Source organism: Poecilia reticulata, chromosome 6, assembly GCF_904066995.2.
Source record: "Poecilia reticulata chromosome 6, P_reticulata-male-v2, whole genome shotgun sequence".
In the NCBI taxonomy this organism is placed as follows: Eukaryota; Metazoa; Chordata; class Actinopteri; order Cyprinodontiformes; family Poeciliidae; genus Poecilia; species Poecilia reticulata.
Window position 1 is genome coordinate 32303731 of NC_088835.1, and position 137513 is coordinate 32441243.

At 46.9% G+C, this 137513-nt stretch overlaps 10 protein-coding genes and 2 long non-coding RNA genes across 50 annotated transcripts in view; 5 read left to right on the forward strand and 7 right to left on the reverse strand.

Moving 5' to 3' along the window:
• Positions 1–14737: 14737 nt before the first annotated feature.
• LOC103466848 (putative fructose-2,6-bisphosphatase TIGAR A) lies at positions 14738–19567 on the forward strand. Its single transcript, XM_081608506.1, has 6 exons — positions 14738–14916; positions 15354–15391; positions 15495–15616; positions 17216–17293; positions 17386–17496; positions 19148–19567. Exons 1-6 carry the CDS (start codon positions 14753–14755, stop codon positions 19565–19567), a joined length of 933 nt encoding a protein of 310 aa, XP_081464632.1. The 5' UTR covers positions 14738–14752.
• Positions 19568–23950: 4383 nt separating this feature from the next.
• On the reverse strand, positions 23951–27937 carry LOC103466849 (uncharacterized). The gene is made up of 3 exons (XM_081608447.1): positions 27214–27937; positions 26814–26917; positions 23951–26688 (listed from the first exon to the last, which is right to left on the reverse strand). The coding sequence occupies exons 1-3, from the start codon at positions 27377–27379 to the stop codon at positions 26314–26316; spliced, it is 645 nt and encodes a 214-aa protein (XP_081464573.1). The 5' UTR covers positions 27380–27937; the 3' UTR covers positions 23951–26313.
• A 2967-nt stretch (positions 27938–30904) lies between these two features.
• LOC145552057 (uncharacterized) lies at positions 30905–33706 on the reverse strand. 27 transcript variants are annotated; one of them, XM_081608435.1, is made up of 6 exons: positions 32218–33660; positions 31919–32080; positions 31811–31846; positions 31573–31745; positions 31424–31507; positions 30905–31349 (listed from the first exon to the last, which is right to left on the reverse strand). In XM_081608435.1, exons 1-6 carry the CDS (start codon positions 32419–32421, stop codon positions 31058–31060), a joined length of 951 nt encoding a protein of 316 aa, XP_081464561.1. In that variant the 5' UTR covers positions 32422–33660; the 3' UTR covers positions 30905–31057. The 27 variants fall into 27 exon arrangements, 21 of the variants coding, with proteins under 21 accessions (XP_081464561.1, XP_081464554.1, XP_081464557.1 ...); XM_081608428.1 differs by having other exon boundaries at positions 31811–31828; positions 31865–32080; XM_081608431.1 differs by lacking the exon at positions 31811–31846 and adding an exon at positions 31764–31799 and having other exon boundaries at positions 31573–31691; positions 31847–32080.
• Positions 33707–33753: 47 nt separating this feature from the next.
• On the reverse strand, positions 33754–38302 carry LOC103466813 (fibroblast growth factor 6-like). The gene is made up of 3 exons (XM_008412675.3): positions 37168–38302; positions 36640–36743; positions 33754–34073 (listed from the first exon to the last, which is right to left on the reverse strand). Exons 1-3 carry the CDS (start codon positions 37481–37483, stop codon positions 33897–33899), a joined length of 597 nt encoding a protein of 198 aa, XP_008410897.1. The 5' UTR covers positions 37484–38302; the 3' UTR covers positions 33754–33896.
• A 29-nt stretch (positions 38303–38331) lies between these two features.
• On the forward strand, positions 38332–39269 carry LOC145552058 (uncharacterized). Its single transcript, XR_014088009.1, has 2 exons — positions 38332–38506; positions 38673–39269. It is a non-coding gene; the product is annotated as an uncharacterized LOC145552058 (long non-coding RNA).
• Positions 39270–41237: 1968 nt separating this feature from the next.
• On the reverse strand, positions 41238–54303 carry LOC103466814 (solute carrier family 45 member 3). 3 transcript variants are annotated; one of them, XM_081608448.1, is made up of 7 exons: positions 49088–49153; positions 46880–47018; positions 46687–46781; positions 46190–46380; positions 45465–46119; positions 43697–43962; positions 41238–43123 (listed from the first exon to the last, which is right to left on the reverse strand). In XM_081608448.1, the coding sequence occupies exons 2-7, from the start codon at positions 46909–46911 to the stop codon at positions 42743–42745; spliced, it is 1620 nt and encodes a 539-aa protein (XP_081464574.1). In that variant the 5' UTR covers positions 46912–47018; positions 49088–49153; the 3' UTR covers positions 41238–42742. The 3 variants fall into 3 exon arrangements, with proteins under 3 accessions (XP_081464574.1, XP_008410898.2, XP_008410899.2); XM_008412676.3 differs by lacking the exons at positions 46687–46781; positions 46880–47018 and adding an exon at positions 54149–54303 and having other exon boundaries at positions 49088–49362; XM_008412677.3 differs by lacking the exons at positions 46687–46781; positions 46880–47018 and adding an exon at positions 54099–54271 and having other exon boundaries at positions 49088–49362.
• Positions 54304–56802: 2499 nt separating this feature from the next.
• Positions 56803–75656, reverse strand: ferry3 (FERRY endosomal RAB5 effector complex subunit 3). Of its 5 annotated transcripts, XM_081608453.1 has the most exons (15): positions 75461–75645; positions 75146–75337; positions 74247–74392; positions 69777–69958; positions 69179–69278; positions 68976–69100; positions 68660–68766; positions 68377–68574; positions 66354–66482; positions 65715–65783; positions 65438–65640; positions 60206–60263; positions 59821–59888; positions 57667–57808; positions 56803–57624 (listed from the first exon to the last, which is right to left on the reverse strand). In XM_081608453.1, exons 2-14 carry the CDS (start codon positions 75324–75326, stop codon positions 57716–57718), a joined length of 1659 nt encoding a protein of 552 aa, XP_081464579.1. In that variant the 5' UTR covers positions 75327–75337; positions 75461–75645; the 3' UTR covers positions 56803–57624; positions 57667–57715. The 5 variants fall into 5 exon arrangements, with proteins under 5 accessions (XP_081464579.1, XP_008410900.1, XP_017160917.1 ...); XM_008412678.3 differs by having other exon boundaries at positions 56803–57808; XM_017305428.2 differs by lacking the exon at positions 75461–75645 and having other exon boundaries at positions 56803–57808; positions 75146–75454.
• On the forward strand, positions 70457–72616 carry LOC103466815 (uncharacterized). The gene is made up of 3 exons (XR_533989.3): positions 70457–70622; positions 71279–71334; positions 72548–72616. It is a non-coding gene; the product is annotated as an uncharacterized LOC103466815 (long non-coding RNA).
• Positions 75657–76461: 805 nt separating the features above from the next.
• On the forward strand, positions 76462–84757 carry e2f4 (E2F transcription factor 4). 2 transcript variants are annotated; one of them, XM_081608456.1, is made up of 12 exons: positions 76462–77006; positions 78994–79103; positions 79494–79654; positions 80749–80793; positions 80865–80929; positions 81020–81205; positions 82426–82460; positions 82491–82519; positions 82887–83006; positions 83092–83139; positions 83226–83270; positions 84054–84757. In XM_081608456.1, the coding sequence occupies exons 1-12, from the start codon at positions 76842–76844 to the stop codon at positions 84167–84169; spliced, it is 1125 nt and encodes a 374-aa protein (XP_081464582.1). In that variant the 5' UTR covers positions 76462–76841; the 3' UTR covers positions 84170–84757. The 2 variants fall into 2 exon arrangements, with proteins under 2 accessions (XP_081464582.1, XP_081464581.1); XM_081608455.1 differs by having other exon boundaries at positions 76466–77006; positions 82426–82519.
• Positions 84758–86858: 2101 nt separating this feature from the next.
• On the forward strand, positions 86859–103351 carry elmo3 (engulfment and cell motility 3). Its single transcript, XM_008412680.3, has 21 exons — positions 86859–87125; positions 90302–90407; positions 90777–90817; positions 92774–92843; positions 93734–93784; positions 94254–94423; positions 95047–95146; positions 95219–95370; positions 95442–95520; positions 96004–96054; positions 96596–96718; positions 96926–97048; positions 97121–97225; positions 97304–97412; positions 97514–97650; positions 100602–100765; positions 101760–101872; positions 101948–102052; positions 102697–102776; positions 102852–102932; positions 103001–103351. Exons 2-21 carry the CDS (start codon positions 90330–90332, stop codon positions 103211–103213), a joined length of 2145 nt encoding a protein of 714 aa, XP_008410902.1. The 5' UTR covers positions 86859–87125; positions 90302–90329; the 3' UTR covers positions 103214–103351.
• Positions 103352–104006: 655 nt separating this feature from the next.
• On the reverse strand, positions 104007–117398 carry fbxl9 (F-box and leucine rich repeat protein). Of its 3 annotated transcripts, none has more exons than XM_081608450.1 (11): positions 117029–117398; positions 116317–116381; positions 116115–116249; positions 114903–115082; positions 113437–113742; positions 112877–113164; positions 111660–111817; positions 111379–111594; positions 111087–111305; positions 108634–108851; positions 104007–104756 (listed from the first exon to the last, which is right to left on the reverse strand). In XM_081608450.1, exons 1-11 carry the CDS (start codon positions 117052–117054, stop codon positions 104588–104590), a joined length of 1980 nt encoding a protein of 659 aa, XP_081464576.1. In that variant the 5' UTR covers positions 117055–117398; the 3' UTR covers positions 104007–104587. The 3 variants fall into 3 exon arrangements, with proteins under 3 accessions (XP_081464576.1, XP_081464577.1, XP_081464578.1); XM_081608451.1 differs by having other exon boundaries at positions 112877–113093; positions 116317–116418; XM_081608452.1 differs by lacking the exons at positions 111660–111817; positions 112877–113164 and having other exon boundaries at positions 116317–116418.
• A 2289-nt stretch (positions 117399–119687) lies between these two features.
• The window catches only part of LOC103466852 (uncharacterized), a 33945-nt gene continuing 16119 nt past the window's right edge, over positions 119688–137513 (reverse strand). For all 4 annotated transcript variants that reach the window (XM_081608460.1, XM_081608459.1, XM_081608458.1 and 1 more), the window contains 15 exons: positions 137127–137290; positions 134971–135147; positions 134685–134893; positions 134529–134579; positions 134340–134426; positions 134178–134242; positions 133761–133883; positions 125160–125301; positions 124933–125092; positions 124758–124855; positions 124577–124660; positions 124383–124501; positions 123306–123452; positions 123033–123231; positions 119688–122688 (listed from right to left, as the gene is read on the reverse strand). In XM_081608460.1, coding sequence (XP_081464586.1) covers positions 122464–122688; positions 123033–123231; positions 123306–123452; positions 124383–124501; positions 124577–124660; positions 124758–124855; positions 124933–125092; positions 125160–125301; positions 133761–133883; positions 134178–134242; positions 134340–134426; positions 134529–134579; positions 134685–134893; positions 134971–135147; positions 137127–137290 — 2050 coding nt within the window. In that variant the 3' untranslated portion in view covers positions 119688–122463. The remainder of the gene's footprint in view (positions 122689–123032; positions 123232–123305; positions 123453–124382; positions 124502–124576; positions 124661–124757; positions 124856–124932; positions 125093–125159; positions 125302–133760; positions 133884–134177; positions 134243–134339; positions 134427–134528; positions 134580–134684; positions 134894–134970; positions 135148–137126; positions 137291–137513) is intronic.

Below are 137513 nucleotides of genomic sequence, written 5' to 3' on the forward strand. Positions count from 1 at the left end.
AGTAGACAGTGTGCTAACACCGGTGACCTGTAGCATCCAGCTTAGCTGAAGAAAGACATAGGTGAGAGGGTTGCTATCTGTGACAACTGTAAAGTTAGCCCCGTAGAGATAATCATGGAACTTCTCAGTAAACTCCACTTCAGGGCCAAAAACTCCAGTTTGTGGCAGGATATTTTGACTCACTACAGACAGGCTCGACTAGCATAAGCAATAACGCGCAGCTTGCCCTCCTGCTCTTGGTACAATACTGCTCCCAACCCATTTGTACTGGCATCAGTATGTAAAATGTATGGCAGTTGTGGATTTGCAAACCCAAGAACAGGTGCTGTAGTCAATTTGGAAATGACTGTTTCAAAGGCAATCTGCTGATGGCTAGTCCATTTATCTCCAAAGGATTGCTTTGGATCCGAGTACTTTCCTTCTGGATTCTTCAGCTTTGCAGGACTGCAGGCAGGAGGATAACCACGGGTTAACTCATTAAGTGGTTTGACAATAGCAGCATAGTCTTTGATAAATCTTCTGTAATATCCAGCAAAACCCAGAAAAGATCGCAACTCTTTAAGGTTGCGGGGGACTGGCCAGGATTTTAAAGAATCAATCTTTTCTGGATCAGTTTCAACTCCTTTTTCAGAAACAATGTGTCCCAAATAACGCACGGAAGACTGAAAGAACTTACATTTCTCTGGAGAGAGCTTTAGTCCAAACTGCTTCAGCCGGGAGAACACACGCAGCAGCCGTTCCTCATGTTCTTCCAGGGTGGCAGAAAAGATGATGATGTCATCAAGGAAGACAAGGACTTCTTTAAGATGCAGATCTCCCATGCACCTCTCCATTAGCCGCTGAAATGTGCTAGGAGCATTTGTAATTCCTTGCGGCATCCTATTCCACTCCCAAAATCCAAGGGGAGTTACAAAAGCTGTTTTAGCCTTATCTTCTTCCGCCATCTCTATTTGATAATAGCCAGATTTTAAATCCAACACAGTAAACCATTTGGACCCTGTCAAAGCACAAAAAGATTCTTCCAAATTAGGAAGGGCATATGCATCTTTGATAGTTTGAAGATTCAGTTTCCTGTAATCTATGCATAGCCGGACGGAACCATTACGTTTCCGAACAACAACTATTGGAGAGGAAAATGGTGATTTAGACTCTCTTATGATGCCAGCTTCGAGCAGGTCTTTAAGATGTTCACGGACTGCCTCCAGATCTTGGGGATGGATTGGCCTTGCTCTGTGCTTAAAAGGCGTTTCATCACCAAGTTTAATGGCATGTTTAACTGCATCTGTACAGCCAAAATCCATATCATGATGAGAGAATACCTCAGGCATGCTGTTCATTTTGTTGATAATATGTTCCTTCCACTCAGGTGGAATGGGAGAGTCTCCAAAGTTAAACTCCAAAGTGGTTTGTTGTAAGGTTTGAGATGTGATTTGTTGTGACAAAACAGTAGGTGCTGACCCAATGTCTGCAATAATGGTTAATGGTGATATGGACACCTCTTGCTCCGATTCATTCTTCATGATCACTGGGACTTTATATGATGGATGTTGTGGCAGTGTAATCAGACAACTCTGAACACATAAACCCCCTGGTAAAGGTGAGCTAGGGTGTTCAACAATGGCCCATTTATCTGCAGATGGAGGGGTGTTTTTAACAGAACCCTCCAAGACAATGGTTTGTCCGGGTGAAATGAGGACTGGAGTGGTGCTTAACAGCCTGACAGTCCCTGCATTTCCTGATTGATTTTGCTGGTGCCTTAACTTTAGCAGTTTCAGGACCGCTCGATATCCTTGGGCCATGGGTTGAAAATGTACATGGTCACTGCTAAGATATTGTTCATACAGTATTTCCAGTGTGTTCATGCCAATAAGTACATTAGATGGCCTATCAGGACTAGTATCTGGGACTATAAGAGCGAGAGTTGGTACCTCTGCTTTTACTCCTATGAAGTCTTCAGGGAATGTGATGACCAGCTCCACGTACCCCAGATACGGAACAGACTGTCCAGCAGCACCTTCAACCTGTAACAAATTATCCAGGGGCATTACAGGTTGGTTGCTTAGATTATCATTATAGAAAGAAACCGGAATAGTTGTCACCTGTGAACCAGTGTCTAAAAGGCAGTTACACACATGACCAGAAATGTCAACAACAGCAGCACACTTTGATCCAATCAAACCTTTGGGTAGCTGAGTGGGTAATTTTTTAGCTTGGGATTGCAGTTTTGCACATTTAACAGTCTTTTTTTTAATAAAGGGACTGGTTTGGCTGGGACTGGTTCCGGTTTGTCCCACAACAGGAACCATGCCTAGTTTAACTTCTGACAGACATTCTGCTGTCGCTGAGCAAATTGTTTCTGATAGGTATTTTCCTAGAACCTACATAAAAGAACCACAGACAACGTATATGAATTTATGACTAAACTTCTGCAAGCAAAAGGAGAAGACTCTGTCAACTGCTTCTCAGAGCTGTTCACAGAGCGTTCTGCCAATCTTTGGATACAGCTTGTCTTTTATTCTCAAACTTCAAAGAGGGAGGATAGGCAAGATAGACAGCAGAGGAAAAACAGCAAAGGTCGTAAAACATTTTACCTAAACAAAGCAAAGGTCGTAAAACAATTTAACATCTGGCCCCTGATCTGAGCCCGGTTCAAATCTCGGTCAAACTGTTTCACATGAAGATAACAGGCAGCTGTGACTTCCAGGTCAGTTCACACATACAGTTTAAACAAGAGAACACTTTAACCTGAATAAACTAAAGTAACAACAAAATGATAATACCAAAAATCTCTATCATTCCCCCCTTTTTATCATTTCACCATGTGTGTAAACCTTATTCAAAAGCCAAGCATAGAAAAAGAAATAAAATAGAACCAAGAAATGCAAAATATATACATTTTTGTCCTAGTCTAAACATAAAAATTACACAATGATCATAATGAATAAATGAAATAAACAAAAACAAAAGAAAGAAACAGCAAAAAATCAAACGCAGTTTCTCATCCCTAACACCACTTGTTTTCACATTTTTGGTGTAGGAATCATTCAGCAAATGAATTAATCCGTTCAGTGATTACAGAACATCATCATTGCACAGAAAATCGTCAGAATCTCAAAACAAGTCATCTTCATTCGTCTCATAGGATGCCTTTGCTAGCTGATAACTGACAACAGTTGTGTTACTTGTCTTAAACATCATACTTCGTAGGTATGGAATAATGCAACCCGTAAAAAGACAGAATAGAACAAAAACAATCAGAATAGGTGTCACGAGCTTTAACAGTAAAGTCCACCATGGACCAGACATGAGCCATGAAAACAAATCAAAAAAGGATGAGCCGCGTGTTCCACTCTCCACATATTTATTTTTTTTCAAGATCCTCCAGCTCATATAGAGCATCAGAAATGGTTCCTCCAGTTCCTGTTTCATCAGGAACGAAAGTGCAACACGTTGGGCCAATAATTTGCAAACCCTCCCTGAGGGGCAGTGAGGAAATCACGATTTGCATAACCATGTTTCTCAGTTCAGTCAGCTCCTTCGCGGTGCCATTGGCCAGCTGGTATGTGATGTTGATTAGTCGCAGTAATCCGTACCTGTTTATCTCTACGTGGTGTCTCACCTACTCCAACCCACGGAAACAGACCTTGCATGAATTTTTCTCCGCCGTTCCAAATCCTGAATTCCCATGGAACTCCAGTGTCTGTTGTGAGGCCTCCCAGCGTTTGACCTCAGGCATCACGCTTGGAGCGAGGCCAGAACGTGTCGTCCTTTCCTGATGAATACAATCAGGTACAGGAAGTACCAGTCTGCCATCACCCGTGAACCATAGTCTCCTGGCACTATGGTACTGCACAGCGTTGTCTCCTGTCGTCCAATGTCCGATCTGTGATGTTGAAACTCCTCTCCTGAAGCATGTTGTCACAGTCTGGGTTGTCCTTCCAGACTTTGCAGTGTGGAGTCATCCTTTGACCCCTGCAGGCGATGCAGTGATGTAATCCGGTGTCGTTTCGCAGTAGGTGTAAACTTGTTACACAAGTTCCAAGGTAACATCCCAAAGAAACGTGTCCCGTTGTTAAACACGCAGCTCCTCAGAGACCCGGGTTTAGCTCCTGCTAAGGAAATGGTCTCTGGTATTTTCCATGCGGTTAGTGGAAATGGAAATACGTCAGCATTAAAGGAACAGTTCATAGATCCAAAAAGTTCCTTCACGGCATCTCCTATCTGAAATAGAACAGAATAGTCATTTTTCACCGTTTGCATCCCTTTGGCATGGGGACGCTGAGTCGTGGTTGTGTGCTCAGGCCATAGAGACACATCTATTTGTCATCCGTGATGTGTCCTACACGCAGACCTGAGTTGTGTGTGGCGATTGGCAGCTGCGCACACACATAGCAGTTCACAGCATGTCCCTCGTACGCGGTTCTATTCATTAGTTTCCACCACAGGTTGATGCTGCAGTCACAGCGCAGTAGAAGATCCATCTGGCATATGGAGTCCCCATTGCTGCTCGGCGCACAGAGATGTCAGAACCCCCATACTAAAGACGGGGGAATCTTAAGCGTTTCTTCACCGGGTTTGAGACGAGCTACCCTAAAAAATAGCCCCCCTTTGAAGTCCGGCCTTCCTCCCTCCGCCTACTTAGGGGTTCAAACACTCTCTGCAGCTTGCAGTGACTCAGATGTATCCAGCTGGGTCTTTACGACTGTTGGTGTGGTCATCAGCACCTGGAAGGGTTCTTTTATGACCTTTATGTAGACCCAGTTTCCTGGCTGGATGGGGGTGGTTTTATTTATTTCCTGTAGAGGAGAACAGTCAAGACGGCAGTAAATTTGCATTTAACACCTCTTTCTGTTTCAGGATCCTGATCATATAATCTACCAAAGTTTGTTCTTCATCAGCTTTCTGTAAGTCTGGAGCAAACAGAGGCAATATGTAAGCTCTCCCATAAATTATTTCAAAAGCAGGCTTTGCTGGAACTACTTCAACTCTTTTAGAAAAAGCATCAATCATCACCAAACAATATTTATGTGGTCCACTTTGTGTGAGTTCAATAAAGTCCATATGCATTGTTTGAAATGGATGAGGGTTTTGGGAAACTTCCTCTTCTTGGTCTAATGTTTCCTTGAGGATTGTTTCTGACACAAACTGGACATGCAGTACACAAAATTTTTTAAGTAAGAATTTAATCCATATGTGGTAAAATGCTGTTGTAGCATAGAGACCATCCCCCCTGTTGACACATGACAATGTCCATGTGTCAAAATTGCTGCCGCTCTAAATAGAGATTTTGGAAGGACCGACTTCTATTTACTGAAAAAATGTTATCATCATTCAGTGTCGCCCCTTTAATTATCCACATTTGTTTTTCTGCGTTTGGAGCATTATCTTGCATGTCTTTTAACACAGCTTTGTCTATTACTTGAGGATCTTCTATCTGTATTGAGAAATTGTCTCCGCCATGCTTCCCAGCTGCAGCTTCCTTTGCTACTTTATCAGCTAATCTATTGCCACTTGAAACCTCATTCTGTTCCGTGGTGTGCACTGCACACTTACAAACTGCTAGTTCAGCTGGTAAATGTATGGCCTGCAAAAGATTCTTAAGCAAGGATGCATGGGTGACTGGTTTCCCTGTAGATGTTATCAAATTCATCAAAGCATAACTCTTCCTAAATAAAAATGACCATCCTGAAATTAAACCAAAACCTCAAATCCTCTAATTTTCCATTTCTTTTTGAATTTATTGACTATCAATCAAATCTGGATTAAAATGTTCTAGACTGAAGTCTAGAAAATGTTGCTTTTAATCACAATCATCAGTTTTTAGTAGCTGTTTACAAGGTTGCTTAAAGTCTCAGATTTTCTCTTAACCTCGCATTTCAGACAAGGTAACAATGTAAGTTTTTATATTTTAAATTAAATGGTCAATAATTTTATCCGTTACTCAATTTAGCAGTAAAATTTCTCTCTTCTCAAAACAATTGTCATTCATCCCAATATAAAACACACAAACACAATCCCAATCAATTTATAGATTCTTTATATAATTAAACTCTAAGTTAAGCGTTTCAGTTAAATGCAAAGAAATACTCCATAGTATTTCAACACTGCAATATCAATTAAGTTCAACACTTAGATATGTTTAATTTAGTTCCAAACTTGTATATTTATTTCAAAGAAAATAAAACATTTGCAAATCATTATTAGTTTTGAATCTAATAATTTTAGTTGGTGTAATTTAGCCGTATCACACTCAGTTTTTTTTTTTTTTCTTAACTTTTAACCATTACAGTTTTTTCCTTCACAGTTTCCCAATCTATGGCTCGTGGGCCCTAAGAGGATCACTGGTCCTTCTGTTAAGGACTGAGTTAATGGGTACAAAATGGACGATTTTGTTTAACATTGTACCTAAAAACCTTCAATATGTCCTTTTCTAGCTAGATAATTCCTTCCTGCTAGTAAGTAAGCAAGCAAGTCCTCATTACAGTAGCAGTGTGTGTATCACAGCAGTGTGTGTGTATAACTTATCTCGCATTTCTCCTGTCTCACTTCTCGCTTCCGGCTCCTGCTGCTGGCGTCGCTGCAGCTGGTCCCCCCTCTGTCTCTTCTCCTGCTCCCTGTCAGTCCAACTTGCCGGTGTTGGATTATTTATAAGTTGTCCAGACCGTCCCTTTGTCCACCAATGAAACAAGCGGCAAACAGTTCAGTTTGCTTTCTTTTTCCAAACGTCTAGCAGGACTCCATACAGTAGTTTTGCTGCATGGCAGTTCCCAGATGTCAAGGAATTAGGACCAGTGGACACTTTATTGCCTTCAGTGTCCAGTTGGTAGAAATCGTCCTGTCCTTTTTCGCTTCTTTATCAACTGGCTGGTGATAAAGGTGGGACGTCATCTGATTGGCAGGACAGATCTGAGCTGAGGTCAGAGGTCAGACGCAGCGCAGCGAGGCTCAGACAGAGGAAAAGGAAAGAAGCAAATAAGAGTCAATTATAACTTTCTTTTCTTTTCATCGTATAGCTTTTAGCCACTTATTATCCAACTTTTTAAGAAGTCATAAACCATTTCCTTATTCAAACACATATAAACATGAAACATGTTAAAAGCTGTAGTCTCTTTCATCATGTTCACCATTAACTTGTAAAATGTAGAATGTAAGTTTAGGTTAACTTCATCTAAGACACGTCTCACCAGAGAACAATGGATTTCTCTAAATTTGTTGATCTCAGTGCTGCAGACTGTGAAGTCAGCGGGCAGCCCTCCTCTCAAGGCCTAAGAGAGTTTACGAGGCTGGTTAATGTCCAGGTCGGTACCTTACTCTGACCGCTGACCCCTCCAGATAGACAGCTAAGAATCATTTCACCAATTTGGTGTTATAATATTACACAATACATTAAACATTGTTCTCTGAGGACAATTTTATTATTTAGTTTTATTTTTCCTGCTTCTCCTCCTTCATGATTCCACTTTTAGCATACAAAGAAGTTGTTCCCATGCTTTATGTCAGTGAGACCTCTCTTTACTGGTTTTTCTTCAAAGGTGTAGGAATGCTCAAAAAAGAAAAACAAAACAAACACCAGTATTTCTTAAAACAAATTATTTCTCACTTGTGAGGTTTAAACCAAATTTTGTAGTAACATTAAAAATTATTTTGCATACACTGATTTCTTGCAGGAATTCAATTTCTTTTATGGTTTTACTTAACGTCTTAAACTGCATGCACATGTCTCTAGCATTTCATCAATTTGGACTGGGGGTTTGTGTTTTTGGGGTGTGGTAGAGTCTGATTATGCTGAGGATTTCTCCTATTTGTGGTCTCCTCACTCCACCACTCCTCTTGTCGCCCCGTGCAACATTCTTTGAAGGGCAGTTTCTTGCCCAGTGACCAATATTGCCACAAATCCAGCAGCCTTTTGAATACCGTGGTTTTTGTGGGGTGTTATTTTGGGGTCGTCGCCTATCGTGACCTCCTCTGCCTCTATCTCTTCCACGGCCTTTTGTCCGGTCGTTGGAAAAGGCAGAGGTATATAAACCTCCAAATTTCTCCAGGTGAAAAACATCTGATCCTTTCACAGCTTTCCTGACCTCTTCTAAGGTACAGGGTCTAAAGATATATAAGTTTTGTGTCCCTTCCTCTAGGGAGGGATACAGTCGTGTTGTTGGAACAGCAGCGGCTGATACTGGAGCAGACGGAGCTGCTGAAGCAGCAAGGGGAGAGGTGGCTGCAGGAGCTTGCTCTCCTTGCACCGCTACAGCATTCCGTGTGCTTGGAATTACTTTATTTTCTTCCTATTTTCTTTCTACACTACTCTCCAAAATTCCCACAATTATTTGCCATTGATCAATTTTTAGCTTTCCATCTATTTTGTATTTCTTTCTCCATTTTTTCATGTGTACAGTGCTACCAGGAAACCTGGACAGCATGTACTTTTCATCTCCATCGGCGCCCTTACCGAGTGATGAATTACAAGAATGTTTATTTCCCATATTTAAAACACTTGCAATTTCAGCTTAAAAATATTATTTATTTGAATTTATTTAAATTTGGTCCAGGTTCGTTGACTCCTAGGGAGTCCTATGAACTGGAGATCTTTTCAGTGGGCCAGCAATTAAAATACCTTGTTGTGGTATTCCCCGCTTCGACTCTTTCGAGTGGGAGAATCTTGCCTATTGCATCCACAAGAGGTTTGCTGCTTAAATCCACTGTTTTATATGAGGTAAAATACAGAGCGGTATTTAAACCTCCAATCACTCTCACACACACAAAGCAGCAGTAGCAAACCAGCAATATAAGCACAGTAATGACTCTATGATTTAGCGCAACATTATCTGTTTTTGCCTTGTCAGATAACTCAGCACCAGTGATATTTTACCCATCAAAAAATCAAAACCACACAGCAATGACAAGCTTCCTATCCGCCTGAGGACTTGCCCTTATGGGGTCTCCTCGAACAGAGTTTTAGCAGAGCGACATCATACAAGGATTCTCAAACCACAGAGTTTTAGCAGAGCGACATCATACAAGGATTCTCAAACCACAGAGTTTTAGCAGAGCGACATCATACAAGGATTCTCAAACCACTGAGTTTTAGCAGAGCGACATCATACAAGGATTCTCAAACCACAGAGTTTTAGCAGAGCGACATCATACAAGGATTCTCAAACCACAGAGTTTTAGCAGAGCGACATCATACAAGGGAACTCAAACCACTAAAATAGCCATTTTAAAATTCACCTACGTTTCTGTAGTTTTCGGGTTGTCCAGTCGGATCTCGTCATTCCGCCGTTGGCAGACAAAGTCGGACCTACGGCGCTGGCCCAGCGAAGAATTCTACTTCCTGGGTCTTTCTTTCCAGGTCCAATTGACTCTGGCCATGCATGGATTCAGCGCGTCTTCCTCTGCCTGACAGCGGTCGGTATGAGAGATCCCGGGTTTCGGCACCAAAATGATAGGTATTTTCCTAGAACCTACATAAAAGAACCACAGACAACGTATATGAATTTATGACTAAACTTCTGCAAGCAAAAGGAGAAGACTCTGTCAACTGCTTCTCAGAGCTGTTCACAGAGCGTTCTGCCAATCTTTGGATACAGCTTGTCTTTTATTCTCAAACTTCAAAGAGGGAGGATAGGCAAGATAGACAGCAGAGGAAAAACAGCAAAGGTCGTAAAACATTTTACCTAAACAAAGCAAAGGTCGTAAAACAATTTAACATCTGGCCCCTGATCTGAGCCCGGTTCAAATCTCGGTCAAACTGTTTCACATGAAGATAACAGGCAGCTGTGACTTCCAGGTCAGTTCACACATACAGTTTAAACAAGAGAACACTTTAACCTGAATATGAACTAAAGTAACAACAAAATGATAATACCAAAAAATCTCTATCAGTTTCCTTTTCCTGGCAACAAGAGCAGGATTTGGTTCATTATTACATTGTGGCTTAATATGACCATTTTCACCACACCTGAAACAATAACCAGGTTTAACATGAACTGGTGGGGACTGTTGAGATGTCACTGTGTTGCCCCCTCTTACACCTTGCTTACTGTATGTTACCTTAGGTTGGGATGTGGTCCTGGGCTTGGTGGTGGTGGCTGTTAGCTTAGCCAGCTGCCTCTGTACATCTGCCAGTTGTTCTGCCAGCTGCTGAGTCAATTTGGTTAAAGCAGCAACTGCTCCACCATCACCTGTGTCAACACAAGCTAATTGTGCATGACTGACTACCTTTTGTTTAGTGGACCCCAGATGTTGTCTCATCCGGGAAGTTTTAGCTGCCTCCCTGTCCTCTTCAGTACGTAAAAGTAGTAACAGCTCAGAGAAACTAGGTGGAACCAATTTCTTCTGTTTTAATTGGAGTTCAGCAATTAAAGTATTGTCCCAACAACCCCTACAGAACTGACTTATGAGATGCCGGTTTACATCCTTGGCTAACACACCACCTCGTTTCAGGGCTAAGTTTAATGCTACCTGCAGCCGCTGGAGATATGAAGATGGCCTCTCCCCTGCATCTTGAAAAGTGTCCATGAATTTTGCAAAGAGTTCCTCTCCATCCTGAACCGTGCCATATGCTGAGTCCAATATGTTCAGATACACAGTAGGTGGAGTATCTGAACTTAAATGCTTCAGCATATCAGCGGCTGGGGGAAGTAAACTCTCCACAATCCTCCTTGACCGCTGAAGCTCAGAAACTGATGGGTCTTTTAACAGCAGATCCACTCCTGAATGCCAGGTCTCGTAATCCGCCTCATGTGCTGGTCTAGGCAGCCGTCCAGAAAACACTCTGAGCCTCTGTAGATGGTAAGCGCTTTCCTCAGCCTTCATAATGTGTTCCACCACGTAGCGCTGGACTTCAGGTGGTTGGAGGTCATCATCATGAAGAGAAGCTCTCCGTCGTGAGGTAGGTTGCTGTTCACTTCTCCGTCTGGAAACTGTAGGATTGGTGGCGGTTGACAATGTTGGCCCTTCCTTCACGGCTGGGTCCGCAGATGCTGCCATAGCCTCAGACTTTCCATCAGGATCCTCCATCTTGTCAGCTGAGTGAAGTTCAGCCACTGATTGTCCAATCTGAGTCATCGTGGACTTCAACACCTCTGCAAAATCCATGCCAGTCAGTTTAGCAACTTTCTGTAACTCAAATAAGTACGAATGAGTTTTGCTCTGTGCAACATGTTCTGCATACACTATAGCTAACTCAGAAATGAAGAATGTGTCTAACTTTTCAGATGATTTAAATGAATATGGTAGAATAGAACGTAATTCAGTTACTGCTGCACCACTATTAAATTCAACCACAAGCTGGCCCTCAAACTGAGAATCAGCTTCAGCAATGATTTCAGTTTTCGTTATCTTACCATATTGTTTCAAGAAGTCAAACACTTCCTCCTTACCATCATCATCTGAAATGCCCTCAATCAAAACACAATTGGGAATTTTTACATCAAGTTTTTGGAATTCATCCATATTGTTGATGACAGGAAGAAAAAAACAGAAAAATAAATAAATTTGTGTTTACAAAATGCCAACAACCTCCTGGCTAGCTCGCCAAGTTATGTAACCTGTGTTACATTCTAGGATTTGAAATAATCCAAATTATTTCTTAAAAAACTAACTAGGTTCGTCTGCTGGAGGTGGCGGCAAATTGTAAAACACAGAGACAAGTAGATGGTGAAAAAAATCAGCGAAGTGTATTTATATTTACAATATATACAAAGTGTTTCACAACTGTGAAGTCCGGTTCCTTAAAACAAGGAAGTCTCTTTCGGTGATGAAAGAGAAAACAAAATAGTCCTTTAGTTCCCGCTGTGGATGGTTGGTTGAATTTCCAACCAGTTTGGAGACGGTTCCTCAGAGATTGGGTGGATTTCTGGTTCCGCTATGGTTAGCTCGCCAGTCCGGTCAGTGTACATAAACCAGACAGTTCTTAATGTGTCCCAGATCCTCCAGTTTACTCCGAGCGGGGTGGGATCTGGAACACACCTGGCCTGCGCAAACAGGCCAGACAATCAATATACATGTACATGCATTTCTTAATCCAATGTGTTTTTACGTGAGTGCGTAATCACGGGCTGGGAGGCTAGCGCTAGCATTCTAGCTCCCGAGCAACACTTACCAGTTCCTCATCGACAGACAGACAGAGATCGTTTCAACGTACAGATGAGTGACCATATGTCTGTAATTTAACAGAGGTATACGATTGATGTATGATCGACATTCAAAAGCAAAACCGCTTTGGGAACAGAAACCCAAGCCTACCTGCACGTCAGAGTCCGACAGCGTCTCCTACCTAAGGTGCGATTCAGCACCAATATAAGCCGTAGCTGTCAATTTAGGATGCTGACGTGCAGCTGTCACATGACATTCAAACATCGCGAGACCAATAATGATCTCGCCTGCTTGGTATTGAATAAATTAAGGAACGGGGGCTTTTAATTAAATCTTTAAATAAAAATAAATAAAATTAGATCTAATCAAAATAGAAAAATTAAAAAAAACCAAATCCAACAGAAAAATTATCCTGGTTACACAATAAAAGGATTAAAACATGCTGCCGTGTGGACGGACGTATATAAGACACAGCAGCGGGAATAATGCTCTCAACACTTTTTCAAAGGAAACAAATCGATCAGAAAGGTTAATAAATCTGATCAATATGCATGTAAATGTTCAACATCATGAAAACACATACTGCAGATTATTACGGATCTGTTCAAGTTAGCCAATAATTTGATTAAATGTTCACCAGCTTGATTTTTTCAACACTTATACTCCACTAACATTCGGCATGCTAAGCTAAATATGCTAACATTCGGCATGCTAAGCTAAATATGCTAACATTCGGCATGCTAAGCTAAATATGCTAACATTCGGCATGCTAAGCTAAATATGCTAACATTCGGCATGCTAAGCTAAATATGCTAACATTCGGCATGCTAAGCTAAATATGCTAACATTCGGCATGCTAAGCTAAATATGCTAAAATTCGGCATGCTAAGCTAAATATGCTAACATTCGGCATGCTAAGCTAAATATGCTAACATTCTGCATGCTAAGCTAAACATGCTAACACCGAGCCGTGTGGCGAACGTGACGTCTATCATACAGGTTGAGCTCAACTCAAAATAATAGTTATAAACCATCTTAGACAAAAATAACTTACCAAGCAGTAAATAACTCAGACATGTGGAAAGTAAATAAATGACTTGGCTTCTGTCGCTGTGACTCTGGTGTGGAGTCAGTGAATTAACTCCTTCAGTGTTGGAGCCGCTGGTGGAGCTCAGAGTTCAGAAGTAAAGAGTTATTGATTCTATTTTAACAGCTCTAGATTTGATAGGAAACACTTTGTTTTAATACTGGATTTTAACTACTAATAATTTACACCCAGAGTTACATAAACAGAATGTGACTCTATTAGAGTAAAATTAACTCCTCTTTTGCACAAAGTCTACTAACACCAAAACATTTAACACTTTTGAATTTGCTGTGTAAGTCTTTTATAATTTCCTTCTTCAGCTTCTCATAATTTGCTTTGAATAGCTGTGAAATTTGAGGTGTAATAATTATACCCAAGTATCTAAATCCTTTATTGGTCCATTTGGACTTTACTTTCTTTTAGCTGTGTTCACCTGACAGCATCATTGCTACAGATTTACTTCTGTTCGTCGTATATCCAGAAATATTCCTGAACTCTTTGAGGTTTTGTAGCAGAGCTGAAACCTGCAGGTTCTACAGAAATCAAACTTCTTTACTTTATTAGGATGTTGTTTTGTTTAAAGTTATGCAGGGAAAAAACATTTAGTTAAATACAATTAATTTACAGTTTTGACCCACATGGCAAAAAACTGTTTAATATAATTAGATCATTTAACAACTACGACCAAATAACATGATTGATGAGGTCGGATGCTCAACCAGATTATATTGTATTTAAATTAATTTATTGTCAGTTCAGATTAAAATAACATTTTTTGTTGCATTCACTGCAAAACCATAAAATCCTGCCAAGTTTTTTTTTCTAGTTTTTAGAGCAAATATGTCTTGAAATAAGACAAAATTAACCGACGAATAACTTTTCTGCGTGGCAGTTTTGAGTTGGATAGTTTTCCAGTGCATTTCTCTGATCAAATTAAAATTCTCATAACTTCAACCTTCACAACAGTCATTAATCATGGCAGCACTTTGAAGATCCTTCTGGAGCTCCGGCTGTTTTAACTCTTCACCTTTGACCTTCAGTCAAAATGGACGACACTCCTGGTGATGAATATTCATTCCTGTAAAACCAAAAGTCTTAATTTCATCGTTTCGGTTACTACAACCATAACTAATCATTAAAATCACTTCATTTATGCATTTCTTCATCGTTTTCCCAGAAAGTTTCCCCTAGACTGAGTATTTTCTCTCAGATGAAACAGATTTTTGACTCAGTAGCCAGAAGTTTATTATGTTTGCTGTAAATGAGTTACTTTTCTTTCCTTCTGTGATCTGCAGTAAAAATGAATGATTTTACTAAATGCAGTGAAGTGGAACCCAACTGGGAGTTTTACATTAGACAACAGAGGCTGAAGTCGAGGACGTCAGACAGTTCATGAACGTTTTATTCGTATGAAATGAATCTTTGGTTCAGAGGAATGAACTTTTTGTTCCTTTCTGCAGGTTTTAAAACATGTTTTATAGTTTGATTGTTTAGGAAATGCACCAGAACCAGAATAAATCTTTAAATGTCTGCCTCAATTTCAGAGTTTTATTTTGGAAGGCGTGCGTCATGTTGCTCCACGTCACAGCCGGGCGCTGCTCCGGTTTGAAGGGGTCAGAGTTCACGCAGAGGCTGGACGTGGACAGACTGTCCTCTGGTAGGACGCCCTGTCCCCTGCACCGGAGCGGCTGCAGGATGAAGGCGCTGCGGGTCGGACTCACCCTGGTTCGGCAGTAGGTGACCTGCTCTGTGTGTGTGTGTGTGTGTGTGCGCGCGCGCGCGTGCGTGTGTGTGTGTGCGCGCGCGCGTGCGTGTGTGTGCGTGTGTGTGGACGGGCTGCAGCTGGTTGCAGCAGGTGTTTGGTAGTCATGGTAACGCTCCAGGTCACTGGAGAAACAAATTTTACTGCTTCCCAGTTCATAATACTGGTTTTAATGGTCAGTCCAGTGAACACGGCAGTAGCGCACACTAACCACAAGGTGGCAGAATCAACACGACTTTACTGTTATTTATACTCAGTCAGAGGAGGGGGGGTGATGGATGGATGGATGGATGGATGGATGGATGGATGGATGGATGGATGGATGGATGGATGGATGGATGGATGGATGGATGGATGGATGGATGGATGGATGGATGATAATTCCCATCAATCTTCTGTTCTGTGCAGCGGAGAGACGGAGTACAACAAGGCAGGACTGTTACAAGGTAGGAGGAAGATCTGCAGCATGTTAATGATTTCCTCTGGTTCTGGTTCCTCTGGTTCCGGTTCCTCCGGTTCTGATTCCTCTGGTTCTGGTCCATTTCCCAGGCCAGGCCGTGGACTCGTCCCTGTCAGAGACGGGTCGGCAGCAGGCTGCGGCTGCAGGCTCTGACCTCAGAGACGTCGGCTTCAGCAACGTGTTCAGCAGCGACATGCGGCGCGCGCAGCAGGTCCGACCCGAACTGCAGCAGAACTTTATGTGCTGGTTCTTTGTTATTCCCATCACGCATGTTTTCACATTTCTGGTCTTTTCTGCTGCCAGTCACTTTACCACAATCTGGGCCAAACAAGTTTTTCATCATTACCAGATTAAATGTAAATGTGTATAAGGACTACATTGACAGATTACTGGTACCGTGACCCGGTTCCTCTGATGAAGAAAACTCAGCAACATCTGCAGTTTTTACGTCGGATGAGAAGAACAAACCTCCTCCTGCCGTCCTGCCCGCTTCCTGCAGCGGGACAGCAGAGAACAAACTGACCAGCAGCATCTCTGCCTGGTTTGGATCATCCAACTCTGACTGGACAGCAGAGAATCACTGGACGGAGCTTCCCGGTCCAGGACCCGGTCAGTTAGCTTCCCGGTCCAGGACCCGGTCAGTTAGCTTCCCGGTCCAGGACCCGGTCAGTTAGCTTCCCGGTCCAGGACCCGGTCAGTTCGCTTCCCGGTCCAGGACCCGGTCAGTTAGCTTCCCGGTCCAGGACCCGGTCAGTTCGCTTCCCGGTCCAGGACCCGGTCAGTTCTCCCTGCTGCTTCATCCCTCCTGCCATGAGGAGGATAAACTCACATTAGTTCCATTTTTTATTATATTTATGCTGATCCTTTCATTATTACTTTTTATTATTGGAGCCTTGCAACAAAATGTATTTCAATTTGTACATTTTTACATGTACAGTTGAATGACAATAAAATCTGCTCAGTTATATTTGGTATTATTCTAAAACGGTAACATTTTATTTGAAGGGATGTGAATAAGACTGACATCCGTCAGAAACATGAATAAGTTTTTATGAATGTTTGACTGTTGTCATGAAGTGTCATTTGGTAAATAATGACACTTTTAATGCAAAGTTGCATTGAAAGTCTATTAAAAATGCCAAGTTTGCATTAAAGTGTCATTTACAGAATGACAACATTCATAAAAACTTATTCATGTTTCTGACAGATGTCAGTCTTATTCACATCCCTTCAAATAAAATGTTACCACTAAAACTTCAGCAGCGCATTAAGAAAACGACCGAGTTCATGAACTGAACAGCTCAAGGATTTTATCAACAAAATATTTTTTTCTTGTAATTTTGCATCTTCCTTCTGGTAATATTTCATCTTCATTCTACTTGATTATTGTGCCGCCATTTTGTTTGTCACAAACTTCTGTGGGCTTCTTCTTCTGCTGGATTCAACTGGCAGCCTGTTGATTGGTTTGAGCACTGCTGCCTCCTGGTGGCCGGAGGCTTGTTTACACTGAAGGTTTGAGTCTACAGTTCGCTCCAGAAGTATTCGTACCCCTTCAAGATTCTCACTTGAAATATATAGCATAAAACTCCTTTCAGCCCCTTTACTCTGATACTTGTAAATAAAATGAAGGCACCAAGTCAGTAGCAGAGTCCACAGCCCTGCGGGAATCACAGCAGGCATGTTGAAGGTTCTGTGATCAGAGGAGACAACCATCAAACCTCAACATGTTTCTGATCCAATAAAAGGCGCTGATGTTTCATCATCATCAGGATTATTGTTATTATCTGCTTTGGTTTGGTTTGACCTGCAGACTGCTGAGAAGATCATGCAGCAGAACAGCAGCTGTCTGCGGCTCCAGATGGTGTGTGACCCTTTGCTGAAAGAGAGAGTAGGTGATTTCTGATGGAAATAGGTTCTCCAGATAAAAGGTTTAGTTGAAAAATGCTAAAGTTTTTTCTGTAATGCCTCGTTATTTCCCAGAGTTTTGGGGTCGCAGAAGGCGGACGGGTTGAGGACCTCAGGCAGATGGCCAGGGCGGCGGGGGAACCGTTTCCGGGTTTCACCCCTCCGGAGGGCGAGACTCCAGATCAGGTCAGGAATCTGTTAGTCATTCACCGACTGGCCACCAGGTGGCAGCAGACAGCCAGAGGTTCTTTATCCAAATACAGCGGGAGGGAGGGGGGTGGAGGGGGGGTCGGTCTGTTGTGACGTCATGGGCTCCATTAAACAGATTAAGGTGGTGTGTGTGTCATTTCTAACTCATTTTCCAGATCATCTAGACCAGTGGTCCCCAACCACCGGGCTGCGGACCGGTACCGGTCCATGGACTAATTGGTACCGGGCCGCTAAAGAAATGGACCTCACCAAGCTCTGTCCAGAAACGCCCCTCGACAGTCCTACATGACTGCATTGCTCACAAACAAAGCCTCGCGGGACTTAAATGCCATGTTTAGACATAGAAACTTTCGTTTGGACCGACTCTCTGCAGAGTATTTCTGAGTCGATTGGTTTAGCATTTCTGCCGGATTTTCAAAAAATGTCAGCCACGACAAGGGAACCAACACAATCACTTCAATCACAAAACAAAGAAAAACAATGGAACAAATCGATGTCATTCAGTTCCAAATGCTCTTCTATGGGGCCAGAGGAGTAACGCCCCGCCCACACAGCCGGCCCAATCCGCAACGGGTTCAGTGGAGAGCGGCCCAAACAAACAATGGCAAGACAAGACAGCAGAGCGTCCAAACCGCTGCAGCTCCAAACAATCAGGTGCCTGAAACAGAAAACTCATTAACGGTGGACCCAGATAAAACAAATCAAAAGCTAAATAGCAGGTAGCTTACCCAGGGGTGGAAACACAGCCTAACCCGGGAGGAAGCGGGTCAGCAGGTGAGGACCAGACGGAAGCCGCACGTCACAGCAACCTCCAGCTGCCGCTGGCAACGCCATCAGAGCAACACTGCAGAAAGCACGACAGGTGTAGCACCAAAAACCAACCATGATCTCAGTCACGGATAGCAAAACCGCCACTTACGATCTCAGACGAGTCGATCAAACCCACAAGCCGACATGTAGCCGCTGATTGTAGCAACAGTGGGAGAAACAAAGACGCACCCTGTAAAGGTGCCCGCCAGACTGCAAAGCCGTTCGCCCCGCCCACCTATCACCGTTGCCCGGTGCACAGAGTGGGTGGAGCACCATCCCACCACACTGTGTTTTTATATAGTTAACATTTTTAACTGAATAAACATAACCACATATAATAAACATATATAATAATAACCTTTACATATAATAATAAACGTTTCCACATATCATCTCCGATGTTCACCGGACTCTCGTGTCCGCTGTTTGGGATTCCCCTCCGTCCTGACGTCACCGCGCTTTCTGATTGGCTCCTGGTCAGGGAAAACCCCTCAGGCTGCGGTGAACTGGCGGAGACATCCGGCATTTTCAACACGCCACACACAGCAGGACGCTGCAAGATTGAAGCCTCATCTGAGGGCCACCCCCCCCCCACACACACACACACACACACACACACACACACACAACTGATTTATACTGAATGATCACGATTATCGAGGTTACACTAAGTAGCTTCAAACTGAATATTTAGCTTAAATATTTAGTTTCAACCTGACATTTATAAATGAATGAATAACAGGGTGAAAACATGAGTGAAAAAATCCCCATTTTCCTCTGATGACAGGATGAATAATCCAGATTTTGGCTCCTCCAGGTGAAGCTGCGGGTCCAGCAGTTCATGGAGAAAATGCTGCAGCAGATCGGGGCAGAACACTGGCCTGCAGGGGGCGCTGATGTCTCCTCTGCTGAGGGGGGGCCTGATGACGGCATGGGGGCCCTCCACGCCCACGCGCTGGTTGTCTCCCACGGCGCCTACATGTGCGTGGCGGTGCGTTACTTCGTGGAGGAGCTGCGGTGCAGCGCCCCTGCAGGCTGCGACAGGAAGCGCATGTTGTCGCTGAGCCCCAACGCGGGGATCAGCAGGTTCAACCTGACGGTGGTCCAGCAGGGGGCGCGCTTTGTGGTGTCAGGCATGCGCTGTGTGTTCATTCACAGGGTGGGGGGGCAGGGGGGTGAGGGGGGGCGGGGAGGGAGGGGGGCGGGGAGGGAGGGGGCTGCAAAGCAGGACGAATAACCTGCTCATGATTTATTAATGAGTTTATTTTAGTGAAGGAAACCCTGATGATGATGATGATGATGATGATGATGATGATGATGATGATGATGATGATGATGATGATGATGGCACAATGTTTAGTTTTATCATCAACAGGCTCAACAAAAAGACATAAAACACAAATATAAATATTTGATCATTATTTTTAATCAATGGGTGAAAATAAATTGACAGAATTTTCCTTTTTTATTAAATGTTCTCAAAGTCCAGGTTGAAAATCTGAATTTTTGTTGGTTTAGTATTTTATAATCTGCAGAAATGAATGTCTGCTGTATTTATTTATGCATTAAACTCTGCAGCTGATTACAAGTTATTGTATGTATTTTATTAGCTTCATAAATCCAGACAAACTGCGACGTAAAATAGTTTTGGTTCAACTTTTCTTTCTATAATGAAGTGGAAAGTTTTTGCTCTTTTTGGGAATCGGTGACTGAACAGCTCAGTCAGCAGCCAATGTGTGCCTGTGTGTGTGTGTGTGTGAGAGTGTGTGTGTGTGTGTGTGAGAGTGTGTGTGTGTGTGTGTGTGTGTGTGTGAGAGTGTGTGTGTGAGAGTGTGTGTGTGTGTGTGTGTGAGAGTGTGTGTGTGTGTGTGTGTGAGAGTGTGTGTGTGTGTGTGTGTGTGTGTGTGTGTGTGAGTGTGTGTGTGTGTGTGTGTGTGTGTGAGTGTGTGTGTGTGAGAGTGTGTGTGTGTGAGTGTGTGTGTGTGTGTGTGTGTGTGAGTGTGTGTGTGTGTGTGTGTGTGTGTGTGTGTGTGTGTGTGTGTGTGTGTGTGTGTGTGTGTGTGTGAGTGTGTGTGTGTGTGTGTGTGTGTGTGAGTGTGTGTGTGTGTGTGTGTGTGTGTGAGTGTGTGTGTGTGTGTGTGTGTGTGTGTGTGTGTGTGTGTGTGTGTGTGTGTGTGTGTGTGACCTGTGCAGCCTGTCCTGTGGACACTCTGATCTGTAGAAAATGTTTTGTTTCCTGATTTTCCCCTGAAACTCATCATTTATTCATTTCATCCCGGCGCTGCGTGTCCCGAGGTCGAAACATCGTCAGAGACCCTTCACACCCACAGCATGGATGGTTCTCCCTGCTGCCCTCTGGAAAGAGGTTTCGAAGCATCCGGTGCAGGACATCCAGGTTCCGAAACAGCTTTTTTCCACTTGCCATTAGACTGCTGAACTCCCAACCGTATTGCACTTGAAAATCTGGTCTCCACATTATATCTGCCTCTTGCATAGAACAAAGAACTCTTTTACTGTTATTCCTTCACTCTATATTTTCTATATTTAGATACATATTTACTGTCTTGAGCTGTATGCAACGAAATTTCGTTTTGTATTCACCTTGTGTATGCAATATGACAATAAAGTTTAACTAACTAACTAACTAACTTATATTTCAGGTGTAAAACGTTCAGAAAAATTCAATAAAAATGAGTAAAATATTAATCAACCCATTCAAAGAAACATCAAACATCTGCTGTAAATGATTTGTCTGTGCTGGTCCAGATCTGTGGAGAGTAGATGTTGTTTGCCTGAATCTATTTTTACCATCGATCAGGTACCACTGACCTAGTTTGACCCGGAGAAACAGAATTTCAGGCGAAATGATTCAGCTTCACTTTATTAACTGAGACGACAGGGAATCGTCACTGTGATCACCAGCTGAGCTGTAAGATGTAAAACTTTAAGATTTAGGGAAAAAACTAAAACTACATATCTTGTTCACATCAGGCAGAACAGCTAAACTATTAATGGGCACAAATCCCTGAAACTGGAGCAGCAAGCTGGTGTATCGTCCTGAAGAAATGAAGCTCCGTCAGTTCTGCTCACGACCTCAGACATGAACACGCAGACACCTCCTGGAGTGGGTCAAAGGTCATGGAGCGGGTCACAGGTCATGGGGCGGGTCAAAGGTCATGGGGCGGGTCAAAGGTCATGGAGCGGGTCTAAGGTCATGGGATGGGTCAAAGGTCATGGAGCGGGCCGGCCCGTTGCTGCGATACGTAACAGCGTCGGCCATATTGAATGTGGCATCTCTGCCAGTAGCTAATGCAGGTAAATGGACCGAACTTTATAAAGTGCCGTTCTATAAAGTATTTTAAGTTAATTTCTGCCATTGACACATTTTCTCACACATTAATATATTTGGCAATCAGAGAAATGACTAAAGACAGTTTCTAACTTTTGATGTGATTATTTAATAGTTTTGGGGCATTTCTGAATAAAGAGCTCAATGTTTTATTTGATATAAATTATTCTGATCATTTTATATTGAAACTGATGAACAGACACTTTTACAGTTTTATTAAAGAATATATTTACATGAGTCCATAATTTAACGTACATTTAACATTTCAAGACAAGAAACTAATAATTTTCCTGCATTTATTTTTTATACGTTATTGAGAAATGGAGCTTTAGCGAAAGTTCAAGCTGGAAGACTCCGCCCCCTTCGTTCGCCCATCGACATCATGCTCATCTCTGACCTCAGCGCTGGTCCTCACCCGGCGCTGACAATCAGCAATCAGGCTCTGCATAAAGGATCCACACCCAGGCCGTCAGCTGATTCCCAGCTGCGTTCAACCCACCACCTCCCCTTCTCCACCCACATCCTTCGGCTCTAAGATGGCCCCTTTCCCGACCACCACCAGTTGGGCCCCGGGGGAGAGAGAGCATCCCTAATCAGTTATCGGGATGTTCATCGAGTTCACATCAAATCTCAGCTCAAATTAGCTGCTGGGGTCCGAGCGCCAAAGAACTGTTGTTCATTCCTGTCATTAAATCTTTTAATTGTTCCCTTTTGTCCGTCTGAGTCTCTCCAGATTGAAATTACTTTAGATTTATAAATCAGTCATTGTCAAACATTAAACTACATATTTTTCTTACTTTTATCCAGAGAATAAATATTTACAGTTTGTCAACTATTGACAGCAGAGAGAGAAAATAATTCTAAGAGTAAATTATGTTTATTTCATTACAAAAGCTACATTAATACACTAATACCTCAGATTGAGATATTTACAACAAAAAGTGAAAGAATAAAACATTTATTTCTTATACTGGGAACCAGGGGCGGAGCTATAGGGCGGCTGGGGGAGCGGCTGCCCCCCGAACCGGCCGGACGGGGGCCAGGGAGGGAGGAACGGTTTCAAGTCGCTTAAATGTCTGATTATAGACGGAAAAAGTGCGCCCCCCCCCCCCCCCCACCCCCAATGCCCATTTTACGTCACAGCGCAGCTATCACGTGGGTTACTGGCTCACAATCTCATGCTAATGTACATTGTGGACCAGCAGACCGACAGAAAGTTTTTGCGTCAGGACTCGAAAGAAAAAAGGTTTTCCATCAGTGGGGTATCTGTACAGGCGATGTCAGGTATCCTGATCGTCATAGACACATTCGAACCCTTTAAACCATGAATGTCCGACTCACCCAGCCTAGCAAGAACAACAGCCATCAGTGATCTTGTCCACAGCTATATTTATGCTGAGGGTCTGAGGATCTGCTGTTTTCCTCATCGACTGGTAGCATTTATCTGCAACGCCACAATGTTAGAGGCATCGCGTGGCTAAAACATCTTGATGTCGTCCAGAAAAGACGACATGAACTTGTTGGTTCCCTTGTCGTGGCTGATATTTTTTGAAAATCCGACAGAAATGCTAAACTAATTGCCTCAGGAATACTCTGCAGAGAGTCAGTCGAAACGAAAGGCGCCATGTTTACATAGAAGCTAAGCTCCGCGTGGCTTTGTTTGTGAGACATGCAGCCACGTGGGACTTCAGAGGGCGGAGCTTGGTAAAGTCCATAAAATGGTGAGACCAGAAAAACGCGCACTGCAGCTTACATCACACTAATCCTTCTTTCACTTACAATATTTTCACAATAGCTGACTTACAAACGATAGTTTTAATCACCAAGTAAGGTAATTACTCAATAGTTACCTTTATATTATTCAACTATTAAGGTGAAGGAAAATACCAATGTAGTCCTTTCAGAAAGAAGGATACTGAACACTTAGTTGTCATCAATGTATACTTGAGTAAATAAGAATTTACTTTTAATATACTTGTATCTTGTTTTGAACCACGTAAGATTTCTATTAACCTAAACATACAGTAATTACCATAACCTCAGTTTACCACTGGGCTGCACAAAGTCATGGACCTTCAGCTAATCGGGTTCAGGAATCCGCCATTTTTATTTCTCACAGTAATGTGAGAAATACAAACGACTGAGGGTTGTTGGGTGTATTAACACACACAGCTCATCACACCCCGTCAGTCTGGTTACATTTGATTTCATGGGAAATATTTCCACATCAAACTCCTCTTTGCTAGCATGAAGCTCCTCAAGGACAAAAGCTTCAGCTACCTCCGTTAGCATCAAGACTCGGTTCCTCCTGTCTGGAAACGACCACAGCAAAACGCTAAGCTGCTCATAACGCTAAGATGACAACAAACCATCATAGACATGAATTAGTTGTGTTGATAATTTTGTTTTTAACCTTCTGCTAATGTTAGCGCTGTGTGCTAGCTGTGTGCTATCTGTGTGCTAGCTGTGTGCTAGCTGCTAGCTAGAGAACAGAACCTTACTCCGAGTTTTGAAAAGTTATTAGGTGAACAGCTGGCTTAGCTTTTGTCCTGGGGAACACATGACCCAGATGAGTTCAGTGCGTTCTTGGCGCTAGCCTTAGCTAACCCGCTAACCATGCTGAGGTTCTCCAGACGTGTTCGTTCACGTTGAGTCGTTTTCTGGCTCCAGCATGTCAGGCTGGATGGTCGAGTCGACTGCTGGTCAGAAACGTTTCTGCACCGTCAGAGAATCCATCTCTGCTATCAAACTACAAAAATGGCCGAACAGCAAGGGGCGGGGTCTGAACTACCTCATTTGCATTTAAAGAGACGACGCCAAAACGAGTTGCTCCCAGATGAACCTGGGGTCAGAGGTCAAAGAGGAATCTGAGGAGCTACAAGAACCAGGAAGTAGACCACGACTGGAGGGTTCAGATGAAGGCCTGGAAAGGAACATTTGTTCACTTTAAAGGATTTTTGTACATTTTCTTTTGTCAAAACAACATAATTTAGTTGATTATGATTGATTTGTAAAAGCAATAAAAGGGTAAAACATTCAAGGGGGTCAATACTTGTTGTAAACTGTACAATCTGCAGCTTTTCAGGAGCAGCTCAGCTAAAATATTATCAGCGGCGAACGGCGTGTGGAGGCGAACAGGAAGGTGAAACTCCCGCAGCGATCCGCTCGTCTCCCTGTTCTGATTAAAGAAGCTAAAGAACTTTTCTGGTTTCATGCATTTTTTCTACTTTTTATTTTCTATCAGAAATATATAAATAAAAAACATCACACAATAAAAGAAGTTATGTTAACATTTCAATAAATAAATATCTTCATTGCTGAGACTGTTGGTGTCCAGCACCAGATCATTTCTCCTTCCTGTTCCATCAGTCATGACTCGTTTTTAGCATTTCACTCAGAATATTTAGAGTTTTTGAATATATGTGTAGAAAGCGTTGCCTCATCTGGCTCAGGGATTAAAATTTAACAGACCACAGAGGTTAAAGGTCAGCAGGAGCAGCTTATCCCTCATCTGCTGTTCAAACAGAGGCGCTGGAACCGCAGTGATCAGATGAGACCTCAGAGAGCGTCTGATTGGAGCGCAGAGCAGCAGACAGGAAGCTGGTCCCACTTGGTCCCATTTGATCCCATTTGATCCCATTTGATCCCACTTGGTCCCATTTGGTCTCATTTGATCCTATTTGGTTCCACTTGATCCCATTTGGTCCCACTTGGTCCCATTTGGTCCCACTTGATCCCACTTGGTCCCATTTGGTCTCATTTGATCCTATTTGGTCTCATTTGATCCCATTTGGTCCCACTTGGTCTCATTTGATCCCATTTGGTCCCATTTGATCCCATTTGATCCCACTTGGTTCCACTTGGTCCCATTTGGTCCCACTTGGTCCCATTTGGTCCCACTTGGTCCCATTTGGTCTCATTCGATCCCATTTGGTCCCATTTGATCCCATTTGATCCCACTTGGTCCCATTTGGTCCCATTTGATCCCACTTGGTCTCATTTGATCCCATTTGGTCTCATTTGGTCCCATTTGATCCCATTTGATCCCATTTGGTCCCACTTGGTCCCATTTGATCCCACTTGGTCTCATTTGATCCCACTTGGTCCCATTTGATCCCATTTGGTCCCACTTGGTCCCATTTGGTCCCACTTGGTCTCATTTGATCCCACTTGGTCCCATTTGATCCCATTTGGTCCCATTTGATCCCACTTGATCCCATTTGGTCCCATTTGGTCCCACTTGGTCCCATTTGGTCCCACTTGATCCCATTTGGTCCCACTTGGTCCCATTTGATCCCGTTTGGCCCCATTTGATCCCGTTTGGTCCCATTTGATCCCGTTTGGCCCCATTTGATCCCGTTTGGTCCCATTTGATCCCACTTGATCCCATTTGGTCCCACTTGGTCCCACTTGATCCCATTTGGTCCCACTTGGTCCCATTTGGTCCCACTTGATCCCATTTGGTCCCACTTGGTCCCATTTGGTCCCACTTGATCCCATTTGGTCCCACTTGGTCCCATTTGATCCTGTTTGCTCCCATTTGGTCCCACTTGGGACAGATCTAGTGTTGCCCGTTGCTCTGCAGCGTCAGCCTTTTTTTTCTTTGCTTCTTGACAACCAGCAGCTGCAGGACGTCACTCCTGCTCTGCTCGCTCTGCGATGTTCGTCTTGACTGGACTGCCGTGTCCGTTGGGCCTCAGCACCCGCAGGGGATCGTCACAGGAAGTGATGGTTTCCTTGGAAACGGCGCCCGCCTGGTTTGGCTCCACATCCTTCACAGGAGGAGACGGATGGGACTCTGTCCTCAGAGGATCGGACGGATTCACCTCCTCGCTCCTTCTCTGCCTCTTCACTGACCGGCCGTCCGGTGGCCCCCCACGGACCGCTCCTGGCCCGCCAACCCCCAGTTTGACCAGCCAGCTCCTGCTCACAGAGGAAAACGGGTCATGTCGCTCAGCCCGCCGGAACCAAATATGTCGGAAGAGACAGTGTCCTCTGTCCTTCTGTCTCTGTCATGGAGACAAACAGAAACGTTTACTGAGATCTGCTCTGTTAAGGTGGATCTGTTAAGGTGGATCTGTTAAGGTGGATCTGTTAAGGTGGATCTGTTAAGGTGGATCTGGAAGATACTCACAGACTTGTAGCCTTGTCCCTTTAGGTCCACACACAGGAAGCGTCTCCGTCTCAAGTCAAAGATCAGCACCCAGCTGTCGGGTGCTGCAGGTACCGGCAGAACGACTGAAAAATGGTTCAATAACAGCAAATAATTCAGAAAAATTACTTTTAATTACCAGGAATATTGTTTATTTAGAAGTCATGACAATAATCAACAGAATCTGGAATCCCTTCAGAAAGATTACGGTTTGTCTGAAATAGTGAAAAATGTTTGTTTTTCCAAACATGTTGCAGGAAAACTGAACATTTTGTGGAGTAAAATGTTGTGAACCCTGAAGACGCCTCAGTTTGGATCCGCCGGGAGCCGTTTGTGATCCTGGCGGTGATGAAGACGATCGTGGAGTCCGGATCAGACTCACCCAGGTGAGGAGCGTTCGGCCTCAGGTCCAGGCGGAGGCGTCCCGGACCGGCGGGAGCCGCGGCCTCCGCGCCGCCCGCCTGCGGCCGCCGCGGCTTCGCTCTGCTCTCCGCTCTGCCACAAACATGCAGCACAATCAGGAAGAGGGCGAGGGGAACCGGCTGCATGGTCAGCGGCGAGGGCTCCTGTCCAACAGCTCCAATGTTCGGGATGGTGAGAGGGCAGCTTCTGGAGGAGGAGAAAGTCCAACAGGCTTATTTAAACAGAGGGTCAATAAACCGGCTAACTGATTTACCAAAATGCCTCCGAGCCGCAGCTGCAGGCGGCCGCACCGCCAGCCGACCGGCATTTATTCACTTTACAGCATTCACTTGTTTTCTAGGACTTTTCTGCGTCAAAACGAGATGAATCCATTATAGCATGAAATGAGTTGAAACTTAGAGAAATTCTGCTCTGGAAGCAGCCGGGTCAGAACCAGAACCTGTGGCGAACATCCCGAACCATCGGCCCATGCTGAGTCACAGCATCAATGATTCATCCCTGCTTATTAATTAACTGTACAAACTTCCGCCGTTACACAACGGAGCTGCAGCTGTCGGTGACCTTCTGACCTCATCGAGGCTGGAAAACACTTTGACTCTCACAGCTTGTAAAATGATCCGGAGCAAAGTTTAATCCCCAGTGAATTATTTATTTATTTATTTATTTCAATCAGACAAAAGTAAAATCAAGAAAAAGAAAATTAAAATTAAAACAAGTTATCACTCTTAAGTGAAATGCTATTTTATATTATCTGTTTGAAAAGGAGCAGGTAGAAGATACAAGATGTTATGATGTCCTGCCCCATAAACTTATAATCAGTTAAATGTCGAAACACCAAAAAGATAAATTATTTACACCTTACAAGATATTTAAATCTCACATTCTCATCTTTAGATGTGCAATTATTTAAACATTTTTTTATATCACCAGTAGTCTTTATGGACCTTAAAACACTCATCTTATAGAACGTGTTTCCCAATAAGGTCCTTTTTAAACAGTTTTTTAAGCTGATTTATATTTTTATATTTATCATTTCCACACACCGATAAACAGAAACGTTTCCTGGTTGTTTTTTAAATGTCCTTCACCTCCTAAATTATAACCTCCTCTCTGTCACAAAACTGTTTTTGTATATTGGGTGGAAGTTGATGATTTCTGACCTTAAACATGAATTTTTATCATACAGACATTAGGCTGTTGTTGTTGTGCTATTAGCTAGCTGCTAGCTAATGACTTTGCTAGCAACGCTAAATAACTAAAAGCTTCTTCCCTGTATCTTTAATGATATCAGTCATTCTTTAGTATTTATTATGCAATAAGGGCACATCGCCCGTCCAAAACCGATCATCTTCATGGATATATGTCAGATCTTCTAACTTCCTTTGCTGCATAATGTACATTTCATTTATTCTGGCGTTAGGTAAATGTATCTTGAAGGAGAATAACACTTAAATAAAAGTCCAACAAGGATATTCATTTAGAATTAAAAATAACTCACCCTGAATTACCATGATAGATATAATGTATGTAATTAATGAAGGGAAAAAACTCAATCAGACTTTAAGTTTAGTTTCTGGTTCGCAGAGGATGAAGTTCAATTTGTTTCCCAATTAATCAATGGAAAAAAAACTAACTAACTCAGTTAAGTAAAATAAAATTGTAATCAAAACTTTTGGAATTGTAATGATTCCTTTTTGAAATCAAAAAGTTTTGTTTAAAAAACGTTTTTTTAAATTAAATAACTCATTTTTACCAAACATAAACATTTATTTGCACACATCATAAATCTGTTGTTGTGATTTTAGGTCCTGATCACATCATGTGAGAATCACAAGCAAAACTTTGAGTCACAAACAAAAACTTAGAATAACAAGAAAATATTTCTGACAAGCGCAAATAAGTTTGTTTTACAAAAAAGAAAGTTAACTTCATGAGTCAAAAATGTGGGATTTACATTTTTTAAGATTTTTTTTTTTAAGTAAAACTCAGTAGCTTTTCTCATGGTGACATTAACAATTAAATTTTTGCTTTTGTTTTTTTCTGCAGTTAAAGTTTGCTGCAGCTCTGCTGTCCTGAATGGACCGTCTTCATCTCCACTCAGCAAACAGGCAGAACTTTGTTTTATAGATTACAGTCACTAAAAGGTGGCTTTGAGCCCCAGTTTATATTTTAATAGTGTAATTCTGTAAAGACTAAATATGTCTGGTGGTCCAGCTCTGATTTCAATATCTTGCTAAATTGTGGGTTTGAATATTACTTTACTATAACAAAAGGCAGAAAGAAATGACTAATAAAATATCTTACATATGCAGTGTTATGCTCTATATAGAGATGTTCCTTAGCTTTGATTGTATCTCTCACAATTTTGTAATTTATCATTTATTAAACTCTGAAAGCTGAGTGGCTTTAATATTCTGTCCTATAATGCGGTTAGATGGGCCGTTTTTTTTGAGCACCTGCCCCTTTAGTGTCTCTGCACGGCCCTGAACAACACATTAACATCCAACATCTTCACTTCAGGCATGCTTTTAAGGGACATCTGAACCTGATGACCTTCCTCACCTGGGGTCACTGCACTTTGACCTTATGCATTCATTATGTCACAACAGAGGGTCAGACTGCAAGCATCATTCATAAATAACACATTCATCAATCTGTGTCTTGACACAATGCTGGTGATGCCACTTGTTGCTGTAAGCTGAACAATGAGCTTCCGTCCTGTGACCAGCAGAGGGCGCCCCACGCTCACCTTTACTTTCTCCTCAGATCCAAAAATTACCGTATTTTCCGGACTATAAGACCCACCTAAAAGCCTTAAATGTTCTCAAAAATCAGCAGTGCGCCTTATAATCCGGTGCTCCTGATGTGGGCACTGAATTCCAAAATCTGTCCCTGATACAGGGACGTAAAGTGTACAGTAGGACACTGACAGTGATAAACCGATCAGAGGATTGTTGTCCGAGTTCTGCAGCCTCGGTAAAAACCAGACAGGTTCTTCCTCCATCACCGTCTCTCTTCATCTGCGACTCCACGCCGCCGCCCATTCACTGCTAATGTGGAAAAGGAAGTGAAGCAAACTAATGTTTGCCGTCATTCCGGGAAGATTAACAAAAAACTCCAACCGCTGGACATCGGTGTAAACAGGCCGTTCAAACAGAAGCGGCGAGCGGCGAGGGAGCGATGGACGCCAGACTGAACACACGTTTACTGAGACGGGGCGCCGGGCGAGTTACGCCGCCAGGTGTGGATGGACTGGACGCCTGGGCTGATGGATCTGCCTCACTGTTAGCAGAGCTTCACTGAAGCCGCATCGTAGCTGAACCTGGAAACGAGACCGACTCCGACAACGATGAGGGGGAACCGGGCATGTTGGATGTTCAGTTCAGACACAGAGGAAGAAGATTTGAGGAAGAAGAATAAAAATAACGTGAGTGTTTTGTTACATAGTGGAATAAAGTTAAACTGAACTTACTGCTTTGTTTCCGTTACCTTTTTCATGTTGTTGACCTCATGTTTTAGCCTGCGTCTGATAATCCGCTGAGTTAAATACAGAAATGGACGCCATAATTGAGAGTGCGCCTTATAATCCTGAAAATACGGTAGTTATTAAAGTGAACCGAAACAAAACCTGGAAGAAATTCACTGCAAAAGATTTTACAAAACGATTTTTATTTTCATCTCAGGATACAGTTGACTGCTGTGCACAGCACAGACGTACAAAAATAAAAGGAAAACTATTTGTTATATAGTATTTTTCTCAGTTATATTTCAGAAACAAACGACTGGAGAAATCTGTTTTCAAACTAATTTACAATCATTTCAACGATCGGAACTAAGGCAGAAGGTGAGGAATTAAAAACAGGAAGAACCGGGAGCTGAGCGCAGGAAACTGAAACAAACAGGCTGCAGCTGGACCAACTACACAGCTCTGACCTCCAGCTGGCAGCTGACCTCAGGTTGACAGCTGACCTCCAATTGACAGCTGACCTCCAGCTGGCAGCTGACCTCAGGTTGACAGCTGACCTCCAATTGACAGCTGACCTCCAATTGACAGCTGACCTCCAGCTGGCAGCTGACCTCAGGTTGACAGCTGACCTCCAATTGAACAGCTGACCTCCAGCTGGCAGCTGACCTCAGGTTGACAGCTGACCTCCAATTGAACAGCTGACCTCCAGCTGGCAGCTGACCTCAGGTTGACAGCTGACCTCCAATTGAACAGCTGACCTCCAGCTGACCTCCAATTGGCATCTGACCTCCAATTGACAGCTGACCTCCAATTGACAGCTGACCTCCAGCTGACCTCCAGTTGACAGCTGACCTCCAATTGACAGCTGACCTCCAATTGACAGCTGACCTCCAATTGACAGCTGATCTCCAATTTACAGCTGGCCTCCAGTTGACAGCTGACCTCCAGTTGACAGCTGACCTCCAGCTGACCTCCAATTGACAGCTCACCTCCAGCTGACAGCTGACCTCCAGTTGACAGCTGACCTCAAGCTGGCAGCTGACCTCCAATTGACAGCTGACCTCAAGCTGACAGCTGACCTCCAGCTGACCTCCAATTGACAGCTCACCTCCAGCTGACAGCTGACCTCCAATTGACATCTGACCTCGAGCTGGCAGCTGACCTCCAGTTGACAGCTGACCTCAAGCTGGCAGCTGACCTCCAATTGACATCTGACCTCCAATTGACAGCTGACCTCAAGCTGACAGCTGACCTCCAATTGGCATCTGACCTCCAATTGACAGCTGACCTCCAATTGACAGCTGACCTCAAGCTGACAGCTGACCTCCAATTGGCATCTGACCTCCAATTGACAGCTGACCTCCAATTGACAGCTGATCTCCAATTTACAGCTGACCTCCAGTTGACAGCTGACCTCCAGTTGACAGCTGACCTCCAGCTGACCTCCAATTGACAGCTCACCTCCAGCTGGCAGCTGACCTCCAGTTGACAGCTGACCTCAAGCTGGCAGCTGACCTCCAATTGACATCTGACCTCCAATTGACAGCTGACCTCAAGCTGACAGCTGACCTCCAGCTGACCTCCAGTTGACAGCTGACCTCCAGCTGGCAGCTGACCTCCACCTGACAGCTGACCTCCAGCTGACCTCCAGTTGACAGCTGACCTCCACCTGACAGCTGACCTCCAGCTCCCTGCAGACATTTAAAGCAGACTTACCCGGCTTACTCAGATCTCTACTTGCATCTGGAGGTTAAAGATGTTTTTTCTTTCTCCAGACTTTTACTCTGAAACAAACCAAAATGCTGCCGACGGATTTCTCTGTGCCGCGAATAACAAACCGACAGAAGCTGCTGTCAGCTGCTCAGAGAAAGTTAGGAGGAAGAACGACCACCTCACCTCCTGCACAGAAACCTGCAGACAGTGAAAATAAGAACAACATAAAGAGAAGTGCTGCACCTTCATTTGGATATAAAGTTTAAAAAGCTACAGGTGACGTGTCTGCGCTGGCCTAAAGGTCATCAAAGGTCATTCAGGATCATCTCCATGACGACCTGGAGTCTCTGTCCTCATCATCAACTGGCTGGAAGAACCGGACCCAGTTTACTGGACCGACTGTTACAACAAACTGACCTCAGCGGCTCTCCAACAGAACCAGAACCGGGTCTGAACTCCTCTCTGCTACCAAACCCCTTTGTGACATCACTTCCTGTAAATCAGCCAGAATGCCATGGAAAAGTTTTCAACCCCCTTCAGATTTTGTTTTCTCCACCAAAATGCTTCAGATTGTTGAGATCAGAGCTAAACTGAGCGGTTGGTACAGACAGTGATCAGGTCGGAACCAGAACTCCGGAGTTTTCCTGATGGGTCAGGAAAAACCTGGAGGCGTGAATACTTTCCAACTGGTGCTTTTCCAACACCAGCAGCAATAGGAGCAGAGCTGGGGGTCAAAGGTCACGGCGAGGTGGACAGGTGCCAGGAGGGGACACACAGAGAGGACACTCCTGGAGGGGCAGCGCCCCCTGCTGGGCTCCTTCTGCTCTGCATTCAAGTAAATTATGCTGCTTGAAAAAATGTGAATATTAAAACCAAACCAGCAGATTGAGCTGAAAACCCTGGGATTAATAATCTGAGATTAATAATTTGCTGCTGCCACAAAATAAGAACAATAACATTAATAATAATGCTAAATAAATCAGGATGAATTATGAAGAACCTCAATAATCTGCTGTCAGTAACCAGAGCACTTCAAAATAAAAGCCCAGTCACATCGATGGGGGGTGAAGTTTCCTCCTGGCTTGGATCCTGAGGATCCTGAGGATCCAAGCCAGGAACGCCAGACCCTCCAGGAATTGGGCTCTGGCTCAGGGTGGCATGACGCCGGGGTCGCTGCTATTTCTGACTTCAGATCAGAGGGATGGGGGGGGGGGGGGGGGGGGGGGCGGGGTCACAGCCGCCGCCTCCGGACACAGAAACGCCAAACAGGAACAGGAAGGTCTGTCCCTAAAGTAACCCCCCCCCCACCCCTCCCAGGAGGAAGTCCTCTCCCTCCTCTTCCTCATGATGAAGGTGCTCCTCAACCCGCTCCTCCTGCTGCAGTCCAGTCCAGGTTTTCAGGCCTGTCCAGGTGTTTCTCACCTGGGATAATAATAATCCATGTGTTATTGCCACTTTCTGCCTCATATCCGGGGTAAGAAGTGGGTGACTGTCATGGCGGTGGTGGCCCTGTTGCCCCTCTTCACGCGGCCATGTTTGCTCAGCGCTATGAAGCAGCCGCGGTGCGCCGCAGACTCGTAGGCGTTGTAGTTGTTGGCCAGAAGACTCTCCCTGAACTTGCACTCATCATGGAAGACGGTCTGCAGGGACAGGAAGGACGAAGCAGAGGTCAGAGTTCACAGCCGCCGTGTCAGTTATTGATATTATCACTGATCCTCGTTATCAGCCAGGCAGGACGCTCAATTAATTATCCAAATTAGGTTAAAAACGTTTTAACTAAGAAAACCCAGCAGGCAGAAACAGCTTTCCTCATTTACTGATAATTATTGATTTTTACTGATAATTATTGGTATTTATTGTGGCCTGTCCAGGTGACTGGAGAGGCAGCGGCACCTCCTGACCCACCAGGGACCAGGGTGGATGGATGTGGGTATTTACTTATATTTGCTGATATTTATTGATATTGATTTTAATAACTGGATGTTGATTATTAGATTTTTCCAGAATTTGAATCGGGTGAAGCTGAAACTGAGCAGTTCTGGTAGATCAAGTTTACACATTAAAAGGTTTATTTTATATACTTTTGGCTTCATTATTTCTCTGTGTTGTTCTTTCAGTCTTTATGCTCCAGTTAACAATTAATCAATCACTAAATGAGTTGATTATTCCAATAATTGATTCATTTTGATTAATGTCTTCAGCTGTAATAACAGTGAAACGTCGCCATCTTCCTCCCAACAACAGGAACGTTTCCTTTCTCATCTCCATTAAACATCAAATGAAACTTGAACTTTCAGTTTCACCTCCAAACCAGCTGGTTTTAATGACCTTAACAATAAATAAACATGTTTTCATTTCCTGATGTGTCACAGAGCAGAAACCTCTGCAGCGCTGAGCGAGCATGTGGCCTAGTCCAATCACTTATCAGGTGCTCAGGCTGATCACGAGCCGACACTTCATCACTCAGTCAGAGAAGCAGCCGCATTCTCACACACACACACACACTCACACACACACAGGCACACACACGCGCACACACACACACACACACACACACACACACTCACACACACACAGGCACACACACACACGCGCACACACACACACACACACACACACACACACACACACACACACACTCACACACTCACACACACACACACACGCACACACACACACACACTCACACACACACACTCACACACACACAGGCACACACACACGCACACACACACCAACACACTCACACACACACACTCACACACACGCACACACCCCGGGACATTCCTGTCCGTCCTCTGGACATGTCCACCGTTCACCAGCTGCTCCTGCAGTAATAATATTATTAATGTTGTCATATTAAGGTAACAAACTGAAACCTCTGATGTGTTACTTGGATTCGGCCTGCAGGAAAATCCTCCTGCCAAAGTTTTCACACCCCGTCCCAGAAAAACTGAGTTATGGTTTTTCATACCAAACCCATCTGAAAAGTGTGGTGTGTGTTCATATTCAGCCTCCTCTGGGTTTTTCCGTCTTCACAACTTTTTGCAGATTCTCCGGTGGAGTCAGATCTGGACTTTGACTAGGCCACTCTAAGCTGTGAATCAGCTCTGATCCACACCATCCCATAATATCTCTGTCTGTCTGCTCTAGTTGTCCTGCTGGAAGCTGAACTTTGACCCCAGTCTCAGATCTTCTGCAGGTTTTCTTCCAGGTTTGTCCTGGTTTAGCCCTATTCACCTTCCCACAGCATGATGCTGCCACCGCCATGCTGTGTTGGAGTTCTGCTCTCCTCTGTTAAACCTCTTAATTCTGTACTTTTCAGAAATAATTCCAGTTTGATTCAGATTACAGAACTGCAGATTAATTACAGATTATTGGATTGTTAATTTCAACAGAACATCTACATCAGAATCTATATCTTTCAGATATCCAAGCCTTGAAAATCAGGAGTAAATAAAAGTATTAAATATCAAATAATAGAATAAATAAATGTTCCGTCATACTTTTATCATTTTATTATTTATTTATTACACTAATAAATATTAGAATTTCTCTCTCTGCTTCTGATGCAACATCACATTTTAAATGCCCGTTTCCACGGAAACCTCTGATCGGAATCATCGTTATATTCATGTTAATAATCATCTTTATGTGAATAATATCCTTTCACTCTGGCTGCTGCATCAATGGGGCGACCAGCCATAAAAATATTGAAATATCAAATCCCCTGACTGAACGTCTCATGTGACGTGTTTCCGGTTTCCCTGTTTTCCGTCTTTAAACTGCGCTGACAGAGAATTCACGTTTTATGCTTGGATGTTGTTGCAGAACCGAACCCTGCTCTAAACTGACCCAGAACCAGAACCAGAACCTCCTCCATGACCTCTACAGAACTGGAACCAGAACCGGAACTGTTCCATCAGAGTGAGGAGGGCTGAAAACAAACGCCCACCACACTTTTTAGATCGTGTTGAGGAGCAGGATGTTTCTGTTCTGATCAGTGAAATGCGATCCAGTGTGAAGGCAGTGGAGACTTCTGCAGGTGCCCCCCCGGGCTCCCCGGGCCCAGAACGGGCAGTTCCATGTGAAATTAGCGCCGTGGCTTTAACGGGCCTCAGGGGGATTCCCACGCCGCACCTGCTAGCCTCATCAGCGGCCTTTAAATAGACCTTTCTGAGCTGGCGGAGCCGCGGGTTCACCTACCGTCCCGTACAGCCTGCCGCGGCTGTTCATGGCCACGAAGCGCTCGCTGCGCAGCCCGAACAGGCTGACCACGCCGCGCTCCACCGTGGAGATTTGGATCAGACCTGCAGCGGGACAGAGAGCGTGTTAGAGGGGACACAGAGGACACGCCGTCCCGCTGGGAACCCCGCAGGGAGCCGCGCAGCATGCGGGGCCTTTGTTCCGCATGCTGCGCTGCATCCAGGCAGGAACTGCAGCACATACATCAGCGCATGCACTGCGATGCATGGGGGCGCGCGCCATGGCTGCGTAAAAATAAGTTGGGTCTAAAAGCGTCCATACATTCATGGCATGGCTGAGGAAGAGGAGGAGGAGGATGAAGATGGGCTGATGATGCTTGTTTTTAATAGCATCACATTCGGAAGAAATGTAATTCTCCCAGTGAGGAGCAGAGATCTGCTCATGCATGTCAACGGGGGCCGAGGGGGCGGCCCGCTCCGCTCCGCTCCAGCCTCCTGCCTCCCTGCGTCAGCCGGAGGAGGAACTCACTGTACGGGTCCTCGCTGTGCGCCCCGCTGATGCCGCCGTCGGGGAGGACCTGCAGGTGGAACCCGATCCCCACGTTGCAGTAGAGCCTCCGGACTCGCTGGATGCCCAGCAGGTAGTCAGTCTCCCAACTGAGCTCCGGTTTCTCCCCGGAGACCCCCAGCACGGAGCGGGAGAACAGCGTCTCCCAGCGCCGGTCCAGCGGAGCCGCGTCCGGCGCTGGTGCCCCCGCCGCGGCTCCCAGCAGGACGCCCAGGAGCAGCGCCGCGGTCGGCGTCCAGCAGGACATTCTGCCGAGGAACCTTAGCGCAGCGGACATCCGGTTCTCCTCGGGGCCACGTGCTCCAAATTAATGAACCTAAAAATAGCGCGCCCCGTGTCGCTGCTGCGGCATGGCGGCGGCGGCTGGCTGGCGAGCGGCAGAGCGGGGCTCCGGAGCCCCGGGGGTCGGGAGGAGAGGAGACGGCGGAGGGCGCGCTGGAGCTGATGGAGATGCTGCTGCTGCTGCCGCCGCTGGTGATTACCATGGTTCGCAGCTCCTCTGCGCCCCGCTCTCTCTCTCTCTCTTCCCTTCTCTCTCGCTCCGACGGTCTGCGGCTCGGTTCTGGTTCCGCTGATCCTCCGGGCCGCCTGTCGAATTACCGAGCAGCCCTGGTTCTGGTTCTACCCGGGCCGGGCTCCGGCATCCCGGGCTGACATGGCGGCAGTCTGCGCCAGATTGGCGGCGGTCAGCGGCCTGGGTCGTGGTGGGGCGCTGCGGCTCCCAAATTGGGCCGGGCGGCCGGTCATGTGTCTGTCAGGCCGCTTCCTTATTTAGAATGGAGGTGTAAAAACAGGCCGGCTGTCACCGGAGAGCAATGACGGCGCTCTGGTGGTCCGCAGCCGCGCAGCTCCGCAACTCTTCCCTGAAAAAATAAAATAAAATGTTTTCTGCGTGAATCGACGGGTCAGGTGCGCCGGAGAGGTCAGGTGGCGCTAGGGGGGGGGGGGGGGAAAGGGGTTCAATTCAAGTCCGCCAAGCCAGCCGGAACCAGAGCGGCCCAATCAGATCCATTGTTCATCCAGACATTTCTCAGCTCAGGAAGAAAAGCAGCAGAAGAACCAGGAGGAGAACCTGATCGGCCCGCATTCCGTTCCCTGCGTGCCGGTCCCGCAGCAGTAGGGGGAGGGGGGGGGGGGGGGGCGTATCAACTTCTCCATGTAACAGACAACAGGCGGGGGCGGGGAGGGAGGCCCGGCACCTGCAGCACTTCCCCCACATCTCCAGCAGATGGCGAAATTTCCATATGAACCGCTCAGCTCATCATCATCATCATCATCATCATCATCCCGGTTTAATTAGGTACAAAATGTTCTATTATTTTCATAATTTAATTAGTAATGAACCGATTAATTCATTGTTGAAATAATAGTCAACTAATTTCGTAACTTTAGCAGAGACACTAAAAAAATGCGACTTTTTTTGACCGTATTTTGAATTTTAATTCATTTAAATCATCCACCAACAGGTCGTTGACCACAGTACAAAGCAAACACGGCATTTTCCCTCCACATCTTTCTGGTGATAAAAAGCAGCTCACGATAAAAACGACAACAATAATTACACAGCTGAAAGACCACAAGCATGAAAACCCAGGAGACCAAGACAACATACAGACAAGCGTCCACACAAGCAAATGCAACACGAACCGAGTCGGGACGTGGATCTTTAAAACTACAGTCACCGTCAGTGACCGGAACCACGAGGAGCCACCGCGGCCCGCAGGTTCACTCAGCGGATCCCCAGTCTCCTCAGAGATGTGTCTCCAAGTTCTTCTGACCATTCTGCTCTGATCTCATTGGGCTTTACTGTATTAAGCGATGAGACGCTATTACACATTTTTGAGATGAGACCTCTACATTCTGTAGGAGTTTGCAAAATGATGTCCATTGGGAAAGCGAACAAAGTCTCGAATCTGGAGATATTGGAATAGGGAGGATCGCTGTAAACTACATTTAGAGGAAATAGCATCAAAGGTAGCGAAAATACCATAAAGGTCACTAAATTTGCTTTAGCTCTCTGCCACTGGGCAAAGACAGGATCTAATACAGGTAATACTGACGTATTCTGTTGCGTTTCATTTCTTTGCGGTTTTATTAACATTCAGTTAATCCAGATCCGGATAAACATTTAACTTTTACTCTGCAGGGATAAAAACACGGACTGATGTGAAATGAAACCGACTTTTTTTGTCTCTTTAGTGGAAATATTGATGTTGATGAGATTTTCTCTAAAATAACCTTGTTCAACCTTTATAGCTCCACTGTTGAAAATGAGGCTCTAACAAATGACAGTGAGATAAAATCCAACATCTGGTTTGAGGTGATTCCTCTGGAACCTGTTGGAGGAAAAACATCCCAACTTCAGAAGATGAGCTTTAACCTAACAGAGCTCTGTGGTTCCTCCTGTCAGTGTGAGAGTCAGGGTGAGGAGGCGCCATGTTAGGAAGAGAAGCTGCAGGATCTTCAGAACCAACAGGTCATGATGCTGGGCTACTGATTATCCCTCTGTCTGGACACAGGACCAGTAGAACCAGTTTAAAAGATAAAATGAATGGTTATATGCCAGACATGGAAAACTGGGATGCTCTCCATGCCATGATGTTCAGGATTTAGGTCTCATGGCATCTCAAGGTGTCAACATGGCAGCCAGTGGGCTGAAGGAGGAAATACAGATTTATTTTGTAGCAGTTCAAGAGATACCAGCTTTTATCGCTTCGCAAAAAAAATCAGCACAGAAACTCCAAAACACACAAAGTAATAATAATAATATATATATATATATATATATATATATATATATTTATTTATTTTTTTTTTTTTTCATAGTACCCCCAAGAATTTAAAACTACTTTCACCCGATTGTGATTGACAGCACTAAACCTCTCCTGCCTCTGATTGGTTGTTTCCAGCACTGGGAGAAGGCAGAGGAAAGAGATTTTTCACAGATTACCTCTCATACCATCCTGTCACAACATAATGACAGTTTTAACAAATATGTGGAAAAATATATTTTTTATATAAAAGTTACATACTGCAGCTTTAATTTCACCCAGGAGAGGACGGGTCAGGAGGGACGTGGGTTAGAGCTGCTGTTGACCGACTCATCTGTTGTTAAGTGGTAAAAGGTACCAGGGACAAGTTAAATATATGAATATATATAATGAATATGTTGGTAATTTATCTCCTTAATTCATTAAATGCTAGTGAAATGGAGGTAATCAGTAGTTTGTAGCTAAGCTAACTATGCTAAATGGTTGATAATCTCAGTCTACCCACCTCTCGGAGAAAAACTGAGCTATAAATTGACACTCTTGCCTTTTTATCTCTCTATGTTTTATATTTATTTGAAAACCAAAACCTGCCTTTCTAACGTTTCTTAGCAGCTTAGTAACAGCCACAATCGTTCGTGTTTCCTACTGTCTGCTGCTAACAGCGTCACGGTGAAGCTCCAAGCAGGAACGAACCATTTAACGCAGACAGGGGGGTTCAGGGCAGATATGGATGTTTGTTTTTGGTCTGGGAGGGGAACATTATATTTTTACTGCTAAAAACAATCTTCGATTGTAACCCTAACCCTAAAATTGACAGGGTCCCAATTTTAAAACATTTCTATGAACAAAAAAAGAATAGTGGAGCCCCCTGTTGGTCAGGGGCCCTTAGAATTGTCATAACGTTCCCCCCCTATCAGAGGTCAGAGGTCGTATTTAGAAGCGATTTATTGATTTCACTTGCCTCCATTATGTACTCTGTGCATAAAGCTGAAAATATCTGTGCAGCTGCACCACTGAGGACAAGCTACAGATTTTTGTGTTTAAAACAAAAAACAATCAAATACAGAACATATTTGGTTAAGGAAACGCCGAGTAGCGCTTCAACAGCAGGAATGTGACGTTGCTCATATCAGTGGAATAACAGCATGTCTGGATTTAAATAATTTTTATTAATCTGATGTTTTCAAAGGGAAGTGAATCACTGAAATAAACCAACTTTTATCTTAAATGATCTTCAGGTGTAAAGACAGGAGGCATGAGTGGATGATAAAAGTTTTTATTATTCTGTATAAAATCTGTTTGGTAACTGCATATTTCTCCACTCCGTCAGCTGGTCCAGAGTATAAAGAGGAGCAAAATGAATTCATATCAAAAATATCAGATTTGGTTTCCCGACAGTTGGCCCTTTAGTTTCAAACAGGATATTTGGTTTCCATCGACCCGTCGGACATTCAGAGGTAAAGATGCCCCAAAACATGACGGATAATAAAACTGACTTCGTATCAGCCAGAGGTTCTGAGATGCTTATGAAATAAATTAGATTTAAAGTTGTTTTCCATATAAATAATTTATCTTTCACAGAAAAGCTTTCAGCCCAGAAGTCTGTTCGTTTCATCCAGGAAGGAGAGCAGAATAAATAAATCCATATTTACATGCTTAATAAAGATCAGGCACTTCTTCAGCCGCCTTCCTCCTGACTGCTGCCACGGCAACGGAGTCTGAGTTTCACCTCAAGGTGGCGCTAATGGAGGGGGGGCTTCTTACACACACGTTCATCCGGCTCTGGGTTCAGCCTCCATTTTTAGTCTTTTCAGGGATGGTTGCTATGGAGACGGTATGCATGCACCTCTATGTAACAAGCCCATCTGGCGTCCTGCATCGCCTGGATATGCAGTGAGATGCAAACCATCACCATGGCAACGCAGGAAACTAAGCAGGCCAGAGGTCAGTGTGTGCATGCTACCAGTACTCTGGACCAGTTTGAACTGGTTCCACAGCAGAGCCACCAGCAGCGAACAGGGAGAGGCTCACCTGACCCAGAGCTGGAGGAGATATTCACTTTCCTGTCACATTAAACGCTGCAGATCAAACCAACGGTCAGACAAGCCGAGAAGTCTCCAAACCCTCAGAGTCCAGAACCGCCTGGCAGCAGGAAGTAGGCCGAAACACCAGAAACACCAACTTCATGTCTGCGTCTGGAACTACAGTCAAACATGGTGGTGGTGGTATGATGGCCTGGGCTGCTTTGCTCCTTCAGGGTCTGGACATCGGCAGAACTTCTGGAGGAGACGATCCGGAAAAAAAACGTGTTCAGATGGTCCGAAATGCCACTAAATGGTGAAGTTAGCGCTGACCACGCCCCCACGCTCTCCTGGCTCCACCCACTTTGGTGGGATTTTCCAGGCCGGTGGATGTTCCTTTTAATAAAACGAGATTATGTTTTAAAATCTAATTTTCATATTTTGAACTGCATCAACGTGTTTGATAAGCCTGAAAACGGAGGAACAAACAGAAGCAGGTGCTAATACTTTGTCCCAGCCTTTCCGGGCCTTAACGGGTCAGAACTTCATGTTTATGGATAAATATCGGGATTTTCTCCCAGCTGGACTCAGTGGAAACCTGAAGAACCAAATGGATCAGAACCAAACCAGAACGGTTCTAAATGGCCCGGATGAAACCTGGGGATTTTTCAGATTGCTGCCGGTTCTACCTGAGGATGCCCCCCACCCACTAAGGCATTGTGGGTAAGGCAGGACCTGACTGCCTCAGCTCCGGAGGTCCTTCTGGTCAAAGACGATGCGGGTCGAAAGGTAAATGGCGACGGCGCCGAAGAGGGCGGAGCTAGCGATGTAGGCGGTGACGGATTTGGCCAGCTGGACGATGGCGCCCATGAAGAGCGTGGGGATGACCTGCGACAGGAGGAAGGTGCTGTCCAAGATGGCGAAGTCCAGCCCCACACCGCGCCGCTCGCTGCCCGCCTCGCCCTGCTGGAGGGGAAAGTATTCAAACCCGTCCTGCCTGTACAGAGGCGGTTTGTGGTTCTGGACCCCCCCCTCTTCCTCTGCAGGGGTCAGGTAGACGGCGTCCTGCCCCACCGCCACGCCGTTGCTGAGCAAGGTTCTGGGTTTCCCTGGAGACAAGTAGACCTGCAACGAGACACAGCGACAGAACGGTTAGCGCTGCCGCTACTGGGGGGCGCCAACACCTTCCCCTCACCCCTTGGGGGCGCCAACACCTTCCCCTCACCCCTTGGGGGCGCCAACACCTTCACCTCACCACTGGGGGGCGCCAACACCTTCCCCTCACCCCTTGGGGGCGCCAACACCTTCCCCTCACCACTGGGGGGCGCCAACACCTTCCCCTCACCTCTGGGGGGCGCCAACACCTTCCCCTCACCCCTGGGGGGCGCCAACACCTTCCCCTCACCACTGGGGGGCGCCAACACCTTCCCCTCACCCCTGGGGGGCGCCAACACCTTCACCTCACCCCTTGGAGGCGCCAACACATTCACCTCACCACTGGGGGGCGCCAACACCTTCCCCTCACCACTGGGGGGCGCCAACACATTCACCTCACCACTGGGGGGCGCCAACACATTCACCTTACCACTGGGGGGCGCCAACACCTTCCCCTCACCACTTGGGGGCGCCAACACCTTCCCCTCACCACTTGGGGGCGCCAACACCTTCCCCTCACCACTGGGGGGCGCCAACACGTACCTCCTTCTCCTTGTGGTAGTGGCAGGTCAGCGTGTACGGGACGGTCTGCAGCGTGGCGTAGGCGAAGCCGGTGAGTGCGGTCATGGCCGTCACCATGACGACGCTGCCAGACAGGCAGATGCCCAGGGCGGACAGCGTGAAGCTCACCATGCTGCCCAGGTAGACGCGGCGAGGGCCGAAGCGCCGCAGCAGGCGGCTCATCGCCAGAGAAAACATGGTGGACGTGGAGCACTGCAGGAACAGGCCCAGGCTGCCCATGCGGATGCCTGCAACGCAGAGGACTGGGTCAGAACCCAACCTACCAGGCGGCCTGCCAGGTTTTTGTGTTAAAATGTTAACGGGTCTCCAGCTATTGACGATGCGAAAACATACTGTAGAACAGGCGTGCCCAAAGTGGGTCCTGGAGGCCCGGCATCCTGCATGATTTGGTTCTCTCCTTAGTGGTAGCAACAACCTCCTCAGCAAGTCAGTGTTCTGCTTAGGCCTCCAATGAGCATCATTTGATGCAGGTGTGCTAAACCAGGGAGAGACTAAAACATCCAGGATGCCTCCAGGACCCACTTTGGACATTCCAGCTGTAGAGGCTTAAAAGAGGCAAAACACAAATAAATATTAATATTTTTGCACTTTAGTTACCGTATTTTCCGCACTATAAGGCACATAGAACAGACGCTACAGGAGAGGCTGGAGTTACGTTATGCATCCACTAGATGGAGCTGCACTAAAGGGAATGTCAACAAAACAGTCCGACTCGGGTCGGCGAGGAGAGGAGAGGCTTCTGGGCCGGACGATGGTCACCCTTCAGCATGTTGGTGGAGAACCTGGTGCTGAATGACCTGCAGACGACCCGATCATCAGGTCGGTAGGTAGATGGGTCAGTCAAACTTTATTAACAAACCAGCGTTCTGACAGCTATCCCAGCATGCACCGCGCTTCTTCTTCTACGGGGAAAATGAAGTCGGCGGCTGCTTACCGTAGCTGCTGGACCTGTAGTGGCTCCATGTTGGTCCATATATAAGGAGCACTGTCGGCTTTTGAGGAAATTTAAGGTTTTTAGGTGCCTTATAGTGCAGAAAATAGGTTAAATTCTAATTAACCTATTAATTAGATAGGTTAATTAGAACCTTCTCCTTGTACCTGCAGGGTCTGCTCCGCCCAGGAAAATATGTGCTATTTTCCTAGCACATAGAATCATTTTATAGATCCAGTAACTATGTTACCATCAGTTGTTATTAAAATGCTGTAAATATCAAACATAACTTTAAATAAATTTGACTTTGTAACCCAACGGCTTCAAATTGGGCCTGTGTCTCTTTAAGAAGCTCCCGCTCTTCCTGAAACTCCGCCTCCAGGAAGTCATTCCAACACGGCTATCATGCCTAAAATACACTGGGGGAAACCAGGACATAAATAACTAAAACCAAAAATATCTTGGTTGGTTTTAGATTAAAATGTCAATAAATTAATTCTAGACCCTGAAATGAAATGAATGCTAAACATTTTAATAGTCGCAGCAATATTATTTATATAAACTTTATTGCTTTGGGATTATTTAAAAAGCAAAGAACACAGAAGGAAGAGAGGAGGGAAGGATCTTTCTGTCTGTGTTTTGCTAAACGGACTCAGGCAACATGATCTGGATCTGATCAGCTGATGCTAACTGATGCTAACTGATGGATGCTATGCTAGCTAACAGAGCAGGCTTATGGCTGTGCCTCCAGGTTGCTGAGCATTTAACCAATCAGAGAATGAGGAGAGAGAGTCTGACCTTCATCGTACCGCTGCCGTGCCACGCTCCCCGGCGCCGCGCTGGGGACGCCGCCGTAAAGCCCCTCCCCCACGAAGTCTGTGTAGAACAGCATGAAGGACATGACGGCCATCCAGCTGCAGAGCTGCGCCGCGCAGAGCTGCCTGATGACGCGCGGCACGCGGCAGTAGCTCCAGAAGATGGCGGGTATGGTGGTGAGGCAGGTGCGCAGCAGGCAGAGCAGAGGCCCCGCCCCCAGCAGCCGCAGCTTGCACCTGAGCAGAGAGAAGCAGGAGCGAGGGAGTCCGCAGCGCCCCGCCTCCCTGGCGCCACCACGCTCTGGCGGCGGGCCGGACCGGGCCGGGCCTGAAAAGGACGGCTCCTCAGACACCTTCATGGTGACGATGACGCTGGTGACGAAGATGAGGATGAGGAGGGAGAAGAGGCACTCGGCCTGGCCGCCCAGGTAGACGGCCAGCGGGCTGCGGCTCCAGTCCACGGCGGGCAGCAGGTAGCCCACGCAGCCGCCCACGCTGACCATGAAGGAGAACATGGCGAAGGCCCGGCCGCAGTCTTCCTCGTCCCGGTACAGGTCCGACAGCAGCGCCTCCAGCGGCGTGAAGCACACCTGGCCGCAGAAGTCCAGCAGACCCACGCCCAGGATCAGGAAGCCCACCTGGAGAAAGGCAGCAGCAGTTAGAGGACGGTTTCCCAGCATGCTCCAGGGCCGACGGGGTCCCGCCCACCTGCAGGGTCTGCTCCGCCCAGGGCAGACGGGCCGCCAGCAGGTCGGCGTTGGGGATGATGAAGAGCGCCAGCAGGACGCCCAGAGACAGCAGCCAGATGAAGGGCCGGCGGCGGCCGTAGCTGCTGTTGCACTGGTCGCTGGCCGAGCCGATCAGAGGGATGAAGAGCAGCCCCAGAACCGGGCCGATACCTGCAGACACACCGGGGAAACCACAAGCATCACCGATGGGCAGACTCCGTCTGCCTGCCATGGGCCTGCTAAAATCATGTTTCTGATCAGAACTTTTCCCAAAATGGTCCAGTGACGCTTAGTCAGAACATTCAAAAATATGAGTAAATGCTGCAGCCTGACCTGCAGGGAGGAATAAATGTGATGCATTTCAACACCAGCAGAGAACGACGCACAAAGAGAGCAGCCTTCAGTTGGCAGCAGATCTTCTAACTGAGCAGTATTAGAAATGAGGAAACTCTGAGTGAAACTGACGGCTCGACCTACTTTCTGAATTATGTAGCTGTTTATCATCCGACCACTTGGGGGCGCTTAGCAGTAGCTGGTGAACCTTTGACAAGGCAGATGTAAGGAATAGTGTCCTGTCGAAGCAGAAAGATCAACTTCACAGTAAACGTCCATCATTCAGGACCAGAGAACATCAAAATGACGCATATAATTCAAAATCTTTATGGCTCACATATTCCATAATGTCCCTTTCTCAGCCTCCATCTGCTCAACATGAGCTCTTCAGAAAGCCAGCATGCAGGAACCAGCGGCTGACTGACTCCAAGCGTCTCTGTTGCTCTGAGCGTTTCACTGGCGGAGCAGATTTATTCCTAAAAGTGATTGATGCATTTGAAGCCGGCAGTGTGGACCAATCACAGCGCTGGCGCCTCGCGCTGCTGCTGCTTCATCTCTAAAGTTTACCTCAGATGGACCCAAACTGGACTCAGGCTGACCTGTGTGGGACCCAAACTGGACTCAGGCTGACCTGTGTGGGACCCAAACTGGACTCAGGCTGACCTGTGTGGGACCCAAACTGGACTCAGGCTGACCTGTGTGGGACCCAAACTGGACTCAGGCTGACCTGTGTGGGACCCAAACTGGACTCAGGCTGACCTGTGTGGATATTGACATGTTTCTTTAGAGAGCTCCACATCGAGGTCGGAGTCTAAAACCCGCCGCGTTGGCTCTGGCTCTACGTGAACCGCAGGAATAACTCGTCTTTCTTTCAGAGCTGCGGGGTGAGGAGCGGTGAGAATGATTTATATCGGTGAACTCAGGATTATGCAGCGTTTCCATCTCAGCTCGCTGCCCAGCGTGTGGCGCTGTCTGCCCTGTAGAGTTCATGTCTGTGTCCCGGTTGGTCGGAGCGTTAGCGGCTAACAAACCAGCGCTAACCTCATCGTGCAGGTCCGGCCCGGTGAGGAGCTTTCACCTGGCCTCCATGCCACGCTTTACGCTGGTTTATATTATTTCAGTATTATTTTTCCGGTTAAGCGATGCAACAAACCATATCAAATCAGTTATAATCCAGTTTACTCATTTGTGTGAACAAACAGCTCAAACTTAAAGATTAAACTCACAGCATCAGATTGTTGCTATGGTAACAAAACAATCTAACTATGAATATTGTTCTTTGAACTTTTGCAAAGTAAATTAGTCAGATCCTTTAAATCTTACATTTAAATGTTAAAAAATGTAAAATCTTTTAATTTTTGTATGCTGAAACCATTAAATCATATTTAGCAGCTTTGATAATCTCAATACAAAATGTTACATTTATTTATCTGTGGTCTGTGTAAAAAGTCTCATCCTGTAAAAACTACAGGAAGTCTTCATCTGCAATGCTCCATTCCTGAACTGCTGACAGGGGCCACACAAAATCATTTCAAGGCCCACAAATGGCCCCTGAGCCGCACTTTGGACACCACCTAAATAGAATCTATGATGAAGGCTATGATCTACTGAAGTTTGTGTCCCAGAGTGAGAAAGTAAACAACAAAAGCGAGTGATAAAAAGTCTCACTGTGGTCAGACCACCTGGAGCCTCTCACTAATAAAGAGCTTTAAAAAATCACAGGCTTTGAGTTCAGAGGAGAAACTTTACAACTTCAACCACCAATAAATGTCCCAAGTTTTAAGTTTCCTGTACAAAAAGAAAGCGTCTGAACGCAGCGGCTGTTTAATGTAAATAAGATGCTTTAACATCAAAGTATCAGCCGAACTCCGATCAGCCAACGGTCTGATCTGATGGATCAGAGCTGATGGATCAGAGCTGATGGATCAGAACTGATGGACCTTCTGCATCTTCCTGCTACTCTGAGTGTAGCAGACAAGTCCTGAGTGAAGCCCCGCCCACCGCCCTAATATGGGCGTAGACCGTCACTTCACAGACTGCGTTACCATGAGAGCAGCTAGCAGATTCAGTATCAGGACCGAGACGCTCAGATGTACTTTATCATCATCTTCATAATGTTTCTGAAGCAACGGCTGCTGAATAAAAACGGCAGAATCGGGTTTTCTGTCCCTTGTCTAGACGACGAACAAATAATGATTAAAAAGAAGAATTTAAAATTGAATCTCAGTCGTTTTTGTCCAATCAGAGCAAAACAGACAGACTGACTGGTTCACCAGGAAAACTGACTTTAAACTTCTGTTTGTAAACAGTTTGTGTTATTATGATGCTGATCTCTAAATTAGAAACATTCCTGATGGTGATAAACGATATAATTTCTGCTCATCAATAACTTATTAATAAATTCAGAGACTTTGGCTTTAGATTCCTAATTTTTACATAAAGGTGTTGCTTTATGTAAATGTTTAAGCAGCATTCATGCTGATAAATCATGTTGTTTATTGTGGCTGTGTAACGGAGAGGTCAGAGGTCGATCTGAGAGTCTCACCCAGCACCATGGTCATGTAGCGCTCCTCCACCCCGGCCTCCAGCAGCAGCGGGGGAACGTAGGTGATCCCAGCCGCCACGCAGATCTCCAGGCCGCAGGTCAACGAGTTCAGCAGCAGGAGGCGCCCCTGGGAACGCCACCCAGACATCACCTTACCGCCCCCTACTGGGGACAGTGCGGAGGGCGGGTGAGGTCCAGGGAGTGGGAGGGACAGCAGCAAAGACAGGAAGTTGTCCCAGACCGTCTGGAGGACTCATCTTCTCCGCATCGTGGGTCTGAGGAGCAGAAGAAGAAGGAAATCAGAGAGGCTCAGATATCAGGATCAGATCTCTGGTTCTGGACGGCCGGACCAGAACCAGTCAGTCAGATCGATGGTTTTATTTCACCTGACAGTTAGGGTAACTTCACTGCACAGCATTCTGGGAGATGTAGGCTTTAGCCACTCAACCTCTCTCAGCGAGCTAAGCTAGCTGGGCAGCATCAACTAACTCACTCTCTCTGGTTGCCTAGCAACCCACTCACTCTCTGGTTGCCTAGTAACAACACATTCAGTAACTTGTGCAGCAGCAGGTTAATGTTTTGTCACAGCGCCACAAAACTGTATAAAAATAAAAAACTACGGTGTGAAGAGAAAACTGGATAAAACGGAAAAGGTCTCGTCTCTAGCTTAACAGTATTTCAGTTACCCCTCTCAGCCCACACCGTTACCCCTCACGCCCCACACCGTTACCCCACCGTTACCTCTCATCCCACGTTACCCCACACTGTTACCCCTCTCACCCCACGTTACCCCTCTCACCCCACACCGTTACCCCACCGTTACCCCTCACGCCCCACACCGTTACCCCTCTCATCCCACGTTACCCCTCTCACCCCACACCGTTACCCCACCGTTACCCCTCACGCCCCACACCGTTACCCCACCATTACCCCTCACGCCCCACACCGTTACCCCTCTCATCCCACGTTACCCCTCTCACCCCACACCGTTACCCCTCACGCCCCACACCGTTACCCCTCTCACCCCACACCGTTACCCCTCTTGCCCCACACCGTTACCCCACCGTTACCCCTCTCGCCCCACACCGTTACCCCACCGTTACCCCTCTCATCCCACGTTACCCCTCTCACCCCACACCGTTACCCCACCATTACCCCTCTCATCCCTCACCCCACACCGTTACCCCTCTTGCCCCACACCGTTACCCCTCTTGCCCCACACCGTTACCCCTCTTGCCCCACACTGTTATGTACACTCTAAGAAGAACAGGGCCTGCAGGGGGCGTGGCCTCGCCGAGGTGAGATTTGACCTCCATGTTTGAACTTTGTTCTCACAGATATGTCCAACGGAGACATCCCTCAGGACAGCTGTGTGTCCAACGGCGTCCTGATAGGCTGCAGTGTTTTGCATATCTGCAGCTTTCTGCTGCCTACTGTTACCACAAGCGCAGCGCTGTGCACCGGCCAACCGCTCCGGCTCTCTGGTAACCATGGTTACGCCCCCGTCAGGCCCAACGTGTCCATAAGAAGCTGCATGCAGCCAGAAAATGGAGCCAGTGGAGGCTGAAGGTCAGGAACCAGGGAGGAGGAGCCACCAGGAGGCGCTGCAGCAGATCGACCTGCCGCACCACCAGGACCCACAGGAACAAGCTAATGTCCTGCAGCAGAGGACAGACAGCGCCCCCTGTCTGCAGACAGGCTGTCCTGCTGTCCAGTTCCGTCAATGAGTCCAAAATGTTTCCTTCAACCAAGACTGATCCAAATTGATCGCTTTCATTTCTCTGGTTTCCGTTTGATTTGGTGACCCAGCCCTCAATTATTCTATCAAGAATTGATTCATCTGCAGATTTTGTTATTTAACCACTTAAGCTAATTTTATACAATATTAAAAATATGTAACTAAAATATAAATAATTCAGTTCCTTTTTCTGAACAAGACAAATCCTCATTTACTGCCGAAAATGCAGCAGCAGCACTTAGTTTAAGCTGGGTCATGCAATAAAAACGTAAATAAGCCTGTTTGACAGTGTTGGATGGATTTGGTGACTATTTTGTCAATTAACTGATTAATAACTGGATAGAAAAATTAGCTTATGAGGAGATTTTTACATAATGTGAACTGGGTGAGCTAAAACTGCCACTAAGGTTCTCCCAGCTGCCAGAGCAGACCGTCAGTATTACAGAGGGAAGGGTTAGGCCGCCGCCACACAGCCTGCAGAGCTCTGCTGCCAGACCCAGGACAGGTGACAGGACTCACACTGATCCCAGGCCAGCTCCGGAGGACGGGAACCAGATGACCCGGCACTGCAGAAGGGCTGGGGGGTCAGCTTCAAACCCCCGGCCTGAAGAGAGCTCCCCATGCCTGCCAGGCAGCTATTGGGTTATACTGGTGGAATACTGCAGTAATAATGGCTTAATAATTATGTAATAATGCGGTAATAATAGAGTAATAATGCAATAATGATAGAGTAATAAAGGTGTAATAATGGAGTAATAATGGGGTAATAATGGAGTAATAACGGGGTAATAATGGAGTAATAACAGGGTAATAACAGGGTAATTACGGCCTCTTCAAGGATGGAGATGATGGGGAGAACAGAGAACTGACTCAGTGGAATGAGGCCAGAGGAACTGTCTGCAGATCAACACAGGGAAAACAAAAGAACTGGTGGTGGACTTCCACAGGTCCAAACACTCCTTCTGTGCCAGTGAACATTCAGGGAACGGACATTGAGAGCGTGAGGTCCTACAAGTACCTGGGTGTTCACCTTAACCACAAGCTGGACTGGACTGACCACACAGCTGCCCTACAAGAAAGGACTGAGCAGACTGCATCTCCTGAGGAGACTCAGGTCCTTCTTCGATGCTGTGGTGGCATCAGCCATCTTCTGTTGGGGCAGCAGCATCTCCACTGCTGACAGGAAGAGACTGAACAAGATCCACAGGACGTCCAGCTCAGTCCTGGTGTCCTGTTGACCCAGTGGAGGTGGTGGCAGAAGGGAGAATCTCTCCTATGTTTTCAGCCGACGATCTCAGTGTTTGAATCTCTGCCTTCAGCGACGGGTTTCTTTGAGTTTACATTGAAAATCCTGAGATGACCTTCTGACCTTCTGAGCTCCAACAGAATGAGGAAACAGGCAGGGCTGCAGTGAATCTGGATCTCCAGTTACACCACAGGTCTCATTATCGCGGCCCGCAGGACGATGTCTGGTGGCCCCACCGTGATATGACAGTATAGCATTAATGTGGCCCACAGGGTGAGCGGACCTCTGAAGTCCCGCCCCCCGATCCTCGTCATGGCTGACATTCGGTGCTAGGCTAAGCTACACTGACTTCATGCACACTACGCTTGTAAAAATAGAGCGGCGGATGATGGCCCAGTCCGGTACCAGGCAGTCCGGTACCAGGCAGTCCGGTACCAGGCGGATGATGGACCAGTCCGGTACCAGGCGGATGATGGACCAGTCCGGTACCAGGCAGTCCGGTACCAGGCGGATGATGGACCAGTCCGGTACCAGTTTCCCTTCCCTGCTGTCGCCATTCCGGTACTTTCTACCATTAATGCCACGGTCAAACGCAGAGAAAGGCGACTGGTACCGGGCTGCTCGCCATCCGCCGCCGCGCTGCTGTGACCAGTAGAAGCGGTGATGACGTCACGCGTCCAGACGTCCTCCATCGTTGCTAGCTGGCTAAAGACTTCTGTGAAACGTAGAACAAGAGCGACGCCAAGTGGAATAAACTACATTTTGTCAAACCCTCATCATGTCTTTGTCAATCCAAAGCCTGCAGTTCATTGGAGAAATAATTAAATGTTGATTTGGGGATATCTTTTAGATGTTTTTGTGGAATCCTTCATGCGGCCGGCCTCACCCAGACTCTGCCTCCAGCGGATGTTAATAAATCATTTATAATGTTTTATCTGAAAAAGAATTGAAAAGAAACTTTCTGGCTGATTTTCTTAATGAAATAACTTTTAAAAAACACTCATTAAATAATGTTAAATATTTAAATCATCTTGGGATTAAGAGAATACTTATTTGTATTAATTTCACACAAAAAACAAGCAAACAAAAAAACAAAAGCCAATCATTGCATGATAGGTTTTCTTGTCAGTAGAATGAATCAGTGACTTTGATTCATCAACTTCCTCTGGACGTTTGAGCTTAATATCTATTCAACATACCCAATTAGATTTAAATTGGATTTTCTGATTTGGCCCAATAAAGGCATTATTATAAGTTAATTAACTGATATCCATTCTAATTACCAATCAAAGATCGTTTCCGGAACATTTCACGGTAATTAGGGATGGGTCACCCGGACTAAACGTCTCACTGATCTCCTTCAAACCTGCTCTCGGTATCAATTAAAAGTTTCACACTTGCTTTTTTTTTCCTGGTAACCATCATAAATGTTGTGCCGGTTCGGTTCTGTACCAGCAGGATGGTGGGTCTCCTCATCGAAACAGCGGCACTTTCAGCCCTGAGGAGTTAGTAACTTTCCACGGGGGTCTCCTCACCACGACCCCCCAGACCTCCATGTGTCAAACAGCGGGCTACGGCGACCCGCCGCACGGACAAGAACCTTTCCCCGGGTCCGGTTCGGACCACTTTCTGCCATCATGGCATCACAGGCGCGTCAGCGAGCCCGGAGCCCGGAGCCCGGAGCCCGGAGCCCGGAGCCCGGAGCCCGGTGTTCGGCGCCGCCGAGCGGACAAACTTCCAGAAAGCACCACGCTGCTGGCTGGAAGCGGGCTAACCGCAAACCTTTCAGCCGCAGGCTCCACCGCTATCCACACGTCTACTGCGGGTCTCAGCCGAACCGCCGAACCGGGTTTAAAGGAGAAGGACGGCACTGAGCGACCATATATGGGTTGAATGATGAATCTGTAGCCTGCGGTTTGAAGGCGGCGGATGGTTGGAAAAAGACTCAATGGACAAGTTTCAACACTAACGGTTAAGTTAGAAAGTACCGAACTACGAGCAGCCCGGGGTTTAAAGGAGACCGGTACCGTCACAGATGGGATTCTGAACCGTGGTGATGGACTTTCCTGAGACGAACCTTCTCCGTGGATTCTGCGGGGCTCCTGGAAATCCACGCCGCCACTCGCTCGCTCCAGACGGCTGTTGCTTAACTTCCAGCGAGCCAACTACCCAGCTGTGACAACAGCCGTCAAGCTGTTGCTGCGGAAACCGACATCCGGCGTGGTTTTTCAAAACAAAGCCACATAAATGAAACAACGCTTTATTCACCGATTAATAAACAAACTGTTGAGCAGATGCCTCTGTGATTCTACATATATGTAAGAAACATCAATTTTCACATTAAACAAAAGGCACTGCAGTAAATGTTAAATGATCTCACTACTGCCGTCAACAAGCTTTTCTTTTGTAAGCCAAAAAAATGTGGCCCCCAACCGGAAGTGGTAACAAAAAGCTGATAGAAAATTACAGGAATGAACGCAAACAAATACCACCTGGTTTACTCATGCTTTAACTTTATCCAGTACAACCAGGCATACGTTGCTATTTTTAGAAATCAAATAATTAAAAAAGGAGCCCAATATGTTATAAGATTTAAATTTATAACTTTGAAAGTTAAAATTATGGGTTTCTGTCTGTTAAATCTGCCTTTGCAAGTCAAAGCATGACATAGCAACCCAAAATTTTCACTTTCAAAGTTGACATTTTGACTAGTCATAATTTTATGGCTCAATATCATGACTTTAAATGTTAAATTATGACTTTACTCATAATTGTGATTTTAAAAGTCCTAAGATTGCAGTCAAGTTTACGTTGAAACTCCTAATTATCACTTTTGATCTTAATGTTATGGTTTTTGTATGTTCTAAATAAAACTTTGAAGTTCAAAATTAAGACATAATTCTAATCTTGAATTTAAAGCCAATTAATTTTACATCCAAAGTTGAAATTAAAATATGGCGTGACGTTTTGTATTCAGCTCCTTCTGTTAACTCTAAATAAAACTGTTTTGTTACCAAAGCAGAAAACTAGCACTGCTCATCACCCAGACATACCATACCCACCGACAACACAGAGGTGGCAGCGTCATGCTGTGGGAAGCAGGTTGGAGGTGGTGGGGAGATGGATGGAGCTAATCAGGTTGATCCTAGAGGAAAACAGCAGAGGAGCTGAGACTGGGGTCAAAGTTCACCTTCCAGCTGAACAACCAGCCTGAAGACCCAGAGCTGATCCAGGAGTTAGAATGGTCTAGTCAAAGGCCAGATCTGAATCCAACTGAAAATCTTGGGAAACACTTGAAAGCTGATGTTCCCAGATGTTTTCCATCCATCTGGCAGAGCTGAAGATGTTCAGACCTGCAGCCAGAGGAGGCGCTACTGAGTTCTCACACTATTTTAGCTTCCTTTTTTATTTTCTCATATTTTGCCTTTAATAATAATACTTTCTGTCACTTTTTAAAAATCATACTTTGACTTATTTTCCTTCAAATATTCCCTTTTTGCATTTTCTCCACTTTTGTTTTCTCCTTTGCATTTACAGATTTGTTGTTTTCCCTCTGAATCTTTTAAGAGCTGAAATGAAAACTGGGAGGAGGGTCAGCTGCTCTCCTAGCGGTCAGCGCTGGCCAACTCTGCAGGCTTTCCTTCCCACTCGTGGTCACCAAAGCTGACCAGATCTCCTCCCAACTGTTTCATTTTAGCTCCTAAAAAGAGTCAAAAGGAGAAAAAAAGAGAACATGAGAAAATTATCTGTAAATAAAGGCAAAGGAGAAATATTGGGAGGAAAATAAGTTAATGTGTGATTTTAAAATTGACAGTAAACTAAACAAAAATTACTGAAAAATGGGAAAACATAATGAAATGGAAGATTAAATCTGATGTTCGGTTACGTCCAGAGAGAAAACCTGAGAAACGATTCTTATTGGAAGCAGCAGATAAAAGTAAAGAAGGTTCTGTGTTTCATGGAGCACAGAACCTTCCAGAACCTTCCAGAACCTTCCAGAACCTCCTGAGAAAGCATGTGGCGACAGTGGAAGGAAACAACTCAGTTTAACAGGAGCAGACCTGGACCAGAACCAGAGTGAGCAGAACCAGAACCAGGGCCGGTGTGAGCAGAACCAGAACCAGGGCTGGTGTGAGCAGAACCAGGGCCGCTGTGAGCAGAACCAGAACCAGGGCCGGTGTGAGCAGAACCAGAACCAGGGCCGGTGTGAGCAGAACCAGAACCAGGGCTGGTGTGACCAGAACCAGGGCCGGTGTGAGCAGCAGGGACCCGATTAGTGGCTTCTTAAAGAGACATGCCTCAACAGGACAGAGCCGAGTCACATGGAGCGAATTAAATTTCCCGTCTCCGCGGTGAAACAGCCGGTTTTATTAAACAGGAAATGGTTTCTTCGTGGTGATTTTGTCCTGGTCATGCAGGACGTGGATCTTTTTCAGCCGGGTGAGAAAATGTTTGAATATTGAGAAACTCTGCGGTTCCTGGAGGCTCCATGTTTCGCCGCTGTGAGCCACTCATGGATCAGAACAACGCCATCACTCTGTCAGCCATCTTGTTTATGGCCTGGCTGCCATCTTTAATTAAACCCCAGCTGAGTTTGGGGCTAACGACCTCATGCGGATCATAACTTCAGCAGAATATTGATAAATCATCTTCATTATCAGCAGAACGGGTCCAATCAGAACCAGAAACTGCCATCATACAGTTTTCCTGCATCCATGAAGAACACACAGCTGAGCTCTCAGACTTTATTATTATTAATAAAACAATTAGAAACACAGTAAATATCCTTATGGACTCACTGAGGGCAGAAGCAGGAAAATAATCCCAGGTGTATCGATGCTTGTTCAGATTATGAGAGTCGTGTGTGTGTGTGTGTGTGTGTGGGGTCTCCAGTTTGGTCCTCCTCTGTATTTAGGAACAGCGCCACCTACTGTTGGAGGGAAGGAACATCTGAATCGTTGAATATTTCCCCTTTCTTCCTAAAATAATGAACCAAATCATATTTTGCAAATACAATTTTGTCTAAAAATGACCTTCCATGATTTTAGGAAGGTGAAGATATGAAATTATTTGCTTTAGTGAGGCAGAAGTCTTGCTGGGGAGCGTCCCAATTCGTGTTTATCCCCAGTAGAACCGGCTGCATTCCTTTCAGGTCAGCAGCCAGAATGAGATGAATCCAGGAAGTTCAAATGAACTGATGGAACAAACAATCAGTTTATCCACAAAACCTGTCTTTCCAGAAGCTGCAGGGGATGAAAGCGGATCAGAACCAGAACATCTGCAGTCCAGTCCAGGAGGAACTGTGGAGGAACCAAATGTTCTCCAGAAGGATTTATTCACCAAAGGTCTGACCTCAGAACCGGGTCAGGGCCGAGGATGTTCTGGTTCTGACGTCTGGGTGGACCATCAGCGACCCGTCAGGCAGAAAAACATTTTCATTCATTTCCGTTTCAAAGCTTCGAGGTTTTCTGCTTCATCTCCAGAAATCTGGATGGATGAGAGTCTGACCAGGATCTCCGCTCTGCTGCAGCTGTGAAAACCATTTCTGATGACCTGGGCTCATCGGGTCGTGACCTGGGCTCATCGGGTCGTGACCTGGGCTCATCGGGTCGTGACCTGGGCGCATCGGGAAAGGTTTTCCTCATCAGTGCTTTGAGGTGAGCGTCAGAGTGGAAGAGACACGGAAGATCTGAGGCAGCATGTTGCTCAGCTGGTAGAACATCTCCTCTGAAATGCTCTGCAACACAAAGAAAGATGGCGGCCGGTCAGAGAGCAGTCCAGCATCTTCTGCTGTAAAATAATTCAGACTGTCTGAGTGTCGCCTGCTGAAAATATATTCAAATGTTGCTCTGAAAATACAGAGAATAACACAAACTCCCAGACTGCTGATGTCAGAAAGCAGCGTGGAACCGGAAAGGTCGCTCCTAAAGGTCGCTCCCAAAGGTCGGCTCGGTTTTTCTGCTGCATCATTTAGAACGCAGGCAGGTGTGTGTGTGAGAGAGAGGAAGATGTGTTGCATTGTGCATGTTGGCCTCCAGTGAGTTAGATGCCCCGTTCTGTGAGCCAGGTGCATCACACTTGCATGACCTGTTTATGGAAAGCCAAAAGTGCCACTTTTGTCATGGTTCAATTTTTAAAAAGTCTCAAAAATCGCACTCTGACTGCATCCATTTTCTTGCGCCCTTGTCCTTGGTGGAGTTGGGAGGGCTGCTGCTGCGAGAGGAGGGGTCACCTGGACAGGTAGCCAGTCTGTCGCAGGCAGTTTGACTCAAAACGCCAAAAATGACATTTATTCAGACACGGGGTCAAAGTGGCGTTTTGTGGCACTGTTGGCTTTCCATACGTATCTGTGTGTGGTTTTGTGTGGCCGGATGACGAGGCGTGTCAGGGATGAGACTCTCCGTCTCTCTCGGGTCTTCCTCTGGACCTCGTCCCTCCTCTTCGTCACGCTGCAGTCCAGCTTCTCAAACCCGACAATCAGCCGCAACGCAGTGTTGGAAATCAGAAAGCAGCAGCTTCTAGTCTATTTTTCAAATAACGTAGAAATATTTTATTATTTTCCAGAGTAATTAAAACTACTCTAAATGTTGAGGTTCAAAATAAATTCAGAACAAATATATTTAGTCTGCGCTGCAGCATGATTATCATGCGGTGTGACGCCTCAGTGTATTCTGAACAGGCAGTAACTTGGGCAGCCTGGTGATGAAAAGGACCAGCTGCAGCAGCGTCTCTGGAGGAAAGTCAGCAGGTCAAATCACACTTTTGGTTTTCAGTCACCGAGTTAAGACTCTGACATCAACAGTAATTATTATTTACACCTGGTTTAAATATTTACTCATTCTTAAAACCGACTGCTGCCGTGTGGCTAAGTGTGAGCTAACAGCAGGCTAGCTGCTCCAGCTGGCTAACAGGGGAGCTAATCTGATCAGATTAGATCAACGTTACTGTTTGACGGGCGGCGCAGCACAAACACGTCACAGCCGACTAATCCAAGTATTCACACCTCGTTGATCCATGACGCCTGACCTTCAGCTCATGTTTGACCCCTGACCTCAGAGACAGGTTCAGTCCAATCAGCTGGTCTGGAGAAACGTCTCACTGGGACCAGTGGAAACAGATCAGCTCTTCATGGCAAAGGGTGGGAATACTTACGCACTTGTCTTTTCTTAGTTTTCTATTCCGGATCCATTTGCCAAATTAAACCTGGCCCACATCGTCAGAGTGAGGCATGAGAGATGAAGTTAATAAGTTCAGGAACGAAGCCAGATGTGGAGAAAGTGAAGTGAAGGCTGCTGTAAACAAACTGAATTAATCTAAAATATCAGAGTTATGTCATCCTGCGTTTGATGGTTTAGATAAATAAACATTTCCACTTAAAATTGTGACGTATTGAAGCCATTGGGGTTAAAATGTTGGATAAAGTTTGAAATAAAATAAAAACTCCATGTTGATTTTCTGACACTGATGCATCAAACTGATGAAAATAAATCATTTCAATCTAAAACGCAGATGAATGAGAGTTTGGGAAGAAAGAACATTAAGGCTCATCTATCAGCAGCTGCGACCTTTGCCCTGAAGCAGATAAATCGCAGGTCAGCTGGTTAAACACGGAACCAAAGGTCAAAGGTCACCTAAAAATACCCAGCAGCTCCTGGCTGCAGCGACATGAGGAGGAACCTGGCTGAGTGACGGTAAATGCAGCGCTCAGTCAGGTTGCCATGGTGACAGCAAACAGCCGCCCGACCTCACCTTCGGCACCAGGAACTGAACAGTGCGGGAGATCCCTCCGTCCCACGAAGCCATTTCCATCATAAAACCTGGAAGCAGAAAACAAGAAGAGAAGATTAGGTTTACCTTCAAACATGATTAAACATCTGGAACATACCCAGCATGCACTGCAGCCTGCAGGGTTACGCAACAGTTCAGGGGAAAATATATTCATATCTTCATATTTACTGACACACCTGGTGAAGATGCATGAACAACCTAACAATAAATTGATTTATTTAGTTGTTTTTTTATCTCATTTAAATGTTTCAGAAATTTGACTTCATAATTTAACATCTTGAAATTGGGTCTCTGTCTCTTTAAGACAGAGACGCTGGTACAGGCAGGGGTCAAAGGTCATGGTTACCTTTGACACATTTGAAGACCAACTCTGCTCTCTTCAGGCACCAGGGGATGGTCATCTCCTGCAGGGAGGAGAGGAAGAGCAGAGACTAAACCAGGGCAGTGATCTGATTACGGTTCAGTTACAAAAAAACTTCAGATAAAGTTCCAGTTTTGAACTGAATCCTGAATAAATGAACTTTTCTGTGAGCTGAACACAAAGTGGATCCTGAGAGCTTCAAACAGATGATGATGATGATGAAGCAGCTGACCTGCCTGGGTCTGCCCTCTGGACCTTCGTCTCTAGAAATAGTTTCTCTGCTTTCCTCACATCCAAAGACAAAAACATCTAAAAATAATCAGCCGGCGGTTCTGTCTGCGTTGCGGTCCGACTTCCTCTGAACGGACTCCAGAACCGGGCTGCACTAACCAGTCGGATCCCTCCTACAGCAGGAGGAGCCCCCAAGGAGCCTGCAGACGGAAAAACTGCAGCGAAAACAGAAGCTGCAGAGCCTTCAGCGTCTAGAAGCTGCAGAGCCTTCAGCGTCTAGACTAGCGGTTCTCAACATGGGCGGCACCGCCCCCCAGGGGGCGTTCAGAGGACGGCAGGGGGCGCTGGCAGACATTTTTACAAAAGGGGGCGCTGGGATGCCTTTGGGGGGCGTTTGGTCGAAGGTAAAGTTTACACCTTAAATCCACAACAATACCAGTTTAGACTTTGAGCAACTTGGTAAAACTGTATTGTGTAACATTAAATCATGCTTGGCTGCAACGATGGCAGCTCTTCTTCTACTCAGTGTTTGTTAGCTTCTGTTAGCTTCATGGCGCAGCTCCGCTCTGCATCAGTTCAGCGTTACACCGGCTGATGACGCTGCTGTGATTCACTTTGTCTGGTATTTATGTAGGCTAGTTTTGGCAGTTCTGTGATCATGTCAAAGCAGCAATTTATATTAAAAAGTGTTTTATTTCAGTTTGAAAGCTGCCCGCTACCATGGAAGGACAACAGAAAATCAAACATGTAATTACTAAAATCACGATACCCTCACTTTGTATCCCTCTGAAAAATGAACCCATTTAAATAAAGAAATCCCTCCATGGTGATACCTCGATAGAGAGCGTTCATTTTATAGCGTTAACACGGAGCTGTAAGTGGTCCGACATGAAACGGGGGTGATAGAACAACACAGCACTTTTAAATTTCAATAATCAGAAGACCAAAATTGTTTCCGTTGTTTTAAAAGGTTTGTCGGTCTGCCTTTTCCCCATCGATGTTTCCCGACCGCCCTGCACCTTAAGGAGTAAAAAAAAAAGCCGCGCACATTGCGCAAAACTCTGAAACAGGAGAAGCGGGACATAAAACGGAGCGACGAACTAGATGTGAATTATGGCATAAAAACAGAGAATCCGACGCTGAACAGTGAAAAATGAACACATGATGTGAAACATGACGATTAGGCGGCGCAGCAGGTGATGAGTGAAGATTACTGATGGTCAATAAACGATAAAATAAATGTAGCAACAGGAAAGAAACTAAAGTGGACATAGCAATAAACCAAGAGAGGATAAAACTAATCAAAGGAAACTAAATGGAAATGAATGAAGAACAAAATGCAAGAAACTAAGAAACTAAAGTAAACACAGAGGAATAAACTGGTATGGCAAGACCTTTCGAGCAATAATTAATACAGAGACTGTATGGCAAGAATAAACAGACACTATTTCCAGATAAAAGGTAAAATAATATTGGCGCAACTACACATTATTCAGGTGGATGCGAAAACATAAATCGGCGCCCCCCCACGAAGGAGCGTAGAAACATACGCTCCCCCCCCCCCAACCCCCCTCCTCCAGACGCCGATACGTTTAGGGCAAAACTCGCTACATTTACCCAGTTATGTGCGCGAGGTGAAGGAGCGTAAGGCGCTGAAGTGTCCGGAAAACATAATCGGTGCGCCGATTCAAAACATCTACAATAATGATAGTAACATTAATAATAAAATAATTGTCAGTGATAAAGGCTGGGGGGGCGCTGGCCCGAAAAAGGTTGAGAAACACTGTTCTAAAAGCTGCAGATCCTTCAGCTTCCAGAAGCTTCAGGACCTTTGACCCGCTCCCTCCATTTAACGTGGATCGGCTCTAGAGTGCATCTCCAAATGTCAGCCTGTAAACTGAAGGCGGTTCTGGAGTTCCTCTGCAGAACCTGCTGCTGGCAGAGACTCAGATTTAAAAACAGAAAAATTTTATCTTTCTTACAGTCTAAACATGGCAGAAGGAGCGCGTCCAAAAGAAGATTTAAGATTATTTTCTTTAAAGTGTGATTTTATTTGGCGATGTTTTCAGATGGAATCAGTTTACGAAAGAGGAACGCCAACCTGGAAATTATTATAAAACCATAAATCAGCAAATCTTCCATCCTGATTCAAGGTGACGGGTCAGTCAAACTAAAGTCCAGCCCAGGTGAGAAAGAGACTGATGACATCATCACTATGCTAACAGACACCCGATGACCTGATCTTTGTTTTATTAAATACCATTTCATAAAAAGACCAGAACTGATTCAGACAGCTGATGAACTATGAACATGAACCAATTCAGTTTTAGAGCCATGGCAGCTAGCTTACTTCATGTTAGCAGGTTAAACAGTCATGAGGTTACAAACTGTTATAATTTAATTAAAATAAGTGAATAAAGAGCAGTTCGATGTCGTGCGCTGAGCTACGATCGGCTAATACTCAGGAGTTTAATTAAATGTTTTGTTTCATCTTTCTCACTTTCATAAAGCTTCAAATCTGTTTAGAGAAACTAAACATGTTGGTTTGAACCATATTCTAAATGTGGCAGACTAAATTTAACTTGCAGAGTCAGCGTTTTCAGCTGCAGCTCACGCTGCTTCCTCTCTGATCGTCTTCTGCAGCAGCGTTTCGGTGCAGCCGCCTGACTAAACACGTCATCAGAGCAAATCCATCGGAAACCCGTCTGACCTGCAGCGCCGCTTACCAACGACTCGCCGTCTGAAGCTTCTGGAAAATCTGGAAATTCAGCAGCAGAAAATATTGACGTTAACATGTCAGAGGACATGAAAGCAAATCTGGGTTTTCTTATCTTTCATTTTGATGCATATTTCTTTTTATCTCTGATGATTTGCTGCATTGGCGCCACAGAAAGTCAGTAAGTTAGAATCTGGTTCTGATGAAACCAGAGGAAATCAAACCGCAGTATTAACACTTTTTATTGATCTGATATTACAGTTATTACTGCTCCAATCACTAACTGTTTTCATCTGTTGGTATTTGTACATCTTCACTGTTTTCTACTATTTTTATCAACATTTCTGCTGTTTTTGACTTTCTGCACTTGTATGCTGGAAATGTCTTTTGTAAAAGTTCAATGCAAATTTAGTAATTTTTTAAAAAGTCGTCCTGCTGAGCTGCGTCCTGTAACGTTTGGATGCTGGGCCGGACCGGGCAGGTTCTGGTCAGGCCCGGTGGCCAGACGCTGCAGCAGGAAGCAGGACGGCTCTGGACAACTTGAGCACTGCTGCTTTAGATCATAAGTATAATATTTATATTCTAATATGTTTTCTATGTTATAATCCTGTAGTGTATGATTTTTGCCGTTGTTATTGTATGACTTAATCATTTATTTTTTAGACTTTTTGTGCCAACCTGTTTACCTGATGCTGCTGTAACCTGAATGTCCCTCTGAGACAATAAAAGCCGTTTCTGTTCTTCTATTTCGTTTGATTTTATGTGCAGGAAGCAGAAACTCATCCAAACAAAAACAAAGGCCTGAGAAATGGAATAAAATCATTTTTCTTTGTCAGAATTGATTGAATCTGACTCAAAACATGAAAACCCAAAGTTCATATTTGTAACTGCTGAGAAAAGCTGAAATGTTTGTGGTTCTGAAAACCCAAAGCACCGGTTCTGATGCGTTCTGCTCGCTGTGTCTTGCTGCAGCTGACATAACGACCATGTTGATAACCCAGCGGTGGCGGTGAACCCGTTTCCTGTTCTCTGTTAATGGGTTAAATGCGTCGCTGCTGCTGTGACTCATGAGTGGCTGCAAATATGAGCTCATTACCTGAGCAACAGAGAGTCGCAGCTAAATATTTATTACCTGAATCATCATTCACAGCCTCACCTGTGGCAAGGTGACGTCATGTACCGACACCAACACACACCTGGCTTTAATCAGCATCCACTGGGAATGTTCCTCTCATGTATTTACAGTAAACTAGTTTCCTTTGTGCCTGATGTCATGTTCAGGTTTAGTCATATAGATGTTTCTAAAACCGGCAATAACAGATAAATAAAACAAATAGTTGATAAAACAAAGAAAATAAATGTGAATAAAACAGTTTAAAATCAGCAGTAAGCAGATTGTGTGTTTATAGCTCTATAGAGTTATTCTGATTAATTAACATTAAAGTGAAATAATGTGGTAAATGCATTTAAAGTGAGCAGATCTGGACTAGTGAGGAAATATCAGAGGTCAGAGGTCACACTGAAAGCATCCCAGAATAACCTCAGCCTTTAGGATCAAACATTTCATCTGAAACCAGAGGACTTATAGCTACTAACTGGGAGGCAACAAATGGTGTTTAGCTACAATAATTAGCTCAGATTTCGAGCAAAATGACAGAGACTTTCACTGCAGTCAGTATCTTACCTAACCTGCCATCCACCATGCGCTAATGGACTAGCGCCGCTACCACCGGGCTTAGCGCGTTCTCTGGGGGAAACCCTGATTAGCAATACCATTAGTGTGGCCTAGTTAAAGTTCCAGGTGCAAAACCAATAAATATGCAGGGAAAAATGAGAACTGCACAACCGCTGGATGGCTCTGATGCGCTGCTGCTGCTGCTCACGTTAAGGCCATGATGCTGGTCAGAGCGAGAGCAGAGCTGACCCAGCCAATCAGAGACCAGGTCAGGTTATTCCAACCAATCAGAGACCAGGTCAGGTTATTCCAGCCAATCAGAGACCAGGTCAGGTTATTCCAGCCAATCAGAGACCAGGTCAGGTTATTCCAGCCAATCAGAGACCAGGTCAGGTTATTCCAGCCAATCAGAGACCAGGTCAGGTTATTCCAGCCAATCAGAGACCTGGTCAGGTTATTCCAGCCAATCAGAGACCAGGTCAGGTTATTCCAGCCAATCAGAGACCAGGTCAGGTTATTCCAGCCAATCAGAGACCAGGTCAGGTTGCTGCTTCCTGTGTGTGTGGACCCGGACCTGCACCGGGGCGGTCGGTACCTCGGACATGTCGTGGACCAGCAGCAGCGGCACGGTGACGGTGGTGACGTCGTGCGTGCAGCAGACCTTCAGGATGTTCCTCAGGCCCATGATGGCCGGGTCGCGGGCCGTGATGCTTCCCGACCGCAGGTTGTCGTCCACACACAGGTGGAAGACGACGTGGACCTCCGACAGGTTGGAGTGTCTGGAGATGTAGAACTCACCTGAAGGAAAACACGGAGCGATTCAGAAGAACCGACTCAATCTGAGAGCTTCTCCACGTGTTCAACATCCAGACCTGGGAGAATATTTGAGGGATTTCTTTCAGCCGTTTTGCTCTTATCATCTCCTCCATTCTTCTGGTTTTCTGTAGAAAAACAGAAACAAACTGAGCAACAAATCGTCCAACTGATGCAGAACTTGGAGCGACGAGCATCTCTGGAAGGAGGAGAACAATGTTTCTGTTCTTCCTCTTCCCATTCAAATGCTGCGCAGCAGAGAACTAAACGACAAACTGAGGAGAGACCAGCCGGCAGAGAAGAAGCTGAACATCAGTTACTCCATTAAAATAAAACAAGAAGGACTTTATTATTTACAAAACCCTTCAGCCCAGTCAGCTGAAAAACAAAGAGCCAGGACTTCAAGTCGCTCATTTCCACTAATCATAGAGATTTCAACAAATTGAACATTTTAACAGGACGAATCCCATTTGTTGTTTTCCAGAGCCGCAGCCTTCATGTTTCTGCTCCATCAGAATGAGATGAAATATGACAGAACCTGAATTAATTTGAATGAACATCTTAAGAAACAATTAAAAACATTTAATTCTTTAAATAAAAATGGAAAAATTAAGCAGCTCAGTTACAACACAGTTTAAACTAAGCAGAGTTGGTGATGCGCTTCCCCAGAGCGGCTCTGTGTGACCAGGGGGACTAACCTGCCGGCTGCTTCTGCTTGCTGCAGCGCTGCGCCCGCGCATACAGCACCGCCTGCTGCACCTCCTCCAGCTGCTGCTCCAGGCTCAGGAAGTGGAAGTCGGTGCATTCCTTCGCCACCGTGGCAAAGTCTGGAGGTCAGCAGAGAAAAAGCCTGAACTCAACTGTGAGCCGCTGCAGCGTCGCATGCAGCCGGACCGGAGCTGCAGCAGCAGGAAGAGCAGCTGAGACGCTCATCAGCTGCTTTCATTCATCAACTTCAGTTCATTACCAAAACAAGGCAGAGAAACAAAAAGTTTAATCAGCAGCTGCTGACCATCAAGCTGGCAGTCAGTCTGCACCGCCTGCAGCTTCTGGATGCATCACTGCAGCTGCAGCAGGTGTGTTGCAGCAGCAGATGGATGCTGCTTGCAGTGGGTCTAGCCAGGTGTGAAGCAGCCTGAATGTCTGGGAGGAATCATGATCAGCCTGATGGTGGATTCTCCACCGTCTGCATCACCGGCTTCCTCCGTCTCCAGAACCAGAGCACGTCCGGGTCAGAGGTCAGAGGTCACATAAGGGACCGCAGGTCCTCCCATCCGGTTTGTTTTATAGATCTTTGTGACGGCGGTTTCAGTTTCATTCAGAAACCAGACCAAGAGCTGCAGGACGGGAGCCCCTGCTGTGCATTTGTTTTGCAGGCACAGCGTTAATCTTTACAAAAGAAGAAATGAATTAAACCACATTTAGCTTATTTCCATTTGTAGTCCCTGACCAGGTCATACTTTAAACCTGGGGAGTCCAAAGCGGGTCCTGGAGGCCCAAAGCGGGTCCTGGAGGCCCAATGTGGGTCCTGGAGGCCCAAAGTGGGTCCTGGAGGCCCAATGTGGGTCCTGGAGGCCCAATGCGGGTCCTGGAGGCCCAATGTGGGTCCTGGAGGCCCAAAGCGGGTCCTGGAGGCCCGGCATCCTGCATGTTTCAGTTCTCCACCTGCATCCAATGACGGCTCATTAGAGGCCCAAGAAGAACATTGACCTGCTGGAAATGTTGTTACCACCAGGGAGAGAATAAAACCTGCAGGATGCCTCCAGGACCCGCTTTGGGCCTCCAGGACCCGCTTTGGGCCTCCAGGACCCGCTTTGGGCCTCCAGGACCCGCTTTGGGCCTCCAGGACCCACCTCGGGCCTCCAGGACCTGCATTGGGCCTCCAGGACCCACCTTGGGCCTCCAGGACCTGCATTGGGCCTCCAGGACCCGCATTGGGCCTCCAGGACCCACCTTGGGCCTCCAGGACCTGCATTGGGCCTCCAGGACCCGCTTTGGGCCTCCAGGACCCGCTTTGGGCCTCCAGGACCCGCTTTGGGCCTCCAGGACCCACCTTGGGCCTCCAGGACCTGCATTGGGCCTCCAGGACCCGCATTGGGCCTCCAGGACCCACCTTGGGCCTCCAGGACCTGCATTGGGCCTCCAGGACCCGCATTGGGCCTCCAGGACCCACCTTGGGCCTCCAGGACCTGCATTGGGCCTCCAGGACCCACCTTGGGCCTCCAGGACCCGCATTGGGCCTCCAGGACCCGCTTTGGGCCTCCAGGACCCGCTTTGGGCCTCCAGGACCCGCTTTGGGCCTCCAGGACCCACCTTGGGCCTCCAGGACCTGCATTGGGCCTCCAGGACCCACCTTGGGCCTCCAGGACCCGCATTGGGCCTCCAGGACCCGCTTTGGGCCTCCAGGACCCGCTTTGGGCCTCCAGGACCCGCTTTGGGCCTCCAGGACCCACCTTGGGCCTCCAGGACCTGCATTGGGCCTCCAGGACCCGCATTGGGCCTCCAGGACCCGCTTTGGGCTCCACTGGTTTAAATGATTCGGTTACAGAAATGAAAACAAATCATGTAACAAAGTCCCGCTTCATCCCTTCACTTTAAATCGCTGAATGATTTCTAGTTTCACTAATTAATAAAAACCTTCCTGTAAAATCCTGATGAGAGCAGAGGCTGATTTAAGACTTTTGCCCAGTGTTACACAGTAACGTGGGTAAGATGGCCGACCTCTCTTGATGCCGCTGTAGGAGTTGACCCGGTTGTCCACCAGCAGCACCAGGCCGCAGAGCGAGGACGAGTAGAGCGACAGCGCCGTCTGCAGGCGCCGCAGCTTGGCGCCGCTGCTGCTGTGGCGCCGGTGCTTGCAGAAGTCCAACACGTCGGCGCGGACCAGCCGCAGGTTGTGCATCGTCTTGAGCTGCGCTCCTGCGTGAACAGAGAACAGCTTCAGGTGCTGCCATGCTTTCCACCTGCAGGGGGCGCCATCAGGCTGCAGGAGGAGAAGAGGCACCTAGGTGGATGGTGAAGCTCTCCTCCAGCAGCGGCTGCTCCTCAAACGGCCTGCAGCCGCCGTCTGCCGCCTCCGCCAGCCGGCCCGGCTGCACCTTGATCTCCTCGCTGCAAAACACCAATCAGAGCAAATCCAGCTTCACCGTCGCTCGCCCATCTGCTCAGAACCAGCCGGGTTTTATAGCAGGATCAGGATCCAAGATGGAGGAGGAACGTTTTCTCACATTCCGTCCGGTCCCGCTGCAGGCCTCGGCTTATTTCACCAGAGAGCAGCCAGACGGCGAAGCGGAACCAAACGCTGGTGTCGACAGACTCACTTGATTTTGCTGCTGTTGTTGGATTTCTGCAGATCCTGGTGCAGCTTGATGACCCAGTCCTGGTACTCCTGCTTCTGGATGGCCGTCACCTGCTTCAGCTCGCTCGCCCACCTGTTCTCCAGCACCTGGAAAGAGAGAGAGGGCAGGATGTCTCCTCAGAGTGGACGTGTCCTCAGAGTGGACGTGTCTCTGCTGCTGTTTACCTGCTGAGCATCAAAGTGTTGTGAGGCCACGGCGTTGACATCATGGTCGCTCAGCGTGTTTCCCAGCTCGTGCATCACTTTGTCCATCTCTGCTGCCTGCCTGGAGACGGAGGACAGACGGAGGACAGACGGAGGACAGACGGAGCAGTCAGACTGGCAGCATCGCCTCAGGAGGAAACCAGTTGCTGCCAGTTGGAAGGAAAACCTTTAACATTTTATTTTTATCAGCAAAATGGTGAATTTCTCAGATCACGGAACAAAAACAACATGGAAATAATGAAACTAAGAAGAAATGGTTGAATTAATTTACACTAAATCTGATGATCATTAATAATCGGATGCTGATTGATTGGAGGATTTTACAGAAGTGAAGTTGGATTCAGATTCAAAAGAACCGTTTAGATGTTTGCTTTGCTGCAAATGATGCAACATTCACTGAAGGAAAGAAAATGGTTACTTTTTTATTAAAAAAAAGAATTTAATTATTTGGTTATTTGCAACATTTAATACCTTCCTATTATTGCATAAAAACGGTAAAATGACTGAATGAAAACTCAGCAGGATGTGAGTTTGTAATGTGACCGCTGGAGGGCGCTACCTCTCCTGCAGCTTGCTGAGCTCCACGTCTCGCTCGCTGATCAGCTCCGACACGCTGACGAAGTAGCTGTGCTCCAGGTTCAGCAGCGTGTCGGAGGCGGGCGAGTGGATCAGCTCGTGGTAAACGTCCGCGAAGTCTTCGTCCCAGCTGGGCTCTTCCGGCCGAGCGTGCTCCAGGCTGGTCTGAGGAACACAAACAGTGACCCCTGCTGGAGGGTTGGGGAATCACAACACATCAATCCGAAAACTCGTTTTTAACAGATTAGGATTCAGACAACTTTTTTGAGGTAATCCTCCCATCAGCTATTTTACTTTTCATTAACATAAAGTTCTCCTGGATCAGAAAAATAATAGTCATTATTAATCTTTGAAGAAATCTGGCATTTTCCACGTAGACGCGTGATTATCAACAGTTTGAGAGTGATTTTTAAATGTGGCCCGATACCGGGTCGGAACCCAGCTGTGTGACTGCAGGTTCGGTGTGAATGTTTGAACTGGACCCTGAAGACAGGAGAGGAACTCAGAGACAGTCTGCGCAGCTCTGATTGCTGGTTCACTGTAACGTTAGTGTGCAGAGAACAATCAAAGTCCAGGGGCCTCACACTGTAAAAAAAAACTGTAAAAAACCTGTAAAAAACCGGGTAAATGTAAAGTAGAAATTTGAAGGAATTTCAGGTATTTGTACCGTATTTTCCATTTTACGCATTGCATCATGGGAACAAGAACCTTCGCGAAGCGCGAAACCTGGTGAGACGACATTTCAAGTTCGCTAGCCGGACCCTGGAACATTTATCTTTTGGACTTCGGTTGGATTAAGAGCTGGAGTTACCTTTCTGGCACCTCCCTGGTAAAGTAAAATAAATAAGAACACATTCTTTTCTGTGAATAATGTTTTGAAATATTTGTAGTTGACTTCGTGAGACTCCTGGCACAGTCTATGATTGCAGACTGTTTTGCAGTCTTTTTTTTTGTACAAAAAAGGTATATTATTTTTTACAATGCTGTGTTTGCTTGTGTATTATAAAAGTAAAACGCGGTGATTGCTGTATTACTATTCATGTATTTAACCGAATTCAAAGTTCCGGCCATTTTTTCAAGTCAAACTGAACAGGGCGCGTGAAAGCTAAAGCTAACCGTTCATGGCGTCATGCTATTATGTCTCAATCCTGCTTTTTAAAAATATCAAGCTGCAGTTGCCTTATTTGCTAAACATGATTTGACGTCCCGGTTGTTAACATAAAAGCAGGTGGCCTTTTAACTTCGGTAAATATACTTTCCATGTCAAGTTTGGGGTTTTAGAATATGGGAAATGGCGCCTGGAGTGGGGGGGCTATTGTAGCTTAACAATTATATAAATAGTACTGTTCTAAATTTGTTGTCAGAACAAATGATTTTATTTTATTGTAAAAAACAAAAACTAATTGATTTAATTATTGTAAGACTTGCATGTTTTGGTGTTTCTATTTCTCCTTATATGGTTCTTTTGTTTCCTCTCCTCAACAGCTGCATCCAGACACTCCTGAACTTTTCCTGAAAGCAACTAGGCATCGTTAAAATAGGTGTGTACATTTGTTTTAGTTTTACTCAACCTGTTAAACATTTAGTTTAAATTAAGAAATATGTGGTGTTTTCTACAATAACATAGACATAATGTTTTGTTATGTGTCTTTCTAATAATGTCTAATGCATCACTGTGTAACTTGCAGCACTATGTAACTTTTTTTTTTTTTACATATTTGTTGAAGCTGTCACTGTGTCGTGATATTGCATGAGAGATAATCTGAAAAAAATGTAGCTCTTCTGTTAGCCAGTGCTAACTGGATTCAAACAGTCAGAGCCAGGAGGCAGGTTTTAGGTGTCAATCACAAACTCTTGTGGTGCTGCTCATCCCACTTCTCCCTGATCTCTTGCATGTGGCTACGCTGCAGCTAACAGAACCTCTCATGAATGTTAAGGCTAGTTAGCATCGACACCGATGACGGTGGATAAACGGTTGTCCTGTAATGTTGATTGACAGCATGAAGAGGTTGATTGACAGCGCTAAGACTATCCTGTCTCTGATTGGTTGGTTTTGGTTGGGAGTGATGGATTTCTTCAGATGGAAATAGTAGCTCAGGGGGAATGGAGGAGTTTTTATGTTCACAAATTATACATCTCATAACATAAAATCATGATATGGTGACTTTATTTTAACAAATATGCAAAAATCAGTGTATGTTTTTATTTTCAAAAGAAAATTTGTGTATTGTGTATGTTAGGGCTGCACCAATAAATCTTCCCCAAATCCTTAATTCTGAAGATTGGTGATCCGCCAATACATGTGAAAGTGATTTCATCCACTGATCTTTTCTACTTCAGCTAAGATCTAAAAATCAACGCTTTCCTCTCCAGTTAGAGACATTTGACTGATAGACCGGCCCACCAGGTCATGTCTCCATGTTTGCAGTAATCAATAGTCACCCCACTGTTGCCAACCCACTGACGTTTTCTGCATTTAGCAATATTCAGACAAGACGATCAGTAAAATCAGAATTGATAAGTCAGATTTTTAAAGATTGGCCAGAAATCTGCAACTGACACAGTCCTAGTGTAGATTTTTTAATCAAAATTACTCAGTGTTGTTGTTTGTGAAAGAGCTATTAGCAATTGGTGAGACGCTGATGAGCCAGGTGATGTGCTGCTGTAATGTAATTTAGAAGCGTTTTGTAAAAAGTACGTTTATAACATGAAGTGTTTCTGTGTTAAACTTGAGTTTCCATTCTCTTTGTTTAGAGATTTTCTGGGCTCAAATCCTGAACGAGGTCGACTGACACGATGCAGACGAAGGTGAAGAAGCTGCTTTGCATCCCAACCAGATGGTTCAAGTCCTGAATGAACTGAATGACTGGGAAACCATGGAAAATTTGAGCCTTTTGAAGTTTAAACATGATGGATCATCTCATCAAACCTGGTGCACCAAGAACTGGTCACAGAACATTTCAAGCTCTTGGTAACTGGACCTAAGAGTTGATTAACCTTTTTTTGCAGAACATAAACATTAAATGGACTGTTTTGTTTTATGTTCACAGCGACTAGAGGTAATGAGAGAACACACTCAGGAATCCAGTGTCTTCCACTGTTGGTTAGGCTGTTTTTATGTATCATTTGATTTTTAGCTAAATATTTATACCTGTATTTCATAAAAATAGTGGTTGACTTTCGGCATTTATTTTCAAGTATGTTGGTCCTGTTTACAACTATGATTTTCATGATCCAAAGCAGTTTTTTGTATGTTCCATCTTATAGTAATTAACAAAACTGTTTGACTACAAAGACTAGAGTCAAGATTGCTTTATATTTAATTTATACGTTGAAACCTGTATAGTAAAATGCACTAAATTCGCTTATGATGTACAAAAGATAAACATTAGCAAGCTCAAGAATATGTTTAACTCTTAATATATAATAGCAAAGGTTAGTTATAAAGACTAGATGACGTCAATTTATGGTCTTAAATTGCTAAATAAAATCTGCTAATTGTCGAATGGTTTTATTTTTATATCACTTTGCATGAACTACTTTCAAACTAAGTGTTTCGTGTTCAACTACATTTCCTGTAGACTTAGAATTTAGTTTCAATATATATATAATTAATATATGGTATAGATTACAGACTTCAATGGTTTGGAAGACAAAAGTATTTGGAAATGTCCAAGGCTTTTAAAAAAAGTTTGAATATATCACAAAATATTGGTACATTTGACATAAACTGTTAAATTATGGAAAATATTTGTGATGGAAATTCTGGAAGAAAAAAGAACAAAATGTCCTGGTAATTTTCTGCCAGGACATTTTCTGTTTTTTTATGGAATTTCCAGCAGAATTTTTTCCGTAATTTAACAGTTTTCTGTGTTTAAATTGTAACATAAAATCTGTTAAATTACGGAAAAATTTCTGCTGGAAATTCCATAAAAAACAGAAAATGTCCTGGCAGAAAATTACCAGGACATTTTCCAGTTTTTTTACTGTGCATGTCTAAAGCGGCGTGCGCACAAAAAATGTGCAGCGCCATATTTTACAAACAAATTAGCGTGCATAAAAATTAACTTTGCGTCAAAGTTTTTCTCTGCGTGAAAATGTGCGGCAGCTACACCAACTTCTGTGAACAATAATAAACTACAAAGCGTCAAAACTCACATAAACCCACTGAAACCTGACTCGTCTTGTAGATACTTATAAAACAAGTAACCGTTGCCATGGTTGCTGCTTCACCTGGCGACAGGCGAAGCAGCAGCTGCGCTGTTTCCTGCAAATTATCATTTATAAAGAAAAGATGGCGCTATCTGCGTGCGCACAGCTTCATACTTTCAGATGTTTTCTAAGTTTGTCCGTACGCCAAGTTTTAATGTGCAAACTGCTTTTAGTTTTAAACGTGAGGCCCCAGAGCTGCAGCGGTCAGAGCCGTTCACGCAGCAGCTGCAGGTGTTTGTACCTGAGCGTAGGATGCGGCCCACGCGCTGGTCAGCTGGTTGACGTCCACGGCGCCGCAGGCGAGGCGCTGCAGGGCCAGTTCCGCCTCCCGGTCGAAGTCCAGGCCGCTCTGCTCCTCCATGAAGGCGGAGAGGGCGGCTTTCAGCTCTGCACAGACACACAGCTCAGTCACAGCGATGGAGCATTTCAGGTTAGAGGTCATGTTTTCATTACCTCATTATCACAATCAGCAGAAATAGAAACTTTCAAACTGACTGCAGTTTTCTGGCCGTTCTCCGAACTTTAGAATGTCCGACCTGCCGATTCTGATTTTGGTCGATATCGAGTTATTTTGTCTGAAATGTTGCTGAATAAACCTAGAAAGTGGCTGAGATAGAGCCAACCTGGTGGGCGGGGCCAACCTGGTGGGCGGAGCCAGCCTGGTGGGCGGAGCCAACCTGGTGGGTGGGGCTAACCTGGTGGGCGGGGCTAACCGTCAAACCTCCCAAAGCAACAGAGGCTGATGTCTGCTGAGGAAGAGAAGATCTCTGGATGAGATCGGCTGATCACCGATCGGCCTGCCAATAAATCGGGACTGATTTATCGCTGCAGCTCTAATAATGTTTCACTTAGTGGTTCAATAATTCTGCAAACATTCTAATTTACTGTGTGGGTCTAGATATTTATATTTCCCTGTAGTGTCCTGCCACTCCTAGGAGAGTTTCCTGGGAGCGTCACTGCAGGTGAAGGACTGAAACTCAGACTTCTGTCCTCAGCCAGACAGCAGAGGGAGGGATAACCGTAGCGCACCCGGGTGCAGCCTGAAAACAGTCCGCTTCCTCCGCGGCTATCGGAACCAACAGTGGGCCGACAGAAACTGCGTTAGGAACCGTTTTCATAAGCTCAGAGCTGCAGCCTCACCATCTTCTATGTAGCAGGGGATTTTGTGCAGCAGCATGAGCCTCCCGTGCAGATCCCTGATGTTCAGCTGGACCGGAAGCTGCAGCGGAACTCTGAGCACGCAGATGTTCTTCCCGGCCTTGAACTCGAACACGAACTCCCTGCCTGCGGTTCCGCTCGCTTTGCTTCTGCTTCTCTTCATGGTGTCCGGAGCTGGAAGCGGAGAGGAGGCTTTAGAGGCTTCAGGTTCAGAAACAGCTGAAGCGACACGGCGGCGCCCGCCAGAGTCTCCGTGAAGCTCCGGAGGTTCAGAATCACGACATTCCTCAAGTTTACCTGAACAGAGACGTCAATTCTGCTGTTGGATCGGATCAGATGACCGGTTCACCATTATGCGTCTTCTTCTTCGTTGTTTATTGCGGTTTACAGCGAATTGGTACGACAGCGCCACCTGCTGGTACGGATTGTGGACCGGGACTTCACTGAAGGATTATATTCTGTTATAAAACTGTTAATTTGAGATAAAATATTATCTGACAACTGTTGCTTTTTGAGTTATATTTAACAAATAATTTTATTTATCTGTTGGATCAGCTGGTGTCTTTCTAACTAGTAATTTTGACAGAATAACATGTTTTATTATCTCATCAACTCCCCGGTATTCAAACTTTTCTGAATGGATCAGCTTTTCTTTGCTATTAATTCCTTAATTCATACAAACTTTGACGTGATATGCCCCTGGTTTTAAAGACCAGCGACTAATATTTATCCTCTGATGTTTTTACTTACGTGCTAATTCAGAAACATAAATGTATTTCTGAGGGTAATTTTAAATTAAAAGAGGACATTTCAGATAAAATAATAAAAGCTCTCAATTTCCTTGACGGGAGAGAGTATTATGTATTTTCCAGGCACATTGCATAATTTATAACCCAGTCAAGTAACTACCTTCAGTTGTCACGGAAAGTCGGAATAATCCTAAATGGGATTAATAAAGTATTGTTTGAACTGAATTTAATTTTGGGGTAACATTGAATCATTTCCCTGCGCTTCACATGTATGCAGTACTTTGTGCTGCTGTGATATAAAATACGTACATTTAATGTCTGGAAGGAAGAAAATGTTTTTGTTATAAAAATGCTTCTTCCATATTCTATAAATAGCCCTGCCAGTCTGACACAGCTTTACACAAACGCGCATGCGCGCTTTTTAATACGCTGTGCGTTCCAACTGGAGTTTCTTCGAGTTTGTGATTAAGGGTTCGCGGTAAAACTCTAAAACTCCATCAGGACGAAGAATGCATTGTTTTCACTCATAGAAAGCTCATCTTCAAAACTGTTCAGTTTCATGGGTATTTTATGTCATAAAAACATATTTTTTAGTGAAGCGTTTTATATTTATTCCTGAATTTCCCGTTGTTTAGCTCCACGCTTTTAGCTCGGTGGAAGTATTGGCGGTCGGTCCCCGGCGGGTTGAACCGTCCCGTCATTCCTCGCGTGGCCAACGGCTCTCCACCGACGGCTCATTGAATTACAGTCCGCTGCTTGTTCGGCTCGGTTTCACTGAGCCATCCGCGGAGATCCGGGCCATACGGACCCAACAAACACCGCTACACCGTCGGGGGTTCTGCTCGTCTCACTGCGGTCGTCCGACGTGCCGTTCCTGGGCTCGCTGGCTGAATTTTGTCGGGGAAGAACGGCGGAGCTAGTAGCCAGCGATGATGGAGCTGGAGTCGGCCTGTAGCCGAGGCGACCCGGGGACTCCCGGGGACTCGCTTCAGCCGCAGACACCGAGCCGGCACGAGAAGAGCCTGGGCCTGCTCACCACCAAGTTTGTGACCCTGCTGCAGGAGGCCAAGGACGGGGTCCTGGACCTGAAGGCGGTGGGTCTTTGTCAGCTAGCACATGTCACAACCTTAGCATTAGCTCCAGCTAGCTGCAGGCAGCTTTCAATCAATTATACACTTTAGCTCATAGCTTTCAACTTTAGCTGCGGTTATTTCTTTTCTCTCGTTTGAGCAAAATCGGCGCGGTTCCGGGGGCTGTCGGAGCTTTCCGTGCCGGAATCGCGGTGTTAGCCCGGAGTGAAGTTTGAAAACACCGGGGAACTTGTCAGGCTCTGCCCCCTGCAGATTCAAAGTGTGGAAAGTGGGTCAGCTTTTGTCTCCTCAGCCAGAGCTGCAGCAGCGATCTTCCTCTTCCTCAGGGATGAAGGCTTCGTCTCTTGAGGACACGTCTTCAGTCGTTATTCTTCACTAATTACTCAAAAGCATAGAAGCTCAGTTGGAAGCTCTGCTTGGTGCTGATGAGCCTGCAGGATGCAGCAGGTAGCCGCTCCTGTCAGGCTGTTTGGTGTCAGAACTAAATCAGAGACCTGCAGGCTGATGTGAAGCTGCCAGGAAAAATACAATTTTAGTTGTTTATACATGATTAAATCTCACTTAATAAATAATAATAATAAACAAAAGGCAAAATGAACGGATTATTACAGCTGCTCTGCAACCTGTGACCCTTTAATAACTTTGGCAAAAGCATTTTGAATGAACAGTTTTTAAATATAGATTAAAATTCATGACCATCACTTTTCCCAGTCTGCTGCTGTATCTATTAGGAAATAATCCGTTGTTTATATATTCATGTATGTTTTGCAAACTTTTACTTTCCAAATTATTCCACTCTGCAGCACATTACTTTGAATCAGCTGCTACTTTTTAATAATTACGTACTTATCTTTCTTATGCTGTAAATGTGCCCTTACTGGTCAGCCTCTTATTATTATTATTATTATTACTATTATTTGCATATTTTTAGCTGTCTTGTGAACGTTCACCTTCCCACTGACCTTTGCACTGTGACCCCTGGATTTTCCAACAGAAAGAAACTTTATTTTCAGTATAATAACACATCCAGGCGTCATCAGTTTTTAATGGAATCATTCCATTAAATTTACACACCAGAATGACACTAAAAGTATTAATAATATTTTAGATCAACGTTTCTTATCACGTTCTGCCTTTTATTTATTTTCCACTAAATATTTCTTCCAAAATATCATACAGATATTTCTGTCTTCTTTGTTTTCCTCCCTTTCTTTTAAAATAATATATTTATAATAATATATTCCTGTAGTTGATGCCAGTGAAATATGATAAATTGACTGGAAGCACTGCATTTAGAATAAAATTATATTTATTGTTGATTTGATTTTCACTCTCAGCTCTAAACAAACATGTAGTTTAATCACCAACTAAACATTATTGTTTTTAAATACTTATTATTTTATGAAATGAGACGGCCTGGTCCTCCGACTGTCCACTGACTGTCCTCCGACTGTCCACTGACTGTCCACTGACTGTCCTCCGACTGTCCCCGCTGCGGGACGACGGAGGACGTCTCTGTCTTATTCTGTCTCATCCTGCTGTATTTAGCGCTGCGTTGCCTTGAGAAGGACGGGTGGAGCTCCTTCAGTTTCGTTTTTTGTTGTTTTTACCAGCAGTTTGTTTTTCCAATAAGTGAAGTGATGTAGCCAGCTGACTGGCAGTGCACAGCAGTGTTCTCTCACTTTCAGCAGAACTTTCTCCTCTGCTGAAAGCTTTATGATGAAACTGAATTAGCAGAGAAGAACTTTCACTTCTGGCTTCTGAAAGATGGAGGAGGAGAAACATGACTCTGGATCATAACGTTTGAAATGGACCCGGTTTGACCTCAGGGTCCCGGTTCAGGAAGCGATTGGGTCGGTCTGCCGGTTCCGGTCGAGTCAGAACAGAAACGTGAAACTCTGCAGCTGCACAGGCTCGTCGTCTCCATCTGTGAAGGAGGGAAGTGGGAGCCCCAGCATGATGCTGCCTTTACATCCCGTTTTCCCCGCAGGCTGCAGACACTCTGGCCGTTCGGCAGAAACGACGCATCTATGACATCACCAACGTCCTGGAGGGAATCGGTCTGATCGAGAAGAAGTCCAAGAACAGCATCCAGTGGAAGTAAGTTCCCCTCGTTTCTCCTCTGAATGAATCTGCAGCGCCCCCTGGAACTGAGCAATGATATTACATCAAGTCATTTAGAAGAATAAAATGTTTCAGTTAACAATGGGGTTTATGTTTTTATGTCTTCTCAAGGGAAAAGTTGAACCAAGATTAAAATGAATTAAAGCCGTGCCGTGAACACATTTCATGCAATTATTATTATTTATTCTTCACCTCATTTGTAATAAACAATAAAAACTTGGATCAGAACTATCGCTGACAAATAAAACGATGTTGAAGCAGAGATACATAATGTTATTAATTATAACATCAATAGATTGGAGGGTAAGGTTTGACGCTGACGTCTCCGTGTGTCTCTGCATGACCACACTTGATGGTGCGTTTAAGGGGCGTGGGACCAGGCTGCAACACCAGGGAGATCGCAGACAAGCTGATGGAGCTGAAGGCCGAGCTGGACGATCTGGCGCTGCGGGAGAACGAGCTGGACCAGCAGAAGGTCTGGGTCCAGCAGAGCATCAAGAATGTCACCGACGACTCCAGCAACAGCCCATATCCTTCTGGACCCGACCAGAACCACCGGAACCGGCCTCAGGTTCCGGTTCTGTTCCTGAGCTGCCGGGTCAGAACACCGTTAAACTTCCCGAATGGTTTTGGCCGTTGGCATCGCTCTGTCTCCATGGAGATGCTTCCTTTAGTGGATCATCAGTTCAGTATTTCTATCGTTGGGGGTTTGCTTGACGTGTTTTTGTTAAAGCTGCGACGTTCAGCCAGGCTGAAAATAAAACCGCTGGGGAATTCAACCAGCAACTTCAGGCGTTTCATTTCCAGACTGAATTAAATTAAATTCTACACATTAAATACCCCATTATGACAATGTGGGGAAAAGTTTGAGATTTTTGCAAATTTATTCAAAATAGAAAACCAATGATCACGTTTACATAAACATTCACAGCCTTGTCAGTTTGATTATTGTTGATCATTTTCTTCATGTGAGCTTCTACTAAATTTAACTAAACCTCCAATCAGCTGGTTTTGCTGATAAACTCTGAAAACGACATTTAGAGTTTTTTCTTTTTTTTCCTGACGAAGTTTTTACATTTTAGTTAAAATTTTAGTTCTGTACCCTAAAACTGTCTCAGTGCTGCCCTCTGTGTTGATCGGTGGTACTGCAGTGTCTCAGTGCTGCCCTCTGTGTTGATCGGTGGTACTGCAGTGTCTCAGTGCTGCCCTCTGTGTTGATCGGTGGTACTGCAGTGTCTCAGTGCTGCCCTCTGTGTTGATCGGTGGTACTGCAGTGTCTCAGTGCTGCCCTCTGTGTTGATCGGTGGTACTGCTGTGTCTCAGTGCTGCCCTCTGTGTTGATCGGTGGTACTGCAGTGTCTCAGTGCTGCCCTCTGTGTTGATCGGTGGTACTGCAGTGTCTCAGTGCTGCCCTCTGTGTTGATCGGTGGTACTGCTGTTGGATTCTGCTGCAGTGTGTTGTGTTCATCAGCCTCCAGCTGTTCTGATGACGGCTTCATTCCACTCTGCTTTCTCAGATTAGAATGAATAATAATAAATATGAACATTCTGAGCAGGAAGCCTTTCACAATAAAAGCTGTATTATCCGCTTGTTGCTCGGACCGACCTTAACACTCTCATACGATGGCCTACGTAAAGCACGAAGACCTCTGTGGAGCGTTTAAAGGTAAAACTGTCTGGAGAACATTTAGGTTCATTGTCCCTGCTGGCTGTCTCTCATGACCTTTGACCCTGCAGGGGACACTCTGCTAGCCATCCGGGCCCCCATCGGGACGCAGCTGGAGGTTCCTGTACCAGAACTCGTAAGTAGCTATGATTACGACCTGGTTGGGTTGAGTCCGGGTCGCTCCATGAGCCAGGGTAACCATGTGTGTGTGTGTGTGTGTGTGCAGGTCCTTAATGGACAGAGGAAGTACCAGATCCGCCTGAAAAGTACCTCTGGACCCATCGAGGTTCTCCTGGTCAATAAGGACCCGTCCAGCGCCGCTCCGGTGGTTCTGCCCGTCCCGCCACCTGATGACGTTCTGCACAACCTGCCAGCGCCGACGGCGACCCTGACGACCCCCCAGGCCCCAAAGGTCCTCACCTCACACTGGACAGGAAATAAAGTAGAAAAAGTGTTTTTGGTCCCTCAGTGGACCGATCCGGGTCGGTGTTCCCCTCTGTGGGTCCAGAACCACAGCTCTCTCCCAGACCGACCAAGTGCAGCAATAAAACCCGATCGGTTCAGCTTCCAGAAGAATCCGGTCGTTCTCAGGCTGCAGGCCGAACGTCGCATTTTATCCGACATGCGGCAAAATTCTGCAGCCGAATCCAGACGGAGGATCTAAACAAATGTTTCTCAACCTTTTTCGGGCCAGCGCCCCCCCAGCCTTTATCACTGACTATTATTTTATCATTAATGTTACTATCACTATTGTAGATGTTTTGAATCGGCGCACCGATTATGTTTCCCGTACACTTCAGCGCCTTACGCTCCTTCACCTCGCGCACATAACGGGGTAAATGTAGCGAGTTTTGCCCTAAACGTATCGGCGTCTGGAGGAGGGGGACTGGGGGGGGGGGAGCGTATGTTTCTACGCTCCTTCGTGGGGGGCGGCGATTTATGTTTTCGCATCCACCTGAATAATGTGTAGTTGCGCCCCTCCCCACGGCACTTCAACAATATTATTTTACCTTGTATCTGGAAATAGTGTCTGTTTATTCTTGCCATACAGTCTCTGTATTAATTATTGCTCGAAAGGTCTTGCCATACCAGCTTATTCCTCTGTATTTACTTTAGTTTCTTAGTTTATTCTTGCATTTTGTTCTTCATTCATTTCCATTTAGTTTCCTTTGATTAGTTTTATCCTCTCCTGGTTTATTGCTATGTCCACTTTAGTTTCTTTCCTGTTGCTACATTTATTTTATCGTTTATTCACCATCAGTAATCTTCACTCATCACCTGCTGCGCCGTTGAGATATATAACCGTTGAGAACCGCTAATCTAAACCATGAAGAGATGGAAGAGTCAGTGAACGCATCACATCCCAACCCCGGGTCACTAAGGGCTGCTGCTGTTAGCTTCCTGTTCAGTAAATGATTATTTTAATAATCTATTGATAATTGTGACAGTTTATCGAATAAACCAGTAAAATAAATGTCTGGTGGAGGATCTACTGGTGAATCCTGCCGGGGGAAACGTGGCGCCATGTTGGACTCCGAGCTGCTTCTGGTTCAGAGGCAAAATGATGGAAACGTTTCTGTTACATCTGATCCGTCTGCAGCAGCGTGACATGACATGTCCTCTCGCCTACAGCTCTGCAAGCCGCATCCAGCCATAAAACCAGCCGCCGCAGCAACGCCGGGCGCAGCAACGCCGGGCGCAGCAACGCCGGGCGCCGCAGCTGCAGGTAACCAAACCTTGAACTGTCGTCAGAAACGGGATTTGGGTCATGAGCTTTAATAAAATAATGAAATGCAGATCTGGGTGAATTAAAACAGCTTTACAGTAAAAGTCACTGAATAAATATAGTTATGATATTAAAATGCATGCAGGTGCATTAAAAGATGTCGTTTGAAATGTTGAGCTTTTAATAAAACGTCAGTCGTCATCAGCCACGCCTCATTTGTCTCCTCCGTGAACGGAGGCTGGGGCCAGAAATGGCCCCCGGGCCGCACTTTGGACACCGCTGTGGTATAACTAACACACACCACTGAGAAACATGTTTTAGATTTCATGTGTTTTCCATATTTCTCCCTCTGTGTGTTTGGCCTCAGATGCGAGTGCTGCAGCAGACTGTGCTGCAGCGGTTCCGCAGCAGCTGCAGTCCTCCGCCTCCCTGGACGGTTCTGCCTCCTCGGCCGGGTTCCAGCCCATCAAGTCGGATCCGCCTGAGCGTGAGTCCCTGGGATAATTATTCATAATGAACGCTGATTAATGTGCTGAAATGTGCGGCTGACATGAGCTCTGATGTTTCTCCAGTTTTGGATTTCCCCAAAGAGCTGTCTGAAATGTTTGACCCGACTAAAGGCGAGTTCTGCTCTGCGGCCAGATGAACTGCATGTCAGATGTTAATGCTGGATGTTCATAACCATCTGCTGGTTTTCTGCCTCCAGAGATGATGCCTGGAGACCTGCTGGAGGACCTGATGTCGTCAGAAGGTATCCTGGCGTCCCGACGCTCCGCCGCGCTCTTTGTTCTTTCTCTCCAGCTAAACGCTTTCAGTCGTGAAACTAGAAGTCAGGTCGTGTTTTCCGTCATCAACAGGAAAAACAGCCGTTTCGGCAGCAGGTTGCCATGGTAACGGCTGTGTCAGTTTGGTGGTTTAATATTTTGCAGTCTGAACCCAACAGGAAACGTTTTTCAAAATAAAATGAAAACTGGAAGAATTTCAAACGTCAGGAGACAAAATTTGATCCAAACGGAAAAATGTATAATATTCTGCATCAAGATGAACTTTGACCTCTGTTCAGGTCCAATTAGAAACAGATTCAGCTGGGAGAAGATCAGGAGCGGCTGCTGGCGCATGGAGGCACTGGGAATACTGGGAACACAGCTGGGGTCCTTTGGTTCGGGTCGGGTCGGTTCCGGCTGCGTGTTCTGGACGCTGCTCCCCTGAACGTTCCGGTCCAGACCTGCAGACCTGAACCACCAGGAAGGATCCAGCCAGAAACCTGCAGCAGTGGAACCAGAACCCGGATGTGCGGACGCCTTCGGGCGGTTCTGAGACGATGCGTCGCCATGGCAACCCGGCCCGTGCAGCAGAACTCTGATTGGCTGTTCGTCTCCTGAACGTTTTCCAGGTTTCATTTCCTTCTAAAGAACGTTTCAGGATTCTGGATGTAAAAACGTTTTTGCTTCGCTGTGAGACGATGTGTTCTGATTTTAGATGGTTCTGACCTCTGACCTCTGGCTCCTTTAACCGTTCTGCCGTTCCCCCTCAGTGTTCTCGCCTCTCCTCCGCCTGTCGCCTCCGCCCAGCGACCACGACTACATCTACAACCTGGACGAGACCGAGGGCCTCTGTGACCTTTTCGATGTCCCCATCCTTAACCTCTGACCCCGTCTGGCCCGCCTTGAGCCTCCTGCGGTGCAGCTGCGGCGCTGCTGCGGCGCTGCTGCAGCCTCCATCAGCTCCATGTACAGAAAGCAGCCGGAAACTTTGAGCTTTTCCAAGGAAAATGAGTCAAAACTATATTTTTTGCTTTGTTGTGTACAAAGACTAGTGTGTGTGTGCCTGTGTGTGTGTGCGTGTGTGTGCGCGCCTGTGTGTGTGTGTGTGTGTGTGCCTGTGTGTGTGTGTGGACGCGCGGACGGACCTTTTGTACTGAAGAATCTGAGCGTCTCCTGGGGACCAGAAGAAGCGGTTCTGGGCCCGGATCCGGCCCGGTCCTCCTTGTACATAGAGAATATATATTTTGTGATAGCGGCGAACGATGCTTTAGTTCCCAGGAATCATGCAGCTTTGTCTCAACCCAGTCCTCCCAGTCTTCCCATTTTAACCAGTCTAATGTTAGCTGCAAGTGAAACAGAAGAAATTAATGTAAAAACGTGATCAGATTGAAACGACTCGGTTTTAAGGTTCTGTAAGGGATTTTAAAACAGATTTTTTATGTTGAGCAGAATAAATATCACGTTTTAACGTTGACCTCCTTTAATGCTTCTGTCTCGTCCATAAACTCTTTTAAATCTGGCCTCTGGTTCTTCTCCAATGATTCGGATCACGTTTCTGGTAATTCTCCGGTGAAGACCCGTTTTCCCGCCTGGAGACGTTCTTCTGTTCTGGTTCTGGGTTGTAACGGACCCAGGTTCTGAACACTGCTGGGCAGCCATAATGAACAAAAGTATACTTTAGTATATTTCAAACATACATTTGTGAAAGTACATTTTAAGTATACGAAGTATTAAGTGTACTACATATAAATATATATGAAGTATACTTAAAAGGATGCTTGTACCAATTTAGAAATTAGAACTTTAAACACTTGAATATAATTGTACCAAAATACACTTTTAATAAAGTATATTTAATATATTTAGGTCAGGGGCGTCCAGAGTGGGTCCTGGAGGCATCCTGCATGTTTTATTCTCCCTGGTTTGGCTCACCTGGATCAAGTGATGCTGATTAGAGGCCTGAGGATGGCCTCCTGCTTTAAGTGAACAAAATATCTATTTGCTCAAGTGTATATCTAAAATATATGCTCAAAATAGAATTTTTTAAAATTCACTTAACACTACTTTAAATTATTAATTTCAATATGTTTTAAATGACATCTCAGTGTATACTTCAGGCTAATAGAGTATGCCTTTTTAGGTGCCTTAATATCCATCCATTTTCTAACACCTTGTCCCTCAGTGGGTCAGGAGCTGCTGCTGCCTCTCCAGGTAACGTTTTGGGCGAGAGGCGGGGTCACCTGGACAGGTCAACACAGACACACAATCAACCACACACACACACCTAGGGACAATTTAGACAGGCCAATTAACCTGACAGTCATGTTTCTGGACTGTGGGAGGAAACCGGAGTACCTGGAGAAAACCCACCATGCACAGGGAGAACATGGAGACTCCATGCAGAAAGACCGGGAATCGAACCCAGAACCTTCTTGCTGCAAGGCAACAGCTCTACCCACTGCACCACTGTGCAGCCGGTGCCATAATTTATTATTTTTGTTAAAATGGCCAAGAAAAACAAATCCTAACAGTGGAACTTGTTTTAATGTTTAACAATGTATTCATGCCTCAACATGTCAAACGGTGACAGTTTAGTGACAAATTCTACAACATTTGTCCTTAACGCTAAAAGTAGCAGGTGTCTTCAGTTTTATATCTCCGAATATCAACTGTTGTTTTCAGTTTTTTAACTAAAACACGGACTGAATATCACATTTATTACGGTTGAAAAAGAAAAAGTTGCCAAGTTTAGATGTAACTGAACTGATTACGGTAGTTTCTGAACCGTAACGGTAACAAAGTGCTGATCCTTCGTGATGCTACTAGCTAAATGAGCTAAATGAAAATGGGCGCTTTCTTCTTCTTCTTCTTCTTCAGATTTCAACAGCAGCTTGCATCCATTATTGTTGCTCTACTGCCATCTACTGGATCCTAATATATGTACCTCAAATTCTCATAATGAGCCCAGTATTATTTTAAAAAATGAAAAATCTTCTTTTTCCCCTCAATGCTATTTAACTGATCAACAACATTCTCAAATTTCAATTCCCTATTAAAACCTAATTCTGTTTTAATGCGCACTTTCTTCTTTTATTTCCAATTTTGACTTCCAATGATTCACTTCCTGCTACAGAGCCCCCTGGTGGTGGAAGGAAAATCCACATGTAAGCTGCACCGGGCTATAAGCCGCGTGGTTCAAAGCTTAGGAAAAAAGTAGCGGTTTATAGTCCGGAAAATACGGTATATGAAAAAAATCTAAATGGTCTCTGGTATTGTTCAGGGGGCCGGATCAAATGTGGAGGTGGGCCGGATCCGGCCCGCTGGCCGTAGTTTGGGGACCACTGGTCTAACAGGTGCAGCATTTGGCTTCTCTAATGTTTTTATTTCTGATTTTATTATTGAACTTCAACACTAAAGAGTGAAGAAACATTTTATTGTTCTAAACTGAGATAATCAAACCACGCAGGCCTTGTTCAATGAGTGTTTCTATTGCAATAAAATAATCGGACCAATCATCCCTGCTTTTATCCAGATTTAGATCCTGAGTTGGTCCACTTTTATTGTGAAAATCCCGAACCGGAGACGGCACCGTAATCCCGCAGTTAACACCCAGACCAAGCCAAAGTGAAGTGCTCGACTGCTGCCAACCCGGAACTTTTTGACCCTTTAGTAATCCCAGAAGTCGGGGGTTCTGGAACTTCCCGTCGGTTCCGTGTTGGTTCGGTAGGCAGGTCCAGCTTTCCGGACCCATCTGGTTCCGCCCGGAGGAGAAGCCAAGAAGCGGCTCCGATGTTCTCCGAGTGACCGCGGCGGTTCCCGTAGGACAGAAGTTTTCAGAGCAGGTAAGAGGAGCCGAACCGAGCCGCCAGAACCCGGTTCTGCTCTCTGCTGGGTGGACAATAAAGTTCTGGACAGAAACATGGAGGAGGGCAGAGAGGTGAAAGGTCACAATCTGGTAACTTTCAGCTGAGTTTGGTTCTTCCAGCTCCTGTCTGAGTGGAGTGATCTGATTAGACTGTGTGTGTGTGTGTGTGTGTGTGTGTGTGTGTCTCTCTGTGTGTGTGTGTCTCTGTGTGTGTGTGTGTGTGTCTCTGTGTGTGTGTGTGTGTCAGGTGAGGAATGTCAGGCAGCTCCAACCCTCCTCCTCTGGGGCGGTGGAGGGTTGGGGGGTTCTGAGTCCTACAGAACCGGCCCAGATTCTGCTGAGGTTCTGGGTTTAATGAAGCAGAACCTCCCTGTTTAAACTGAGATCCAGTTCAGTCCAGTTCATCCCCGTTCATTGGTGTGGTTCCTCCTCAGCAAGCATGTGGCGACAGTGGAAAGGAACACCTTGAAACCCATCAGAACCAGAACCTGGATCAGATGTCATAGAGACCCGGGGAACCTGACGTCTGATCTGAAACGCGATTTATGTCAAGAAACGACTCAAAGAAATCTGCTGGTGGGACATTTTGAACATCCGGGGGCGTGGCTACAGGGGGAGGGGGCGTGGCTCCGCCCCTAAAGAAGACTGTGGCCTCATTTAATAAAGTTCAAACATCAGTTTTCTTCTTCAATCAAGATATGAACACAAAACCCAACAAAGTATTACATAAATAATAAATATAGATATCAAATGTTCTAGAGTTTTGACCCAGAAACGTCCTAATAGTTCTAGTATTTTGGTGCCAGACAGACCCAGGATCCTTCCTGCAGTCGGTGGGTCCAGATTACCTGGTTAATGATCTGCAGGCGGAAGTGGAGCTTCTGTTTGGACTCTGACTGCAGCAGGAGGCGGAGCTACAGCTGCTGCAGCTTCAGCAACATGGAGGACAAGCCTGGACCGGCGGCGGCACGCCGAGAACGCTGCAGACCCTCTGGTCCTGGTTCTGGTTCTAGTCCTGGTTCTGGTTCTGGTTCTGGTTCTGGCTCTGCTCTGGTTCTGTTCTGGTCCTGGTTCTGGTTCTGTTCTGGCTCTGGTCCTGGTTCTGTTCTGGTTCTGTTCTGGTTCTGTTCTGGTCCTGGTTCTGGTCCTGGTTCTGTTCTGGTTCTGGTTCTGGTTCTGGTTCTGTTCTGGTTCTGGTTCTGTTCTGGTTCTGGTCCTGGTTCTGGTCCTGGTTCTGTTCTGTTCTGGTCCTGGTTCTGTTATGGCTCTGGTCCTGGTTCTGTTCTGGTCCTGGTCCTGGTTCTGTTCTGGCTCTGTTCTGGTCCTGGTTCTGGTTCTGTTCTGGCTATGTTCTGGTCCTGGTTCTGTTCTGGCTCTGGTCCTGGTTCTGTTATGGTTCTGGTCCTGGTTCTGTTCCTGGTTCTGTTATGGCTCTGGTCCTGGTCCTGGTCCTGGTTCTGGTCCTGGTCCTAGTCCTGGTCCTGGTCCTGGTTCTGGTCCTGGGTCCAGTCAGTCCATCCCCGACTGTAGAATGAGCAGGAAATGGTCTTCACAACCACAGCAAGCTCACACACACGGAGCGGTCCGGTTGGTTCGGTCTGAGCAGGCCCAGCAATGATGGACCGGGTCGGGTCCACAGACACCCAACCAGAGCTCCTCCCTCCTGCAGCCGGGTCAGAACCAGAACTTTTGAGTGAGCAAGCGAGAGAGTGTGTGTGTGTTAAGTTTTCTCAGTTTTACTCACAGAACCAGAAATAGAGAAAAACAGGAACTGGCTCTGATGGGTTCATTCTGAAAGTGATAGCTGCCTCTGCTGAGGCGCTACCGGGTCGGTACTGACTGCTGAGTCCGTCCCAATAGAACCAGTAGAACCAGTGGCTGACTCTGTGGGTTGGATCAATACACAGCGGGTCCAGTTAGTTCCTGTGTGGTTCACAGTCACAGAAAGGTTCTGGTTCTGCCCGACCTCCCAGAGTGAAGAGTGTGTGTGTGTGTGTGTGTGTGTGTGTGTGTGTGTGTTTTCTTGTAATTGCTAATTCTAGAGGACCAGGACCACTTTCACAACATTTACCAGCAAAGTGAGGACATTTCCTGGTCCTCACTTCTTTTCCAGTTCTACTGGTTGGATTTAGAATCTGGGTGAGTTAAGTTCTGGTTCTGGTTAGGACTGGACTGGTTTTGGTTCTTGTTGGGGAAAATTGTCTGGGTTAGGCATCCAGTTACTAAAATGAATAGAAGTCGACATAAAGTCCAGAAGTGCATCAATCTAATATCAATAGTTCTGCACCGATTGCAGTTTTCTAGCCGATCATCGATCTTAAAAAAATGCCTGACCTGCCCATTCTGATTTTGGCTGATATAATTTTTTTTTCTCTTAAATGTAGCAAGAAAGTCACAGATTTGGCAACAGTGGAGTTACCATAGTTACTGCAAACATGCAGACATGACCTGGTGGGCGGGGCTGAAATGGTTCTAATTGCACTGATTGAGCAGATTAAAGTTGTTCTTCCATGTTTGATCAAATCTGTGAAACTGTAGGAGTATTTAATAAATTAATAATTCTGTACATTTATGTCTGCATTTAAAAAAGAAACGTTTCAGTCATTTCAGCTGCTTTGGGTTGATATCAATACTAATCGTCAGATATCGGTAGTGACGGCAGTGGAGTGGTGCATCGCTAACAGAGTCCTCATTTGGCTAGAAGTAGGCTGCACCAGTTGCAGTTTTCTGGCCGATGCCAAGTTTTCTTGTCTGAAATGTTGCTCAGCATAGCAAGTTGTTGAGTTGGCACCAGGGTGGTCACCGTTGTTGACTGTAAACGTGCAGACATAACTTGGTCTGCTCACCGGGCAGCAAAAGAGGACAGTGGTTGATTCTTAGACCTTTGCCATCTAGATGGGATCAGTGGATAACATCTGCTTCACATGTAGAAATCAGCCGATCTCCCAAGATTAAGGAGACCGGCACCGATGAATCAGTGCACCAAGCCAGAAATGGTCTTCACAACCACAGCAAGCTCACACACACGGAGCGGTCCGGTTGGTCCGGTCTGAGCAGACCCAGCGACGATGGACCGGGTCGGGTGTGTGGACCCGACCCGGTGTTGGCCTGTGTCGTCTCGTCTCATCATGTCCGTCTGCGTTTCTCCTCCAGGTTGCAGCGGCAGAGCGTAGCGGCCATCATGCCGCAGCAGAAGGACATCGTGAGGATCGCCATCCAGATGCCCGGGGCGTTGCCGCAGCTCATCCAGCTGGACCAGGTAGCCTCCGTCCGCCATGTTGGCGTCTCACCGAGCCCAGTCGGGTTCACAGGGTGTGAATACTTTCTGCTGTAGAGTTTGACCAGCAGGCCAGAGTCTGCCGTCTCCTGATTGGCCTGGACTCACCTCCGGGCCTCTAGGCCTCATGATGTCATCAGTGTTCCTGATGACATCATCAGGAAGACTGATGATGACTGATGAACCCCCGTTTGGTTCTGCTGTGTTGGACCAGACGACAGCAGCTCAGTCTGGGTTTGTCTGCATCCGAGCCGGTTCTGAGTAGAACGGGTCGGGCCGTGTGAGGCCCTGTTCTGGTGGCGGTGACGTTTTACATGCTGAAGGTTCTGACTGGTTCTGCTGTGCTTGCAGAAAAAGCCTCTGTCTGCGGTCATCAAGGAGGTCTGTGACGGGTAAGTTCTGTTCTGCTCCGGTTCCAACCTCTCTGACTTTCAATAACAATAGAAATCCAGATATTCTAGAGCAGATGTCACCCGACTGACACCTGCATCTAGTTTTTACCTGGAAAACGTCGAAACAACGTGAGACAGACGGACGGTTCAGATTGACTAAACTCAGCTGCATGTGCAGTAATCTGGATTATGAATCTAAATCTAATTACTTCATGGAAGTCAGTGATGATGGTTTACAGTTTTGGGGAACCAGAGCCAGATGCTTGATCAAGTTTTGTTATTGTTATTGCACATAATAAACAAACAAACTGCTTCGTAAATAATAATAAATTCCATCTGCAAGTATTCTATGGAAGCATTTAACTGCCAAAACCAGAAAATAAAATCAGAAGCGGTAACGAGAAAGTTTCCTCGTTATAACGAGTTTTATATCTTGTTAAAACTTCTGTTTGCACAGAAGTGCAAATAAGAAAAAACTTTGTTTATAAAGCAAAAAATGCTGTAATATGCAGATTTCCCCCAGTTGATATAAGCCTGGTGGCCCGCCATGCTGTTCTAGCCGCGCAGCTCTACGTGAACCGCAGGAATAACTCGTCTTTCTTTCAGAGCTGCGGGTTGAGGAGCGGTGAGAATGATTTATATCGGTGAACTCAGGATTATGCAGCGTTTCCATCTCAGCTCGCTGCCCAGCGTGTGGCGCTGTCTGCCCTGTAGAGTTCATGTCTGTGTCCCGGTTGGTCGGAGCGTTAGCGGCTAACGAACCAGCGCTAACCTCATCGCGCAGGTCCGGCCCGGTGAGGAGCTTTCACCTGGCCTCCATGCCACGCTTTACGCTGGTTTATATTATTTTAGTATTATTTTTAGTGTTTTTCCAGATGCACCAACCCAGACCAAATGCTTTGTCCCTGTACTCAGAGTTAATCTTAAATCTCGTCCCATAAACTGCAGCAACCAAAACAGTTTCTGAGATTCTCATTAAAACTCAGCAGACAGAAATGTTGCAGCTGCTAAAGCTACATTAGCTGCATTGAATTAAATCTCCTGTTTGTGGCTCATCTCTGCTCAGTGCAGCAGGTTTAACTCATCCTGCAGGGCCGGTCCAAGGCTGGTGGGGCCTGGGGCAGAATCTGACTGAGGGGCCCCATCAGCACCTCTAACAGCTTCTGAGTTGGATTTAATCTGGGAGACGAGGAGGAGATTAACTGGCCTCCATAGAAACCATCAGTTATAATCCAGTTTACTCATTTGTGTTGTGAACAAGCAGCTCAAACTCAAAGATTAAACTCACAGCATCAGATTGTTGCTATGGTAACAAAACAATCCAACTATGGAAATTGTTCTTTGAACTCTTACAAAGTAAATTTTTCAGATCCTTTAAATCTTACATGTAAGTGTTAATTTAAAATCTTTTAATTTATGCTGAAACCATTAAATCAAATTCAGCAGCATTGATCATCTCAGTAAATAAATGTTACATTTATGTATCTGTGATAAAATATCAGTATTTGTGGCCCCTGAAGCCCTGGGGGCCCCATGGAGCCGCTGAGTTAATTTGGATTAAACAGAAGTAAAATAATTGATATTCATTTTAATTGTATTTTTTTAATGTTTTTAAGACGAGCTCTGGGTTTAAATATTCCACGTTTTCCTGTAACATATAATAACCCAGTAATATTTTTATACCTCCTGTCAACATGTTTTACTACAGAAACCCGGCGGACGGCCCGCCGGGCCGGCAGGTTCTGGGGGAAATTTGTCATACCGTAAAAGTTTCGGGTTATTGATTCGTCTAGTTTTAATCGGCCTTTTCTCGCTCCAACACGTTACAGCAAAGCTTCATGACAGGAACATTTCTCATTCAATGAGAACTTGTGTTTTGTAGAACTGTTCTGGTTTTAATGGTTCTGGTGTCTGAGCGTCGGTACATGAAGGCGCTAACGTTGTGTTCGTCCTCAGCTGGAACCTTCCGGGTCCCGATAACTACGCCCTGCAGTACGATGGAGTCCAGATGTACATCACCGAGTCGGTCAGTCTCACCGCAGCGCCAACATGGCCGCTTCCTCTGACTGACAAAGGTCTGCTCCTCCTCATCATCATCAGACCAGCTGAGGGATGATGATGATGATGATGATGATGATGATGATGATGATGCTACAGCCTGAGGAAGAAGCGGGTTTCTGCTGGGAGATGTTCCTGGTTCTGGACTGAATCTGTGGATCCGACCAGACGTTTCGGTTCTGGAGCTGCTGGAACATCTGCAGTGAAGAAACTTCCCGACTTCTCTCTGCTGAGACTTTTGCTTTTATTTCATTCTTAAAATTATGTTAGCTGCGGTGCAACGCGCCTCCTGGCTGCGGTGCAACGCGCCGCGTGGCAGCGGTGCAACGCGCCGCGTGGCTGCGGTGCAACGCGCCTCCTGGCAGCGGTGCAACGCGCCGCGTGGCAGCGGTGCAACGCGCCTCCTGGCAGCGGTGCAACGCGCCGCGTGGCTGGTGGCAGCGGTGCAACGCGCCGCGTGGCTGGTGGCAGCGGTGCAACGCGCCTCCTGGCTGCGGTGCAACGCACCGCGTGGCTGCGGTGCAACGCGCCGCGTGGCAGCGGTGCAACGCGCCGCGTGGCTGGTGGCAGCGGTGCAACGCGCCGCGTGGCTGCGGTGCAACGAGCCGCGTGGCAGCGGTGCAACGCGCCGCATGGCTGGTGGCAGCGGTGCAACGCGCCGCGTGGCTGCGTGGCAGCGGTGCAACGCGCCGCATGGCTGGTGGCAGCGGTGCAACGCGCCTCCTGGCAGCGGTGCAACGCGCCGCGTGGCTGCGGTGCAACGCGCCGCGTGGCAGCGGTGCAACGCGCCGCATGGCTGGTGGCAGCGGTGCAACGCGCCGCGTGGCTGCGGTTAAACGCTGTGCTCTGTGCTTCCAGAACCGCCTGGACATCAAGAACGGCTGCATCCTGCGTCTGACCAAAGCCCCGGTGAGTCTGCCGCCATGTGGGTCACCTGACTCCGACTTTCTGAACTAATTCTGGAGAATCTGACCAGTAATCTGGAAAGGTGATCAGTGATCTGAAGAACCAGATGGGTTCCGTCACCACTGGTCTTGTTCTGGTGGTTCTGCTGGTTCTGGTGGTTCTGCTGGTTCTGGTGGTTCTGCTGGTTCTGTTCTCCTCTCAGTCTCAGAACTCAGCAAACGGTTTTGGTCAGGAAAAGGTTGGATGTTCTAATCAGTTTAATCCGATGTGAGAATCCGGTCCAGAGTCCGACCCAGATTCCCCAAGAAGAGTGACGGATTAGGAGGCCCGGCATTCAGAGCCTCCTGTGAACGGATCGGATCAGAACCGCAGCTGCATAGCAATAGAACCAGAGCCTGGTGACCCAGGTGTGGAGGCTGGAGCTCCTCCCACACGCTGACCTCCATCCTGGTTGTCCTGTGTTTGACCTCAGGGTCGCTGTGCCGACGACCTTCACAGGGGCATCCAGAGCTCGGACGGCGGCGTGCGCTGCGACTCGCTGAAGGAGCTGGCGAGCGTCTCGCGGGACGTGACCTTCGCTCAGGAGTTCATCAACCTGGACGGACACAACCTGCTGGTCAAGATAGTGGAGGAGTCCAGAGAGTGAGTATGAACGTAACTGACCCCATTGACCTCTGGTCCAGAACCAGGATCCTCACCTGGACCAGAACCACTCCAACAGAACACCAACAACAGGTGGTCCAGAAGAATCAGAACCAGGCCAGAGGTCAGGGTTCAAGACAGGAACCACCACTGATCCAGAGGAAAACAAAACCTGCCTCAGACTGACCCAAAGCTTCCCGATGATCCCAAAGACTTCTGGGAAATATTCTGAGGACTGAAGAGACAGAACTGGACCTGATGGACGGTTCTGAACCCGTTTCATCTGGTTCTGACCATCAATTATACCTCATTGGACTGAACAGCGCCTGTTAGCTGCTATAGCTAGCCTGTTAGCTGCTATAGCTAGCCTGTTAGCCACTATAGCTAGCCTGTTAGCGCTATAGCTAGCCTGTTAGCCATCATGACCAAAGGTTCTGCAGCAGGATGGGATCCAACATATGGCATAATGTTGTGGATGTCCTAGTCAAAGTTGGGACATTTTCTGATGGAAAACTCTCAAATGAAATCAGCTCAGCAGGTTAAAGGTCATCCACAGTGACTTTAGAGACTCATTTGGTCCTGATGTCACAGGAAGTGATGTCATCGCTAGCTGTTTGTTGCAGGAGCAACCAGATCATGACTCACACGCTGACCGGCTTCACTGAGCTGATGGATCACGGCATCGTTTCCTGGGAGAATCTCTCCGCCATCTTCATCAAGAAGGTTCTTCTTCTTTCTCCTCCTCTTCCTCCTCCTCCTCTTCCTCCTCCTCCTGACCGTCTCTCCTCCCGTCAGATTGCCGGTTTCGTCAACTCCTCGTCCACAGACGTGTCGATGCAGCAGGTGTCCCTGGACATCCTGGAGAACATGGTTCTGAGCAGCCGCCAGCTGTTCCTGCAGGTCAAGCAGGAGGTCACCATGGAGAGGCTGGTCGCCCACCTGCAGGTGTAAGTGGAACCGGGCCGGTTCCGACCCAGCAGGAAGTCCTGCCCCTGACTCTCCCTCTCTGGTGTTTCAGGGCGAACCAGCAGATCCAGACCAAAGCCATGGCTCTGCTCATGGCCCTGCTGCAGACGGCTGAGGACGCGGACAGACAGGTACCGGTACCGCTCCACTCTCATCCGGGTCGCACATCCACACCGGTACAAATGACGTTCATGTAAACATTAGCGATACATTTGGATGATTTAATATGAATAAGTTTTTCCCTCCACTCAACTTTCCTTTAATATGCTGGGTGAGAACAAAACATTTCTCTGTGTGAAACACGGTGATCTGATTTTCAGGGTTTTTATTGAACTCCTGGAGTAAAAAAACTTTTATTGTTGAAATGAAAAGTGTTGATGGGGCTTTCTGGTTCTGATCCGTTTGGCGCTGCTGATTGGCTGGATGGTTCCCCTCCAGGCTGACTCAGTTTGGACCCGGTCGGCCCGTCTCTGCCGGCCTTCTGTCCCCTGTTGTCCTCAGACAACAGTTGCTCCTTTCATTGCTCTGGTTCTGTCTGTCCAGAGGCTGCTGCCCCCTGCTGGCAGGAGGCGTCTCTGCGCCGCCGTCACACGTCTCTTCTTCTTCTGTTCCAGGAAATGTTCGCCTTCCTGAACAAGAAGAACGTCCGTCAGTACATCTATAAGGTGAGACGCTCCGCCGTCCCCAGCGTCCCTCACATGAGGACCATGGGGGTCTCGTCCTCCAGTGTCCCCTCCTGTCCTCCAGTGTCCTGTCCTCCAGTGTCTTGTCCTCCAGTGTCTTGTCCTCTAGTGTCCTGTCCTCCAGTGTCTTGTCCTCCAGTGTCTTGTCCTCTAGTGTCTTGTCCTCCAGTATCTTGTCCTCTAGTGTCTTGTCCTCCAGTGTCTTGTCCTCCAGTGTCTTGTCCTCTAGTGTCCTGTCCTCCAGTGTCTTGTCCTCCAGTGTCTTGTCCTCTAGTGTCCTGTCCTCCAGTGTCCTGTCCTCCAGTGTCTTGTCCTCCAGTATCTTGTCCTCTAGTGTCTTGTCCTCCAGTGTCCTGTCCTCCAGTGTCTTGTCCTCCAGTGTCTTGTCCTCCAGTGTCTTGTCCTCTAGTGTCCTGTCCTCCAGTGTCTTGTCCTCCAGTGTCTTGTCCTCTAGTGTCCTGTCCTCCAGTGTCTTGTCCTCTAGTGTCCTGTCCTCCAGTGTCCTGTCTGTGTTTGTGTCCAGGACATCATCCTGTCCTCCAGTCCCGTCCAGGATGAGATGGCCCACCACCTCTACGTCCTGCAGTCGGTCACACTGAACCACCTGGAGACGCGCATGAGGACGCCGCTGGACTGCTACAGCCAGGTGGGACGCCGCCGTCTGTCCAAATGACTGTCCATAAGTCCATAAGTTCATAAGACATTTTTTTTGTCTTCGTTTTTATTTTGACAAAAAGACCCAAAATTGGCAGAAAAACTGATTTTCTGACCTTTTCTTGTTCAGAACTGAAGCTGTTTTAAAGTGTTCATGCAGAACTTTCCAGAACCGGTTCCACTTGGTTTCTGTCCTCAGGAGCAGCGGGACGCGCTGCACGGCCTGCGCCAGGCGGCGTTCGAGACGGACAGCGAGAACAGCCTGAGCCACGAGCGCCGCCGCTCGCTCTGTGCCAAGGAGTTCAAGAAGCTGGGCTTCTCTGTAAGGACCCGCTTCTGCTCTGACCCGGTTCTGACCCGGTTCCGTTATCTCATTACTTCCCGATTGTTCCAGAACAACAGCAACCCGGGTCAGGACCTGGTGCGGACGCCTCCTGGTCTGCTGGCTCTGGACACCATGTTTTACTTTGCGACTCGCTATCCGGACGCCTACAGCAGGGTGAGCGCCTGGAGTGATGATGATGAAGATGATGATGAAGATGACGTCATGGCTGTTAATTTGCTGCTTTTGCTGCAGTTCGTCCTGGAGAACAGCAGCAGGGAGGACAAACACGAGTGTCCTTTTGCCCGCAGCAGCATCCAGCTCACACTCATCCTCTGTGAGATCCTGCGCATCGGAGACCCCCGTAAGCTGCAGCGCTCCAACGCAACGCGCTGCGACCCGCTGCGACCTTCTGCGACCTGCTGCAGCTCTGTCCGTCCTAACCTCCGCCCGTTGTGTCCGCAGCCTCGGAGACGGGCTCCAGCTTCCACCCCATCTTCTTCAGCCAGGACCGGCTGCTGGAGGAGCTGTTCTGCGTCTGCATTCAGCTGCTCAACAAGACCTGGAAGGAGATGCGCGCCACGCAGGAAGACTTCGACAAGGTCAGACACGCAGCTGCACCAGAGGCTGCAGACCTGATATTAAACTCCGGTCCGCTTTAACCCAACTCCAGTCCGTCTGCCTAGAAACTCCGGTTTGTCTATTGAGGTGTGAATGCTAAGCTAACTCTGGTCCTTCAAACCTCGGTCTGGGTTCGGTTGAAGCAAACTTTGGTTCAGTTTGGATGTGAACGCCAAACGGACTGGAGACCGCTCCAAAAGCAGGAAGTGGACCACAATGCAGGGCATTCTGGGTAAATACAACCAAAGCTAACGTGCTAGTCTAGTGCTAACAGCAGAAATGGCTCCTGGTCTTTAACTGAAGACTAAAGACAAATCCCAAGTCCACCTCGCTGCAGCAAACAGGAAGGGGCGGGACGGACCACTGCCAGCCTCTTACCTTATTTGGAAATGGGACCATTGCACTCCGGAAGCGAAGGGGGCGCCATTTCCTATATTATCCACGGTCTCCCGTTTTTATTTTCTTTTGAAATCTGTGATGTATCTTAATTTAAAGAAGAATTTTCACTTTTTATGTTTTTAATCTCTCTCTTATTTTCTTCAGCGCAGCTCAGTTTTTAACGAGTTCTGTAGTTTTTGGTTTACTTCTAAATCTGCTCCTTAGTCGCATATTTTCGGGGTTTACTGCTGCCTCTAGTGGCGAGGGGGTGGTAACACACCTAATATAATTACATTACTAAATCAGAATACCACAAAGTCTTTATTATTTACTATTAATTCTGGCATTACTGGAACAGTAAAAGATAAATTCCCTTACAAAAGAAGATACCGTTTCATTTTCTTAAGGAGCTAATTAAATGAGATAAACAAGAACTGAAAGTGGTTCCAGTTTCACTCGATGGCCAACCTGTTAAAACTGGCAAATTTTAAATACCTCGAGTCGTTCCTGGACAGTCGGCTCAACTTTGCTGAAAAACACTGACTATGTCTGTAGAGTCTAAAGATAAGATATAAGGTAGAGTCTCAGAGACTTAAAAGGGTTCAGGTTGGAAAAATACGTTGTTTAATAAGATGATTTATCTTTTACTGTTCCAGTAATGCCAGAATTAATAATAAATAATAAAGACTTTGTGGTATTCTGATTTAGTAATGTAATTAGATTAGTTGTCTTACCACCCCCAGGCCACTAGAGGCAGTAGCAGGCCCGAAACGATGCGACTAAGGAGCAGATTTAGAAGTAAACCAAAAACTACAGAACTTGTTAAAAACTGAGCTGCGCTGAAGAAAATAAAAGAGAGAAGTTTAAATACATGCTGAGAGTGAAAATCCTTCCTAAAGGTGAAAATACATCACAGATTTCAAAAGAAAATAAAAACGGGAGAAACGGATAATATAGGAAATGGCGCCCCCTTCGCTTCCAAAGTGCAATGGTCCCATTTCCAAATAAGGTCTGAGACTGACAGCGGTCCGTCCCGCCCCTTCCTGTTTGCTGCAGTCAGGTCCTTCTCAGAAATCCTCCAACCGCTAAAATCCTCCATCTTGTTTCCATCTGGTGAAGAAGGAAGTTGCTCTCAGCGTCTTCAGAGGTTTTAGTGTCGTTTCCTTCAGTGGTTCTTGGTGCAGCGCCCCCACAGGCCAGGAGGGGAACAGGTTGGTTTGACTCAGAGCAGCTGGAGGTGGAGCAGAGAGGATAAAGCGGCTTTAGGCCGGACAAATGGAAACATGCAGAGGGGCAGAAAGAATCTGGGAATCAGCAGGAGCGTAATAAACCAGGAGGTCTGAAGCAGGAAAAGAATCATGTTTATGTATTTACAGATCTGTAGAAGAAAATAGATAAAGGAGAAAATGATCTTTTATTCCCGTCTAAAACCAGGTTTCACATCTGGAGCTCTACAAAGTTCTTCTACACAATAGTAATAAACTACCGACCCTCAGATTGAAGCGGAAACCAGAAGAAAAACCCGTTTCATTAACTGAAGTAAAAATAAAACCTTTACATTAAAATAACTGTGTCTGAAATCAGCATTTACAAAATGAAATAACTGGAATGAACTGCTCAGTGGATCCAGACCGGTCCGGTCCGGTCCGGTCCGGTCCGGTCCATCGCCCCCTCTGCAGGTCAGATCAGATCTGACCTCTGATCAGACTGGGCCGCTCCATGCTGAACGGTTCTGGTACCGGAGATCACCGATTCTGTTCTGAGTTCAGCTGATGGTTACGGATTTGAAATGTCAGAACCAGAACAGAACCTGGATGTTGGATGTTCAGCAAACGCCTGCAGCTGGTTTCATAGTAGAAAAGTTTGATTTAAACGATAAAATTCTAAATAATTTTGTCTTCAGGTGATTTCTGGCTTTTCAAATGGAAACATATTTACTGAAGTTCTGATGCTGGGCGGAGCCTTACCAGAGGCACCACACTCTACTTCCTGTCTACTTCCTGTTTATCGCAGCCATGCGGAGCGGCAGCATGCTTCTGGTTTATTGGCTCCGACTGGGCCGGTTCCAGTTCGGACCCAGACTGGAACCGGATCCAGACTGGAACCGAACCCAGACTGGATTCCAGTTCGGACCCAGACTGGAACCGGACCCAGACTGGAACCGGATCCAGACTGGATTCCAGTCCAGATCCAGACTGGAACCGGACCCAGACTGGAACCGGATCCAGACTGGATTCCAGTCCGGATCCAGACTGGATTCCAGTCCGGATCCAGACTGGAACCGGCCCAGACTGGAACCGGACCCAGACTGGAACCGGCCCAGTCTGTCGGTCACTGCCTGGAGGTGTTGAAGAGAAGACGAGGTTTTCATGGCCCTGGGGGGTTTATTTAAAATCAGCCAAGATATTTGTTTCTGAAATCAGATGGATTTTTCTCTAAAGATAATAAAACAAGGTAAAATTATGATCATAATTTCAGAAATAATTAGCTATTCACAGGTCTGTACTTTAACTGGACCGCTCCAGAACGTCGTGTGGCCCGTTTGTCTGTCCAGGTGATGCAGGTGGTGAAGGAGCAGATCACCCGGACGCTGGCCAGCAAGCCCACATCGCTGGAGCTGTTCAAGAACAAGGTCAACGCGCTGAACTACAGCGAGATCCTGAAACTGCGGCAGACGGAGCGGCTGCACCAGGAGGAGACGCTGGCGCCGCCCGTCCTGTCAGTCCCTGCAGCATCACACAGCAGCATCACACCGCGGCATCACATTGAGGCTTCACACAGCAGCATCACACAGCAGCTTCACACAGCAGCATCATACCGCGGCATCACACAGCAGCGTCACACAGCAGCATCATACCGCGGCATCACACAGCAGCGTCACACCGCAGCATCACACAGCGGCATCATACCGCGGCATCACACCGCGGCATCACACAGCGGCATCATACCGCGGCATCACACAGCGGCATCACACAGCAGCATCACACAGCGGCATCACACCGCGGCTTCACACAGCAGCATCACACAGCAGCATCACACAGCAGCATCACACAGCAGCATCACACAGCAGCATCACACCGCGGCTTCACACAGCAGCATCACACAGCAGCATCATACCGCGGCATCACACAGCAGCATCATACCGCGGCATCACACCGCGGCATCATACCGCGGCTTCACACAGCGGCATCACACAGCGGCATCACACAGCGGCATCACACCGCGGCTTCACACAGCAGCATCACACAGCAGCATCATACCGCGGCATCACACAGCAGCATCACACCGCGGCTTCACACAGCAGCATCACACAGCAGCATCACACAGCAGCATCACACAGCGGCTTCACACCGCGGCTTCACACAGCAGCATCACACAGCAGCATCACACCGCGGCTTCACACTGAGGCATCACACAGCAGCATCACACAGCAGCATCATACCGCGGCATCACACAGCAGCATCGCACCGCGGCTTCACACAGCAGCATCACACAGCAGCATCACACTGCGGCGCCACACAGCAGCGTCACACCGCGGCATCACACCGCAGCGTCACACCGCGGCATCACACAGCAGCTTCACACCGCAGCATCACACCGCGGCTTCACATTGAGGCATCACACAGCAGCATCATACCGCGGCATCACACAGCAGCGTCACACAGCAGTGTCACACATCGTTGCACTGTGTAAAAGCTGTTTTGTGCTGCAGAGAGCTGAAAGAGCGCCTGAAGCCGGAGCTGCTGGAGCTGATCCGCCAGCAGAGACTCAACCGGCTCTGCCAGGGAACCATGTTCAGGAAGATCAGCAGCCGGAGGCGGCAGGGTGGGTGGAGCCTCCTGCTGGCCTCATGGCCTTCAGTAGATCAGTACTAATCAGCGTTTCCTTTGCTGCGCTCAGACAAACTGTGGTACTGCCGCCTGTCGCCCAACCACAAGATGCTGCACTACGGCGACGTGGAGGAAGACGCAGAGAACCCGGCCATCGAGACGCTGCAGGACAAGAGTGAGTCCAGCTGCTGCTGTGAGCGGCAGCAGGTCAGGATGCGGCTGGAGGATAATCACCAGCTGCTGGCAGAGCTACACGTAAAATACAGACCAAGCCAGAAGTTTACATTCACCGGCCTGCAGTTAAAACACAAAGTTCTCACCAAATGATTCGTGATAAAACAACGTCTCTGCCTCTGGTGGCGACTCTTCCATCATAAAAACAACAAAATGCTCGAGTCGTTTCTCAGGAGATTTTCAATGGACTCGAAATAAAAAAGTTTTCTTTACCCATCAAAATAACAGAAATATTCTCTGAGCTGACTTCGTACAAAAATGTAAATATAAACGTTAATTTTATGGTATGAAAAGTTTCACTCCTTCACCAGCCAATCAGATCAACCCGGGAAAAAAATGGCTCTACCGTTAGCATAACCTTGGATCAATAACATTATTTAGCAAATAATAAATTAATTCTTAATAGTCTGCAACACTCCCTGTTTAACCAATGAGGACCAGCCCAGATGATGATGTCATAGCTCTGGAGGCTTCTCTGCTGTTCTTAAATTCTACATTTAAGGCTCTATTTTGTGGATCGATCAGTTTGTCATGTGACGCCCTGCGGGCCGTTTCATTGGCTGCTTCCTCTGATTCTCCCTCCAGTCCCAGTGGCAGATATCAAAGGTTTGCTGACCGGGAAGGACTGTCCTCACATGAAGGAGAACAAGGGCAAGCAGACCAAGGTCAGTCTGCTTCTTCTTCTCTGGTCTCCCTGCTGTCAGACGGTGAGTTAAAGCTTTCGTCTTCTTCTGCTGCAGGAAGTCCTGGATTTGGCCTTCAGCATCACCTACGATGTGGAGGAGTGCAGCCTGAACTTCATCGCCCCCTCCAGGACAGACGTGAGTATGACCGATCCTCGTTGTAGTGCCTGCGCCCCCTGCTGGTCCTGACGTGTCCGTTCCGTCAGTTCTGCCTGTGGACGGACGGACTGAGCGTCCTGCTGGGCCGGGACATGAGCAGCGAGTCGATGCGCAGCGAGCTGGAGATCCTGCTGTCCATGGAGATCAAGCTCCGCCTCCTGGACCTGGAGAACGTCCCCATCCCCGACGGCGCCCCCGCCGTGCCCAAACCGCCCAGCAACTACAACTTCTGCTACGACTTCAGCCAGACGGAGCAGTAGGCCAGCTCTGGGCGGGTTCTGGTTCTGGACGGGGTCCGGCCCGTCCATCCCGGCTCCTCTTCTTATCTGACAGATTTCAGCTCTTTACTGAGGGCGGTTCCGTAGAACCGATCCAGATCTTCTTGCAGAACCAGTTTTAATCCAGAAAGCAGCAGCTGACCCGTTTCCAGCTGCCAGGAGACCCTGGTTCTTCCTGGTTCTTCCTGGCACTTCCTGGCTCTTTCTGGTACTTTCTGGCACTTCTTGGTTCTTCCTGGTACTTTCTGGCTCTTCCTGGTTCTTTTTGGCACTTCCTGGCTCTTTCTGGCACTTCCTGGCTCTTCCTGGTTCTTCCTGGTACTTCCTGGTTCTTTGGTACTTTCTGGCTCTTCCTGGTTCTTTGGTACTTTCTGGCTCTTCCTGGTTCTTTGGTACTTTCTGGCACTTCCTTGCTCTTCCTGGCTCTTCCTGGTACTTCCTGGTTCTTCCTGGCTCTTCCTGCCTGAGCGGTGCGGCTGCTTGTGTGACGATGCATTTAAAGTGTCTTGACATTCAGAGAATCGTTGCTTCGCTCCAGTTCGGCCCAAACGCTCCAGACTTTTAGAAAACGGTTCTGGTGCTGCAGCGAATCAAACCGTTTTTCTGTTTCTATGCGGTTCAGAAACTGTGGAGCTTTTTTGCATCAGTTTCAACAGATTTTGTACCAAATCTGGTTATTCCTGTACGATTCGGTGTTTCGGTACGTGACTGAAGGCTTCGGTCGGCTCATTTCAACTGATTTCACTTTAATGCTTTTTATGAATTTACACCAATAAACAGTTTGAATTGGAAACATTTATTTTTCATCTTTTAGTCTGGATGTTGGTAAAGCAGGAGAAAAACAGCAAAGTAGAAAAAGCATCAAAGGAATTTTTATCAAATCCAGTAAAAATAAAAGTTTCACTGGATTTTCTTCATTTCACCAAAAGTTTATCAATGAAACTGAAATCATGTTCCAGCTGATTCCTGCAGACGGATCAGAACCAGAACGTTTCCTTCTCCAGCGACTCGTGACCAACTGAGTTCCCGGGTTTTTCCTGAGCTGACAGGAAGTACCGAGTCGGAACAGGAAGTGGAGGAAGCGCTGCAGAGCGGCTGGAATGTTCTGATCCAGGAGGAGCATCGGGATCCTGAGCCGTCACGGCCAGAACCGGCTGGCCAGCTGGGTCAAAGGTCAACAAACGCTGAAACAGACTCATTAACGGAATCAGAAAATAATTCATCAACTTAAAGTTATTATTCTAAACAGATCCTGCTGCATTCAGAAATCACTTTAAATAAATCTTCACATCATTCCTTCTCTGGTTTTAAATAAGCAGTAAAAACTCGGTGCGTCTGAAAGCTTCAGTTCCAGCTTCAGTCGGTCAGCGGCGGGTCTGCCGCACAAATCAGCTTGTGATGGACGTTTTCCAGAAACGGCAGCTGTGATTGGAGGAGGTCCACCGTCGTCATGGAGATGTTTTTACATCTGGACACGTCGAGCGTCTTCAGGCGTCTGCAGTGCTGCATGAGCAGGTGCAACGTCCTGCAGAGGACAGGGAGTACGGCAGGCCGATTTAGCATAAAATCAGGTTCATGACATCCACATTCTGAAACTCATAGCTGAAGTTTTATCTGACGGGTATGAATGACATCAGATTTACACATGGAGGCTTTAATTCATCACATCTGCAATTAATTACACAAACATATCAGATAAATTATGACTTGAATAAACTATCATATGCATTGATTATGATCGTTTAATAATTGTTGGTGATTCACGTTGACAACCTGAAGACTGAGGGGCTAAAAAGCTGTTTAATATATTAGAGAGTTTTGGTTTAACTCAACATGTCAAACAAGCAACACACACTCAGGGACACACACTGGACCTGGTCATCTGACTGAAGTCGCCTGTCGGATCATTTCCTGTTTTCTTTGACAGTTTTTATCTGTTAACCCTCTTGGACAAACAGCTACTATCACAAAACGTACTTTCACAGAAAACAGCAGAAACATTTACCGTATTTTCCGCACTATAAGGCGCATAGAACAGACGCTACAGGAGAGGCTGGAGTTACGTGATGCATCCACTAGATGGAGCTGCACTGAAGGGAATGTCAACAAAACAGTCCGACTCGGGTCGGCGAGGAGAGGAGAGGCTTCTGGGCCGGACGATGGTCACCGTTCAGCATGTTGGTGGAGAACCTGGTGCTGAATGACCTGCAGACGACCCGATTATCGTTCTGCTGGACCTGTTGTGGCTCCATGTTGGTCCATATATAAGGAGCACTGTCGGCTTTGGAGGAAATGTAAGGTTTTTAGGTGCCTTATAGTGCAGAAAATACGGTAATCAAATCTGCTCTTCTTCCTCACTCTGAAGTTATAGTGACGTAGATAAGTTGGTGGATGATTTTCAGTGCAAACTTTCAGATATCATTGATTACATTGCCCCCACTAAAGTGAAGGTTGTGACTGGTAGGAAGAAATCTCTATGGAGAAATGCACAAGTAGTTCAATCTGCCGTAGGGCCGAACGGAGATGGCGTAAAGGTCAACTGCACGTTTATTATGAGAACTATGACAACACTAAAACATGCCAGAGAGGCTTTCTTTGCAAACGTCATAAACAAAAACATTATCAATGCTCGAGCTTTATTTGCTACTGTTGACAGGCTGACAAACCCTCCTATGACGTTACCACCTGAGCTTCAATCTAATGCCTGCAACAAGTTTTTCAATTTCTTCTCAGAGAAAATTCAAAAGATCAGAGGATTAATCTGCACATCCACTCTAAAACCAGAACCAAAGCTGGGCCCACTCAAAATAAATACAGGAATAATGACCCAATTTCTACTACTGAGTTCTAAAACCCTAGAAGAAACGATAAGTCGGTGAAGCTCCAGTTCCGACCCTCACATTTCTGTAACTCCTGCCTGTCATTAATGATCTGATCCACTAGCAGCTCATCGCTCTCTTCAGCTGTTATCAAACCACTGATAAAATCACTGCTGCAGAACTACAGGCCGACCTCTGACCTCTGATTCATCAGCAGTTATTGAAAAAGCAGTTTTTAAACAAATAACTTCCTAACGATAATGAATCGCTTTGACTCCTTCCAGTCTGGTTTCCATGGTCACCACAGCACGGAGACGGCCTAGTCAAAGTGTTCAATGACATCCATATAAATACAGACTGTGGGAGAACCACAGTGCTGGTTCTGGTTCTGTTGGACCTCAGTGCTGACCAGGACATTTTACTGAACCGACTGGAGAGTCGGGTCGGACTCTCTGGTCCAGAGCTCAGCTGGTTTGAATCCTACATAAAGAACTGAGATTTCTTTGTTTCAGTCGGAAACTTCTCATCAGAGAGGTCAAAGGTCACATGTGGGGAACCCCAAGGTTCAATCCTAGGACCCCTTCTTTTCAATATCTATCTGCTCCCACTGGCTCAGGTTATAACAGGAAATGGGATCAGCTACCATATCTATGATACACAGCTCTACATCACGATGTCACCAGGTGACCTTTGACCCCATCCAGTCACTGAACAGATGCTGAGAACAGATCAATGTGAGGACGAGACAAAACTTTGTCCAGCTGAACAGAAACAAAACTGAAGTTATTATCTTTGGACCTAAAGAGGAGCGAACTAGAATCATAGATCTAGTTATAGATCTAGAGTTATAGATCTAGTTATAGATCTAGAGTTATAGATCTAGAGTTATAGATCTAGAATCAATGCACAGCTTCAGTTATTACAACTGAAAACCAGCGAACAGCCTGAAACCTGGGAGTAGTGATGACCTCTGACCTCTGACCTGAACCTTCAGAGGCTCTTTAAGACGGTCACAAAGTCGGCCTTCTATCACCTGAAGAACATCTCCAGGATTAGAGGACTGATGTCTCAGATCTAGAGAAACTCATCCATGTTTATCTTTATTGATCCCTGCAGCAGCGTCTCATCAGGTCTAATAAATCAATCAACCAGCTGCAGCCGATCCAGAAGCTGCTGCAGCCGATCCAGAAGCTGCTGCAGCCGATCCAGAAGCTGCTGCAGCCGATCCAGAAGCTGCTGCTGCTGTTCTGACTAAAACCAGGAAGATGGAGACATAACTCCAGGTTTAAAGTTCCTCCTCTGGCTCCCTGTAGCTCAGAGACTTTAAAATACTGATGTTAGTTTATAAATCACTGAACGGTTTAGCACCACAATACATTAAAGATCTGTTATTGCTGTACCAACCGTCTGGACCCCTCAGGTTCTGGTTCTGGTTCTGCTCTGCATCCAGAACCAGAACCAGACGAGGAGAAGCAGCATTCAGCTTCTATGCACCACAGATCTGGAACAAACTTCCAGAAAACTGTAAAACAGCTGAAACACTGAGAGCCTTTAAAACTTAAAACCAGCTGGTTATAGCTGATTATGGCTAAACTAGGGTTAGAGTCCCGGTTTTGATGTCTTCCATGTTTTTATGTCTTTAATGTTTTTAATTTCTTTTTCTTTCTTTTCTACGTTTTAATGATGTAAAGACCCCGGAAAACGTCCCAGTTAAACAACGTTTAACTAAAGTTCTACGGGGTTTAGAGTCCCAGTTAAGGACAGAGGTGCAGGTTTTAATGTTTTTATCTTTTTTTTCCTTCAAAATCTCTTTCCCTTTCTTTCTGTTTATTCAATGTCACATGCTGTTTTTTATTATGTAGAGCACTTTGAAATGTCTTTCTGCTGAAATGTGCTACTCAAATAAAATTTGATTGATTGATTGATTGATTGATTGATTGATTGATTGATTGATTGATTGATTGATTGATTGATTGATTGATTGATTGATTGATTGAAAATGTATTTTTAGACAGCAGATACATCAGATTCAACTGGAGCAAAATTAAATGGTAAATATTAAATTCATATTCACTACACAAGACTCCACTGCTGAAGGAAAATCATGATGATCTAGAACTTTTTCTCTGAATGAATTCAATATTTAATTTTTATTTCTGCATTTGGGCTGAGATTCAGGATTATTCTGTCAAAACGTCACAGATTTATTTAACATTTTGAAATTGAGATGAAAGGATTTCCGGATTGCTCTGTTTTCAGCTGGTCGACAAGTTTTAACTCTTCAAAGACTTTATAATGTTCGTCAGAAGAGAAGAAACAAGAAATTCTTTCCAGATTTCTGAAGCATCTTCTCAATATTTTGATCAGAAACCCAAACTCTGCAGGCAGCTGTTTGGGCAGCTCAGTGGCAGCACAGGGGGGCCTGACGATAAAATTCCTAAATCAGAATCTATTTCTTGAATTCTTCTTCTCTGAAATCATCATTCAGAATGATGATGTCATTTTCTGATATCTGGAACCGGCCTGCCTCAGAGGCAGAGCCTGCAGGAGGTCAGAGGTCATGTGAGGAGGACTGCCCCCTACCTGTCGGTGATGTTGCTGCAGCAGGCAAGCTGCAGGTGCTGCAGGCGCTGCAGGAAGGGCGCAGCCTGCGCCACGCCGCTGTCGCTGATGCCGGGGCAGTGGCTGAGCGCCAGGCTGGTGAGGCTGCGGCAGCTGCGGCCGACCGCCGCCAGGCCGGCGTCGCTGAGCTCCGGCAGCATGCACAGCGACAGACGCTGCAGCTCCAGGAAGCAGACCACCTGGGACAGGAAACAGGAAGTACCGGCTGAAGGTCAAAGGTCACAGATTTAACTTTGCAACTGTTTGTAGAAAACAGGAATATTCTAAGGGAAAAACCACAGAGTCTGGTTCTGGTCTGTCTCAGAACCAGAACCAGAACCAACATGGAGTTTCTGTACTCTTCTAATCCAGAACAAACTTGCAGAAAAGTGGAAAACTGCAGAAACACTGACTTCCTGGGACTCTGGGCTGCATTCGTAGTGAAACAAGGTGAAAGTTTATTTATATTTTATTACCCAACATTTACAGTTATTAAAATGAAACTGAAGGTTTCGCTGCATTTCGGCCAGAACTCTGGAGAAACTGGGTTTTCACTTCACTGGGACTTAAAATCAGATTAAATGTCGACTGCAGACGGTTTGTTTGGGAGATTCTGGAACAGTTTAGCCTCCAGAATGGTTCCTGTGATCATGTGACCAGGCTAGCCCGCTCATGCTAACCCGTCTAGGCTAGCCCGCTCATGCTAACCCGTCTAGGCTAGTCCGCTCATGCTAACCCGTCTAGGCTAGTCCGCTCATGCTAAACCGTCTAGGCTAGTGCGCTCATGCTAACCCGTCTAGGCTACTCCGCTCATGCTAACCCGTCTAGGCTAGCCCGCTCATGCTAACCCGTCTAGGCTAGCCCGCTCATGCTAACCCGTCTAGGCTAGCCCGCTCATGCTAACCCGTCTAGGCTAGCCCGCTCATGCTAACCCGTCTAGGCTAACCCGCTCATATTAACCCGTCTAGGCTAGCCCGCTCACGCTAACCCGTCTAGGCTAGCCCGCTCACGCTAACCCGTCTAGGCTAGTCCGCTCACGCTAACCCGTCTAGGCTAGCCCGCTCATGCTAACCCGTCTAGGCTAGCCCGCTCATGCTAACCCGTCTAGGCTAGCCCGCTCATGCTAACCCGTCTAGGCTACTCCGCTCATGCTAACCCGTCTAGGCTAGTCCGCTCATGCTAACCCGTCTAGGCTAGCCCGCTCATGCTAACCCGTCTAGGCTAGCCCGCTCATGCTAACCCGTCTAGGCTACTCCGCTCATGCTAACCCGTCTAGGCTAGCCCGCTCATGCTAACCCGTCTAGGCTAGCCCGCTCATGCTAACCCGTCTAGGCTAGCCCGCTCATGCTAACCCGTCTAGGCTAGCCCGCTCATGCTAACCCGTCTAGGCTAACCCGCTCATATTAACCCGTCTAGGCTAGCCCGCTCACGCTAACCCGTCTAGGCTAGCCCGCTCACGCTAACCCGTCTAGGCTAGTCCGCTCACGCTAACCCGTCTAGGCTAGCCCGCTCATGCTAACCCATCTAGGCTAGCCCGCTCATGCTAACCCGTCTAGGCTAGCCCGCTCATGCTAACCCGTCTAGGCTACTCCGCTCATGCTAACCCGTCTAGGCTAGTCCGCTCATGCTAACCCGTCTAGGCTAGCCCGCTCATGCTAACCTGTCTAGGCTAGCCCGCTCATGCTAACCCGTCTAGGCTACTCCGCTCATGCTAACCCGTCTAGGCTAGCCCGCTCATGCTAACCCGTCTAGGCTAGCCCGCTCATGCTAACCCGTCTAGGCTAGCCCGCTCATGCTAACCCGTCTAGGCTAGCCCGCTCATGCTAACCCGTCTAGGCTAGCCCGCTCATGCTAACCCGTCTAGGCTAGCCCGCTCATGCTAACCCGTCTAGGCTAGCCCGCTCATGCTAACCCGTCTAGGCTAGCCCGCTCATGCTAACCTGTCTAGGCTAGCCCGCTCATGCTAACCCGTCTAGGCTACTCCGCTCATGCTAACCCGTCTAGGCTAGCCCGCTCATGCTAACCCGTCTAGGCTAGCCCGCTCATGCTAACCCGTCTAGGCTAGCCCGCTCATGCTAACCCGTCTAGGCTAGCCCGCTCATGCTAACCCGTCTAGGCTAGCCCGCTCATGCTAACCCGTCTAGGCTAGCCCGCTCATGCTAACCCGTCTAGGCTAGCCCGCTCATGCTAACCTGTCTAGGCTAGCCCGCTCATGCTAACCCGTCTAGGCTACTCCGCTCATGCTAACCCGTCTAGGCTAGCCCGCTCATGCTAACCCGTCTAGGCTAGCCCGCTCATGCTAACCCGTCTAGGCTAGCCCGCTCATGCTAACCCGTCTAGGCTAGCCCGCTCATGCTAACCCGTCTAGGCTAGCCCGCTCATGCTAACCCGTCTAGGCTAGCCCGCTCATGCTAACCTTTCTGCTCTCCTCTCACCTGCGTGATGCTGCAGTCGGTGAGCTTGGCGCAGGCTGACAGGTCCAGTTCCTGCAGCCTCTGCAGCAGCAGCAGCGACGCTCCGGCCCGCTGCTGCTGCTGCTGCTGCTGCAGCTGGTTCAGCGTCACCAGCTTGGGCCGCTCCTCAAACGGCATGCGGGGCGGCTGGAAGAAGCCCATGTTGCCAAACGTCCGGGTGAAGCTGGGGCCGCCGTCTCCCTGAGAAACCCACAGCAGCAGCGATCAGAGGCGCAGCACCTGCCTGCTGCGTGGCTGCAGGGCGCCGTCTCACCGTCCCGTTGTGCGGCTCACTTCGGCTCTTCTGCGCCAGGCCCAGCAGGCCCCAGTCGCTGACCTCCCTGCACCAGCCCAGCCGCAGCACCTGCAGCCGCTGCAGGTAGGTGGCGATGGCGCACACCGACAGGTCCGTCACGTTGACGCAGGACGTCAGGTCCAGCTCCAGCAGGGAGTCCGCCAGGAGCTGCGAGAGCGACAACACCGCCGCGTCCTGCAGAGAGAGCGGCTGATTGGTCGGTTCCCCGCAGAAGGAAGCAGAACCACTGACCCACTGACCCTGAGGTAGGTGCAGCCCCTCAGGTTGAGAACCCTGAGCCGGGCCCGGGTGGCGCTGGGCGGAGTCAGGCCGCTGATAAGCTCCGCCCCGCTGACATGGAGACACTCAGACAGATCCAGAGACTGGAGGGAGGGCAGAGACAGCAGCTCGGCCAGACCTGATCAGAACCGATCAGAACCCATAAAGGCCTGATCAGAACCGATCAGAACCCATAAAGGCCTGATCAGAACCGATCAGAACCCATAAAGGCCTGATCAGAACCGATCAGAACCCATAAAGGTCTGATCAGTAGCCCTGTCACGATAACAAATTTTGCTGGACGATTAATTGTCTAAAAAATTATTGCGATAAACGATAATATTGATTCAGGACCTTTTGATGCTGATTTAGTGGAAATGACTAATAATACTATTTCCTGCCACAGACAGATGCATTTTATTTTCAAAACAACATTAATATTTATTCAACGTTTCGTGTAAAGAATACAGAAATGACCAGGAGAGGAGTTGGAGCCAAATTACTACCGCACTTGATAAACCTGTTAAGTTTTCAGCTGTTCTTCGTTAACGTGACATAAACAGGTTATAATGATTTTATTCAGTCAGGACTTTAGCTGAGCCACATCATCACAGGTAGATTCTAGTAAAGCATCGATTAATGCCTGGTTTAAATCAGTTAACTGGACTTGGAGCCATTATTTTGGGCCCATGTGGCTGGACACCACACGGCACGACGAACCTCATCGAACCTGATCGAACCTCATCGAACCCAATCGAACCTGATCGAACCCGATCAAACCTGATCGAACCTCATCGAACCGGATCGAACCTGATCGAACCTGATCGAACCTCATCGAACCCGATCAAACCTGATCAAACCTGATCGAACCTGATCAAACCTGATCGAACCTGATCGAACCCGATCGATCCTGATTGAACCCGATCGAACCCGATCGATCCGTTATACCTGGGATTTCTGTTGGCTAATGTCTCTCAGGGTTTGAAAATGGGCCGACAACTCGTGTCGTGTCCACTGGACATTAGACTGAGGAAATAGGAAGGGAGGGTCAGTGGAGACCGGAGCCTTTTTCATTCAGCGTCATCAACAGAAAGAGAAAAAGGCAGAAAGAGACGATAGTTTTAATTTATCATGCGATTAATCGATTTATTGTGACAGGCCTACTGATCAGAACCGAACCAGGCGTTCCTTGGCTGACCTCTCTCAGTGATCCTCCAGTCCCGGGACAGGGACAGGTCCGTCAGCGCCTGCAGGCCGCGCGCCGCCGCCTGCACCGAGCGGCTGCTGAGCGCCGTGCAGCCGCTGACGTCCAGCCGGCGCAGGCTGCGCTGCTGCTGCAGCAGAACCTCCACGGAGCGGTCCGTCAGCTCCCTGCAGCCCTGCAGCCGCAGCTCCTCCAGAACCAAACCGTCCACCTGCAACACACTCTGACCAGTAAGCACACTGGTTCTGCACCAGTAAGCCATTCCTGACGCTGAACTTCCCTCTGAAGGCAGTAGGGGAGAAGAAGAAACTAAACTTATTCATCCAAATAAATCATTTTATTTGTTTTTGTAATTCTGAAAAATCTACATTTTTGCCTAAAAGCTTCCTTCAGTGAACGACGATCAAAGACGATGAAACAATTATTGATTAACTGACTAATATCTGGTGCTACAGGTGATTAGTCTCTGGACCGGATCCCTCGTTAGTAACCGGCCTGATGAACTGAGCCTCTTCAGAGCCGACCTCTGACCTGAAGCCTGACCCCCGGCTCACCTGGGCGATGACGCGCAGAGACTCGGGTGTGATGGCGGTCCTGCTGAGGTCCAGCCCCCGCAGCGTGGCGCGCTGCTCCACCAGCAGGCGCCGCAGGTTGCGCAGCGACAGCAGGGCGGACGAATCCTCCCCGGCGCCGGTCGGCCGGCCGCCGTACGGGTCGAACTCGAAGGCGATGTGGCAGCCGGCCAGCGCCAGGCGGCGCAGGCGCGGCGTGCAGCCGGTCAGCCGGGTGAAGGTGAGGTCGGACAGGTAGCGCAGGTCGGACAGGTCCAGCTCCTCCAGGCCGCTCAGAGCCGAGCGGACCTGCAGCAGAACCGGGACAGGAAACATCAAGAGTCTGGAAAACCGTTCAGATGAGTTTGAAATGTTTTATATTTATTCTGACTGCAGAAACATTTTTCTGAAGTTTTCAATCTGTAAAATGATGAAGAGCTGCAGTTAAGGGCTCCAGCCAGCAGGGGCGCCACTGAGCCGACAGCCTCCGCTCCTCAAACCAGAAGGAAAAATTAATTTCATCAAAGCACAGAGAAATATTTAAATATGAACTATGGAGCAGCTAAAACCAGGCTGGTGCTGAGATTGAGAGTATGAAACAGAAATATTTACATTTATTTTAACATGTTAAACATTTTAAATCGCCTCTTAAAACTATTGTTTGTGCCGTTTTGTCATTTGTGTCGTTCTTGTTCAGCACTTTGGTGCATTTTTATACCCGTTTAAAGGGCTATATAAATATAAATAGTGTATATTATATATGTATATAAACTATTTTTATATGTTCCTGTTTTCTGACTGCATTTAATGCAGTCGACATAAAATAATGTTAAAATTTAAAGATGTGCTTCTTTTAAATTCAACATATTATGAAAGTAGAAAATTTATTCTTCATGTTTTGGAGAAACTTGAGGAGAAACAAATCAGGTTTTAAGAAGGTCGATCATCAATCAATCACCGATGATTGATCAGATCGATCAGTTTAGATTAACTCATAATCAATAACTTGGACCCTGCTTTGATTTTAGATTGAATTATTAACACCTGCTGCTGACAGACGGAAACTAAACGTGGTGAAAATTCATCGATGGTTTAATAAACCAAACTCATGTATTTAGTTTTCCTGTTGGTGTAAAAAGTTGTTGTATTTATACAAACGTGTCGCGTTATCAGACGAAGGAAACTTCGTTTCTTAAGTCGGATTTAAAATCATCTTTAGGGAAAATATCTCCATAACTTTACTTTCGAACATCAAGTTTATTCATATTTTGCAGCTGCTGTAACTGTTTGGTTTTCCAGGCCAACAAGAGGCTTTGGGGGCGTGGCCAGCCGGCCTCCAACATGGCCGCCGTACCCTGTCCAACATGGCTGCCGTACCCTGTCCAACATGGCCACCGTACCCTATCCAACATGGCCGCCCTACCCTGTCCAACATGGCCGCCGTACCCTGTCCAACATGGCCGCCGTACCTGCCGCCGGTGCTCCTCCCTGGACAGGAAGGCTCCAGACATGAAGAGGCTGTCCAGGCCGCGCAGGTCGAGGCGGCGCAGCGCGGTGAGGCGCGGCAGCAGCGCCAGCAGCGAGGCCTCCATGATGCTGCTGCCGGGCAGCGCCAGGCCCTCCAGCCGCGGGCCGAGACCCTCGCCCACCTGAGGAAGAGGAGCGAGGAAGAACGACACCTTCACACACAGGAGGATTGAACTGTTCCACAGAGCCACGGAGAACAGGTCAGAGGTCAGGAGAAGGCGGCAGAGCTGAGGATGCTGACTCGGATATTATGGTTTAGACCAGAGGGGCCAACGGGCAGCCTGGGGGCCCAACAGGCGGCCTGGGGGCCCAACAGGGGCCCAACGTGCGGCCTGGGGGCCCAACGGGCGGCCTGGGGGCCCAACAGGGGCCCAACGTGCGGCCTGGGGGCCCAACGGGCGGCCTGGGGGCCCAACAGGAGCCCAACGGGCGGCCTGAGGGCCCAACGTGCGGCCTGGGGGCCCAACAGGAGCCCAACGGGCGGCCTGGGGGCCCAACGTGCGGCCTGGGGGCCCAACAGGGCGGCCCAACGGGCGGCCCAACAGGAGCCCAACAGGCGGCCTGGGGGCCCAACAGGAGCCCAACAGGCGGCCTGGGGGCCCAACAGGAGCCCAACGGGCGGCCTGGGGGCCCAACGTGCGGCCTGGGGGCCCATTGGGCAGCCTGGGGGCCCAACAGGCGGCCTGGGGGCCCAAAGGGCGGCCCGGGGGCCAGTTGTGGCCCTTCCACTGAGGTCTATAATGATGCTAATTTCTGCCCAGCTCAGAGATGCAGAGTTTCTATTTTTAATTGAAGATGTTAAATACAAAGTTTTCATAATGAAACTTTAACTATAACGTCGTCTTCAGCCAGAAACAAACCATCTTCAGTTTCCACAAGTTTAATTCTAACTGAGGGAATGAAACATGGTTTCCACGCGCTGCCTTTCCGGCCGCCATGATGATGATGTCATCATCATGGCTGCCTTTCCGACCGCATGATGATGATGTCATCATCAGTACATTGAACTATGACCTCATCAGTCCAACTGTGGGTTTTACAGCATAACAGCAGGTGGATCATACCAGCCGCTGATAGGTGGGTCAGCTGCTGGTGGGCGGAGCCTCTCAGCCTGGGGTCAGAGGTCGCCTGGTAGTGAAACCAGCAGGTCTTACCTGCAGCAGCAGCAGCCTGGAGACGCTGAAGCCGTCCAGCTGGCTGATCCTCAGGCTGCAGCACCGCCGCCGGGCCAGGCGGCCCACCAGAGCCAGCGCCGCCGTCGAGGCCGGGAAGCTGAAGGTCACGTCCTTCTGCACACAGACAGCGGCGGTTAGAGGAGGCCCAGCTTCCCGCTTCACCTGCAGGGGGCGGGGCCACCTGGAAGCGCAGGTCCTGGCTGGCGGCGTACCAGCTGCGGCACACCAGCGACGCCTCCTTCCTGTCTGCGGCGTGGAGAAAAGTCAGGACGTAAACCAGAACCTGCAGCGACAGAAACATGGATAAGCCTGAACACATGGTCCCTGTGGTGAAACATGGTGGCGGCAGCGTCATGCTCTGGGCATGCCTTTCTTTGTTCCCTCTGGTTCTGGATGCTGAGCAGCTGGACAGACTTTTACTCCTTTACTTTAGGACAGTTGTCATAGTGTGTAACCATGGCAACAAGGTATGGTTTTACAACTGGGAGCAGCTGATTAGTCTCAAAAGCACCAATAGAACGTGAACTTTGACCCCAAATCCCAGAGGAGTAGAAAAGAAGCTGGATTGGTAGAGGTACTGATAGCTGATGATGTCATCACGTTGCCGTGGAATATCGTCTCTGCTCCCTGGATGTTGAGCTGTTAGCATATTAGCATTTGACTGTCCTGCAGCAGCAGCCTTCAGTCAGAGGCTTATTCAGATTCGCTGGAGGACTGACTGCGACTGGAGCTCCTTCCAGCATCCACAACGACTCTTTGATGATGTGACTGATTAAAACATTAAATGTCTTTAATTTGGGATGAATAGATTATTACTGAACTGACGCTGAACCCTGCAGGTGGAAACTGGTCATCCGTCACCTGCTGCTGAATGCAGTGGAGCAGAGACTCACCTCCAGCGGCAGCTCAGGTGGAACATCTTCTTCCATCGCCTCGATGTTAGCAAACTCTGATCATCTCCGCTCGTCTCTGACTTTAGCTCTGAAGCTAGTTCCCTCAGAGAGCAGGAAACATGGCGGCTCCTCTCATTTTTTAATAAACCCTATTGATTTCCGTCAGGAGACGTTAATGAAGCGCAGCTTTACCGCCTGACATCACAATAAAAGCTGTTTTCCACCTTCAACCCCGCGGAGCCGCAGCCACTCGCCACAGGAAGCTGCTTCGCCTCACTTTGGTCAGCTGACCACAAAGAGGCGGGGCTTCGCGCCACGCTGAGGGAATCTCTTCTGTGATTGGCGGTTGCGTTGTTAGGCAACAGCAGACGCTCCGACGTAACGATATGGCAAGATTATGGCAGGCCGTTTTAACATCAAATCTAAGTGTACCTTCTCTGAAACACAGAAACGTGTGTCTAACTATTTTCATGTTTTTGAGTGTAATTAAATGTAGATTTCTGTACAGGGGTTACTTTAGGTGAGGAACCTTTCAAAACGAATGTTATTTTATTACATTGTAAGAAACCAAAGACTCATAATAACAGAAATGAAAAGAAACTGGCTGTCAGTGCAATACCTTATATGCAGTTTATATATATATATATATATATATATATATATATATATATATATATATATATATATATATATATATAAATTCCCTTCTCACCCTCCGCTGGTGGTCTGTTTCATCCTCTGACCTCAGGTCCTCTACCAGAGGCCTGGGAGCTTCAGGTTCTCCTCCAGTATCTTGGCTGTGCCTAGTACTGCACATTTCTGGACTGAGATGTCTGATGTTGTTCCTGGGATCTGTTTTAGCCACTGCTCCAGTGGCTAAAACACTGGAGCAGTGGCTTCACCCTCGTCACCCCCGAGGGCCCCGGAGCCCTCGGAGGTGACTGCCCCGAGGGCCCCGATGACCACAGGCACCACTGTGGTCTTCACCTTCCATGTCTTTTCCAGTTCCTCCCTGAGGCCCTGGTATTTCTCCAGTTTCTCCTTTTTCCTGATGTTGTAATCACTTGGTATTGCTACATCCACCACAACGGCTTTCCTCTGTTCTTTATCCACCACCACAATGTCCGGTTGGTTCGCCATTACCATCTTGTCTGTCTGGATCTGGAAGTCCCACAGGATCTTAGCTCGGTCATTCTCCACCACTTTTGGGGGTTTTCCCCACTTTGATCTCGGGGCTTCCAGTCCATATTCTGCACAGATGTTCCTGTACACTATGCCCGCCACTTGGTTATGTCGTTCCATGTACCTCGTCAATCTCCAGTTGTGACAGCAGTTGCCGTTTGCGGATGTTGGAACACTGAGCTACTAGTTGTTTGGCAGTTAGTGTTGACTGGGGATGTCGAGCTAACCATTCCTCCCACAGTCTTTGCATGTAGCCCCTCCGACTAGGATTACTTGAGTAGTAGCATTCCAACAGATCCATGTTTTCACCTCTCGCCCATTTCCGTCTTGTTCCAGTAGCCCACTTTTCATCAGGGTGCTCTGGTTCCCCAGCACCTGACGCAGACCTTGTTTGACCGGGCGACGTCTGAGCCGGCATGTCGTGCTTATTTGTGTCTCTCATGGTATGAGGTAGGCTATATAGCTCCAAGGGTCTTGCCTAAGGACCCACACTGACAGCTCAATGTCACCGTTGTAGCCGTTTGCCCCAGCCCCCAGCCCCCAGCCTGGCCTCGAACCCGGGTCTCCCGGGTGGAAGACTGGTGACTTACCTATTGAGCTATACAGTCAATAGTCAATATACAGTCAATATATATATATATATTGACTGTATATATATATATATATACATACAGGGGTGAAAGTAGTTTTAAATTATTCTTGGGGGTACTATAACAAAAAAAATGTATATATATGATTAATTTTTTTGTGAAGCGATAAAAGCTGGTATCTCTTGAATTGTTACAAAATAAAGCTGTATTTCCTCCTTCAGCCCACTGGCTGCCATGTTGACACCTTGAGATGCCATGAGACCTAAATCCTGAACATCATGGCATGGAGAGCATCCCAGTTTTCCATGTCTGGCATATAACCATTCATTTTATCTTTTAAACTGGTTCTACTGGTCCTGTGTCCAGACAGAGGGATAATCAGTAGCCCAGCATCATGACCTGTTGGTTCTGAAGATCCTGCAGCTTCTCTTCCTAACATGGCGCCTCCTCACCCTGACTCTCATACTGACAGGAGGAACCACAGAGCTCTGTTAGGTTAAAGCTCATCTTCTGAAGTTGGGATGTTTTTCCTCCAACAGGTTCCAGAGGAACCACCTCAAACCAGATGTTGGATTTTATCTCACTGTCATTTGTTAGAGCCTCATTTTCATCAGTGGAGCTATACAGGGTGAAAAAGGTTATTATTTTAGAGAAAATCTCATCAACATCAATATTTCCACTAAATAAGAGGCAAAAAAGTCTGATAAAGTAAAAGCCTCTCAGACTCTGAGCTCAAGGCACCAAACTATATTTTTATATTAGATAATTAATTTAATGTCACATAATTATGGCGGTAGAAGCCATTAGTTTGTTAAATACTTAATGAAACATATTTACCGTGTTTGATGTTTGTTGTAAATTACATATAATCACAAAGATCGAGGTAATTAGTCCAAGTTTGTCGTTTATTGAACGTTCAGAAACTACAGCGGCTGTAAAGGTCAAAGGTAAACAACCTGAACAGGTGATCAACTCTAATATACGTGCGTTGAGGTTTATCCCAGGTGAGGCTCAGCTGCTGCTGCCTCACCTGCTTCACTTCTGAGCATTTGAATGGGAAAATGCGAAAATCTAGTGATTTTGAAGAAAAGTAACATCAGATTTGGTTAAATTAAATGAAAAATAGGTACTTTATAGTACAAACCACAGGGTGAAAATATCTTTATAAATGATTTTATTATTATATATCATTTTTCCATGATGACAGGTGAGGCTCCTGCCTCCCCTGACCGCACGTCACTGATATATATATATATATATATATATATATATATCATATATATATGATAAACAGCTCTAACATCACAAATAAAACAAACATATTGACAGCAGCAATATCACAATACTTTAACATCTCAGGACATGCAGCTTATTGTGTAACTAAGTAAATATGTTTAATCTAAAATTCAGAGTAAAACATTTATACAAATGAGCATAAAGCATTCAAAGTAAAAATGTAGATAAAACATTGAGACAATAATCAGAAAGACTGATGATAGTTACTTTATATTCACAAATCATTTTACAGAATAAAATCAATGTTGACATCATTGATGTTAATATTGTTCTAGTTCGGCAACCCTCGAACCCGTTGGTGGACACCTTCGGTGAGGGATGCTGTCAAGCTGAAGAAGGAGTCCTATCGGGCCTTTTTGGCCTGTGGGACTCCAGAAGCAGCTGATAGGTACCGGCCGGCGAAGCGGCATGCGGCTCGTGTTGTCGCTGAGGCAAAAACTCGGGCGTGGGAGGAGTTTGGAGAGGCCATGGAGACAGACTTCCGTACGGCTTCGAGGCGATTCTGGTCCACCATCCGGCGTCTCAGGAGGGGGAAGCAGTGCAGCACCAACACTGTTTATAGTGGGGATGGTGCGCTGCTGACCTCAACTCGGGACGTTGTGGACCGGTGGGCGGAATACTTCGAAGACCTCCTCAATCCCACCAACATGCCTTCTGTTGAGGAAGCTGAGCCTGGGGACTCTGGGTTGGGCTCTCCAATCTCTGGGGACGAGGTCGCCGAGGTGGTCAAAAAGCTCCTCGGTGGCAGGGCCCCGGGGTGGCAGGGCCCCGGGGGTGGATGAGATCCGCCCAGAGTTCCTTAAGGCTCTGGATGTTGCGGGGTTGTGTTGGCTCACGCGACTCTGCAATCTCGCATGGACATCGGGGGCAGTTCCCCTGGACTGGCAGACTGGGGTGGTGGTCCCCCTGTTTAAAAAGGGGGACCGGAGGGTGTGCTCCAATTACAGGGGGGGTCACACTCTTAAGCCTCCCTGGTAAGGTCTATTCAGGGGTCCTGGAGAGGAGGGTCTGTCGGATAGTCGAACCTCGGATTCAGGAAGAGCAGTGTGGTTTTCGTCCTGGTCGTGGAACACTGGACCAGCTCTACACCCTCAGCAGGGTCCTGGAGGGTTCTGGGAGTTCGCCCAACCAGTCTACATGTGTTTTGTGGACTTGGAGAAGGCGTTCGACCGTGTCCCTCGGGGGGCCCTGTGGGGGGCTTTCCGGGAGTATGGGGTACCGGGCCCTTTGATACGGGCTGTCAGGTCCCTGTATGACTGGTGTCAGAGTCTGGTCCGCATTGCCGGCAGTAAGTCGGACTCGTTTCCGGTGAGAGTTGGACTCCGCCAAGGCTGCCCTTTGTCATCGATTCTGTTCATTACCTTCATGGACAGAATCTCTGACCAGCCGAGGTGTTGATCCGTTTTGGTGGCCTTAGGATCACATCTCTGCTTTTTGCGGATAATGTGGTTCTGTTGGCTTCATCAGATCGTGATCTGCAGCTCTAATGGAGCGGTTCGCAGCCGGGATGAGGCTCAGTGCCTCCAAATCCGAGGCCATGGTCTTGAGCCGGAAAAGGGTAGAGTGCCTTCTCCGGGTCAGGGGGGTCGTCCTGCCTCAAGTGGAGGAGTTTAAGTATCTGGGGATCTTGTTCATAATGAGGGAAGAAGGGAGATCGACAGGCGGATTGGGGCAGCGTCTGCCGTGAAGCGGGCGCTGTACCGGTCCGTCGTGGTGAAGAGAGAGCTGAGCCAAAAAGCGAAGCTCTCGATTTACCAGTCGATCTACGTTCCCACCCTCATCTATGGTCATGAGCTTTGGGTCATGACCGAAAGAACGAGATCACGGATACAAGCGGCCGAAATGGGTTTCCTCCTCCGCAGGGTGGCTGGGCTCTCCCTTAGAGAGAGAAGCTCGGTCATCCGGGAGGGACTCAGAGTAGAGCCGCTGCTCCTCCACGTCCAGAGGAGCCAGTTGAGGCTCGGGCATCTGGTCAGGATGCCTCCTGGACGCCTCCCTGGTGAGGAGTTCAGGTCCCACCGGGAGGAGGGGAGACCCAGGACACGCTGGAGGGACGATGTCTCTCTATGGCCTGGGAACGCCTTGGGGTTCCCCCGGAGGAGCTGGAAGAGGCTGGAGAGGGAAGTCTGGGCCTCCCTTCTGAAGCTGCTGCCCCCGCGACCCGACCCCGGATAAGCGGAAGAAAATGGATGGATGGATGAATGGATTGTTCTAGTTTAAAATCAATAATGTTTCAGGTTGAGCTAAAGCTGCAGCAGTGATTCCACTTATAAGGCCAGTTATTATTTTAGTAAACTTGTGATAAACAACAACAAAACAAAGACCAGACTTTCATTTCTGGAGTACCAGTCAACTATGAAATGAGCTTCATCTCCTTTCCAATCCCTCCCCTCTTCCTCCTTCATCCCACTCATCCTCGCTCTCATCCCATCCCGCCGCGCCGCGTTGCAGCTGCAGCTGCGCAGGAGGAAAATCGGCAGGGTTGCAGCTCCGAGAAGCTGAGCGAAGCGTCGTGGAGCTGGCAGAGAGGGACGTGTCCGGTCTGGGGCTGAGGACGGGGTCCGGAGGACGCAGCGAGGCGGAGAGGGACCGCTGGAAGAGACGGAGGACAGGACCGTTACAGGAAGTCCATCACTAGCTTGAGGCTCGTTTCCAGCAGTTCTGAACGTCTGCAAACTGAAACCTTCATAAAATATCTTTCCTCACAGGTTCTCTGCTGAATTCAAGTCTGGGCTTTGACTAGGCCATTCTAATCCATGAATCTGCTCTAATATGAGCCCTACATCGTAGCTCTGGCTGTAAAACTTCCCAGCTCTGCTTTACTTTGTGTTCCTTGTTCATAAATCCCCGTAAAACAGTTGAAGATGGCTGTTGGAAGGGACTTTCAGCTAACGGGAGAGCTTGCTAGCTAGCAGGTGAGTCTCTGAGGTGTTTACCTGCAGTGAGATGCTGGACTTGCTGCTCCTCTCTTTGACCCGAGCCAGAGCTCCTTTCAGTCCAGACGACCTCTCCGTCATCTCCAGAGCCGCTCGCAGCAGTCTGGGTGTCTCGGACTTGAGAGAAGCCGCCGGTACCGGAGCCGGTTCCTTAGCTTCCTCTTTGGGTTCAGGCTTTTTGCCCTTATTAAGCATCTTCCTGTGGTGAAAAGGTGTTACAGGAAGAGGTGAAGAGGAATGCTGAAGGCGCTGGAAGATAATCTGGATGCTAACCTGGCCTTCTTGCGCAGCAGCTTCTTGGACTCGGGGTAGTGGACCAGGATCTCGTTCAGGTCTTTCTTGTCCAGGATGAACAGGTTTGCAAACCCATGAGCGATCACGTTGGCCGTGCGCCGGTTGACTCCGCCCACCGCTAGCAAACTGAGAACCAGACAGCTTGATCAGGACAGGAAGCCGGTCCAAACAGGAGGAAGTGAAGAAGATGTGGTGGAACATCAAGCCTGTCAGACTTTGCTGCCTGTCAGACTTTGCTGCCTGTCAGACTTTGCTGCCTGTCAGACTTTGCTGCCTGTCAGGCTGCGCTGCCTGTCAGACTTTGCTGCCTGTCAGGCTGCGCTGCCTGTCAGACTTTGCTGCCTGTCAGGCTGCGCTGCCTGTCAGGCTGCGCTGCCTGTCAGACTTTGCTGCCTGTCAGGCTGTGCTCCTCTGAGCACAGCCTGACACAAACCTGAATGAACTAAAAACAATCTGACCTGTGCCACATCTGGCAAGTTAATCTGACTCTCTACAGGTTGTTTCCTATTTCTTTGTTGTGATCTGTGTTTTCCTGTGTAGTTATTTTGAGATTTTCTGTGTTTAGTCCTGTCTTCCCTGTTGATTGTTTCCCAGCTGTGTCTCGTTCCCTGATTACCCTCCTCGTGTATTTAAGTCCACCTGTTGTCTTTGTCTCTTGTCTTTGTCCTCGTCTAATGTCATTCGTTCTTCGTGTCTCTCCGTCGTGTCTAACCAGTCTGTTTCCTGTGCCGCCCCTGTGGATTCCATCATTAAATTGATCATTTTCAACCTCAGCCTGGATCTGCCTGTCTTCCCTCACCTCACCAAACCTCTAATCATGACATTCTTATTATTGAAGGTTTTTCACTTGTCCTTATTAGGAAGCTCAGGTGAAAATGAAGATTCAGAGGAATTAAAGATATAAACTAAAATAATAAAATAACTCCTCAGAGAGCAGAACCGGGTCAGGCAGAACGTCTTCAGCTTCAGTCCGACTCCAGGCAGAAACATTCATCTGAGTCACTCTGACTACGTGTCTGATTTTACGGTTTCATGAAACCTTGCAGTTTTCTGTACCTTATCTCTCCAAACACAGATCCTGCTCTCAGCGTAGCAAACACCGTCCTCTCATCGGGACCTCCAACCACCTGCACCTCCCCTGCTTTGATGATGTACATCTCCCGGCCCACTTCGCCCTGGGGGGCAGGAAGCAAGCACACGGTCAGGCATAACGCTAGCTGCTCATGCTAGCTTTCAGAGGGGAGGTTCACCTTTTTGCAGACGTAATCTCCAGGCAGGTAGACGACCGAGCGCAGACTCTTCAGCATGTCAAAGATCATCTGCCTGTCACAGCCCTGGGATGCAGGAAGACACTTCGGTTCTTCACACCCGCAGCCATGACACCAGCAGACGCAGGTTAACACCCGGCAGGTGGCTTTAGCGCTTCCTCACCTGGAACAGAGGGACTTTGCTCACGATGGAGTAGTTGACGTCTACAGCGATGTCCAGGCGCATTTTATCTGGTAGCTGGGTCAGAAGCTCCTGCTCATCTGGAGGCAAACATCCAGATGTGAAGCATTAACAGCAGCTCAGGTCACCAACCACCAACAGGTGGCGCTCTCCTTACCCAGCATGCCTTGTGACTGCCAGGTGTAGTTGTACCAGGTCTTGACGCGGTTCTGGACGTCTTTGGGGATGCGGTAGGACGTCATGTATTTGATGGTGTTGTCCATGCAGGTGCGGTAGTAGGTCTGAGCCGCGGTGGCCGCACCGACGACGTCACGCATCTGACACACAAGCAAGGCAGCAGTTGCTGGTTTGACACCTGGAGTGCAGTTAAGCAACCACACCTACCTGACCAATCATGATGGAGAAGGCGAAGACGCCAACGAAGTAGTTGATGAGCTGGAATACGATCTCAAACAGGGAGGTGGGATCCGGCAGACCGCCGATGGTGATCAGAGTTTTCACCGCAAAGTAGTAACAGCGAATATAACTGAGGAAAGAAGGAGCTTTGATTTTTAACAAAACATTTATTTACAATATTAAAGTTCACAGAATACAATTAAAAACACAAGATATTCACATCAGGACAAGCTTAAAAAATAATTAAATAAGGTACTTTTAAATAACAGTTTCCCTTTGAGGAGGAGGAGGAGGAGGAGGAGGAGGAGGAGGAGGAGGAGGAGGAGGAGGAGGAGGAGGAGGAGGAGGAGGAGGAGGAGGAGGAGGAGAGGAAGAAGAAGAGGAAGAAGAAGAAGAAGAAGAAGCAGCGGTCAGAACGGGAAACGCTGGGACGTCTGGTGAGGCTGAGTAAATATTGACAGGCTGCCGTTTGTAAAGGTCAAAACCCAACAGCAATGATTTGGTCCGTTAAAGGAGGAAAACATGGGAGTAATTTTTCAATGTCATGTTTTCACCATGTCATTCATTCATTTATAAATGTCACAGTTTCAAAGTAAATGTTTATTTAGCAAGCAAAATATTTACTAGCTAGATATTTAGCTCCAAATTTTAGCGAGGAGCTATGTAAGAGCCATATGAATAAAATGAATGATTATTGAGGTGACGGGAGCGCATGCCTTTGACACTTGGGTGGTGGGTGTGTCGAGGTGGGCGTGGCTATCACTGAAGGTATGAATGGGAGACATACTGGCGTGCTGGCTTATTATGTTTGAGGAAGTGGGTGCACCGGGTGGTCATAATTTCTGTTGACCGTGTTTTAATGCCGTTTATTGTTGGCACTATTGGATGGTTTGGCCTGGTCAGTCAGTGTAAGATCTGAAGTAAGACAATCAAAGTGAAATAAATGGTTGATTGCAACAACAAAGAAGCGGCTTGGACTTATTTGAAGCACGCGTCGGACAGTTTAGAATTCCCCGAGTTATCCCAGTGCGGCCCTCAAACATCTTTAGCTTTGCCGCACAATTATCGTCAACAGAAATGACAATCGATGAGCGGTTCATTGGATAGGCAAGTCTGGATTCGCTTATGCTTGGAACAGTTTGGAAGCGGCTATGGCGCATCGAGCGCATCGCAGCGTCATCAGTTAATTGAATGAGATTCCTTCACTGCAGCTCAATCAAGTCCGCTGGAACTGAGGTATGGAAACACAAACACGCACACTGACTCGCTTTGTCTGAAGAGGAATTGTTAAGGAAAAACAACGGAAAATGGAGTCAGCTGGATCTAAATCAAGCTCGGTTGTAAGCGGTAAAGAAGAAAAAAGACGATCAAAATTAACTGTTAAAGCATTACAAAATAAAATTGAGAAGCTTCAAAAGGATCTCAAAGCAAGAGTTCATAAAATTAAAGGAGAAATAAACATTATTAAAGAGCTTATGAAAAATGAAGGGAATCTCAGGAGTGTTCAGTCTCATTGTGACGATTTAAAATTATCGCTTGAAAATGCAAATCAGCTGTATGAGTCTGTTATTCCTCTGTTTCCTACTGAAGAACAAGAAAGACAAAACACTTGGTTTTCAAGCTTGTGTAAATATAATTCTGAATTTATACAAGAAGTTGAAAATGGCTTTTAGATGCAGAGCAACTCAACAATGAAGCTCAAATAGGAGAAGCTGATTTAAATCAGGCTCAAATGTCCAGAGCTGAACCCTGTGTGAATAAAGAGCTTAATGCACCTTTTGTTTCTCAGCATTCAGAGTGTGATGAAAATGCTGATGTTCAGGATGATGTTAAGCCAAGTGACAGTGTTTCTAATGTTGACAGCAGAAGGTCTAGAGGATGTCGTTCATCAAGAACTAAGTCCTCTCTGTCTTCTACATCTTCAGCTCGTGTTAAAGCAGAAGCAGACATGGCTGCATTAAAGGCACGACACAAGTTGTTGAAACTAAAACATGCTTTAGAGGAGCAGGAGGAACAACTAAGAAAAAAGAAAGAAGAACTGGATTTAGAGATTGAAATTGCAGCTTCAATGGCTAAAGTTAAAGTGTTGCAGGGCTCTGTCTGTTCTCAAGTAAGCAGTGCTGCTCAGATTAGGTCTGATGGCATGAATTCATATTTTGAGCGTGAAAATAAAAGATCTCAAATATTGAATGTTGATGCAGAGACATTTGTACCTACAGCAGCTGAAACTGAATGTCATGATAAAGCTCCAACCTTTCAGTCCTATTCTTATTTAGGAGCACGACCTAAAGACACAAAAGTTAAACAAAATCCAGACACATTGACTGACCAGGTGAAGACAAAAACGACACAGGTTGAAGTTCCAACAGACCAAGTGTTTCATCGGCCACAGCCACAATCATCACATCAGAAACATTCATTGTCAGTTGATCAAAATAAACAGCTGTTGAATGTGTTGGAAAGACAGAATGAAATTACAAGCTTGCTTGTAAATCAACAATCTTTATTCTTTCTGCCAAAACGGGACATACCAATATTCGATGGTGATCCACTCCAGTTTAAAACATTCATGACAGCGTTTGAACACAGCATTGAAACAAAAGCTCACAGTGCCAAAGACTGTCTATACTTTCTGGAGCAGTTCACTAGAGGTCAGCCTCGTGACCTAGTGAGAAGCTGTGTTCATATGCCTAATGATTCTGGATATGCTAAAGCTAAATCTTTGCTTCAAGAACATTTTGGTTGTTCATTGAAGATCATTGCTGCATACATGAATAAAGTTTTATCATGGCCTGCTTTGCAAGCAGAAGATGTAAAGGCTTTACAAGCATTCAGCTTTCTGCTCAGGGAATGCTGTAATGTGATGGAAAACAATGGATGTATGCATGAGTTGGATGTTCCTACCAATATGCAAACAATTATCAAAAAACTGCCTTTTAAACTGCGAGACAGATGGAGAAATGATGTGTGTGATTTACAGGAGAAGTTCAAAAGAAGAGCCACCTTCAGTGACATTGTTCGGTTTGTAGAAAGGCAAGTGAAGATCGCCAGTGATCCACTTTTTGGTGATATCCAAGATTCTACATCTAGACCAAAGAAGGATGTTGGAATCTATAAATCACAACAGCGATTAAAGATAAAAGGAAGTAGTTTGCTACTGTTGTTGGAGATATGCAGAAGAAAACTGACTCTGAAGTAAAGAAAGGAAGAGAGACGACTGTCATAAAGAGTTGTTTATTTTGTGGAGCTGGACATTCCTTGGACACATGCCCTCTATTGGAAAGGAGGTCACATGGGGAGAAGTTGACATTTCTGAAAGAAAATGGGGTGTGCTTTGGCTGTTTATGCACTGGGCACATCAGCAAAGACTGTAAAAGGCGACATCACTGTAAAGTGTGTGGCTTAAGACATCCCACTATGCTTCATGTCTTCTCCAAAGAAAAGGAAATTGCTCCAGTCCATAAGAAGGAAGTGGAGACAACAAGTGGAAGTGCCTCCATCTCTGCTCAGTCCAGTGGTCTAACTGGGGCCGGTGAGCATAGCTGTACTCTCTCTATTTTACCAGTCAGAGTGAAGTCTACAAAGAGCCAGAAGACAATAATAACATATGCTTTTTTAGACCCTGGAAGCTCTGCATCTTTCTGTACTGAAGAATTGATGAACAGATTAAATGTTACTGGGAGACATACAAGCATCCTTCTGCGAACAATGGGTCAAGAGAAGGTGGTTGGAAGCAACATTGTGTCAGATTTGGAGATTGCTGGGCTAAATGAAGACATCTTTTGTGAATTACCTGACGTATTCACACAGAGAAGCATGCCTGTTCATTATAGCAACATTCCACACCAAGAAGACCTCGAAAGATGGCCACATCTGAAAAATTTGAAGATTATCGAAATCCATTCAGGAGTTGATTTGCTCATTGGGACCAATGTGCCTAGAGCGCTGGAGCCATGGGATGTTATCCGAAGTCAAAATGGAGGCCCCTACGCAGTCAAGACGATCCTTGGATGGACAGTGAATGGACCTCTTAGAGGAGACTATGATGTCGACACAAGAGAGCTACAACCAACTGTTACTGTAAACAGGATTTCTGTGTCAAAACTTGAGGACTTGTGGCAACAACAAATGAAGGTTGATTTTCCTGAATGTTCTCAAGATGAACAACCTGGATGGTCCAGAGAAGATAATCAGTTCATGGAGCTGGTTACAGAATCAGTTAAGTTGAAAGATGGACATTACACCATCGCTTTACCTCTGAGACACAAAGATCTGAAAATGCCCAACAATAAGAAAGTGGCTGAACAGCGTGTGTTGAATCTCAGAAGGAAGTTTACCAAAAACCATCAATTCCATTCTGACTACACTAACTTCATGAATGACATCATTTCCAAGGGCTACGCAGAGAGAGTCTCAGTTGAAAATCTTGAACGGTGTGATGGGAGGGTTTGGTATATACCACACCATGGAGTATATCATCCTCATAAGAAGAAGATAAGAGTCGTGTTTGACTGTGGTGCAACATTTGAAGGAAAATCTTTAAACACTCAACTCTTACAAGGTCCAAACCTCACCAGTTTATTGGTTGGTGTCATCACTAGATTCAGAAAAGAACCTGTTGTCATCACAGCGGACATTGAGGCCATGTTTCATCAGGTCCGAGTACCACCATCTGACTCTGATCTGTTGAGATTTCTCTGGTGGCCAAATGGAGAGTATGAGCAGCATCTGGTGGAATACCGAATGGTTGCACACCTTTTTGGAGCTACATCATCTCCAAACAGTGCATGTTTTGCACTGAGAAGGTGTGCAGAGGACAATCAACAACTGTTTACACCAAATGTCATAAATGCTGTGCTTCACAACTTTTATGTGGATGACTGTTTGGTTTCTGTAAGTACAGAAGAGGAAGCTGTGTCATTATACCAAGGACTCCGTGCTTTGTGTAAGAGAGGCGGATTTCAACTTCTCAAATGGATAAGTAACCGACGCAGCGTTCTTACTGCAATACCACAGCATGAAAAGTCCATTGAGGTGAAGAACCTGGATATGGATAATGATGATCTACCAATGGAACGTGTGTTGGGTGTACAGTGGTGTGTACAATCAGACCTGCTGAAATTCAAGATCATCCTCAAAGACAGACCTCTGACAAGACGAGGAGTCTTGTCCATCGTAAGTTCCATCTACGATCCTCTTGGATTTCTGGCTCCAGTTGTTTTGGTCGCAAAAGGGATTCTGCAAGATCTAAGCAGAAGACACGTTGGCTGGGATGATCCCTTGCCACATGATGCTTCCCAGAAGTGGAAAAACTGGCTGGAAGAACTTCATCAGCTTGAACGGTTTGGAGTTAGCAGATGTCTGAAACCACAGGACTTTGGACAAGCCACAAGTTTGCAGCTTCATCATTTTAGTGATGCAAGCGAGAATGGATATGGAACTGTGAGCTACCTGTTGCAGTATAATGCTGATGGACAAGTGCATTGTGCATTTATAATGGGTAAAGCCCGTGTAGCTCCACTGAAATCCACCACCATCCCTCGCATGGAGTTGACTGCTGCAGTGGTTGCCAGCCGTATGGATAAGCTGTTGAGGAAGGAGTTAAGGATGGAACTGCAAGACTCAGTATTTTGGACTGATAGTACTTCAGTTTTGAAGTACCTCAAGAATGAAAGATTGAGGTTTAAGACCTTTGTGACAAATAGAGTTGGAGAGATACTCAGTTTGTCAAATCCCTCACAGTGGAGGTACGTTGCTACCAGTATTAATCCAGCAGATTTGGCATCCAGAGGAACAAGTGTGAAGTCTTTTTTGAAGGCTGATACCTGGGTGTCTGGACCAAAGTTTCTTCATGACCCTGAAAGGAAATGGCCTGCAAATCCTGAGGACGTAAGTCATTTTGCTCTGGAGGATCCAGAAGATCCAGAGGTCAAGACATTGGTTTCCGTTAATGTGACATGCACCAATGAACAAGTGGACCCAATTATGAAATTCATTCATTCATTTTCTTCTTGGGCCAAACTGAAAACAATGGTAGGGTGGCTACTCGGGTTTAAACAATTGCTGTCCAAACTAGCTCAAAAGAGAGCACAACTAAAGTTGGATTTTGCCGACTCTGATCTTGATGATGTTACACTTCAAGAAAGGCTGAAGAAAGAAATGAATGTGTACAAGAAAAAGGTTGCATTGGGAGCCTTATCAGTGGAGGAGTTTGGAAAAGCTGAGAGTGCCATCATCTGCTATTGTCAAAAAAGGCGATATCCAGAGGAAATGATGAGTTTACAGAAACATGAACGTGTGAAGAAAACAAGCCAGCTCTATAAGCTTGATCCGGTTCTTGAGGGTGGTGTACTAAGAGTTGGTGGAAGGCTAAGCAAAGCAGCTATGCCTGCTGAAGCTAAATATCCAGCCATATTGGCTAAAGACCTTTACATCTCTGAAATCCTACTGCGCCACATACATCATCAGACAGGCCATGGTGGACGTAATCATATGCTTGCTGAACTACGTCAAAGGTATTGGATCCCTGGTGCCAGTGTTGCAATTAGGAAGATCCTATCTAAATGCATGACATGTCGACGACTCCATGCTGCACCAGGAAGTCAAAGGATGGCAGACCTTCCACAGGAACGAGTGTATCCAGACAAACCCCCATTTACTTGTGTGGGTGTGGATTGTTTTGGTCCCTTTGAAATAAAACGTGGCAGAAGCCTGTTAAAACGATATGGAGTCATCTTTACCTGCATGGCAATAAGAGCAGTTCACCTGGAGATGCTGTCGTCACTGGATACTGATTCCTTCATCAATGGTCTCCGAAGATTTATTGCCAGACGTGGTCAAGTGCTGGAGCTACGTTCAGACAATGGAACCAACTTTGTGGGAGCTGAACGAGAGTTAAGAGAAGAAATTGAAAGATGGAATCAAACTCTCATCAGTAACACTCTCCTTCAGAAAGGAATAAAATGGTCTTTCAATCCCCCTACTGGTTCACACCATGGAGGTGCATGGGAAAGCCTTATTAAATCTGTCCGGAAAGTGTTAAATTCTGTTCTGAGAACACAGAGTCTTGATGAAGAAAGTCTTCACACGGTTTTCTGCGAAGTTGAGGCCATCATAAACAGTCGACCTATAACCAAAGCCTCTACTGATGCCCACGACCTGGAAGCACTAACTCCAAATCATCTTCTTCTGTTAAAGACCATGCCTTCATTGCCACCAGGAGTGTTTTCCAAGAGTGATATTTACACTCGGCGAAGATGGAGACAAGTGCAATATATGGCGGATCTCTTCTGGAAGCGTTGGTTAAAGGAATACTTACCTCAACTACAAGAGCGTCAGAAATGGCAAAGGACAAGACGGAACTTTCTTCCAGGAGATGTCGTTCTCATCGTGGATGACTCTGCTCCACGCAACTCTTGGTTAATGGGTAGAGTTGTGAACATTGTTCCTGACAAAGGAGGACTGGTGCGGTCAGTTCGCATCAAGACAAAGACAAACTACCTGGAAAGACCCATTACCAAGTTGTGCCTGCTTCAGGAGGCGGAGACAACAAGAACATTTTAACAACTTTTTTCTCTGCTTTCTCATTACTAGTGACTTCCTTTTCTCTGGTTGATTGCTTATTCTTAAAGACAGATTTAGATAAGTTAATATTGAACAATTTATGATTATTTGTCTCTTACATGTTAACATTTCAGATAATTATTTTGTAATAATTAGGGGCCGGAATGTAAGAGCCATATGAATAAAATGAATGATTATTGAGGTGACGGGAGCGCATGCCTTTGACACTTGGGTGGTGGGTGTGTCGAGGTGGGCGTGGCTATCACTGAAGGTATGAATGGGAGCCATACTGGCGTGCTGGCTTATTATGTTTGAGGAAGTGGGTGCACCGGGTGGTCATAATTTCTGTTGACCGTGTTTTAATGCCGTTTATTGTTGGCACTATTGGATGGTTTGGCCTGGTCAGTCAGTGTAAGATCTGAAGTAAGACAATCAAAGTGAAATAAATGGTTGATTGCAACAACAAAGAAGCGGCTTGGACTTATTTGAAGCACGCGTCGGACAGTTTAGAATTCCCCGAGTTATCCCAGTGCGGCCCTCAAACATCTTTAGCTTTGCCGCACAATTAAGCTAGCTAAATATTGTGTTTGTAAGCTAAGTATTTAGCTAGCTCAGAGCTAACTAGTTTGGAGCTAAATTATTAGCTTGCTGTCTAAATACCATGTAGTTAAAAATTTAGTTTAAATATTTAACTTTATGCAAAATATTTAATTAGTAAGCGAAACATTTACCTACTAAATATTTAGTTCCAATCAAAAATACTTAGTTAGCCAGTTAAATATTTAGTATGTCAACTAAGTACTTAACTTGCCAGGAGCTAACTAATTTGGAGCTAAATAGTTAGCTATATCAATAAATACTTATGGAGCTAATTATTTAGTTCACCACCTAAATGATAACCAACTTATTTAAATATTTAGCTCAAAAGATTTAGTTAGCAAGCTAACTGTTTAGCTCCAGTCCAAACTAAATGTTGATCTCTGAGCTAGCACAACATTTAGTTAGCAAAGTGTGACCTTCCCCGACCTGTTGCCGACCCCGTTGTAGACCCACTGCGTGGCCCCCAGTCCGATGTAGGAGGACGCCCAGTGGTAGAGGCAGGCGTTGCAGTGAAGACAGTAGAGAAGATATGTGGTGGTTCGGATCACCCTGAAACACAGAGCCGCCTTCCATTTTACTAACGCACTCATCAAACTGCATCTCCCAGCATGCATTGTGCCAGACGTGAGGAGTTTTCTGCTGCCTTGATGAGAGACAGAGATATTTGCCTCGATTCACCTGAAGAGACCCTAACTTTACCAACAATAAATCATTATTATTAAGTAGATGAACCAAATATCGATGGCGGTTTTGCTTCGCAGCAGCAGGATGCATCTAATGAGCTGGGACTTTGTTCTGTCTTGGTTTGTCGTGCAACTGGGAGAGCGATTCCCAGAGGCTGACCTGTAGATGTAGGCTTTGGTCAGGATGGCCTCCAGTCGCTCATTGAACTCAAAAAATGAGTTGATCTGCAGAGGAGCCGACAGACAACAGAAACCTCTCAGCTTCGTTTCTAATGTTTTGAGAAGAGGAGAATCTCCGCATCTTTTCAGTTCAGCGGCCGACCTTCAGCAGGCGAGGTAACCGCAGCAGAGGGTTGATGCCCGTCTTGAAGTACAGCAGCTCTAGAGGAACGAGGCTGGCCACGTCGAACTGCAAAGCAAATCAGGAGTCAGGAAGCATTCACGGAAAAACTCACAGGAAAATTTACTGAAAAATTAAATGAAAAACGTCTTCCAGTCCTGATCTGTTTACCTTGAAGCGTTTGGTTTTCATGTAATTCTTTCTCATTTCCTTCTTGTCACACTGTCACAATAAAACAAAACGTGGAATCAGAGAAATGAGACGTTGCTCGTCATGGAACTGCACAGTATTCCCAGATTATCTCAGATTATTCCGAGGTTGCCTCACCACGATGTCTCCTCCGCGGACGAACTGCAGGCGCGGCTGAAACACGGCGATGTCCAGGATGTAGATGAGGTCACAGGCGTAGTCGGCCAGCAGCCAGTAGGGGGCGTTTTGGGGCGTCTGGTAGGGGAACGCCCAGCGGACCGGGATCAACCACACGTTCCAGTTCCAGGCCGCAGAAACCAGGAACATCCACAGAACGTACAGGATGTCTGGGGACAGATTACAGACGCGCACGATGAAGAGAGGGAGAACCAGGAGGTGGCAGCAGGTACTGCGGGATTCTCACTGGTGAAAGGGTCGATGCTGGCGGGGAATCGGATCGGCCAACAGGCCCGGATCCATCGAGTCTCCTTTCCTCCAGACACCCCGCTTCCTGCCCCGCCGACACACTGACCTCCTAACCTGCCTTCCTCCTCATCCTCCTCTTCCTCACCCTGGGGGGCAGCTGGAGGCTGAGGGGGAGCTGAGGAAGAAACAACAGAGAAACATGATTGGGCAGAGAGACGGAACCGACTGGACCCGACCCGACCAGAACAGGGTTCTGCTGGTAGGAATATGGCAGTCAGTGGAGGTTCTGGTTCTGGTTTGGTGTGGACCAGAACTTCCCTGCGAGTTCTACGAGACGCTGCTGCTGACCTGTGACCTCTGCGCTTGATCACCATCAGCATGGCGGATATTGGGGGCGAAGTGGGGGGACATTGGGGGCGAAGTGGGGGGACATTGGGGGACATTGAGGGCCTAGTGGGGGGACATTGAGGGCGTAGTGGGGGGACATTGGGGGTGTAGTGGGGGGACATTGAGGGCGAAGGGGGGGGACATTGGGGGATAGTGGAGGGACATTGGGGGACATTGGGGGTGTAGTGGGGGGACATTAGGGGCGAAGTGGGGGGACATTGGGGGCGAAGTGGGGGGACATTGGGGGACATTGAGGGCCTAGTGGGGGGACATTGAGGGCGTAGTGGGGGGACATTGGGGGTGTAGTGGGGGGACATTGAGGGATAGTGGAGGGACATTGGGGGACATTGGGGGTGTAGTGGAGGGACATTGGGGCGAAGTGGGGGGACATTGAGGGCGAAGTAGGAGGACATTGGGGGCGAAGTGGGGGACATTGGGGGACATTGAGGGCGTAGTGGGGGGACATTGGGGGCGAAGTGGGGGACATTGGGGGACATTGAGGGCGTAGTGGGGGGGCATTGGGGGCGAAGTGGGGGGACATTGAGGGCGAAGTGGGGGGACATTGGGGGCGAAGTGGGGGGACATTGAGGGCGAAGTGGGGGGACATTGAGGGCAAAGTGGGGGGACATGGGGGGCGAAGTAGGGGGACATTGAGGGCGAAGTGGGGGGACATTGGGGGCGAAGTGGGGGGACATTCAGGGCGAAGTGGGAGGACATTGGGGGCGAAGTGGGGGACATTGGGGGACATTGAGGGCGCAGTGGGGGACATTGGGGGCGAAGTGGGGGACATTGAGGGCGAAGTGGGGGACATTGGGGGCGAAGTGGGGGGACATTCAGGGCGAAGTGGGGGACATTGAGGGCAAAGTGGGGGACATTGGGGCGAAGTGGGGGACATTGAGGGCGAAGTGGGGGGACATTGGGGGCGAAGTGGGGGACATTGGGGGCGAAGTGGGGGACATTGGGGCGAAGTGGGGGACATTGGGGGACATTGGGGGCGAAGGGGGGGGACATTGGGGGCGAAGTGGGGGGACATTGGGGGCGAAGTGGGGGACATTGAGGGCGAAGTGGGGGGAGATTGGGGGTGTAGTGGGGGGGACATTGGGGGACATTGGGGGAGTAGTGGGGGGACATTGGGGGCGTAGTGGGGGGACATTGAGGGCGAAGAGGGGGGACATTGAGGGCGAAGTGGGGGGACATTGGGGGCGTAGTGGGGGACATTGAGGGCGAAGTGGGGGACATTGGGGGCGTAGTGGGGGGACATTGAGGGCGAAGTGGGGGGACATTGGGGGCGTAGTGGGGGGACATTGAGGGCGAAGTGGGGGGACATTGAGGGCGAAGTGGGGGGACATTGGGGGCGTAGTGGGGGGACATTGGGGGACATTGGGGGCGTAGTGGGGGGACATTGAGGGCGAAGTGGGGGGACATTGAGGGCGAAGTGGGGGGACATTGGGGGCGTAGTGGGGGGACATTGAGGGCGAAGTGGGGGGACATTGAGGGCGAAGTGGGGGGACATTGAGGGCCCATAAAAGTAGTTTTACTGCTCTGTAGCTTTTTGTTTTACTTGCCTAATATTATTGCTGCGTAGATTCATTCTGTCCCCCGTAAATAAGCCGGTGCCCCCCCCTTGTTAAACTCGTGTGGAGCCGGGGCTTCCTTCTGCACGCTGTGTGTGGTGTGTGTGTGTGTGTGTGTGTGTGTGTGTGTGTGTGTGTGTGTGTGTGTGTGTGTGTGTGTGTGGTGTGTGTGTGTGTGTGGAGGAAGACTCGCCGGTGATGACGCTCTCTTCGTCGGAGCTGTCCGGGTCGATCAGCTTCTCTTTGGCTTTCTCTGTTCTCTCTTTGAACATCCTGACCAGTTCCTGGAGTCGCTCACTGACCACAGCACTGGTCTGACTGGTCTGACTGGCAGCAGACGCTGGGCGCTCCCTGAGCCTGCAGGACAAGAGGAAAACCAGCACGGGATGAAGGGATAGATGGATGAACGGAGGGATGTGCAGCTGTGACTCGCCCCGCCCTGCGCGGCGTTAGCTCCGGGTGTTTCTAGCTAACTGTTCGCTACACAGTGTGGCGTGAAGCGAACCCTGACCAACAGCAGGTTGTTTCTGGGCAGAGATCAAAGATAAACAACTTAGCTGTTTATTATGCAATAGTTCAT

Coding starts and splice junctions, on each gene's coding strand:
- ferry3 (XM_081608453.1), bottom strand. CDS start 75,326: ATGAAGAGAAGCAGAAGCAAAGCGAGCGGAACCGCAGGCAGGGAGTTC. Junction 65,784..66,353: donor CAAGCAGAAGCAGCCGGCAG/GTTAGTCCCCCT, acceptor GTTTTTCTACAG/AAAACCAGAAGAATGGAGGA. Junction 59,889..60,205: donor GGTCTTCAAATGTGTCAAAG/GTAACCATGACC, acceptor TTCTGCTTCCAG/GTTTTATGATGGAAATGGCT.
- fbxl9 (XM_081608450.1), bottom strand. CDS start 117,054: ATGTTCCACCTGAGCTGCCGCTGGAG. Junction 116,250..116,316: donor GCCAGGACCTGCGCTTCCAG/GTGGCCCCGCCC, acceptor GTCTGTGTGCAG/AAGGACGTGACCTTCAGCTT. Junction 115,083..116,114: donor CCAGGCTGCTGCTGCTGCAG/GTAAGACCTGCT, acceptor CCTCTTCCTCAG/GTGGGCGAGGGTCTCGGCCC.
- LOC145552057 (XM_081608424.1), bottom strand. CDS start 32,421: ATGTCTGCAGGGAGCTGGAGGTCAGCTGTCAGGTGGAGGTCAGCTGTC. Junction 32,081..32,217: donor AGGTCAGCTGCCAGCTTGAG/GTCAGCTGTCAA, acceptor TGTCAATTGGAG/GTCAGCTGTCAATTGGAGGT. Junction 31,508..31,572: donor AGGTCAGCTGTCAATTGGAG/GTCAGCTGTCAA, acceptor TGTCAATTGGAG/GTCAGATGCCAATTGGAGGT.
- LOC103466814 (XM_008412676.3), bottom strand. CDS start 49,235: ATGTCTGGGTGGCGTTCCCAGGGGCGCCTCCTGCTGCTGAACTCGTTG. Junction 46,381..49,087: donor CTACATGACCATGGTGCTGG/GTGAGACTCTCA, acceptor GTGTGTCTGCAG/GTATCGGCCCGGTTCTGGGG. Junction 43,124..43,696: donor ACTACCACAAGGAGAAGGAG/GTACGTGTTGGC, acceptor GTCTCGTTGCAG/GTCTACTTGTCTCCAGGGAA.
- LOC103466848 (XM_081608506.1), top strand. CDS start 14,753: ATGTTGCTCCACGTCACAGCCGGGCGCTGCTCCGGTTTGAAGGGGTCA. Junction 15,617..17,215: donor ACATGCGGCGCGCGCAGCAG/GTCCGACCCGAA, acceptor TTTGACCTGCAG/ACTGCTGAGAAGATCATGCA. Junction 17,294..17,385: donor ACCCTTTGCTGAAAGAGAGA/GTAGGTGATTTC, acceptor GTTATTTCCCAG/AGTTTTGGGGTCGCAGAAGG.
- LOC103466813 (XM_008412675.3), bottom strand. CDS start 37,483: ATGTCCGCTGCGCTAAGGTTCCTCGGCAGAATGTCCTGCTGGACGCCG. Junction 36,744..37,167: donor GCACAGCGAGGACCCGTACA/GTGAGTTCCTCC, acceptor GTCCCGCTGCAG/GTCTGATCCAAATCTCCACG. Junction 34,074..36,639: donor GCGGCAGGCTGTACGGGACG/GTAGGTGAACCC, acceptor CTGTCCCTGCAG/ACCGTCTTCCATGATGAGTG.
- elmo3 (XM_008412680.3), top strand. CDS start 90,330: ATGCCGCAGCAGAAGGACATCGTGAGGATCGCCATCCAGATGCCCGGG. Junction 97,413..97,513: donor CCTGCGCATCGGAGACCCCC/GTAAGCTGCAGC, acceptor TTGTGTCCGCAG/CCTCGGAGACGGGCTCCAGC. Junction 102,777..102,851: donor ACAAGGGCAAGCAGACCAAG/GTCAGTCTGCTT, acceptor CTTCTGCTGCAG/GAAGTCCTGGATTTGGCCTT.
- e2f4 (XM_081608455.1), top strand. CDS start 76,842: ATGATGGAGCTGGAGTCGGCCTGTAGCCGAGGCGACCCGGGGACTCCC. Junction 79,104..79,493: donor AAGAACAGCATCCAGTGGAA/GTAAGTTCCCCT, acceptor GGTGCGTTTAAG/GGGCGTGGGACCAGGCTGCA. Junction 83,140..83,225: donor AATGTTTGACCCGACTAAAG/GCGAGTTCTGCT, acceptor TTCTGCCTCCAG/AGATGATGCCTGGAGACCTG.
- LOC103466849 (XM_081608447.1), bottom strand. CDS start 27,379: ATGCAGCCGGTTCCCCTCGCCCTCTTCCTGATTGTGCTGCATGTTTGT. Junction 26,918..27,213: donor GCCGAACGCTCCTCACCTGG/GTGAGTCTGATC, acceptor ACCATTTTTCAG/TCGTTCTGCCGGTACCTGCA. Junction 26,689..26,813: donor AGGGACAAGGCTACAAGTCT/GTGAGTATCTTC, acceptor TCTCCATGACAG/AGACAGAAGGACAGAGGACA.